Source organism: Zalophus californianus, chromosome 4 (genome assembly GCF_009762305.2).
Source record: "Zalophus californianus isolate mZalCal1 chromosome 4, mZalCal1.pri.v2, whole genome shotgun sequence".
In the NCBI taxonomy this organism is placed as follows: Eukaryota; Metazoa; Chordata; class Mammalia; order Carnivora; family Otariidae; genus Zalophus; species Zalophus californianus.
This window is the reverse complement of record NC_045598.1, coordinates 139,565,396-139,709,574: the sequence shown is the minus strand read 5'-3', so window position 1 is coordinate 139,709,574 and position 144,179 is coordinate 139,565,396. Positions and strand designations below refer to the sequence as shown.

At 35.1% G+C, this 144,179-nt stretch overlaps 2 long non-coding RNA genes, 1 other non-coding gene and 1 pseudogene across 3 annotated transcripts; 3 read left to right on the top strand and 1 right to left on the bottom strand.

The window, feature by feature from the left end:
- Positions 1-39,510: 39,510 nt before the first annotated feature.
- On the bottom strand, positions 39,511-84,688 carry LOC113937100. Its single transcript, XR_004820033.1, has 3 exons — positions 84,595-84,688; positions 81,567-81,615; positions 39,511-39,640 (listed from the first exon to the last, which is right to left on the bottom strand). It is a non-coding gene; the product is annotated as an uncharacterized LOC113937100 (long non-coding RNA).
- LOC113937090 lies at positions 50,115-50,538 on the top strand (annotated as a pseudogene).
- Positions 84,689-84,698: 10 nt separating the features above from the next.
- On the top strand, positions 84,699-115,935 carry LOC113937096. Its single transcript, XR_003524498.2, has 4 exons — positions 84,699-84,885; positions 92,140-92,234; positions 95,495-95,604; positions 115,481-115,935. It is a non-coding gene; the product is annotated as an uncharacterized LOC113937096 (long non-coding RNA).
- Positions 115,936-132,481: 16,546 nt separating this feature from the next.
- On the top strand, positions 132,482-132,636 carry LOC113917525. Its single transcript, XR_003518265.2, has one exon. It is a non-coding gene; the product is annotated as a small nucleolar RNA SNORA62/SNORA6 family (small nucleolar RNA).
- The last annotated feature ends 11,543 nt before the right edge of the window (positions 132,637-144,179 follow it).

Genomic DNA, 144,179 nt, shown 5'->3' with positions numbered 1-144,179 from the left:
ACATACAAGTCTTTTCATGATCAAGTTCCTGCTTATCTCTTTAGTGTTCCTTATTCCACTCCCCACCTTATACCTTACAATTCTATCATATAAAACTGATAACATTTCAAGATTATAACATCACAATCTTGTCAACTGCTCATTCCTCTCCATTCCTGAGTTTCTCTACAATCCCCTTCCTCATTTAGAGAAGTTTTATTGGTCTTCAAGAACCAGAATCATCTCTGCAAGAGAACTTTCCAGGAAGACATCCCTAACTTTTCTCACCAATCCTGGCACCACTAGTCACAGTGATAAATTATATTTGATTAACAATAATTCTAGCTCTAGGCTAAACATGTAACACATTAATTATGTAATCCAGACAACCACTGTATAAAGTAGTTAATATTATTATTCCTTTATGTGTAATGAAATAGAAACACAGAAAGGTTAATTAACTTGCCAAAGACCACACAGCTAGTCAGTTACAAAGCTGAGAATCCAAATTCAGTTAGTCTGGCTCCAGAGTCCATTAGCTTTAACATCTCTGCAAATATGATTTCTCATGTACAACATTCTACTGAAATGATCCCCTCAAATATTCATCTCCAACCAAGTTTTACCAGAGGGAAAAAAGATCTGGTCGTTCATATTTCTATCTATAGCACACTACATGTTACAGGGCTCAATATATGTTTGTTGAACATAACCATGCCCTATTTTTTTAAATTATGTCATTTTTTAACTATAGAGCTTTTCAAGGGGAAAATGTACGCTTATGGGAATAAAGAACATAATGTAAATTTTTCTTCTAAATGGACTTGAGATAAATCAGTAAAAGCCATATACATAACAAGGCTATTAAACTTGCACATAATAAAATAAAACACACAGTTTTCTCAAAATTTTTATAAATCCATGCAATAATATGATGAAAAATTTCATGAACACAGAGACTCTAATACACCTTCCCAGGGGAGGCTTGTATTTCCTTGGCTATTTAGAATCAACAGCACAGAATAAACAAATAGATCCCTAAGACTAATGATTAAACATTAAGTCTAACTCTGAACTTCCTAGCAACAAGCAAAACTATGAAATATATGTATCTATGTGTTTCCACTACAATTAGTCTTAATTAAAATCATAATTTTAATAGTAATTTAAATAGTAACCATAATCCCAACATTTTAATAGATATCTATATTTATTTTTAAATTATGTATTAATATATTTCCAACTTACTTGGAGACTCTGAGCAAAAAGAATTCAAATATGTCCTTCCTTCTTAAATACAACAGAAAAAGATGAAATATAATATTATATGTGTACACTTATTTATATAGGCAATGTCTAACTGTACAAATAGGTAGATCTATACATATATATATAAACACAGAATATACCTACTTGAGTATATAATAGATTACAGATTTCTATATTTGTTTGCTTTTGTTCACTTGAAGAAGACATATGTCCAGAGTTATTCCTAATATCCAGCTGTGAATACAAGGTAAACAAGCTCCTTGGATATTGTTCTTATGTTGACTATTTTTAACAATTCCCAATTATTTAGATAGCAAACATACTGTTGATATCTAACAAATAATATTCATATAAGTATTTTAAAATTCTACCATAAATAGTGTAGTTTTCTTCATTGTTAATACACTGTGTTACAGAATTATATTAAGATTTTTAAATTTTTGAGCACTCAGACAAGGCATGCTCATTTGCTACAACTCTGAATACCAGGAAAAAGTAAAACTCCCTTGAATATAATTCTTTCACTGGAATCAGACACTTACCTGTTCATCTATATAATGAGCCCGAGCAAAAGAAGAGTTTCCTCTGATATGCAAACAATTGTTACTACAAGAAAAATAAAAAATAAAAAAGCTAAAGAGAAAGAGTTCATTGTAGAGACCTGAGCAGTTTCTTTTATCTGACCAAGATGGCCTGAATATTCCTCTTAGCTGGACTAAACTTCAGACAAGTTTCCTCTGACTATAAGCCCCTGAACTCCCTTTCCTTATAATATTTATTTTAGCAAACTTAAAACTGTAAATTCTTTCTCAGCTCCTCTGAGATGTAAATATTCTTAGACTCTTGCCAGTTTTACAACCCAAGAATATCTTTCTTAAGGCCCTGAGAGCTGATCCCTAAAAATGTAAACCCCAAGAAAGATGAAGCCCCTTTCAACCAGTCTCTGGGAGGACAGGAGCCTAACTTCCATGAGCAACAAGGTGCTGCTCATGGAAGAAAGAATTATATTCAAGGGAGTTTTACTTTTTCCTGGTATTCATCACATTTTAGATGAAGAAAATTATTATGTTACAAGATAGAACCCCATAATATCAATTATCTTGGTAAAAGCCTTCACATTATACACACCAAAACAGATGAAATATTTAGTCAAGACGATATGGTATTTAAAAGAGAAAAGTCAAAATATGTAATTAATAAGACATGATATTAAGTCAATATAATTATAAACTCTTTTTGACAAAACAAGGTGTTGCTCACGGAAGTTAGGTGTAATCACACTGCCAACCTTCCCCCTAAAGCCCTCTAGTACTTTTCTAGTAGACCCAAGCATGCTTAAAAACTCTCCCACTTTTTCTTCAGTAGAATTCAGGTCAATCTCTCTCTCCTATTGCAAAACTCATGAATAAAGTCTTCTTTGCCTGTTTAAGTTGTCCAGTGCAATTATTTTTGGACATATCAAACACTGTACATACCAGTAAAGCACTTTAATTTTTCTCTCTTCATATCATGCCTTCTAGAGTTAGACACTGTATAGAGTACTTTTTTGAAAAAGTAACTTCTTTGAGCTCCATTACTTAACCAAATTAATTTATAGGAATTTTGGATATAGTACAATTTTGAATATTGTAGGGCAGTCATGTTTAATATGCCTAATACATTATACTCAACATAATCTTTTTGTTTCTTAAATACATATTTTATAAGACAAGCTGATTTCTGTTTCTCGGCCTCACATTCATTTTTTTCTAGCTTGATTCCTCTAAGTAATTTCCCTACTCTAATTTGTTTTGCTGATTTTGAGTAGACTTTTGTGTCAATTTACACAAGGTTTTCCTCCCATCTGCTCTCTCATTCTTAGTTGTTCTGATGTCATAAAATTGTTGCTATTTCTATCATTTTATTGGTGACAATATTAATATAAATTGGGTTGCAAGGTAACAAACTATTTAAACAATTCCCTTAATTGTTCCTTGCCTCCCAGAAAATTAAACCAGGAAAAGCAGTAAATAAAAATAAATACAACTAAGTAAAGTACACCCTATGTTAAGAAGGCTTTAAGTACCATGTAAAACAATAACAAAGTAAATCAGGGTAAGATATCTTGAGAGAGGGAGAGAGAGGTTGATTCACCCACATCAAGGACATTTTTGGCAATGGCGCAACTACTGACATATCCTTCTCCTCATGTGTTCAGTTGGAAGAATGCCGAGCAGTTCATCACATTTTAGATGAAGAAAATTATTATGTTACAAGATAGAACCCCATAATATCAATTATCTATTGGTAAAAGCCTTCACATTATACACACCAAAACAGATGAAATATTTAGTCAAGACGATATGGTATTTAAAAGAGAAAAGTCAAAATATGTAACTAATAAGACATGATATTAAGTCAATATAATTATAAACTCTTTTTGACAAAACAAAGATATCTTAGAAACAAATGAAATCAACATGCAAATAGCAGGGTCCTAAATCACTGAAGAACTGAGTTCTAGAAGAAAAATGTCAAATTAAGAACTGTTCTCTGTTCTTACTTTGATAAGAACTGAATGGTATTAATATTTTCAGGTTTTAAAACTTAACAATCTTTAATTTAAATGACAGAAATAACTTTAGGTTTGGGGTGAATTCTTTCTTTTTTTTCAAACGAACTAGAGATAATTCTCCTTTTGATTATTATTCCCAGGTCTTAGGTATAGTGGTAATTTTTTTCCTGAAATTTAATATATTCATTCATCTTTATGAACAGATGGAGCTAGTTAACATTTCTTTCATTTCTTATATTCTTCAAACCAATTTAATTTAAAAATATCCAAAGAATTCAAATTACATACAGTGAATAATTCTGAAAAGGAGAGTTCTGCTTTATCCTTTTAAAACAAAAAAGAAAGAAAGAAATATAAATTCATAGATATCACTGAAGGGAAAGTACAGAATAAGAGGTTAAGTTAAATAGGAGTCATTGCATATGTGCATGAGCATGTGTGAGAAAAACTGGGAGATTTTTGGAACATATTCACAGTGAAAGTGAACTAACTCAGTCAATGAGGAAAAGGATGCCCAAAAAGAAACCATGACTTTGTTGTTACCATAAAAGCAGGTCACTCAGGAATCATGAGACCCGTTAATAACTGAATTTCAGAGAAATAGTCAGTCACCAATGACCCAGAGACTTGGAGGGCAATTGAATCACCCACAAAGGCAAAAAGTCCTAATGCACAAAGATAGAGAAAAGGAAGGACTGGAAAAGATAGGAAGGCAGACCAAACAGTACCGAAACGACCATGGTAATGGTTGTCTATTGTGCCTCTCCCCTTGACCAACTGGACTCCCTACATCTACTTTACTTTGATAACCTCTCTGAATTTTGGCAATTGATCAAGAAAAAGAATTCTAAAGGCATGTGAATCAAAAATTTATCAAACAACATAGTTTATTGCAAAATTCACTAGGCCAATTAAGTGTCCTATAAGAATTATTCTTTATATATTCTTAAATTCCTCTGATATTCTAAGGTTATTAGTATTATGAAGCAACACTCCTTTTATCAGATTCCTTTAGTCATATGAACCAGATGAAATTTCCTGGAAATTCATATATAAATATCTCTGAGGACACAATAAGGACTAACAACCATGATGCTGCTATGTGCTGGAGAATAAAATTCATGCATTTAATCATATGACCCTTTAGGGAGAGGAAAAACTTGAAAATGTGTGAAAAGACATTTTCTGCTAGTTTTTGTATTTTGCCCACACAGACACTAGTTCAAACTTTTATCAAGAGGATCATAATCTTTTCTTTTGTCACAAAAGAAGCAATGAAAAGAGTAAGACTAAAGCAGTGTATTACCACTTCCCTGAGCTAGATAGGGTCACTCAGCGTCAAAAGTGACAAGAAAAGACACCAAGGCAATATAGCTTATCAGAGTTGATCTTTGGGGTTGATCTCTTTTCCCAAATGAGAAAATCTTGTGAGAGCAATAAAAGAGAAAGTGAGAGGTAGAGTGACACACAAAGTGGAGGAAATCACAGTATTGATTTGAATTTTTTAAAAGTAAATAATCGGTCTGTGATATGAGGTTTAGTAGAAACATAGGGCCAATGGTCTGAAGAGGAAATGCTGCTCAGTGCAAGCTGATCTCACTGTGTGTTTGAGGGAGTGGTTGAGGGAGAATAATGAGAAAAATTACTGAGTGTGAAGAGCCTAGGACCAATGGTATCATGGGACAGTATTCCAAATTATCAAAATGTTGACTTTGGAAAAATGAGGATATGGTAATAGAACTGTTGTAATTTCCAGTTTGAAACTCCATTTAACAAAGTTGTGATATTATATATTTCCAGAAAAATAGGTGAAGACATAGTATTTGTTTGCTACTTACCTATAGCTGTCAACAGAAGTATCACTTCCCCAGGGCAGTCTTTCTTGATAACCTCATCACCCTCCCGGTCTAGGTTAGGTTTTATTTATTTTTTTACTGTACTTTCAAAGAACCATGTTCTTTCCCTTTGTTGTAATTAAATGCTCATTTGTATATTTATTTGATAATAAGTCCTTTTCTAAAGGTTTTATCACCAGAATCTGTACAATGTAGGGACTGAATAAATGATGTTTAACTTTATGAACAATGAAAAATGATTATTGCTGAATTGAAAGAGGTTGCTTTCTTTTCTATCAGGACACATTTTTTTTCTTCAGAATTCTGGGCTGATGGTGGATGCATGAGTTTATTTTAAGACACATGTTACTACATATTTTCTTTCATATATATAGCATATATTATATTTTAGAAGGAAGTTTTCTATTCTCATTAATATGGCTGGCTAGGTATTGGAACTTACCTTCTGTTGTGAGACAATTCTGTTTTATCTGCATGTCTTCTGAACCGAGGGCACCGACAGGTTTTGTCAGTTGTGTTTGAAATGCAGACATCTTTGGAAGCAAGAGACATGTGTTTCTCTAGGTTAGAGGGAAGATTTTTTATTTTTCCCTGACCAGGAATATAAAGACAGTAATTCTCTATGGGCAAAACTGGACAGGTTTTAAAATCTTTAAAAGATTAAGAATTTCTTAATTTTAAGGTTCCTTAGTTATGACAAAGACTCTTATATATGTGACAAAGACTCTTACCTTGGCCTGCCTCTGCATTATCCCATGGAACTTGGGAGAGTAAGAGTAACCAATGTGGATGTGAGCTAATGTTGTTTGTTATGGCATAAATAATAAACTAAGCCCATTTGGACTTGTCTCCTTCCCAGGGTGTCTTGCAGAAGTAAATGCCAATGTTCTTTGGAAGAAGGTCCACTGATCCTAGACCTGAGAGAATTTCTACAAATAACTGGCTTAGGAAAAAGAATAGCTGACCATGAGTGAGAATCAAAAATAAAATAAAAACACTAGAAAGAGGAAATGATCTGCAAAAACTTCAGCTGTTGGAGCTGTCAGCATATATTATTGAATTATAATACTTAGTATGTTTGAAAGAAGACAAGCTTGAAAATTGAAAATATCTTCAGAGTACAGGAAGCTATAAAAAAGGACCAACAGATTTGAAAAATAACCAAAAAGAATATCTGAGAATAAAAGATAGAACAATTGAAAATAAAATTGAATGACTTAATGGATGCATTTAGCCATTAATTGGATGAGCATTAGGAAAATTAGTGGACTACAAGATTGACGAGAAGAAATTCTCTAGAATATACAACAGAGGTAATAAGAGAAGGAAACCATAAAAGAGAGAAAAGCCATGGAATATTAACATAAGAAAGTTCAACATATGTCTAATTGGAGTTCCAGAAAGAGAGGAAAGAGAAAAATGGAATGTAAACAATATTGGAATAAATAATGCTTGAGATATTTTTGGAAATAAAGACACCGATCTGCAGATTTTAGGAGTAACAATTAGAGTGACAACTTCTAAGTATTAACAGTAGAAATAGCAGAAGTCAAAGAACATATATGTTCAAGGTGCTAAAAGAAAATAAGGGCTAATCTAAAATTCTATACTAAGTGAAAGTAAATGTCTAGAATTAGTGTAAAAAAAAGACATCTTAAAGAGACAAAATCAGCAAAAATGTTCCCACCAGTAGATCTTCATTAAAGGACAATCTGAAAGATATATTTCAGGCAGAAGTGATAGCAAGGACATGGTGAGAAGGGATGAGTAATGAAAGAAGTGGTAAATATGTAGTAAATCTAAGTGAACTTTAATCTTTCAGAAGCAAATAATACTGTTTTGTGAGGTTTAAAGGCACAAAATAGAATTAAAACAAAAAAATGTATAAATGAGGAAGAATAGTAATTGACATTTTCATAGGATAAAAGAAAGAATAAATATACTGATTATTTTCAACATTAATCAATTATATATGTGTGTTGTAATTTCTAGACTAATCTTAAGGGAATAGAATAGGGAGTATACAGTCCAATGTAGTAAAGGAAAAAAACAATAGAATTTGAGAAAAGATACCTACTCAAATAAACAACAACCAAAGGCAATAATGGAGAGAAGGAAGAACATAGAAGAAATAAAATGGAAGTGAGAAGATGGTAGATACAGACCCAGATATATCTGTAATTACATTAAATGTGAATGGAATAAATGTTCCATGTGAAAGCTTAAAAAATCTGGCTTCATAAAAATATGAATTCTCATTAAATACTATTTAAAAGATCATATCTAAAATATCAGAAATGAGAAAATTAGGAGTAAAAAGGTGAGAAATAGGAGCACCTGGGTGGCTCAGTTGGTTAAGCATCTGCCTTTGGCCAGGGTCCTGGGATCTAGTCCCGCATGGGGCTCCCTGCTCAGCAGGGAGTCTGCTTCTCACTCTCCCTCCGCCCCTTCCCCCATGCTTGCTCTCTCTTGCTATCTCTTTCTCAAGTAAATAAATAAAATCTTTTAAAAAAGGTGAAAATAATACAGTGCTATCTGGTGTGACTATATTGATACGACCCAAAATAGATTTAAAGCAAAAACCATTACTAGACATAAAGAAGGTCATGTTATAAGGAGAAAAAAATAATTAGACATGTATAAAAATTTTTAATTTATCAATCTTTCAACAGCCTCAAAAGTTCTGATTGACAGAACCAATACTTTGTAAAATGTTTTGAATTGGAGTCATAGCATCTAAATTAAATTGCATTTTTTTCATTTATAGTAATTACACATTGAAACTTCCAGATATTTTCAGAAGTTTATGATAATACATCATTCATCTTACTGCTAGAAAATATGTTGAAAATGCCTATTTTTAAATGTCTGTTATTTATAGATGTCAAGCACAAAATTATCTGATAAAGTTTGATTAAAATTTTAACCAAATTTGTCACAGTTTTAGTTTGTATTTTTCCTTTGCTATCGCTGAAATGACTGATCCTGTCTTACTCTGCTACTCTTAGGCTGAACTAAGTCTTTTTATACTGTATTCCTTTTCAATTTGGCATGAATATTTGTTTTCCCTTATTCACTATGTGGTCAAATCTTAATTTTTGTGTTGCACAGAAAAGCATTTGTTTATCTAATAATTAGAGTCAGTGGATTAAGTATTGTGATAATAGATTGAAATTTAGATTTGGCTTTTTTAGAAAAAAGCACTTTAGTTTTGGCAGTCTTTGTGATTTGGAGTGAGACCTCCCAGGACTACGGCAACTGGATCTAGAAAATGAAGGGACTAGAAGAAAAGATTCATTAAGTCGAGTCCTTGTTAAATAACCATAGTAATGATGACGCTACTGCTAACAATAATCATTATAACTACTTCTACTCTTTTATGCCTGTTTCTTAATGCTATTGTATATTGTACTCATTCATGTTTTAAAGATTATTGGTTTGTAAACATTTTGAACATATTCTAGATACTATGTCCTTACTAGTTATATACATTGAAAATACCAGATTCCTTTGGATAGACTGTCTCTTGTGGGTCATTTGTTAAAAGAAACAATTTCAATATAATCAGTTTTATTATTTTCTTTTATTTATTTAATTTTTTTTAGATTTTCTTTTTATTATGTTATGTTAATCACCATACATTACATCATTAGTTTTTGATGTAGTGTTCCATGATTCATTATCTGCGTATAACACCCAGTGCTCCATTCAGTATGTGCCCTCCTTAATACCCATCACCAGGCTAACCCATCACCCTCCCCACCAGAACCCTCAGTTGGTTTCTCAGAGTCCATAGTCTCTCATGGTTCGTCTTTTTTTAAAGATTTATTTATTTTTTGGGGGGAGAGAGAGAGAGTGTGTGTGTGAGTGGGGAGAGGGGCAGAGAGAGAAAATATTCAAGCAGACTCCACACTGAGTGCAGACCCAAAGCAGGGCTCAGTCTCAGGACCCATGAGATCATGACCTTCACTGAAACCAAGAGTTGGCCACTTAACAACCAAGCCACCAGGCACCCCTATTATTTCTTTTAGAATTTGTGTTTTTGTGCCTTGTTAAAAGAAACTATGTGAGATTTCTGTACTTATTTTATGAAATTTCTATTCAATATATATGTTCTTTAATATAGTTTTACATTTTTCTATAAAATATACTAGATATATTCCAGAGTTCTTGTAATTTAAGCTTCTTAGTAAATGAATCTTTTAAATTATGTGTTCTTTACTTTTTTCCCCCCTCTAATTTATTGGAACTCCCATTGTTTTAGAATATTGATCTTGCTATCTGGCAATCTTGTTGAATTCTTATATTAATTCTAATTATTGTCTGTATATTACCTTATGTTTATTATATAGATGATAATATCATCTATACATAATAACATTCTTTACAGTTTTTTCAACTTTATACCTCTTACAGCTGTTTAAATTTTTTTTTTAATTTAATTAATTTATTTAATTGACAGAGAGAGACAACGAGAGAGGGAACACAAGCAGGGGGCAGTGGGAGAGGGAGAAGCAGGCTTCCCACTGAGCAGGGAGCCTGATGCGGGGCTCAATCCCAGGGCCCTGGAATCATGACCTGAGCAGAAGGCAGTCACTTAACCAACTGAGCCACCCAGGTGCCCTAAAATTTTTTTTTTTATTACTGCATTGGTTAAGATCTCATTGTAGTGTTAAAAAAATGGACCCAATCAACATCTGTGTCTTTTTTAATGGAAATGTTTCTAACAAATCACTGTGAAGTATGAGGCTTTCTGAGGGTTTTGGTAAGTCCTAAGACCTTTCTATTATACCATACTGCCTAGAAAGATTATATCTTTACATTTCTGAGAGAAAAGAGACTTAATCTTTGGGAGGGAAGTCAATGATGCCCTTTGGAAATATGAGGAAATATATGGATTTTCTCCACTGGAGTAAAATGGACTTTTGTACATCAACAGAAGTACTTTGTGTACAATTTTAGGGGCTCATGGGCCTGTTAAATACCCTCTATTGACTCAAAGTTAAGACCCTTTGATATAAAATAATTTTATTCATTAAAATATTCAAGAAATATTTATTGACTACCTTACCTGTATGGCAATGACTAAAATGGACTATGTTTGTACAAAAGTGCACATTGAAACCCATGAACTCCAAATGTTCATCGTATAGAACATAAACTAATGGAGATGTTAAAATACAGTAAATGAGACTTTTGAGAATATATAAATTCTTATCTCAGTGACATTTTTCTTTGAGTGTTTTAGTGAAAGTGCACAACCGAATTTCAAATACTATTTTGTTACAGTGTAGAAGTTCCTGATAGGAATAAACAGTAGGCTGGGCAAATGAGAATGAATTCATGTAATAATAAATGATTATATTCTGTTTAGCTTCTCTACCCCCATTAGTTTTTTCTTTCTAAAATTGCACTATATTTCATCATATTACACTGGTACATACCTAAGAGGCTTTATTTTGGTTCAGCCAACATATTGGCACTCAGCTTTTTTATTAGTAGTTTTGCAAAAATGTCTGCAGGTCATTTTTTTCAAAAGGAATAACAAATCCCTTCAGCTTTTTTGGAAGAAGCTTTGTCGGCCTTTGCCTTCTAAAATGTCGTTGACAACTTGAAAATAAATAAATGGATAAAATGCTTTGGTTGAACAGATTGTAGTGATGGACAAGGCTCCTTCTCGAGGGAAGGATGGCCGCAGGCCTGCCGCACTGAGGTTGGATTTAAAGTATGGAACTTTATCTTACCTGCAGTACTTGTTGCCTCTTGGCATGAAGAGCAGATGATTTTCACTGGACCTCTCAGCTGCTTCTCAGGCCTCCTGCACATTTCACCAGTTTATATAAACTCAGAGGAGGCATTCTGCCTGTAGCTGGATTAACCTCACTTTTTCCTGGATCTTTAAAAGGAAGATGTCAAATTGGTCAAAGATTCCTTGGGTGTATTTCTATTCCATCAATCTTTTGAAATGGAATTGCTTACACCTGTTTCTAGAGAGGTTTCAGGAGGGAGTTTTCATTTCAGATGATTAATACATGCAGTGTCTTTCTCACTAACTACTAATGCTAAAAATAATACATAGAAATATGCCTTTAAACTAAGTTTACAGCAAGTTTTGGGGTAAAGTATAGTAAGGTAATTTTCGTATGGATTTTTGACTATCAGCTCATACTTAATTTTTTATATGTGTAAGAAGCTAAAAGATTTGGGGAAAAAACAACTATTATATTTCTGTATTATACAACACAGTATAATAAAAACTACATCTATCACTACAGAAACTTAGGGCAGCTCATCAGTTGACGAACCCTCAATATATGATCTTGGATATAATTATGTTATATGTCAATCAGTTTACCTAGAATTTGTAAAATTAATTATCAGTTAATTAAATTAAAGTGAGATGCATTCCATGGTGTAGTTCTGAGTTACTCCTTTACTTAATGTTTAGTGTTCACATAAACTATTGGATCATTAGTTCATGCCGTCTTGAACTTGATCTAAGATAAAGTCTTGGTCTTTTGTTTCATGAATATTTAATTGACTGAACTCTTTTCCTCTTGCACCTCACTCCTTGTGAGTGAGAGTGAAACATTCTTTATTGCTAAAGTTATCTGTTGTCTTTTGTGTTTTAATTTACTTTCTTAAACTTTTTAACCAAGGACTATTTCACTTCCAATGAGCATACTTTATCACACTTTTTCAGATGATGACATTTTCTCTTTTCAGTTTTTTTTTAATTTTTATGAAACTTGTGAATATTTTCCATCTAGTTTTAGCTTACTAAACATGACATTGGGTCATACAGAAATCATTCTTCTCAAATCATAGTAGAATGATTTATCTGTGAATGTATCACACTTCTAAATATCAAGTAGGAATGATCCAACATGAGTCATCTTCATTTTTCTAATTGACCAGTGGTACATGTGACTTATTTAGAATTAAGCATATTAATATAAATTATTATATCTTGGAGAGATTTATTACAAATTACCTGTCATAACCACCCTTCTCTCCACCCCCACAAATGTTGTCTCTCTTCATTAAGTGGTGAGATGGATTAAGAAGCATCATGTTCGTCTCCCCCTCCGACTTAATAACCATTAGAGACGATGGACTCTAAAAAACAAACTGAGGGTTCTAGAGGGGAGGGGGGTGGGGGGATGGGTTAGCCTGGTGATGGGTATTAAAGAGGGCACATTCTGCGTGGAGCGCTGGGTGTTATGCACAAACAATGAATCATAGAACACTACATCAAAAACGATGTAATATCTGGTGATTAACATAACAATAAAAAATTATTTAAAAAAAGAGCAAGTTACAATCAAGTAAAAAAAAAAAGCCTTTTATCTTGGACAAGCATGTTCTCGATAAAGAAGAAAGAGCATACTAAAACAAAACAGGGTAAAAAAAACTAAACAATAAAAATGATCTGCTCCCTTAAAAAAAAAAGAAGCATCATGTTGAGCCTGCTGCTTATATAGGTGGGTAGGAAGAAACGAATTTTTGCTGTATACTTCTGTATATGCTATATTTACTATATGTAAATTGACCTGATTTATGCAATAGTATTAAAGTTATTGATTTCAAATTAACCGTTATTACTAATACAATTTAATTATGATGCTGTGAATTGTAAAAATATCTTATGACTTCTCAAGCATTTTCTTTTTCTCAAGATGAAAAAACACTTTTTCTGAAGCTCATCTGGCCATCTTTCAGTTACATTGTTGTTATATATATTTTAGTGTTTCACTGAAATTAAGTGAAATCATTACCTATATTTGGAGCTTCATTTGTTTAAATCAGATATTTCTGTACCATCTTTAACATAGACTTTATCCAAGTAGTACAGAGGTCCAAAATTCTGGTCAACAGCCTGGATCCAGCCTGGAGATGTCTTTCGTTTGTCTCATGTACTGTTTAATATTTAAAAAAAACAGGGAATTTGCATAAAAATCTGGATTCCCAGCTTCTCTTGAAAAGTGGGAATATTGGGTAACAAAGATTTTATGTCTCTTTGTGGAAATCATCAAATAGTGCTAAAGACTCGCTGCCTCCTTGATAGAAGATACTGTTTTTAGTAATTCAGTCCTTTGTGTCTTCCTGACACTGAGACAGTGTCAGCTGCAGAACTAAGAACAAAATATGATGACACTATGTTACCAGAATTCTTACATGAGGCTCTCTTTCCTCCTTTGTGTTATAAGCCTGACTACTATAGCCAGTTGATTTGTGACACCTGATTACATCACTTACTCCTACTTTTGGGTTGTTTATATTGAGTTCTTACTTAAACTTCTCATCATCTATACATCTCTTAAATGATAATGTTCCTATCTGGAAAACAGAGGATTGCCATATGAACGTCCTCTTCATCCTATAAAATATTTCTAGGAGGCTTTTAATCTCAACTTTCAGTGAAAAATCTTACATTTATATCTCTAGACCATTTTTCTCTTTATTTCTTTGGTGTTTAGGCTTCTGTATCTCACTTTCTGTTGCACATCTCCATTTGGGTATAGTGTAGATAGCTCTTATTAAACTGAATTTTTCATACAGTTACCCAGATATGATCTTCCCTCTATATTTCTGAATGCAGAGTATGGTAACATCATAATAGAATTACTAAAAAATAGAAACACTGAAGCTTTCTGTCTCTCTTTTTCTCAATTCCAAAGAGCTAAAAAGTAACCAGTGTATTTTCATTTGACATTTATCTCCTATGTATGTGGTGTTGGGTTCCCTTCTTAGTGGGGAATCTACTTCTCCCTCTGCCCCTCCTTCCCCCCTCGTGCTCTCTCTCACTCTCAAATAAATATATAAATAAATAAAATCTTTAAAACATAACACTTAAATACTAATAGGAAAGATCTCAAAAAGATTGTATACACTCCCATGGTTATTTTAGCATTTATTCAAGACAGCCAAAATATAGACATGCCATAAATGTTCATCAGTGGACATTAATGGATAAAGAACATGTGATGTATACATACAATGGAATGTTATTCAGCCATAAAAAAAGAAAAGGATTCTTCCATTTGCAGCAACATGGATAAACCTAGAGGACATTCTTATAAGTGAAATAAGCCGTTTCGGAAGGATAGATACTGCATGATACCATTTATAACGAGGCATCTAAAATAGTTGAACTCAGAACTAGAGAATAGAATGGTGGTTGTCAGGAGTTGGGGGATGAGGATACAGAGAGTTAACCAGAGTACTAAGTTTCAATTATATAAGACTTAGAAATCTAGTATACAGGATTGTATTTATTGAATTATTGAATGCTTAAACATTTGCTAAGGGGATAGATCTTATATTAAGTGTTCTTATCACAAAGAATAAGTACAGAGGGCAGCAGGAAACTTATGGAGGTGATGGGTATGTTTATGGCATAGATTGTGGTGATGGTTTCATGGGTGTATACTTACAACTGATCAAGTCATGTACATTAAATATGTACAGCTTTTTGTACATCAGTCATACTTCAATAAAGTGGTTGTAAAAAAGTCTTTTAACCTTATTACTAGGTAAGGGCACAGCTGTGTCAATAAGTGACCAAAGAGGGCTAAAGAAAATGAAATATTCAGATAATTGAGATTAACAGACTGACCCACCCAGGCATCCCAACATCCAAACTTAACATCTGATATTATGAACTATTCTGCAAGGCTGAATCTTGTTTTATTTATTCTAATTTGATAATTTCATAACAAAAAGAGTGCATTGTGCCGATTTAGTGAATAACTTATTTAGGGTTTAAAAAGCAAAGTGAACGGGCGCCTGGGTGGCTCAGTCGTTAAGCGTCTGCCTTCGGCTCAGGTCATGATTCCGGGGTCCTGAGATCGAGCCCCACATCGGGCTCCCTGCTCTGCGGGAAGCTTGCTTCTCCCTCTCCCACTCCCCCTGCTTGTGTTCCCTCTCTCGCTATGTCTCTCTCTGTCAAATAAATAAACAAAATCTTTTTAAAAAAATAAAAAAAAGCAAAGTGAAGTAAAAATCCAATACCAAAGATAAATGCCATGCAGTATCTAAAAGCAAAAATATAAATACCACAGAATTTGAATAATCTTTAGGCATGCCTTAAAAACAAATCTTGTGTGTGTGTGTTCCAAAACAAATAAATGTTCTTTAACAACTGTACTTTTTCTTTTGTTTGTTTCTTAAAAAAAAAAAAATCTACTTATCTAATTCAGGCAGGTTAGGTTAAGCCAAAGAATGACCTCAAAATCTTAAAATATATAGTCCAAATCACATAAAGATCTCTGTGCAGAGAAAAATGGAACATTTTAGAGTGTACCCAAAAATAATTCACATTTACAGAGATAATTAAAAACATTTACGTATTTTTTTATGTTTTAAATTTTTAATCATTGGCTGTTTTAACCTTTATGAGGTATATGTACCTGATACCTGCATGATTTGGAAATACTGACTTGGGGCCTCGGCATAGACAATTTGAGTCCAACAAAATAAGACAATCATTTGAATTGCTGTACAAGAGTGAAGGCTCTGTGCAAGATGTTTCCTCTTTTTCTACCCAATAAAAATCTGGGTGCATTATATAATTTTTAGTGTCTTAAGGGCCATGGTATGTCATGATTCAGTGGGGAGGCTTGACAGATTTTATGAATATTCTGCAACTGTTCTCCAGGCCATACTTTCTCCTTTATATTCCAAAGAGGAAAAGAGAACCAGGGAGCAGTTCTACACATTTGTTCTTGTTAACCTAATGCCAAAACAAGTAGGCAGTTAAATTAATAGCTATGCAGAGGAATGAAGTGTGTGTGGAAGAATCCATCTCTGTCTCATAATTTAATGTCATATAGAAAGGACATCCTGATGTTTGTCTCACTTTATTACACTTCAATCAGTTTATTTATATCCACATTTTACACTTTGCTATATAATCGTAAGTCTCAGAGTGGCTTTCAAAAATACAAGTAGCATACAATCCCCAAATGAATTTAAAATTTGAAAATGTGAGACAAAGAAAAATATGGTTGCACAAGTAGGATTGAAAAAAATATTTACTATGAGATTTCAAAGAAAAGACTCTATTATATACTAAACAATATCAACAGCTCAAAATAGGGATGCCTGGGTGGCTCAGTCATTAAGCGTCTGCCTTCGGCTCAGGTCATGATCCCAGAGTCCTGGGATCCAGCCCCGCATCGGGCTCCCTGCCCGATGGGAGGCCTGCTTCTCCCTCTCCCACTCCCCCTGTTTGTGTTCCCTCTCTTGCTGTGTCTCTCTCTGTCAAATGAATAAATAAAATCTTAAAAAAAAAACCTCAAAATAAGTACAATGACGTTCACAGAGAAGTTTCTTCTGATATCTCTTAGTATAAGATGATGACAACTCACCAAACAATTCAGTAACAAGGAGCTGAATAGGAAACCAAATGTGATCCACATGTACACAACTCTCTGAAGCACTTGACAGGTACTTAGAATGTCTAGAGAAATAGGTGAATCAGCTATGCTTAAGCAAATAAAGTTGTTTTCAATGTGATTTTTATGGCTATTGATCAGCTCTCAGGTCCATATTTTACTCTCTGCTAAGTATCTAAAATACAACTATATTTCTTATTATGTACACTGCTATGTGCATCAACAATCTGAGAAGACAGATATTTTCTTGGGTAAAATAAGAAGTTTAACAAGTGTAGTTTACTTCCAGAGTACCCTCAGGAAATGTTTTTCCTACTTTAACACTGACAAAAAACATCATCAATAATTTTAACTATTTGTAGAATGTACATTTTTGTTCTACTGTAGAGAATCCTAAAGCTCCATATAGCATTAAAGGGGCATACAGAACATACCCAAATTCTTTTCAGGAAGGTATACACCTAGAACTCTTCTATAAAGAGAGTGTTCAGAGTAGAGAAAGAATCAGATATTTGACTTCAGTATTCTATAAACTACATAATCTTGAACTTCATGCTTCTGTAAAAATAAGATATCCATATCTATAATATATATAGATAGATGCAATTAACAAATAAAGTAAGAATAGACTACTAAGATTAGTGTTTTCAGAATGGTCTAATGCTCGGATAAATTTCCAAATGCAGAAACTATAAATGGAGACACATAATGACTTAGGCTATATTTTATCATGAAACATGTATCAAGAATATCAATAAAGAATGAAATCTATAATGTACTAAATGAGGGAAACAGTCATTGTCCCAACACTTCTAGTTCTAAAAACATATCCCTCATATAGGCAAACATGTTGTAGTTACTACAACAAAATACTCTGTAACAAACCATTCTAAAATTCGATCACTTGAAACAAGAATAATTTACTCTCATCCATCTGTTAACTGGTCCAGACTGAGTTTATCTGAGCAGCTCTACTGATTAAGACTAGGCTTACTCAGGCATCTGAGGGTCTCTTTGATCTAGGCTAGATTTAGCTACAGAACTTTGGCTCTGCTGCACATGTCTTACCCTCTTTTCCTGAATCCAGAGTGCTAGTCTGGCCATATTCCTTCCAGGTTGATAACAGAAGCTCCAGGGAGCAAGCAAAAACATGCAGGGCTACTTAGGGCTTGGGCTGGGAATTAGCAAACATTTACTTCTGACCATTCTATTGACTAAAGCAAGTCATATGGCTGAACCCAAAATCAAAGAGGAGAAAATACGCTGAGCCCATGAAGATGAGAGGAAGAGAGTAAATATGTTTTAACAACTAACTGATCAAATATAGTTAAATATAAAACATATTGCAGCAGTTTCTGTTAACAAATACTTGAGATGTCTATAAAAGTTAAACATTCTATAAAATTGAGTGTTTTCATACAACAAGCAAACTATGTAACTATTTTAGAAAGTGTTATTTTGGGGCGCCTGGGTGGCTCAGTTGTTAAAGTGTCTGCCTTTGGCTCAGGTCATGATCCCCGTAGGAAGGAAGCCTGCCCCTCCTCCTCCGTCTGCCCTTGCTTGTGTTCCCTCTCTCATTGTGTCTCTCTGTCAAATAAATAAATAAAATCTTTAAAAAAAAAGTGTTATTTTTATAGGTTCTGATAACAAACACATAACAAACATATCTTAAATAGAATAAACGAAATGTGTGAACAGTGAAATAAGAATTACAAGCAACAGATCTTCAATCCATTATATCCTGTACCTGGGGAGGGATTTTGGTGGGGGACACTCCTAGAAAAGAAAGCAAGCATGTGTTCCTTCTCACAATCTCCCTATAAATATGCTAAATATATTTTTGCTGGCAGTAGATTCCTTTACTTCCTTTTATCAGAATATATTTGATTTTCAAAGACAGCTATGGTAAACAAACCTATATCCTATAAATTTATTAGCCATGGCTCCCTAGAAAGTGTCCCAAAAGCAGTATAACAATATGAGCATGTATTAGCCTTCTAGGACTGCTATAACAAACACTACAGACTGAGTTGCTTAAAACAACATTAATTTATTTTCTCACAGTTCTGGAGGCTAGAAGTCCATGATCATTGGTACCAGCAGATTCAGTCCCTGCTGAGAGATCTCTTCTTGACTTGTAGTTGGCTTCCCTCTTGCTGGATTCTCACATGATCTTTCCTCAGTGTGTGCATGCAGAGAGAGTTCTCCGGTGTCTCTTCTTATAAGGACACTAATCCAATTGAATCAGGACCCCACCACTTTGACCTCATTCAACCTTAATAACTTCCTTAGAGGCCCGATATCCAAATATAGCTATACTGAGGGCTAGCTTCAACATATGAATTTGGAAAGGTCATTCAGTCCATAACAGATCATAAAATTAAGATCTTCCCTGACTTAAAATGCTCTTCCTTTCTAAGTAAAATACCAATATACCTAATCTGTTAACCTGACTCAGAGTGCCTTCCAGTGAGAGAACAAAGGACTGGGGAATCATATTGGGGGATCTTAACATCTTCTTGCTTCATCTGTGCCCCTTGACCACTGAATAATTATTAATAAGGCATACCCTGAGTAAGAGCTTTGCTTCGGGTATATTTGACTTGACAACAGAATTCTTTGCATTCTCTCCAGTGTATATAGTGTTTCAAGAAATATGGAGGATTTTTAAACAAATCGAATGATGAGTAAGAATATAAATTACCTATCACATTTAGTCAGCTACTTAAAGATACTTGAATTTACTAATAAGTAAATTCTAACATCAAAATTCAACTTCGCACAGAATGCTTATGCATAAAGGGCCTAGAAGAATTAATTTTATTAATCTTAAATTAACAAAATTAAATTTATAATTTAAAAATGTAGTGTCTAGCACATAATAATTAAAAAGAAATAAAAATTAAAACAGACATAAGGGAAAAATAAAAATTAGACTGAGAAAGAAGGAATCATAATGGTAGTAATAATCTTCATTTTTAATTAGATTTTACAATGCATGGCATGATGTAAGTCCCTCCATTCACAAAATGACAGGGTTTGAATTGTGTTTGTTATATTTATTCTCACTTAATGTGATATTTTGGCAAGTACTAGTATCATAACCAAGTGTTAATTAATAAATCATAATTCTCACCGTAGGATGCATTTCTTAACACATATGCTAATTCCCAAGAAAAATATTAAAAATGTAAGATCTTTGCAAATCTGTAACCTGGAACTTCTAATTAAAAGTTCTACAATATGTTCCATAATGTGAAGGTCTCCAAAAATCTCTGTACATAGGTTAGAAGGATGCAAAGCTCTTGGTGAAAAATTCTGGTCTCTGCCACAGGAGGTATTTAAAAATATCAGCAAATCAAACTAAAAAAATAGAAGCTTGTCCTTTAAGCTACCAACATAGAATGACACCTTTCCTCTTATTTCTGATAATATAAGCATATGACCCTTGATCAGTACAACAATAAGGATTTTTTTTTTGCCCTACATTTTAAATATTCACTGGACAATTCAGTCCTGAGGTATTTGTAACCCAGCCCCTGAAAAGTCTTATTGGATCATATTAGCATGCATTGATTATTATTTAGTCATTTACACAAGTTTTTTATTAAATTTTTTTTCTTTAGCCCCCTTAGAGAATCTTTGTCTTTCTGAAATATTTTCTCAAAATATCATTCACCATAACTCAATGTACCAAATATAAAGCGCATTTTATGAATTGTTTAATTGAGAGTTCTCTTGACACATGCTTCTTCCCATCCATATGCTTTGTAAGAATATAGCTTTTCGAACCAATAGATAATCAAACTGTGTAACTACTTGCCTATATTCCCAAAACAAATAAATTGTGCAATTAGCGAACTCACTTTATAGACCTCTTAAGTGATCTAGAATCCGCTTTTATTAAATTGGATTGTATATGTGCTACTTGAGATACTTTTTTAAGTGTGAGCAAAACCAAAGTATAGACCCAATTTTGCTTTGTTTAACATTTGGGTACAAAATATAATTTGCTCTAATACACAAGGTGACCACCTAGCTTGAGGGATGTGACTCAGAAACCCAACTCAGCTCTATGATTATCAATAGTAACAAGACAGGTGGTTACTGGGGAAGGTTTTTAATCTATAACAAGTTTCTATTACTTTCTAACAATCCACAGTAAGCCTATGATTTATTTACCAAAATAAATGAATTTATATGCAAAAACACCTTCACATCACAAAAAAATAATTATTCAATCAAATTTAAAGAGTATTTTCTATTCCCAGCTAATTCCAAGAAGTAGTTCTAGTATGGGCCCTAAGCCCCTCATAGACATTTTGAAGATGCAACTGAAGAATAGCTCCACAAGTGCGTGGCTCTGTAACACTGATGACATAATGTAATCTCAACTCCTTTGCCTCTGAGAACAATAATACCCAGTTTTCTGGTATAGTTTTCCTTGAACCTCTGTGTCCTGAATCTAAAAATACCTAGTAGCATCTTCTCTGCCAATTAACTTCAATTTTAGAGGGCAACAAAGAGACTTTCTCTAAGTAAAAATTGTTGCTAAATCATTGTGATTATATTTAAAATTGGGTGATTATATGATATATTGTCAATGAAGAAATATCCTATATTTTGATGCCAGCCTGTGGAATCTGGGTACCATTGCCACTGAAGCACCTAAGATCAAATATTCTGACAGAGGGAAATTCCTGGAAGCAACACAATACAAAACATAGGGGAGAACTGTTATCACTTTTCATTGCTTTGTGGGTTTTTTGTAAGATTTATTTATTTATTTATTTGAGAGAGACAGATAGACAGAAAGCATGGGGGGAGGGGCAGAGGGGGGGGAGAGAGAGAGAGAATCTCAAGCAGACTCCCCGCTGAGCACGGAGCCCAATGTGGGGCTCGATCTCAGGACCCTGAGATCATGACCTGAGCCAAAAATCAAGAGTCTGACACTTAACTGACCGATCCACCCAGCAGCCCTGTTTTGCGGGTTTTTAAAAAGTATTTTTAGTATCTTTTTGATATTTCATGTGAAGATTATTAGTTGCAAATTCTCAGTGAAAGAAAATATTTGAATAAGGTGTTTGGGAATGTCATCCCCCTTGATTTTAATGCCCATTATGATCCATCTCAAAGAATTTTTTTAGCCACAGATGGAGTGGGGAATAAGAAGCAGCAGGAATCAGGAGGGATTAGAGCATTATAAAAATAAACAATGCTCTGAAGAAATGTTTTGGATTTGAAGAAGGGAAATATTAATTTATATAGTGGATTTCAATTCATTTCTCATATATACAAAGCATTTTTAAGAAGAGATACTATTTGGTTTAGTGATCCATCTAGCTTTACTTATTTTCCAAAATTCTAACGGAATATTAAAACATTTAAAATGAAAAAGCATCATGTGTCAGCATGACATGTGGACTTAATACCAATATTTATCCATATATTCCTAATTAGCAAAACTTGTGTTTAATGATATATGAGCATCAAGTTAAATATATTGAATATTTAAATAATTCTTACCTTTGAGATATAAATAACTACAGTAATATTAATCTAATATGTACCTCATCTTGATATATATTTGTATCTCAAAGGGGAAAACTGATAAAGGAGAATTAAGGAGTTATTACAAGTGAAGAAACATGAGGGGGGGGAAATCTTTAAAGGATCATTTATAGGATTAAAAATTTACCAAATCAAAAGCACCTACAACCCTGACAAAGCAAAATTCAAATTCCAGTTGAAATAAACCTAAAATCATAAAATGATTTTTACTACTCAAAGAAAAATGGAAAAATCCAGTAGAGTCATCAATTTTTTACATTTTTTTGCATGTAGCATTTGAGAAAACTTCATCAAAATCATTTTTCTGAGTTTATTATTTCAACAAGAAGGAATGCTTCCACAAGGTTTTTTTATTAAAGGATGTGCTTATAGTATGATAATTTATGTCTAGTTCATTAAGCAGGTGTTCTGGGCAAGATAATATAGGGGAAATGGCAAATATGACACACTGTTTTCCATTAACCCCTCTGGCACTGACAGTCTGAAGCTCCCCTTCTGAAGCCTAATCCATTTTGCTTAATGCTTAGCATTTTCAGATCCTAGCTCTGGGTGCCCAAAAGGTTTTATGTTTGAAGTACGAGAAAAGTATGTGGCAATTTTGAGTACCTAGTTAGTTAACCCTTATGAAAATCAATTGATAACAGCCAAAAGCATCAAGAGTAGAAAGGCTCTTTGTGCAATCAGTATACACCAACCCAGGATGCTTTATACTCTTGTCATTGGAGCAGATGCTATAAATTCCTTTTCATCAAATAGAAGGAAAGTTTTGTTTTGTTTTTTAATATGACTGCTACTGCCACACTTCAGAAGGCTCCCTAATGTCTCCCCGCCAATTACATTCATTTCAAAAACTGTCATTTAGGAAAAGTGGAATTAAAGAAAGATAATGAATAGGATTATTCACAATATCTAAACCAAGGGTCTCAGGATCACGAACTGCCTCCCCGCTGTGGCCAAGTTTAGCTCAGAATCTTGCTTTATCACTTCGGATTTAAATGGATTTGCACATTGTACATGAGTTCCAGTTTGCCACAATTTCCATCAATCCTGCTAGAATGATCCCTAATCTACTTTATTCATTTATTTGATCTGCTTAATTCTCACAGGCATTTAAATCCCATCTAAACATTTATCTTCCAAAGTTAGGGTCCACTTTCTCCTTTGGTTTTATTTTTTCTAGGATTCAATATTACAGAATTTAGTATTGTTCATGGTTAGGAGCACTCTGGTCTCAGATGACCTAGATTCAAATCTGAGTCATAACTTCTATTTGGCTAATTACTTAACCTCTCAAAACCTCACTTTTCTTTTTTTTTTTTAAAGATTTTACTTATTTGACAGAAAGAGACACAGGGAAGAGGGAACACAAGCAGGGGTAGTGGGAGAGGGAGAAGCAGGCCTCCCGCGGAACAGGGAGCCCAATGTGGGGCTCGATCCCAGGACCCTGGGACCATGACCTGAGCTGAACGCAGACGCTTAATGACTGAGCCACTCAGGCGCCCCAAAACCTCACTTTTCATCTGTGAAATGACAATCATATTATCTGCAGTAATACTGACCTCCTATATACCAGATCTAACCATCAGTGCCAGCTTCACAGTCATGCAACCTGTGCACAGGGGCCCCCACTCAGAAGGGCTAATGCTTGGGTAAGTGTTCTATTGTCTCTGGCTTTAAATTTCTAAACATTTTTGAACAAAGAGCCTAGCATTTTCACTTAGTAGGCCCTGCTAATTATATAGCCAGTTGTGCTAACCACAGAGACTAAACGCTTAACCACTTAGTTATAGAGCTTTCTCCATACTACATCTTAAAATAGATCAATGTGATATGAAAATAAACAGACCTACAATAATATGTAAAGATCCACATCCCATGACTCATTTTTTTCCTTTTATTGGTTCCATTTTCTCAGCTGTATTTTTTCTTATGTATATATTGACTCAAAATTAGAGACATTTGTATTCTATAACATTTGGAAAGATCTAATAAATTCCTCTGGGTTGCCAGATTTAACAAATAAAAATACAGGATACACAGTTATATTTGAATTTCAGATAAACAGTAAATAATTTTTTATAAATACATCCCATGTAATATTTGGGAAACACTTATGTGAGAAAACAATTTAACCTACATCAGAAGCAATTAAAAAAATGATATTGCATTATATTTAATCAACAATGTCAGAAAAATTCTGGAGTATTTCTCCGGATTTCTAAGGAAAGAAAACAGATGAAAATGAAGAACTGTGTGAATATATACAGAGAGATCTAAAAAAGGGGATAAAGTCATATTAATATGTTTCCTTGAAAATACAGACCTGTTCATTTTGCCCCATAAAATATTCAAATAAATTATAAAGTAATGTGCTTCTAAAAAATAGAGGGTATATTATTGTACTATTAGTCTCCAGGGTACACATCAGTGTCAGGCTACTATCTCCCCGTGTTTTAAGCACAAGAATTAAACATAAGCTCTTAGACTGTGCTGGGGACTGAAGGGTTTTCACTCCTACCATAGATGGAATCTCTCAGATACTCAGAACACCGTTCTGATTCTGTCTTCTAACCAGCTATCCTGTGTTTCTTCACGAGCAAGGTATATATTTACTGTTTATCTCAATTATTCCATTAAATAAGGAAAGTCATATGCTCTTATTTTTTTTTAAATCTAAAATATGGTAGCAAATCTCCAAGTTATAGAACACTGATGTATCAAGAAAGTAATGGGAATCAAGCCTCCAAATTTTGGCTTCACATGACTGTGGATGGCTCTGATTCCACAAAACCTCATGAAGACAGCCAGGATGAAATGACAGGTTTCCTATCTTTCAATCTAGATTTACAAAAGTAAAATGAAGCAGCTAATTGCTGAAATTATTCAAAGTATTTAGGAAAATATCCCAAAATAGTCTGAATTTATTAACAAAACTGTTTTCCTATACACACTGGTTAATAATCTTTCTAAAAATATTGTATTACCTTAATTTCTAGGTATGTTATGCAAGAAATTCAAACATGATACAGTCCCTCCCACTTACTCCCTGGAATTAAAAATAAATTATCTCAAGTTCATACTACAATTTGGTTAAGTAGACTGTTATCATATGAATAATCTAAACTGCCTAAAATGGAAAAAGTCAAATTTGGAAAATAATAGTAATTTCAAAGTACTCTTTTTTTCCCAAAACAAAAAAATATGATGTGAAGAATGTATGCTAGTGGAGGTTCAGATTTATCTATTATGAAAAATAACCATAAAAACTGACACAAGAAAAGAGCAGTAATATTAGCAGTCAATTTTAAGCAGGATTGGGTAGCTTAAGCAACAGAAATTTACGTTTTCACAGTTCTGAAAGCTGAGAAGTATTAAAATCAAGGTGCAGGTATCTGATGAGGGCTCTCTTCCTGGTCATTATAAATGACCACCTTCCCACTGATTCCTCACATGGTGAAAATAGAGAGAGTAAACTTTCTGGTATGTCTTCTTAAAAGAGCACTAATCCTATGATCTCAACTAAACCTAATCATCTCCCAAAGGCCCCACCTCCAAATACCATCACATTGCCCTGGGGTTAAGACTTCAACATGTAAGTTGTGAAGAAAGACAGTTCAGTCCACAGCACTGGACTTTACACTGTGAAACAGAAACTGCTTAAAAATGATAGGAAGATGCTTCGCACATTCTTCACCATACAGTTCCTAAGTCAAAGATGTATGTACATACAAGAAAACAAGGCAGCTCACCTTCTAGATCCCTGAAAAGCTGTTTGTGGTTATGACAGAATATTATTTCTCTGACCTTTATTCCACCAAGTCAACCTATCCTTCTGCTCTCACTAATAATTTTCACCATCTATATTTTCCATGTAAAATCATCAAATCTGCCCAGATCTTAGAAAAAAACTCTCAGTGGCCTAATACATACTGACAGGTACATTCTAAGAGGCAGACCTCACACTAATTAAAAGACTGCATTCCAGAATCAGCCTGCCTAGGTGCAGAGCCCAGCTCCACCACTTACGGCTGTGTGAAAAGTAATATCTCAGTTTGCCCTCATGTAAAACAGGAAGTAACTGTAGTAATAGCAGTAGTTGTAGGATTGTGAGAATTAAATGAATTAAAGTGTCTAAAGTGTGCAGGGCAATGCCCATACATGGTAAATAAATCTACACAGGTATCACCTGGAAAGGCTGTGAGTAATACTTATGTCCAGGTCCCATACAGAGATACTAAATTAAAAACACCTAGGTAGGGTCTAGGAATATACATTAGTAAAACCAATGTGCTGGTGGCTAGTCCTGTTGGGAACTGTCTGTATTCTCCAAACAAGAAGCTTATTCAGGTGCTTAGTGAAACAGATAACACTTGTAGCAGTGTTTGCTGTACTTCCAGATTTTTATTTACTACTTAAAATTGGATAGAAGAAGTATACAGACATTCAACTGTAGTAAAGTACACGTGAGAAGAGTATTTGACTACTGTATCACTGGACAGAAAGCAGAATCCATTACAAAAAATAAAATAAAATAAAATAAAAGTTCAAAATAAAAATAAATGTAGCTTGAGAAACAACATGGAAAACAAGAGGGGATAAAGAGCACTCAAAATACTAAAAGGAGAGGAAATTGTTGAAATGAGCAGAAATTCTCAAAAAAATACATGGAAATGGATAAAGTATTGTACAACTAAATAAAAAGATTCTATGTAATTGTCAAAATCAATACTACCTTAGTATATGTATTAAGGAACATATAAAATAAAATTGTACAAAGGAATCTTTTTTTCAGTGATTCAACAACTCTCTACATTATGCTCTGCTCACCAAAAGTATAGCTCCCGTCTGTCACCACACACGATTACAGTACCATTGACTGTATTCCCTAGGCCTGTGCCCTTCATCCCCATGACCTATTAATTCCATAAATGAAAGCCAGGATAAAGTAATGTGTTATATAAAGTTATAATACTTCATTTTCACACAAATAATAACTATTATGGGAAAACCAGAATATAAAAATAAATAAAAGTAAACAATCTCTTATTATAACACCACTCAGAGAGAAGAAATTGATACTGAAGTTAAGATCCTTCATGCTTGTATTTAGGTACATCTATGTATGTATTTATGTGTGTGTGTGTGCGCACACGTGTATGCACACTTAAAATATCTCCTGCACTAGGATCATGGCATCCTCATTTGATCTCTCTACTGTCACTCTTACAAACACATTTTCTCCACTCTATAACTAACATTATTAAAATATATGTCTGATTATATTAACCTGATATTTAAAATACTTCAGTATCTTCTCACATCTCTGAGGATCAGGTCTTACATCCTTATTATGTCTACAAAGACCATCTATGTTGAAGTTATATCTATTTTCCTACTTGCTCCTTCTCTAACTACTTTACCGCCATACTTACTCTATGCTTAACTCTCTCAGACATGGCATTATTTTTCTTCCCTTCAGGACTGGAGAATTATCCACCAAGACCTTACCCACCCCCTCCTTTCCTTTCCCTATATAACTTACTTATTCTTTAACTCTGTAATATTTTGAGCCAAATGGTTCAGATTAGACCACTGATAAAAATGGAAATAATGCTTCCAATATTTAAAAAGAGGCAGAGGAATTTCAATTGTTTTTTCTAGAAACCCAAAATAATAGGTTAGGTGTGGCACTTTGTGAGATTAATGATGAATAAAACATAATCCCAACCTCTAGGCAAGGAGGGAAAAGTAAGCAGACTAAACATTTACAGAACATACAATGTTTTTATATACTTTACAAAATCTCATGTAATTACCAAACAAAATATATGGTTACTCTATTTTACAAATGAAAAAACTGAAGATCAAAGAGATTACAAAACATTCCTAACATCAAAATGGATTTGAACCCAGCAATGTCTAAATCCAAGACAGGTACTTTTTCCATTATTCCCAGCACCACAGCTCAGCAGCTTACAGTCCACAAATAACTCTAACACAAAGCACAGTGTGATTGGCATGACAATAAAAGGTGCTGAGGCAGTACTTTGAAAGACATATCTTTCAGAGAACTTTAACTGGTTGTTAAAAAGCAATGTTAGAGAAGCACAGAAGAGGATTCAAGAAGCCTTCCCAAAGGAGGTGGTATTCGAGTCAGACCCCATATACCAAGATTTTGAAATGATTCAGAAAACACTTAGAGGGGCGCCTGGGTGGCTCAGTCATTAAGCGTCTGCCTTTGGCTCAGGTCATGATCCCAGGGTCCTGGGATTGAGCCCCGGCATCGGGCTCCCGGCTCCGCAGGGGGCCTGCTTCTCCCTCTCCTACTCCACCTGCTTGTGTTCCCCCTCTTGCTGTGTCTCTCTCTGTCAAATAAATAAATAAAATCTTAAAAAAAAAAAGAAAACACTTAGAAATGAATCATAAGTGGGGCGCCTGAGTGGCTCAGTCAGTTGGGCATCTGCCTTTGGCTCAAGTGGTCATGATCTCAGGGTCCTGGGATCCAGCCCCAAGATGGGCTCCCTGCTCAGCAAGGAGTCTTCTTCTCCCTCTCCCTCTGCCCCTCCCCCTGCTCATTCTCTCTCCCTCTCTCTAATAAATAAATAAATAAAATCTTAAAAAAAAAAAAAAGAAATGAATCATAAGTAGCAAAACCAGAAAGGATCATGTTAGAAACAAAAGGCCATAAAAGGTACCAATTTAATACTTTGATAGGTTTCATACATCCTGCCCAGTCCTCCCATACAACATTCCCAATCTTCACAGATGGCTTGGCAGAGAAGGTAACTCTGGTTACTTTTTAGGGAAAGCAGTTAATCAAATTCTTATAGCCTGAGATCTAACAATTCCCTGAGAAGTTCCCTTGGGGAGATGCAGTGTAGACTATCTGTATTTCATATCTACTGAGGACAAAAAGCTGAACTTAAATAAGATGGTTGCAGTGAATGATAATATTAAGGTATATGAAAACTAGGGACCCTTCCCTAATAGGACAGGTTGCCACATACTGAGGTAGATGGAAAAGAGAGGCTGAGGAATATCTTTGTTATTTTGAATTAAAATTTTACAAATTCTGATACTAAGAGTACATCTAAATGCACGTTTTTTGTAGACTTTTAAAAATGAGATCACCAATAAAAATTCTTATAAAAAGATTCTAAAGATACCAAACAACAAGTAAATTTAAGTAGATAATGAATATAATATAATTTTATGCTTCCAGAAATATTTTCTCAGGCATATTCTGGAATAAAACATACTTGCAAATTCTGCTACTTATGTGAATGACAAATGCAAGTTCTACCTGGGAATTTCTTAAAGAGAAATAACTATCCATAATTGTACCAGAAACTTATTTGACATAAACACACACATAGTTAATTCTAACAAATTATACCTTTCTCATATTCACAAGTAAAAGACAGCAAATATTTTAATTTCTTAATTACTTTATATCTTAATAACTATTATATTTTATTGAGTTGAAAAAAAGGGCTATGAATATACCTTGCAATTTAAATCCTCAAAGTTAGCAGAAAAAGAAGCAGGGAACATCCACATCCCCTAGACTCCACAGGAACAAAATGGCAATTAGTAAACTAGCCATGTGATAAAATCATATTCCTTGTTCTGTCAAACCTTTAATTAAATAAAAACTGAAGTCATTTCAAGTGACTGAAATTGACAAAGGTTTCTTTCTATGAAGGGATTAGCTAATTATCTGAGTAAGTTGATAATGCAGACTCCTCAGCTCCTCTCTGCCCAGGGCACCTGACCTGGCTGCTCCTTTTGAAGACAAGGTTCTTCTCCAAGGTGGCCACATAGCTGGCTCCTCTTTATCCATTATCTTTTGTTTTTTTTTTTTTTTGTTTTGTTTTTTTTTTTTTAAGATTTTATTTATTTATTTGACAGAGAGACATAGCGAGAACAGGAACAGGGCAGGGAGCCCGACGTGGGGCTCGATCCCAGGACCCCGGGATCATGACCCGAGCCGAAGGCAGACGCTTAACGACTGAGCCACCCAGGCGCCCCTATCCATTATCTTTTGGTTCAAAGTTTACTTCCTCAGAGAAGTACTACCCTATAAAGCATACTGTACCATCTCACACACACACACACACACACACACACACACACACACACACACACACATACCTATTATGCTCTACTATATTAGCATATTTTATTAAGTCATGGTTCTCAAAGTATAGTCCAAGGACTAATTGGGAACCACCAGACTTTTTCAAGGGGACTGAATATTCAGATCTATTTTCATAACAATATTAAGATATTATTTTGCCTTTTAAACTCTCATTCCCTCACGACTGGACAAAGTATGAAAGTTCACTGCTTTGGTTTCAGATTCCACATTGCAACTAACCTTTAATTTATAAGCTTCTTTTTATGTTAAAAGGCACACTTGTTTTATATATTCAAGGTATGCTAATCTACATGCTCTTAAAAACTAACTGCTATACATACACACATATATGTAATATATAATGTATATACCTTAAACGTTACATATATATGTAATTATATGTGCATGTGTGTATATACACACAAACATTTAAGGTTCCCTAGAGTATAGAGATAGCATTTTAAGAAGTTTGAATGAATTCAGATAATAGTAGGTTAAACCATATCAAGTTGCCAATACTGGACTATGTTTGACCTAAAAAAACTGCTATTTATTATGATTCGACAATAAGAAAAAAGCTTCTATGGGAAAGTTAATGGGAAAAGTTTACCTTGTCATATAAATGAGCATATCCATTATAATCAAACCTACTGTCCAGGTCTTTCTTTCCCGAAGAATTTAATCTTGGACAGGTAGTTCAATCAAACATCTGCCATAAGACCTTAAGACAAATGTTGATGGAAAATCAGCAGTCTTTTCAGCCAATGGGGACAGGTGTACCAAGAAGAGCAGGCTAGTTAGTTCCATCAGCTCAGAAAATGGATTGATCCCAAAGGCAATGAAAAGGAGACTTGACCATCTGCAGTTCCCAAGAAGATAAATAAATCAGATTCAGATGTCTGCTGCAACTCTGGATATGATCAGAATGTCCCCTAATTCTTCATAGCATGGAACAACGGCATATAAGATATTGTTGCCAACTGGAACAAACTGTTCTACTTGGCAGTCAGTCAAGGGAAAGAAGAGGTTTCCCCGCCCCCACGTCTTCAATCATGCTTTCATTTTAGAAAATAAAACAAAATAAAATAAATAAGGGAGGGTATTATCTGCATATTACAGAGCATGATATAAATATTGTTAGATAAAATAAGGAAGTGTTGCTTTTAAGATGGAATATCCTAATGGGGATCATTTCAGTATGCTTGGGGATGTGGGAAATGCCCTATTCTTAATATTTCTCTCCATGGGGAAGAACTTCACTAGCTCTAACAACCTTAACCTATCTCCACTCCCTCTCTCCTTTTTCACCTAATTATGACTTTGAAAGGAGAATTGCACATGAGAACAGAGCTTGCTTCTGGTCTTCTTCAAGGTGAGGTGCTTTTAGGAAACATCAATCTGCTCCTCTTATGCCACAAATTTTAGAGAAGACTCCTCCCAGACCAGCTGGAAAGACGCCTGCTCTGATCCAGCCCTGTTATTGCTAAGGCTGCTACTTCTTGGGTTCAGTATTGCCCATATATACATAACTTTCATAAAAATAAAGGTGAATATTCTGGCCTCCACACACTAACCTTTTCACCTTATTTCTCAAATTGGCTCAGGATCTCAGTCGAGAAGGAAAATATCATTAAGAACTTTAAAGTACATACCAACTTCACTGATAATAAACACACATTTTACAAGTCAATTTTTGAGCACTATTACCTCTCGAATCTCCACAGGCTTGGAATTAAAGAGGTTGCTGGCCATCACCTTGCACTGCAGCCCAGTGAGCCTGATAAAAAAGAAAATGAGGGAACCCCTGGCTTAGAGATGTTAGTGACTTGCTTCCTTTTCTCCTTTCTAATAGATGAACTGAGGACTTATCTTCTGACAAACAAGCAAACAAACAAGCTAAAACAAAAAATCCATAGAGCTATCCTGCCTTTTTAACACCAAGGGAATTCTAATGGATTAATACAAATGAAGGTTGGTAAAATCTGTCTACAATGGCTGGGACCACCAAACTACAGTGAGAAAACAGTGCCTTCAGGAAAATTGCAGCCAAGACTGTAGTTAAAAGAACACAAAACTTCCCTTTACTTCATTCTGCTATTGTGAGAAGACAGTTATGAAGAGTAACTTTGCTCAAATTAAATAGCACTCTATTTTTACATAAGATAGATGATCATAATAGTCGATGACACTTTTTAAGGGAAATGCTGCTGGAAAAATTACAAAGCGAAGCAGGCCTAAACAGCTGCATCTGTTGGACTGGGTTTTTGCAGCTGCACAGAACCCAGGATAAATGACAAGCAAATCTTCTCACTCATTCCTCTGTTACTTCTAAATCTTCAGGCTCATATTTCATACTTCAACATCATATTATTTTTCTTATTGAGCTGCCAGGGGGAAAAAAGATAATTTCACTAAAGATGATAAAATGAAGAGGACAGATTCTTTGTCATGCGTATGAATGAGAGAAAAAAGTCATCTGATTTTAAGCCCTGGTTAAAGAAGTATTTTCAAGTGTTTTACCTGGGTCAGCACGTGACCTCTGGAAGACAGAAAACAGACCTAGGGTTTCATAACCAAGAAATGAATTGAGAGGTCACATTAACACTGTCAAAGCAGGATTGTCATATTACAAAAATAGTAATGCTGTGTCCAGAGTTCCTGATTTCCTAAAATTAAGCAATAAAATGGACTATAGTCAAGTGAACCTGACTATAAATCAGGAGATAACCCTGCCACTACAATATAAACTCTTGGAACTCAAGTACTGTCATCTGTAAAATAAAGCTGTGAGAACTGCTGGGGCGCCTGGGTGGTTCAGTCATTAAGCGACTGCCTTCAGCTCGGGTCATGATCCCAGGGTCCTGGGATCAAGCCCCACATTGGGCTCCCTGCTCACTGGGAAGCCTGTTTCTCCCTCTCCCACTCCCCCTGCTTGTGTTCCCTCTCTTGCTGTGTCTCTCTCTGTCAAATAAATAAATAAAATCTTAAAAAAAAAAAAAACCTGTGAGAACTGCTGAAATTTAAGGTTTCTTTTAACTGCAAGATTTTCTTTGTCTATTATCTATGTTTATTTTAAGAGAAACAGATGGGTAACAGGCACTTCTGCTGAAGGAAATGTGAAAGAAAACAAAAAGTCAGTACTAATGATAGCTAACCATTATATGGAAGAAGGAAATCTAGTTATTCTGCTTTTGATTCTGTGCTATTTCTTTTAAGTAATTATACTATCAGTTCTTGATTCTAAAACACTCATTTTCATTGATCTTATCTAAATGTGCCAAATAAAAAGGATCCATTTTTTTCCTTATTAGAAAATTGCTAAATGTTCATTGTTTTAAATATAAAAATTCACAAAAGGAAAATAAAAATTATCTATAATCCTATCACCTTGACATAACCATAACTAACAGTTTCTATATAGGAATATGTATGTGAAGTAAGTTCCCAGATATTGTCTTACCAACTGGTACTGAGGAACTTTAAGAATGTCTTCCTGTTTAGAACTGTTCAACTACATATTCTCAGTGGTCAAATTGAAACTGGCAGCACAAGAATAATCACTTTCAAACAAGTAATTATTAAGGCCCAAGAATCCATACTGGGAAAACTGGTATAGTGAGGGAAGAAAAAAATAAACTCCTACCCTATAATTTGCTGAGCAGAATGGACCAAGAAATTGAGTGCCCCAATTAAAAGAGTTCCACTTATTCATTACCCTACTAAATGGCATGCCTGCTTAATTGGAATAATCAGCAAGACAGAGACTTAGTTCAGTGCATTTGAATGACTCCTGATAATAGTTAACTGGCATGCCCATCTCATTTAAGTGGAACACCTGGTGTTATCTCTCAGCCCTGCTCCCAGGAGCTGGCTCTATATAATATTTACTCACATAAATGTCTATGGGGCAAAGTTTTTATTGTTTCCTTACTGCTACACCTTAGGGATTGCTAACAAAGTTTTATCCATGTTTAGTTTCCTCATAGACCTTTATCAAATAATTGCATATTTGACACTGAAAATCCAGAGTGGTAGACTGAGGTTAATGACACATTTAGAGCTTTACTAAAAAGTATATTCTTAAAGAGAGTACCTTCAGTATTATGCAGTATTTATTCTGCAGTCTTACAATTATATATTTGATGTCACAGTCAGCTATTACAGTAAAATTTCACTGATAAGAATGACAAAGAAACATAAAATGTCAACCTCAAATGAGTTTAGTTCAAATTATCCAATTAAATTTTAACTGCTAGAAAACAGATTCTCTACTAAACCTGCTTCTTTAGACAAATAACCATTAAGGCTACTTTTATGGTGGGGATAAATAATGTAGAAATTTCATTCAATTCAAATCTTACAATCTAAAAAAAAATCTTTTTCAATTTATCTCAATACCATGATCTGAAAAGTCCTTAGTATTTTTATGATTTAAGTACAAAATATATGAAAGCCTACTGGTATCTTACAACCATTGAAATATATGCAGCACTTAAATGATTTTTTAATATTGCACAGTTTCTTGGCAAGATGGGAACTAATGCAGATTACCAGCTCTCTCCTAAACCCAATCCTAGTGAAGTGACAGAATCAACAAGGAAACTGTTGGATTTAAGAAACTAATAGCCAACTTTTATGAAATTTTTATTTATAAAAAAAGAGAAAGAAATTTTTATTTATGTCCCTTTGCTGGGAAATGGCAGCCCAGAGTGGAGAGAAAGACCAAAGGAAAATTTCTAATTATGTTATTTTCCTCCTCCACATTGTACTGTACTGCACATTGCTCATGTGAGCCATGAACAAATAAGTACAACAGGTAATGTCAGGGTAGCTGTCATAGGTGGGGTTTTTCTGAGGCAGATGTTAAGGTAGAGTTTGAGGTACAATGCATTTATTAAAGACCAATACTTATGAAAAGAGGGAGGATAAAGCAGGCTTGAACAGGAGAAATCAAAATATGATGCAGGCCCAGCACATTTCTGACCTAGCAAGCAGATAGTCTGGGAGCAAGTTTTATGTCCTGCATCAAGATGAAATGGCGAAATGGCCAGGTATTACCTACCTCTCACTCGCTCGTGACCAGTTGTGAATTTCTCTGGAAAAGGCATGAACTTGTTTAGGCAGCTCTGTGCTTCTGAGGAAGACCATGAAGGAGCTGACTACTGAAGGCTCACCATACTTCTAACAGATAGGCAGTAAATCCTTCCCTGAAGTGGGGTCTGGGTGGTACAGCTCATATCTACCACAGTGGTCTACTGGCTAGCAAGGATGTGAGTAAAGAACAGTATTTGCAGACAGACCTATAGTCCCTTAGCACTTCTAATTTGATCCTTATTCTTTCTACTCTCAGGATTAAATTATCATAGTTAAGAAAGATTTGGAAAAGGAAAGTACAGATCAATTTTACTGAAGAATATAAAAGCAACAATTATAAATAAAATATTATTGAATTAAATATACATGTCTAAATATATGTATTTTACTTCCGTAAATGAATCCATGTGTTAGAACCACTGGTACACAATAACCAAGTGACTTCTCCAGCATTGCCCGCTGTAGCTATCTAGGCTCCCCAGTGATACAAAATTCATGTGGCAGCAATATTTATTGTGGGGTGATTCCTCAAAGAATTAAGTTAAGAGCAAGGCCTAAAAACATAATAAACAGATAACTGCAGGAACCGCTTGGCAACAGTGGACTTACTGTTTGTAGTTTATAGTGGTTCTGAATGTCTAGGACATGTATTTACTTGCAGTTTTGCTGTGCATATGACTTGAAAAAATATGCATGGCAGACAGGCAAGTAAGATAAGCCAAAAACCACCACACGATGAGGTGGTAGTAGTAGTCAGAATATTTGGAATTGTATTTATTTATTCATATTGGAAATCCCTGCAAATCTAATTTGTTTACATAAAATGTAAAACGGTTTAGAAATAAAGCCCACTGTGAGAGTGGATATAGAAGGAAAATATTTGGGGCGGCTGGGTGGCTTGGTCGTTAAGCGTCTGCCTTCAGCTCAGGTCATGATCTCAGGGTCCTGGGATCCAGCCCCGCATCGGGCTCCTTGCTCGGCGGGAAGCCTGCTTCTCCCTCTCCCACTCCCCCTGCTTGTGTTCCCTCTTCGCTGTGTTTCTGTCAAATAAATAAATAAAATCTTAAAAAAAAAGAAGGAAAATATTTGATAAGGCCAAAGAGAGCAATGACTGTAAGCCATAAAAAAGTAGTTCCTGTGAACACGATGTCAGTGTTCACATGCTGGGGTTATTGAGGAGCCCTCAAGATATGTTTCTTTGTGTCAAAATCTATCTCATTATCGGTCTACTTGACAACGAAGGCCATAGATTTTGAGGCACAGGATTTGAGAACAGATTTCTTCAACCACACACCAGCTGTATGACCTTGTTCAAATTACTTAGCTTTCTTCAGTTTCAACTTCCTTATTTGTAAAACAGTTAAGTAGCATACATTTATAATTTTATGATTACTAAATTAAGTAACCAATAATGTTTCTCCACATATCCCCATCCACACTACTCCTTTTCCCCACCTGCAAAATTGTATTCTTTACTTGATCATACTACAATTATACTATTACTATTTATTTATTTATATGTATTATTTCATTGTTCCTAGATATAAATTAGCCAATTCTGGACAAACTTTTTCAAGTTCTCAGATTATTACCATTTAATGGAAAAAGAGGTATACAAAGATAAGAGTCTTAGCAAAAATCAGTAGTATATTATATAAGAAAAAATATCTAAAATCTGCATCTAAATCCAGTAGAGCTAAAATTATACTTCAAAAGTCTAAGAAATGAAAGCTTTTGGTGAAGTATTGTTGAGAAAATTAATATTTTTAGTAACTCCATTAGATTCATGAAATGTAGGAGGTTTGCATTCTGTTATAATTTTAGGAGAGTAGTGTGAAATAACTCATTGTAATAATTAAAAGTCACTTTCATATGTAAAACAGGCCCAAAGACAGAATACTAAATCCAGTTTTATTTACCTTAAAGGAGCAGGAAAATTTATCAGATATATGTAAGCTGAGGCACTGTTAAACTAGCATTGTCTGTAAAAGATAAAAAGCAATAAAATTTTCTTTTTTCATCAAAGATTAAGTTGTGTTGTTAATGACTACTCCTAAATATAAATTAAAATTGTCTTTGCACTTATATATCACTTACGTTTGAATAAGCTGTCACTTGGAGTTATTCCAAAATAATAGCAAATAGACCCCCAGCATTAAAATAATGAGATAGCAATCCAACCTTCTAGGCAAATATATAATATCATTTTCCAGTAACAGAAGAAGCCTAAAGAGCAATGGAAATAGATTTCCCTAGCAATTTATGTCACTCAAATCCATTATTAATTTTGTGCCTTACCCAGCACATAGGGGTGTAGTTAAGATTAGAGCTCATTGGATAATTTAAAATTCATAGTTTCCTGAGCTTCTCAGAGTAAGGTGCTATATAAATATTAAATAGCAATAATCATGATAATGATGAAATTATTATTCTAATCTTCATCTTGCACATGCTGTAAGTAATTCTCAGGCACTTTATCACTTGGCTATGTGCACATACACACAGCCAGGGAGGTTTTGGGGGTATGGAATTCCCTTTGAAATCAATGGGAGCTCTGCAATCAAGTCAACTCAGCAGAGGAGTGGGGAGGTGGGGAAGAAAGAAAAATTGTGGTGTGACACTGAATAGAATTAAAGCAAACAAAAAGAAAAAATACAGTTCAATGGTTTCAAAATTAAGAAAAAATGAGGCAAGGCTGCTATTTTTAATTAAAAGAAATAAAATTATAAATATGATTTTATAGAAAAAGTGTAAAAAATAAAAATTTAAAAAACAGCCATGCAATTTCTTGTATAAGAAATGAAAACTCTCCATTCTTTTAAATAAGACCCAAATATGTTCATGTTTCTTTTAAGTTCCTAAACCTTATTTTAGATTTGAAAATATCTCTTCTGTATCATATTTTAAAGTCCTCTTTGTGTCTGCTGAAATTGGTTGCTGTAATAGTCCTGAAAAGAAGGTGATAAATTATATTTAAAAAGACAGCCTTCTGCATTACTGAGAACTACATCAGCACCTGTGGCCAACAAAATCATAAAAATGGATGCCTTCAGAAAAGATGTGATAAAATGTATTTCCTTATAATTAGAATAGTAGAAACCACAAATATCATCATGTTTAATACTAAAAACATGGTAGACAATGCAGGGAAGTTATCTTTATGAACTGCTATTTATATAGTTTAAAAGCTGTCTCTTTCCTAATTTTATCCTCAGACCCATATTTAGCCCAGAGATGGAAACCATATTTATAGAAACAATCTTCTTCAGATTCTTTAAGATAAGAGGGCACAAACCAACACCTACAAATTTATAGTTTACTCAGCCAGCCTGTAACCATGGAAACAGATTGACCATTTACACTGAGCTAGCCCTGGCGAATTCAACCCTTCTTCCCTGTCTTGAAAACTGCTAACAATGTAATCTGATTACTTTGTCTAAGAACGTATCATCATTCAACCAACCAACCAATCAAGAATGTATATTAAAAAGTTCTTGCTACATTATTGTATAAAAAGGCTTAAAACATGTCTAACACATAAGTTTAACAAAATCCTTTCTACAGAATCTTTTATTGGAGAAAGAGATGCTGCATCAATAAGACTCTTGATTATGTGCCATCTGCCCATATTGTTCTCCACTTATTTTACCCCACACTTTATTGTTCTGGGCATCTTCAAACCTTGTGCAAACTCTGCCGTGCATATGTCCTTTATAATACTGACTTCACATCATCCTCAGCCTCCATGTAGATGTGTGAAGAATGACTACTGCCAATCCTTGGAGAGAGGAGACACATCATGAGTCTTGGCTCTTAAACAGTGACAATTACCTATTTTTATTTGATATCATTATTATAAATAACCATAGTATTACATCTGCTACTTTGGTATATCTTATAGCACAAAATGAAATCTCACATACATTATTAATATTCAATCTCCTAACAGCCCTAACAGAAAAATGTCATTGCTGACTGAACAGAGAGAGTTCAAGAGAGTTCCAAGAGAATTGAAATATCTTATCCAAGGTAAAAGTATATAAATAAAAAAATATAAAGTTAGTTTATGTCTGCACCAGGATTCACTTTGATCTTTTGATCTGTCCTTCACTCTGTACCTACAATTATTTAATTCCCAGGTAATATCCTAAGACAAACTAAACTTTTCTAATTAACCATATTTACTGAAAAATCAAAGTTTCTCTGTACATCTAACTTTCATCATATGTCACTTTTTCTTCTTATATGACCTGTAGAGATCATAAAATTTTTTATTATGGCATAAGCTATGTAATCAAATATCAAAGGTTAAAAGATCACACTAACAAATATCGAACAGCTCTCCTTTTGTTAAAAATCTCCTATTGAGATAAAATATATATATTAAAAATCTTTGAAACTTTCTGGCTCATGATAATAAGGGTATAATTGACATATTGGAAAAATTAATTCCTTAGTATTTTTTTATTTATTTTTTTTTAAGATTTATTTATTTATTTGAGAGAGAGAGAGAATGAGAGAGATAGAGAGCACGAGAGGGAAGAGGGTCAGAGGGAGAAGCAGACTCCCTGCCGAGCAGGGAGCCCGATGCGGGACTCGATCCTGGGACTCCAGGATCATGACCTGAGCCGAAGGCAGTCGCTTAACCAACTGAGCCACCCAGGCGCCCCTCTTTAGTATTTTTTTAAAGATTTTATTTATTTGAGAGCGTGAGAGAAAGAGAGAGAGCACAAGCAGTGGGGAGGGGTAGAGGGAGAAGCAGACTCTCTGCTGAGCAGAGACTCGATGGGACTCGATCCCAGGACCCTGGGATCATGACCTGAACCAAAGGCAGATGGTTAATGACTGAGCCACCCAGGCGCCCCTCCCTTATAATTTTCTTAATAACATTTTATTTTCTCTAGCTCACTTCATTGTAAGAATACAGTATATAATACATATAGCATGTTTATGTTATCAATAAGGCTTCCAGGCAACAGTAGGCTATTAGTAGTTAAGTTTAGGGAGAGTCAAAAGTTATACACAGATTTTGAATACGTGGAGCATCAGTGCCCCTAGCCCCCATGTTGTTCAAGGATCAAGTGTACTCTGAAATCTACAATAGATTATATGCACATATATATGATGTACATATAATAAATGCACATATATGTTTAACATGAGGAAAAGACATCTCCCTTGATATCATTTAAGTAAATAAATTTTATTGGCATAGAACTTTCAGACTTTTTAAAATAAAGTTGAAATTTGAAAAGTGTAAAGAATTTCAGAACTCTTTAGGTATAACACTGCAAGTTATTTATAACTCTGATTTATTTTAAGCCAGTGGTAAACTGATCCCACATGTAAAATGAGTCAAACTCTTTCAAAACATTAAAAGTGCATTAAAGGAGAAGAAACTGTACTAAATAGTTCCTGCTGCTCTACAAGATTTAATTTTTCACAGTACGAAAAATTTATTTCCTCCAAGAGAGTGACTTACTTGTCAAGGCTCACTATATTATTAGATATATTTGTATTGGACCTAAGCCTAGAAATATGGTTTAAGAACTTAAATTTATAGAAACTGCCTCATATGTCTCCTTGTATATCCAAGGCCCTTTACAGAGGCTCTTTTAAAAAAAAGTACTTTTACGGGCACCTGGGTGGCTCAGTTGTTAAGCATCTGCCTTCAGCTCAGGTCATGATTCCAGGGTCCTGGGACCAAGCCCCACGTCGAGCTCCCTACTCAGAGAAGAGCCTGCTTCTCCCTCTCCCACTCCCCCTGCTTGTGTTCCCTCTCATGCTCTGTCTCTGTCAAATAAATAAAATCTTTAAAAAAAAAAAAAAGTACTTTTACTGCCTATGAGGTAAAACCAAAATAGATATTTAAAAAGATATTTAAATCATTTATAGAGCATTTTCATTAGTTAAAAAGAAAACAGTATTTTTAGGATTTTTAATGTTTTAATATCATATTAGTTTTCTATTGTTGCATAACAAATTACCACAAACATAGCACTTTAAAAACCATTTATTATTTCACTGTTGTAAAGGTCAGAAATTTGATCTTAGGGTATGAGAAGCCAAAATCAAAGTGTCAGCCATCTGACTCTTATCTAGAAACTCTGGGGAAAATCCACTTCCAGGCTCATTCAGATTGTTGGCCGAATCTTGTTACATGTGGTTGTAGGACTGGAGTACCTGTTTCCTTGGGTGATTGTCAACTAGGAGTGGCTCTCAGCTTTTAGAGAGTGCATTTCCGTTTTGCCATATAATATGGTAACATAATAATGGAAGTAACACCAAAGGGTGGAAGTCATGGGAGCCATTTTAAAATTCTGATGACCATAAACATGTTATTAAAATCTTAGTAGTTAAAAGAGCACATGATTAATAGAACACTATATTAATGTTAGTTTTAAAGAATAACAAGTTTAGCTTAAAAATAAAACCCAAATGAAGGCAAAAAGCTATTAATAGTAATTTTAATTATGTGTAAAATTTCAACATAATGATATACATACAACATATAAATGGTAATAGCTTTATACAAAATGTATCAAAGACATTAATCTACATGCAAATCATCTAAATAAACCATCTAAATTTTAATCTGTAAGACAAATATTGTAGATAAAAACAGAAAAGTAAAAATGGCTTCACCACATTAATTTTTTAAATTATTTGAAAGTGTCAGTTATATTTAAAAGCAACCATGCTAAGATAAATTAGTGCTGAGGTAAAATTTATATGTAAGAAAATCTAAAAAGATTATATTTTGACTTTCTATAAAAGCTGTCAAAATCTTTTTCACCCTGCAATGACATGGATGGAGTTAGAGAGTATAATGCTAAGTGAAATAAATCAGCCAGAGAAAGACAAATATCATATGATTTCACTCATATGTGGAATTTAAGAAAAAAAAAGAAAAAGAAAAAAAGAGAGAGAGAAACCAAGAAACAGACTCTTAACCTGTAGAGAACAAACTGATGGTTCCCAGAGGGGAAGACAGTTGGGGGGATGGACAAAATAGGTGATGGAGATTAAGGAGGGCACTTGTTGTAATGAGCACTGGGTGATGTATGGAAGTGTTGAATCACCATATCGTATATCTGAAACTAATATAACATTGTATGTTAACTATACTGGAATGTTTTTAAAAATTATAATGAAGGAGAAGTCAAAAATTTAAAAAAAACCTTTTTCACCCATTTCCTTCTTAGCATCCTCAAAAAAAATCAATAAAATTAAAAAATAAATTTAGTAAACTTTACCTTTAATTCGATTATGAAACAGACACTATCTACAATTAAAATAGTATGATTATCTACAAATGGAATGGAATGAAATCAAGAAAAATACCAATTACCATATACACCAGCCAAAAGGTCTGAAAAGATACATTATTCTTAAGTATTATGAGCTAAAAATAATTTACATAACCCTCAAAAACTCCAACGATACCCCCTTTCTTGAAGCCATGTGCAAACATCATTGACAGGTCAATGGCAAAATCAGGGAAAATTTCCTCCTACTGGTCCTTAGGGAAAGTGGAGATAAAACTCAAACATGCTGTCCTTTTCAATTTTCTGTAACTCTCCCTGCAACCAAGGGAAGTAGCAAGAACTTGAAGAGTGAAAGAGAAGCCATCATCACCATACAGCTATTAACTAAAGTCAGTTCAGCAGAAATAAGCATAAAATCAATAGTTCAAAATACTGGTGGCTATCCCATAAAGTCAAGAGAAATGTCTGCTTGAGATGCTCTTCCTCTAAATTATATCAATTTTTTTAAAAGATTTTATTTATTTATTCATGAGAGACACAGAGAGAGGCAGAGGCAGAGGGAGAAGCAGGCTCCCCAAGGAGCAGGGAGCCTGATGTGGGGCTCGATCCCAGGACCCCGGGATCATGACCTGAGCCACAGGCAGATGCCTAACCATCTGAGCCACCCAGGTGCCCTAAATTATATTGATTTTTTTTCAGTATTCATGTCATTCAAATCTCTGCTCATACATAACCTGCCGATGGCTACCTTCCCTGACCAACTTATCAAAAACAATACCCCTCAAAAAACATATACACACATCTCATCACCTTTTATTCCCTTAATTGCTTTAATTCATATACCATTAATTATTCCTAAAATCATGTTTACCACCTTTCTTACTAGAATATAAGCTCTAACAGCGGAAGAAGGAATTTCTCCTGTATTTTTTACTGTTTTTTCCTAGCAATTACAATAATGCCTGGTGTATGTTGGGCATTCAATATATAATGAATGGGTGACAAATATTAAAATATTCTTAAATGTGTACTTGAAAAAAACATCAAATTCGTAACAGCAGTTCTATAGAAAGATCAAAGAGATAGGTACATAAGTAGACAGATAATTATGGGAGGGAAGAGAGAGACAGAGACAGAGAAGGGAGGGAAAGACATGGAGACAGAAAGAGTGAGACGGAAAGACAGAGAAAGCAAACATGTCCCACAGGCTATGGTTTGCCTCTTTATTTTCTTATGGGAAAGATCCAAAGAGGACTATAACCTTGGGACAAATCTGTATTTCTTTTATCAAAAATTTGAGGCTAAAAAATGACAAAATATTAACAAATGTTTATTCTGAATGGTAGTTACACAAGTATTTGTAATATACTCTATATTGTTTGACAGTTATAAAAAATTCACACTTTAAATATTTCAAACTTTTAAATATGCACAGCAAAGCAAACCATCAACAAAACAAAAAGGCAGCCTAATGAATGGGAGAAGACATTTGTAAATGATATATTCATTAAGTGTATACTAAGTACATAATATCCAAAATATAAAGAACTTATACAACTCAACACCAAACAATCCAATTTAAAAATGGGCAGGGGGGGCACCTGGGTGGCTCAGTCGGTTAAGTGTCTGCCTTTGGCTCAGGTCATGATCCTGGGGTCTTGGGACAGAGCCCCACATCCAGCTCCCTGCTCAGCAAAGAGACTGCTTCTCCCTCTCCATCTGCCGGCCACTCTGCCTACTTATGCTCGCTCTCTTTCTCTGTGTCAAATAAAAAAATCTTAAAAAAAAAAAACAAAAACGGGCAGGGGACCTGAATAGACATTTTTCCAAAGACATTCAGATGGCCAACAGACACATAAAAAATATGCTTAACATCACTCATCATTGGGGGAATGCAAATCTAAACAACGATATAGCACCTCACACCAGTCAGAATGGCTGGTATCGAAAAGACAAGAAATAATGAGTATTGGCAAGAACGTGGAGAAAAAGGAATGCTCATTCACTGCTTATGGGAATGTAAATCAGTGCAGTCACTACAGAAAACAGTATGGAGGTTCCTCAAACAATTAAAAATAGAAATCCCACAAGATCAAGTAATTCCACCACTGGTTATTTACCCAAAGAAAATGAAAACACTAACTCAAAAAGATATCTGCACCCCAAGTTTAACTCAGCCTTATTTACAATAGCCAAGATATGGAAGCAAACTTAAGTGTCCACTGATAGATAAATGGGTAAGGAATATATGGTATGTGTATACAATAAAATATTAGCCATAAAAAAGAATGAAATCTTGCTATTTGCAACAACACGGATGGACCTAGAGGGTATCATACTAAGTGAAATATGTCAGACAGAGAAAGACAAATACCATAGGATTTCACTTATATGAGGAATCTAAAACAAAACAAATGAACAAACAAAAAGACTCCTAAATACACAGAACAAACTGGTGGTTGCCAGAGGAAAGGTGGGTGGAGGGATGGGCGAAATAAATAAAGAAATGACGTATAAACTTCCAGTTATAAAATAAGTAATTCACAAAGATGAAAAGTATAGCCTAGGGAATATAGTGAATAGGATTGTAATAAGATTGTATGTTGACAGACGGCAACTACGCTTATTGTGGAGAATACTGAGCTATGTATATAATTTTCCAATCAGTGTGTTGTACACCTGAAACTTAACACTGTATGTTACTTATACTTCAATTTAAAAAATATTTCAAGCATACGAATTTAACTCAAAAAACAAAAAAAAATTTTACTGATTAAAGATTAATGAAAGAAAATACATCTATATACATAACAGCAATAACAACAGTAAATAGATGATATAGGAGAAAGTAAAAGGATCCTTAAAATGAAAATACAAACAAAATAAGTGATGGTAATAAGAATATGTATTATAGAATGTGTAATACATTATAGTATGTAGGACTCATAACTCCCAATTTCAAAGCTTACTACAAAGCTCCAGTAATCGAGACGGTGTGGTATAGTCATAAGGCTGGACATTTAGATCACTGAAATAGACATAAAAGTCCAGAAATAAATTCATACACTGATGTCCAACAGTAATGCCACGACAATTCATTGGGAAAGAGTCACTTATTCAATGAAAACCTCAGTTATAGCTATACAGTTATAAATATATATAGTTATATATGTGTGTGTGTGTGTATATATATATATATAGCCTAAAATATAGACATAAATGTAAAAACTAAAATTAGAATATTCTTAGAAGAAAACATAAGCTTAAATTTGTGATCTTGGATTAGGCAAAGCATTCTTTTTTTTTTTTTAAAGATTTTATTTATTTATCTGCCAGAGAGAGAGTGAGAGAGAGAGAGAAAGCACCAGCAGGGGGATCAGCAGGCAGGTGGAGAAGCAGAAGACTCTCTGCTGAGCAGGTAGCCTGATGCAGGACTCAATCCCAAGATCCTGGGATCATGACCCGAGCCGAAGGCAGACACTTAACCGACTGAGCCACGCAGGTATATGTAGGCAAAGAATTCTTACAGATGACACTAAAAGCCTAGATTACAAGAGAAAAAAATGGGTAAACTAGACCTCATCAAAATAAAAACTTCTGTGCTTTAAAAACACTAAGAACATGAAAAGACAATCCACAGAATGAGATAAAATATGTACAAATCATATATGTGATAAGGAACCTGTATCCAGAATATATAAAGAACTCTTACAACTCAATAATTAAAAAAATCCAATTTAAAAACGGGACAGAGGACCTGAATAAACAATTTCTCCAAAGAAGAGACACATAACCACGTGAAAAGATATTTAACATGATTAATCACCTAGAAAATGCAAATCAAACACAAATGAAATACTTCTTCACAGTCACTTATTGCCTATAAATAAAAAGGCAGGCAACAAATATTAACAAAAATGTAGAGAAACAGGAATTCTGATATGTTGCTGGTGGGAATATAAACTGGTGCAGCTGCTTTGTAAAACAGTTTGGAAGTTCCTCAAAATGTTGAGTATTGTATGTTTAACAAAATGTTACCATATGACCCAGTAATTCCACTCCTGGGTATACAACCAAAAGAAATAAAAACATACAACCTACAAAAACTTGTACATGAACATTCTATTCAGCCTTCAAAATAACAACAAAAACAAGTGAAAACAATAGAAATGCCTATCGACTTATAAATGAATAACAAAACGTGTTTATTGAATGGAATACTATCTGGCAATGAAAGGGAATGAAGTGATGATATATATACACTAGATGAACCTCAAAAACATTACGATAAGTGAAAGAACCCAGACAGAAAAGACCAGATATTTTAAGATTCCATTTATATGAAATTCCCAGAATCGACAATTCTTAACAAGACAGAAATTAGAGCAATGTTTACCTAGAGTGAGCGTACTGGTGGGAAAAATGAAAACTGTAAACGGGTATAGAGTTTCTTTTTTGGAGGGCAAAAATATTATAATGTTAGGTTGATTGTTTGGTGATGGCTGGAAAGACAGTGAATGAATACTAAAAAACACCGAATTGTATACTTTAAATGAGTGACTTTAAATTGGTGAATTGTATGGTAAATAAATTGTATCTCAATGAAGCTGTTGGAAAATATAAGTAAGATTAACCCATCTATTTATTGGAAGGAAAAGGGATGTCAGACTGAAACAATATTCATTTTTTATGCAGTATTTTTAAAACTGCATCTAAAAGAAAATGGTTCAGGGGAGCCTGGGTAGTTCAGTTGGTTAAGCGACTGCCTTCGGCTCAGGTCATGATCCTGGAATCCTGGGATTGAGTCCCACATTGGGCTCTATGCTCAGCAGGGAGTCTGCTTCTCCCTCTGACCTTCCCCCCCTCTCATGAGCTCTCTCTCTCTCTCTCAAATAAAATCTTTTAAAAATAAATAAAATAAAAAAGAAAATGGTTCAGAAATGTCACAAGGAATAGATTATGCAAATATACATCAGAAAGGAACAAAAAGAGTTCTTTATATCAATACCATCTAATGTAGGGGCACCTGGGTGGCTCAGTGATTAAGCATCTGCCTTTGGCTCAGGTCATGATCCCAGGGTCCTGGGATGGAGCCCCACATCGGGCTCCCTGCTCCGCGGGTAGCCTGCTTCTCCCTCTCCTGTTCCCCCTGCTTGTGTTCCCTCTCTCACTGTGTCTCTCTCTGTCAAAGAAACAAATAAAATCTTAAAAAAAAAAAAAATACCATCTAAGGTTGAACTCAAGGCAGAAAGCGTTAAGAACAAGAAGCTCTTTCTTATATGTGAAACAATCACGTAGTATAATATGAAGAGCAGCTTTGTGCCCTTTGCCCAACTTTTGCAAATTTAACTGTATGTTGTATTTGCTTCAGATTATTTTTGTCTATTGTTCTGTATAAAACTCCATGTGTCCTCCCCTCATACTATTTCTCTGCCTCCCTCCTTTACATTTCCACATACCCTGTCTCTAGAGTAAACCGGATGCAATGTACTATCACAACAGTACTTATGGCCACACTGTTCATAAAAGGAAGAAAAAATTGTAAACTATATAAATTTATATCAATGTGTATGCTGAAGAATATCCTTGCAACTCAGTATATTATGAAAATTAAAAATGGATGAACTAAGACTACATCTACCATCTTAAAAAATACAAACATATTACTAAATGAAAAGAAAAACCAAGTTAGGGTGTTATTTATGAAATGTTCAAAATTCTGCAAAATACTATATAACATTTGAAAAATCTCTAAATACATAATAAAGTATTAAAAACAAGTTGAGAAATAATAAAAAATGAAGTCATGTATTTTTTGCTGTGCAGACTTAAATTTTAATGAAGTCAATGCATCAATTGGTTCCTTTATGGATTAAGCTTTTTTCTCCTCAAAATTATCCTTTTCAACCACTAGATGATAAATATGATAACCAATATTTTCTTTTAAAATTTTTTAAAGGTTTGCTTTTTTGCATTAAGGTTTGTTTTTGTTTGTTTGTTTTTTTAACCTAGCTAGAATTGATCTTATGCACTGTGTAATTAGAATCTAAATTTAGGGGCACCTGGGTGACTTCAGTTCGTTAAGCCTCTGCCTTTGGGCTAGGATCAAGGCCCAGGTCCTTGGGCTCCCTGCTCAGTGGGGAGCCTGCTTCTTCCTTTCCATTGCCTGCTGCTCTTCTTCTTGTGAGCGCTCACTCTCTGTCAAATAAATAAATAAAATCTTAAAAAAAAATCTATTTTTTTCTATAAAGTTGGTCTCTGTCCCAGAACTATTTACCATATTCTTTCTCTACTGTTGTGGAATGCCGTATTTGTCATATATCAGGGGTCCATATATTAACAGTTTGGGAGCTCTCTATTTTGTTACACCTATCTGTTTTTATTTATCTCCCTCCTAATACTACTCTGTCTTTATTATCATAGATTTATTGTGAGCTTACATACGATAAGGAAATTTTCTCCAACAACATGAATAACGTTTTGGCTCTTCTTGGCCCTTAGGTTTTATATATAGATATTAAGATTAGCTTGTTAAAGTTTCATTAATCTTATAATCCCTAAATTTTTTCAGAATTTTTCTACCCGTAAATACTGTTCTATAATTTTCTCCATATACACATTGCCATCTTTTATTAAGATTATCTCTAGATACTTATTCATATCTTACTTGGGAATATGTAAAGCCTTAATCAAAATACAAGGCAAACAAGTGAAATAAGACTGAGAAAGACAAATACCATATAATTTCACTCATAAAAGGAAGCTAAAAAAAAAAAAACAAGAAAGGAGGAAAGAAAAGAATAAACAAAAAGCAGAGTCAGGCCTGTAAATACAGAGAAAAAACCAAGGTTGCCAGAGGGGAGGGAAGTAGGGCCTAAAGCAAAAGTAGGGGCTTGGGCAAGAGTTAAAGATACAGGCTTCCAGTTATAAAATGAGTAAGTCATAAAAATAAAAAGCACAGGCCTCTGTCCCTTTCTGGTGTTCAAGATGTCAAAGCAAGGATGTGGTGGGTCCTCTGGTGTGAAATTCTGGTTTTCCCTGGGTCTTCCAGTAGGAGCTGTGATCAACGGTGCTGACAACACAGGAACTAAAAACCTGTATATCATATCTGTGAAGGGGATCAAGGGACAACTGAACAGACTTTCTGCTTGGGGTGTGGGTGACATAGCGATGGCCACAGTGAAGAAAGGCCACCCAGAGCTCAGAAAGAAGGTACATCCAGCACTGGTAATTCGACAACAAAAGTCATATCGGGAGAAAAGATGGTGTGTTTCTCAATTTTGAAGATAATGTGGGGGTCAGAGTAAACAATACAGGTGAAATGAAAGGTTCTGTTATCAGACCAGTTGCAAAGGAGTGTGCAGACTTGTGACCCAGGATTGCATCTAATGCTGGCAGCAATGCATGATTCTTTAGTGTATTTGTTTAAAAAGAATTTTTTTTAATTATTTGCTCCCCCCCCCCAAAAAAAATAAAAGGTACAGCATAAGGAATACAGCCAATGATGTAGCAGCGGTGTATGGGGACAGATGATAGCTACACTGTGGTGAACACAGCATAATGTATAGAGCTGTTGCACCATTATGTTGTACATCTGAAACTAACATAATATCGTGTGTCCACTACACTCAACTTTTTAAAAAGTATGATATAGTTTTTACTAATAAAAAAGTACTGGGCAACAATATAAACTATTAAATGCCATTATTAATGTACATTTTAGTATATTTTCTATTAGGTTTTTTTTTTAAAGCATTCTGTGCCTTATTTTTCTTTTTTTTTTTTAGATTTGATTTTATTTATTTGAGAGAGAGAGCACAAGCAGGGGGAGCGGCAGACAGAGGGAGAAGCAGGCTCCCTCCCCACTGAGCAAGGAGCCCAATGTGGGACTGGATCCCAGGACCCTGGGATCATGACCTGAGTCGAAGGCAGACGCTTAACCAACTGAGCCACCCAGGCATCCCTTTTTTCTATTAGTTTTTAATGCTGTGTAGGAATGCTTTTGAGCCTTTGCATGTTGATTTTGTCTGTAAGAAAACTTGCTTCACTTTCCCTTTTTTAAAAGATTATTTATTTTTTTTACTTATTTTAGAGAAAGCACAAGCGTAGGAGGGGAGGGCAGAGGGAGAAGGAGGGAGAGTCCCAAACAGACTCCAAGCTGAGCATGGAGCCCAGCAGGGAGACCATGACCTTGAGATCACAACCTGAAGTGCAACCAAGAGTCAAACGCCCAACTGACTGTGCCATCCAGGCATCCCAAAATTTGCTTCACTTTCTTATGCATTCCAATGCTCTGTGGATTTTCTTAGATTTGCTTCTAGTTTCAACATATTTTATTACTTTATGAATATACTCCTCAAATGCTAGTTTCCTAAGAGATATATGTTTTATAAGTGTTTAAATTGTTCAAATGTTTTCCCTGTATATTTTTCTTTAATACATTAATATTATTCCATCACTAGCCAGGTTTCCCAGGATGCGGAATATGAGGTAGAAAGTTGATAGAGAATCAAGTCTTGCAAACACCATCTATGGAAGAGAAGGGAAAGAAACAGGACTGGACAAAGGGAAAAGTTAAGCTGTAATGAAATCTCAGGGGAAACACCAGCCAACACCATAGGAAACTCCAAAGCTAAGACTGGATGGTATACCAGACTTTTCTCAAATTGGCAGGAGGGGGTCATGTCCTTAAACTTCCTGATGGACTAGTCATTTGATCCAAGTTGTCCAGGAAAGGGGGCTTGAAGTTGGACAAGGTGACTCTCTTCATCTAGTCATTTCCTGAAAATGACCAGTAGTTGAGGGTTATCTGCTAGCAGCATTCCCAGGCACTAGGACCATACTCCTTAAGCCCAGAAGAAATATCTAGTGATACGTCACAGTGTCAACTAAATATACACTGCAATAATAGATTTTATGGTGTTCAACTTAACTATCGAGATAAATGATATTTTATAAGATGTGATATTTATATATATGTACACACTGATAAATTCAGTTTGCTAATACTTTATACTACTTTATAAACACTGCTGTTTTACTTGCTAATATTTCCTTTCCCCTCTTTAAACTTATATTCATAAGTGACAATGTTCTATACTTTTTATTCATTTACTCATGGAATATTTATTGATTGCTTTCTATGTAGCATATACTGTTGGAGGTGTTTAGGATATACTTTTCAAGAATGTAATTCTATATTTTGTTTCCACAGAAGCTAAGTATTAATTTAACTTGTTGAACATCTACAACATACTTACTTCAAAATATTTATCAGATTATTGTAGAAAATTGTTTTCATCCAGGATAAATTCTTTTGTCTTCTTTAGCAGGGTATGAAATGTGCGATAAAATTTTATTCTAGGCTCACATTGGATGGAAGATTTATTACCATTAATATGCATATGTTGTTATTAATACTGAATATGCCTTTCCTCTCTCTTCCCCACTCTTTCTCTCTGTGTGTGACCTTCCTTTGTCTAGCTCTTTTTTTTTTAAGATTTCATTTTTTTATTATGTTATGTTAATCACCATACATCATTAGTTTTTGATATAGTGTTCCATAATTCATTGTTTACATATAACACCCAGGGCTCCATGCAGAACGTGCCCTCTTTAATACCCATCACCAGGCTAACCCATCTTTCCACCCTCCTCCCCTCTAGAACCCTCAGTTTGTTTTTCAGAGTCCGTAGTCTCCCATGGTACGTCTCCGCCTCCGATTTCCCCCCCTTCATTCTTCCCCTCCGGCTACCTTCTTTTTTTTTTTAACATATAATGTATTATTTGCTTTAGAGGTACAGATCTGTGATTCAGCAGTCTTACACACATCACAGCGTTCACCATAGCACATACACTCCCCAGTGTCTATCACCCAGCCACCCCATCCCCCCCAACCCCCACCACTCCAGCAACCCTCAGTTTGTTCTGAAATTAAGAATTCCTCATATCAGTGAGGTCATATGATACAAGTCTTTCTCTGATTGACTTATTTCGCTCAGCATAATACCCTCCAATTCCATCCACATCGTTGCAAATGGCAAGATCTCATTCGTTTTGATGGCTGCATAATATTCCATTGTGTGTGTATGTGTGTGTGTGTGTGTGTGTGTGTGTGTGTGTGTGTGTGTGTGTGTGTGTGTGTGTGTATACACCACCTCTTCTTTATCCATTCATCTGTTGATGGACATCTTGGCTCTTTCCACAGTTTGGCTATTGTGGACATTGCTGCTATAAACACTGGGGTGCACGTACACCTTCGGATCCCTACATTTGTATCTTTGGGGTAAATGCCCAGTAGTACAACTGCTGGATCATATGGTAGCTCTATTTTCAACTTTTTGAGGAACCTCCATACTGTTTTCCAGAGTGGCTACACCAGCTTGCATTCCCACCAACAGTGTAGGAGGGTTCCCCTTTCTCCACATCCCCGCCAACATCTGTCGTTTCCTGACTTGTTCATTTTAGCCATTCTGACTGGTGTGAGGTGGTATCTCATTGAGGTTTTGATTTGGATTTCCCTGATGCCTAGCGATGTTGAGCACATTTTCATGTGTCTGTTGCCATTTGGATGTCTTCTTTGGAAAAACGTCTGTTCATGTCTGCTGCCCATTTCTTCACTGGATCATTTGTTCTGTGGGTGTTGAGTTTAAGAAGTTCTTTATAGATTTTGGATACCAGCCCTTTATCTGATATGTCATTTGCAAATGTCTTCCCCCATTCTGTCAGTTGTCTTTTGGTTTTATTGACTGTCTCTTTTGCTCTGCAAAAGCTTTTTATCTTGATGAGGTCCCAATCGTTCATTTTTACCCTTGCTTCCCTTGCCTTTGGTGATGTTTCTAGGAAGAAGTTGCTGCGGCTGAGGTCGAAGAGGTTGCTGCCTATGTTCTCCTTTAGGACGTTGATGGACTCCTGTCTCATGTTTAGGTCTTTCACCCATTTGGAGTCTATTTTTGTGTGTGGTGTAAGGAAATGGTCCAGTGTCATTCTTCTGCATGTGGCTGTCCAATTTTCCCAACACCATTTGTTGAAGAGACTGTCTTTTTTCCATTGGACATTCGTTTCTGCTTTGTCAAAGATTAGTTGACCATAAAGTTGAGGGTCCATTTCCTGGCTCTCTATTCTGTTTCATTCATCGATGTGTCTGCTTTTGTGCCAGTACCATACTGTCTTGATGATGACAGCTTTGTAATAGAGCTTGAAGTCCTGAATTGTGATGCCACAGCTTTGCTTTTCTTTTTCAACATTCTTCTGGCTATTTGGGGTCTTTTCTGGTTCCATACAAATTTTAGGATTATTTGTTCCATTTCTTTGAAAAAAGTGGATGGTATTTTGATGGGGATTGCATTGAATACGTAGATTGCTCTAGGTAGCATTGACATCTTCATAATATTTGTTCTTCCAATCCATGAGCATGGAACATTTTTCCATTTGTGTCTTCCTCAGTTTCTTTCAAGAGTATTTTATAGTTTTCAGAGTATAGATTGTTTGCCTCTTTGGTTAGATTTATTCCTAGGTATCTTATGGTTTTGGGTGCAATTGTAAAAGGGATCAACTCCTTAATTTCTCTTTCTTCTGTCTTGTTGTTGGTGTATAGGAATGCCACTGATTTCTGTGCATTGATTTTATATCCTGCTACTTGACTGAATTCCTGTATGAGTTCTAGCAGTTTTGGGGTGGAGTCTTTTGGGTTTTCCACATAAAGTATCATATCATCTGCAAAGTGTGAGAGTTTGACTTCTTTGCCGACTCGGATACTTTTGATTTCTTTTTGTTGTCTGATTGCTGTGGCTAGGACTTCTAATACTATGTTGAATAGCAGTGGTGATAGTGGACATCCCTGCCGTGTTCCTGACCTTAGGGAGAAAGCTCTCAGTCTTTACCCATTGAGAATGATATTTGCTGTGGGTTTTTCATAGATGGCTTTTATGATATTGAGGTATGTACCCTCTCTCACTATACTCTGAAGAGTTTTGATCAAGAAAGGGTGCTGTACTTTGTCAAATGCTTTTTCTGCATCTACTGAGAGGATCGTATGTTTCTTGTTCTTTCTTTTATTAATGTATTGTATCACATTGATTGATTTGTGGATGTTGAACCAACCTTGCAGCCCAGGGATAAATTCCACTTGGTAGTGGTGAATAATCCTTTTAATGTACTGTTGGATCCTATTGGCTAGTATTTTGGTGAGAATTTTTGCATCCGTGTTCATCAAGGATATTAGTCTGTAATTCTCCTTTTTGATAGGGTCTTTGGTTTGGGGATCAAGGTAATGGTGGCCTTATAAAACGAGTTTGGAAGTTTTTCTTCCATTTCTTTTTTTTGGAACAGTTTCAGAAGAATAGCTATTAATTCTTCTTTAAATTTTTGGTAGAATAACACCCAGTGCAAAAAAAAAAAAAAAAAAAAAGAAAAAAAAAAAAAATAAATTTTTGGTAGAATTCCCCTGGGAAGCCAGCTGGCGCTGGGCTCTTGCTTTTTGGGAGGTTTTTGCTGACTACTTCAATTTCCTTAGTGGTTATAGGTCTTTTCAGGTTTTCTGTTTCTTCCTGGTTCAGTTTTGGTAGTTGATACATCTCTAGGAATGCATCCATTTCTTCCAGATTATCTAATTTTCTGGCATATAGTTGCTCATAATATGTTCTTATAATTGTTTGTATTTCTTTGGTGTTGGTTGTGATCTCTCCTCTTTCATTCACGATTTTGTTGATTTGGGTCATTTCTCTTTTCTTTTTGATAAGTCTGGCCAGGGGTTTATCAATCTTGTTAATTCTTTCAAAGAACCAGCTCCTAGTTTCGTTGATCTGTTCTGCCATTCTTTTGGTTTCTATTTCATTGATTTCTGCTCTGATCTTTATTATTTCTCTTCCCCTGTTGGGTTTAGGCTTTATTTGCTGTTCTCTCTCCAGCTCCTTTAGCTATAGGGTTAAGTTGTGTATTTGAGACCTTTCTTGTTTCTTGAGAAAGTCTTGTATTGCTATATACTTTCCTCTCAGGACTGCCTTTGCTGTATCCCAAAGATTTTGAACAGTTGTGTTTTCATTTTCATTGGTTTCCATGAATTTTTTTTAATTCTTCTTTAATTTCCTGGTCGACCCATTCATTCTTTAGTAGGATGCTCTTTAGCCTCCATGTATTTGAGTTCTTTCCGACTTTCCTCTTGTGATTGAGTTCTAGGTTCAAAGCATTGTGGTCTGAAAATACGTAGGGAATGATCCCCATCTTTTGGTACCAGTTGAGACCTGATTTGTGACCTAGAATATGATCTATTCTGGAGAATGTTCCATGGGCACTAGAGAAGAATGTGTATTCCGTTGCTTTGGAATGGAATGTTCTGAATATGTCTGTGAAGTCCATTTGGTTCAGTGTGTCATTTAAAGTCTTTATTTCCTTGCTGATCTTTTGCTTAATGATCTGTCCATTTCAGTCAGGGGGGTGTTAAAGTCCCCCACTATTATTTTATTGTTGTTGATGTGTTTCTCCACTTTTGTTATTAATTGCCTTATATAATTGGCTGCTCCCATGTTAGGGGCATAGATATTTACAACTGTTAGATCTTCTTGTTGGATAGACCCTTTAAGTAGGATATAGTGTCCTTCCTCATCTCTTATTACAGTCTTTGTTTTAAAATCTAATTTGTCTGATACAAGATTGCCACCCCAGCTTTCTTTTGGTGTCCATTAGCATGGTAAATGGTTTTCCACCCCTTCACTTTCAATCTGGGGGTGTCTTTGGGTCTAAAATGAGTCTCTTGCAGACAGCATATCGATGGGTCTTATTTTTTAATCTAATCTGATAGCCTGTGTCTTTTGATTGGGGCATTTAGCCCATTTACATTCAGGGTAACTATTGAAAGATATGAATTTAGTGCCATTGTATTGCCTGTAAGGTGACTGTTACTGTATATTATCTCTGTTCCTTTCTGGTCTATGTTGCTTTTAGGCTCTCTCTTTGCTTAGAGGATGCCTTTCAATATTTCTTGTAGGGCTGGTTTTGTGTTTGCAAATTCCTTTAGTTTTTGTTTGTCCTGGAAGCTTTTTATCTCTCCTTCTATTTTCAATGACAGCCTATTCTTGGCTGCATATTTTTCTCATTTAGTGCTCTGAATATATCATGCCAGTCCTTTCTAGCCTGCCAGGTCTCTGTGGATAGGTCTGCTGCTAATCTAATATTTCTACCATTGTAGGTTACATATCTCTTCTCCCGAGCTGCTTTCAGGATTTTCTCTTTGTCTCTGAGACTCATAAGTTTTACTACTAGATGTTGGGGTGTTCACCTATTTTTATTGATTTTGAGAGGGGTTCTCTGTGCCTCCTGGATTTTGATGCCTGTTTCCTTCCCCATATTAGGGAAGTTCTCTGCTATAATTTGCTCCAATATACACCTTCTGCCCCTCTCTCTCTTTCTTCTTCTTCTGGGATCCCCAATTATTCTAATGTTGTTTCGTCTCATCGTATCACTTATCTCTCGAATTCTGCCCTCGTGATCCTGTAGTTGTTTATCTCTCTTATTCTCAGCTTCTTTATTTTCCATCATTTGGTCTTCTATATCTCTGATTCTCTCTTCTGCCTCATTTATCCTAGCAGTTAGAGCCCCCATTTTTGATTGCACCTCATTAATAGCCTTTTTGATTTCAACTTGGTTAGATTTTAGTTCTTTTATTTCTCCAGAAAGGGTTTCTATAATAATGTCCATGCTTTTTTCAAGCCCAGCTAGTATCTTTAAAATCATCATTCTGAACTCTAGGTCCGACATTGTACTAATGTCTGTATTGAGTAGGTCCCTGGCAGTCGGTACTGCCTCTTGTTCTTTTTGTTGAGGTGATTTTTTCGTCTTGTCATTTTGTCCAGAGGAGAATAGATGAATGAGAGAACAAAATGCTAACAGGGTAACAACATCCCCAGAAAATATACTCTAAACAAATCAGAAAAGACCTGAAACCGGCGGAATGTCTAGCTCTTTTAACAATGCCTGTAGCTGACCCTTTCAGATGGTGACTACACTTACCATGGTGAGCACTATGTATACAATTGTTACATCGGTGTGTTGTGCACCTGAAAATAATATAACATTGTATGTTAATTATACTTCAATAAAAAAAAAGAATATGGGTTACTCCCAGTGTGTAAGATACTTTGGGTTCTTAGAAATCAGCATAACCCCAAGATGAACTTAGAGACAGTTTTTTTCAGCCATATCTTATGAATAGGGTGCCAGACCTTAATCTCTGTTTTCAAACACTTAAATACATATTTGAAAACCACTTCTAATGCTCTTTTACTGATAGGAGCTAAATTTCTGGCTTCCACCTCTCATTTATTAACCCAGAGGCCAGGAGGCCCACAAAATCAGCTCTGCTCACAACTATTCACATGCTGCTCTGTGGAGATCTGCCTCATATTTGAGGCTAGCTAGATCTCTATTTTTTTAGCTATCTATATTTAGCATTTAGATTTAAATTTAAGTACTAAATTTACCACCTTGTCTTAAAATATCTGAGAAGCACATTAAATGATAAATGATGTAGTACTGCCTTGACCTTCAGTGGAACAATTAATAGCATCCATAACCAGATATAAAGTTATTTACAGAGAGAAAGGAAGAATATGTAGGAATCTAATAAATCAAATAAAAAGTTGATGTAATAATTAATTCACCATCTCTGCAGTTTGGAAATGCAACTCCTTTCATAAACACATAGAACATTTACAATAGTGTCTCAGGCACTTTTTTTTTGGTACAAGGTGCATTTTTTTTACATTTTAATTCCAGGGCAATTAATATACAGTGTTATATTGGTTTAAGGTATATAATATAGTGATTCAACAATTCCATACATCACCCAGTGCTCATAATGACAACTACACTTCTTAATAACCATCGCCTATTTCACCCATCCCCCCCACCCCTGCTTCCCCTCTGGTAACCATCAGTTTGTTCTCTATAGTTAGAGTCTGTTTCTTGGTTTGCCTCCCTCTCCCCCCCTCCCTTCTTCATTCGTTTTGTTTCTTAAATTCCACATGAGTGAAATCATATGGTATTTGTCTTTCTCTGACTTATATCACTTAGCATAATACTCTCTAGCTCCATCAATGTAATTGCAAATGGCAAGATTTCATTCTTTTTATGGCTGAATAATATTTCATTCTACATATATACTACATCTTTTTTATCCATTCATCTATTGATAGACACTTGGGCTGCTACCATAATTTGATTACTGTAAAGAATGCTGAAATAAACAAATGGGTGCATGTATCCCTTTGAAATAGTGGTTTTGTATTTTGGGGATAAATACCCAGTAGTGGGATTACTGAATCATAAGGTAGTTCTATTTTCAACGTTTTGAGGAACTTCCAAATGTCTTCCACAGTGGCTGCATTCCTACCAACAGTGCAAGAGGGTTCCTTTCTCTCCACATCCCTGCCAACACTTGTTTCTTTTGTTTTTTAATTATTCTGACAGGTAGGAGATGATATCTCATTGTAGTTTTGATTTGCATTTCCCTGATAATGAGTGACGTTGCACATCTTTTCAAATGTCTGTTGGCCATCTTTATGTTTTCTTTGGAGAACCCTCTGTTCATTTCTTCTCAGGCACCTTTATATAGTACCTTATTTAAGCCTCAAAACAAACCTTATGATGCATATTTCATTATTCTACCATTTTAGAGATAAGGAAACCAAAATAGAAGTTAATTTTAAGTAACATCTTCAAATGATACACAATTGGTAAGTTGTGAAAAAAGGGTTCAAACGTAATTATCTAACGTCAGAACCAAATTCTTCATCATGAGATGTCTGGGGGGAAATCAGCTAGAGATGTCTAATCACCTAATCACTATGTTCTGAAGATGAGGTCACTGAGTTGTATTACTGATGATAATTACCCTGCAGGAATGAATGAGGTTACACAAGAAGGCATTTGCATGAGGAGGAGCTGAGATCAAGCCTTGGAAAACAGATTTAGGTAGCGGTTAGAGAAAAAGAAGCCAGCAAAGGAGATCAATCAACCCAAATATAAGAGGAGACCAAGAGATGCATATTCCAAGGATCCACGTATCTTGCATACAATACAAAATATTTTGCTTCAGGGTTAAGAGAAATTATGTTGTTGTTGTTGTTTTTTTGAATTCCCTGTTAGAGGGGCTCCTGGGAGGCTCAGTCATTAAGCGTTTGCCTTCAGCTCAGGTCATGATCCCAGGATCCTGGGATCGAGTTCTGCATCAGGCTCCCTGCTCCGCAGGAAGCCTGCTTCTCCCTCTCACTCCCCCTGCTTGTGTTCCCTCTCTCACTGTGTCTCCCTCTGTCAAATAAATAAATAAAATCTTATAAATAAATAAATAAATAAATAAGTAAATTCCCTGTTAGACTAAGAATAATTTCTATGATAATAAAATTCTAGGGGCTCCTGGGTGGCTCAGGCATTAAGCGTCTGCCTTCGGCTCAGGTCACGGTCCTAGGGTCCTGGGATCTAGCCCCGCATCAGGCTCCCTGCTCCGCGGGAGGCCTGCTTCTCCCTCTCCCACTTCCCTTGCTTGTGTTCTCTCTCTCGCTGTGTCTCGCTCTGTCAAATAAATAAATAAAATCTTTAAAAAAAAATAAAAATAAATAAAAAATAAAATTCTACAAAAATAAGGTAGCAATTACATAGACCAGATGACTCTAGTAAAGTTTAGAAAGTAGTATTTTTCAAATATCATTTAGAATTAAATTGGTTAAGATTTTCACTTCACATAAAAATTCAAATGAATAAATGTAAATCCAAATGAATTAAAGACCAGGAAAATTATGACCCTTATATTCAGATTTCAGTAAATTATATTAGAACAAGATTTAATCACAAACTTCACTGATCTGGATCAGTATTTAGTTTAAATTCTTAGTGTGATACTGCTTATATTATTTCAAAAAACATTGAAATTAGATTCTCAAACACTATACATGTTAATTTTTATACACTAATTATAAAGATGAATACCTTTCTCCACTTCATACTCACCTAGTACAATGAGAGTTTCCTTCACATTACTTATCAATATTTATGATTAAAAAATTACATTTTGTGAACTGATTGATAATTGGCTTCCACACTAAGGCACCTGGATGGCTCAGATGGTTAAGTATCGGCCTTCAGCTCAGGTCATGATCCCAGGGTCCTAGGATTGAGCCCCACGTCTGGCTCCTGACTCAGCAGGGAGTCTGCTTCTCCCTCTCCCTCTGCTCTCTCCCCCAACTCATGCTCTGTCTCTCTCTCTCAAATGAATAAATAAAATCTTTTAAAAAAATTGGCTTCCCCACTAATCAACCAGTTCCACAAATGTGAGGTCTGCATTCTTTTTTTTAATCACCTTTGTATCTCTAGGTACAGTATAGAGCCTCATCACAGGAAGAACTCAATCACTATTTTTGAATAAATGAACATCACAGATAGGGAATTCTTGATAGTGTATTTCAAAGCTGCTTTCAGGGCAAAATTTGCTGCTGCTGCTGAACAATGAATCTTGTCTCCCTCCTGCCACAGTTTACTTAGATGAAGCGTAAAATAAAGTTCAAAGAAACAAAGATCAGATATAATTTTATGAGGGATAATTCCTGATATGTCCTGATAGGATGGGTAAGTAATTACTTACCCTGTCATGTGTCAGTTTATTCTTATAAATAAACTACCCCAGTTCATGCTATCATCTCTTCCCACTTAGACTATTCAATAGCTTGCTACGGTTTCTTAATTCTAGATTTAGAGAAAAGGTTCCTCGGGTTAAAAATTCAGAGACCTGGATTCTGTAATTTCTTGTGCTATCAACTGATATGAGCCTCTTTTATCATGTATTAAATAAGGGGACTGGGTACTCTCAAAATTCCCCTTAAGTCATATTATTTTCCCCAGTTAAATCCTCCCTTCAGGTTTCCTCCAATTACATTCTCAAAACAGATCAAATGTCAACTTCCCACCAAAATCCTTCCACAGGAACTCAGTGGTGCCAGAAAAAGGTCCAAATTACTTAAAATAGAATTCAACACTATCCAGCATCTGAACCCAACCTACCTTTCCATCATTTTCTACCACATATTTTCCTTCTAAGCACATGCAATCAAGAAATCCTGATCTGCTGGTCTCTGAAATTTGCCCTACACTTTCCTCCTTCCATACATTAACCCCTCTGAGGGACCCTTCCATATAATACTATATGTCAGTATCTTATCTATCCTTCAAGATCTATGCCAAATGCCATTTCCTCTAGGATTCCTGATTCTTGGCTACGCTTAGATTCTTCCTCCCCTTTGTATCCTTCAAGATTTGTTTAAACTTTACTTTTATTTACATTATGTTTAGTATCATCAACTAAGTTTTTATCTTAGTAGGAACAAAATCTAATTTACTTTGTTTCTCACAGCACTTACTGCTTTGCAATGAAAATAATAACCAGTTGAAAAATACCTATAGAAATAAATATTGCAACTCTTAATTTATTACCCTCCTCCTTTTTCTTTTCATCATTTCTTATTACCTCTAATTTTAAATTAAAAACTATTTTTTTCTTTTTAAAATTGAAGTTATTTGTGTAGTACTTCAATATATCATTTCCTCAGGATACTATGCATGCAAAAAAAAAAGGGCTAAAATCACATATGCTAAGATCATTGATGAATTTCAATGAATTAATGGGATTCCTTCATGTTATTGGGAATAGCTGAACAGTTTTCACAGATACATATTTGCCAAATCTACTCTTGATAAATACTTGGATAGTTTCTAGTTCAGAGACATTATGAACAACACTGCAGTGTACATTCTTGTATATATACTTTGGTACATTCATTTCTCTTTGGAAAATACCTAGGATAGATACAAATAACAGAACTGCTAGATGATAGGGCAAGTTGATATTCAACTTTAGTTAATACTATCAGACAGTTTTCCAGAGGGGTTATACCAATTTACTGTTCCTGCCAGTAGTAAAGCAGACTTCCACTTGCTTTACATTCTTGCCAAAGCTGTGTGGCATACGAGATTTTAGCCATTGAAATGGCAGTTTTTGCATCTGCCACCCAAGGGATGGTTCTGGGATCACCTGCTCTGAAAACCAAGAGGACTTGCATTCCTGAATCATAAAAGAATGTAACAAACAAAAAAGAAATTCTTACAGGTTGCTTGTAAGCATTCAGTTAAACTATCCCCACCCTCCAGAGCTCACTGCAGAGAGAGTATGCAAAAACACCCATCTCTCAGTCTTTCCCCAAAAGGGACTTGACTGTATATACTAACTGTCGCCTGAGGATCCAGCTTCTAATTAGCCAGTGAGGACTTCCACTGACTTCTCCCTCCAGCTCACTGCAACTCTAAAACCAGGTCAACAGGTCTCTGGAAGGAACCTGTACAAACACCTGGAGCTCTAGCTTTTGTGGTTGCTTTTTTCCCTTGATGTTCTGCACTATTACCTTTGTCAATCTGCTTCTCGATTCCAAACTGTGTTCCATTAGTCTATATCTGGACCAACCCCATACTGTCCTCATTAATATACCTTTACTAAATGTTTGGATATCTTGCTGTTGTTCTTCAAAATTTTCTTGGTTATAGCTGATACAAAAATTCTTAGTTCATATAAAATTAAAAATCAGCTAGGAATTTTCACACTCAAAAAAGCATGATGGGGCGCCTGGGTGGCTCAGTCGTTAAGCGTCTGCCTTCGGCTCAGGTCGTGATCCCAGGGTCCTGGGATTGAGCCCCGCGTCGGGCTCCCTGCTCCGCGGGAAGCCTGCTTCTCCCTCTCCCACTCCCCCTGCTTGCGTTCCCTCTCTCGCTGTCTCTCTCTCTGTCAAATAAATAAATACCATTTAAAACAAACAAACAAACAAAAAAACAAAAAAGCATGATGAGTATTAATTGAGATCACACTGAATTTATAGATCTACCAGGGAATAATGGATATCTTTACAATATTAAGTCTTTATAAAACTAAGTACAATTTTTAAATCTCTGGATCAAAGGAAATGAAATAAATTAGCAGACCAGAAAGGAACAACAAGGATGAAACTGAGACAGGAAGAAAAGAGAAGTAAACAGTGTTGAATATATCAAGATGAAAAAGTTATTATCAAAAGGACAGGAAGTTGCATCCTCTGTATCTCTTGTATCAACTGATAATCTCTGGTTAGATGATTTAGCTAATTCAGCTATCAGTCCTTCATTATCACAAAATGAATGAATTACCTAGAAGAAATCTGGAGATGAAAAATTGGTAAAAGTCAACAAAATCACTCATAAAATAAAGGAAGTACATTAAAAGTATACCAATTAATTTAAAATGGTATCAATTTGAAGGACAAAGCACCTGAAATGCTTATATATTGAAATGTGTTCAGGTTTAAGAAAAAGAGGGTTTGTTTCAAGATAGTTGACTGACTGATTTAAGAAGATCACTTGAAATTGAATAAATATATGGTCAATATTTTTAAAATTTGCTGGTAGTATAATCATTTTGATTTCAATGATCTCAAGCAAAATGACAGAAGTCCAATACCTAAATCAGTTAAAATTATAAAGGTTTAATGCAACAAGAATTTTATGGGTGTAATCTTAATCTCAGTATCTATATTTTCTCTGCATCCTTTTCTCACGTAAAGCCTTCCAACTAGAACAATTGCGATAAAAGTTTGAATTTAATGATATCTATAATAGCTCCATTCATAGTGAAGCATACACTAAATAATTAAAACACATCTAAACAAGCATAATTAAAATACATCTAAACTCAAAGCTCTAAGAAGTGAATTGTCTCATTAATGAATGCCTAAGTAGTCCAAGAAGAGAAAACATTCCATCAGAGCATGAGTAAGTATAAAATAAATGTTACTGAAGATACACTTCCTCCTAATGAAATAACTTTTCAGTATCTTCAATGTGTCAGTGGAAGATGACTTTCTGGTTTCAACAGAAAATCAGTCATAATATTTTCCAGACACCTTTATGTTAGAGAGAATAATGTTTATAAAAATTATAAAGCCAAAAATGTACACAAAATGAAAAGAAAGTTATATTTCCACTTACACATATATGTTCTTTAAGAATATTTCTAGAAAGAACAAATAAAAACAAATATGGGATTTTCATTAGTCTTTCTAGAAGAGTACTTTAAAAACTCCATTATAGGGACACCTAGGTAGTGCAGTCAGTTAAGCGTCTGACTCAGGTTTTGGCTTGGGTGGTGCTCTCAGGGTTGTGATCTCAGGGTCATGAGACTGAGCTCCACTTTGGGCTCTGCTCAACGCAGAGTGTGCTTAAGACCCTCTCTCTTCCCCTCTGCCCCTTCCCCTCGCCTCTCTCTCTAAAATAAATAAATATTTTTTAAAAATCTATTATGAAACATAAAAATTATGATAAAAATTGTCATGTAGGAAACTGGGGAGTTCAATCTTGAATGTTCACTCAAAATAAAAACTTAAATACAACTTTTATAACATTGACTTTCAAAGACTCAAAGGTCCAATCTTTGTTACAGCCTCCAGTAACTACTGTTCTAATACCATCTCATTTCCCTTTCACACATTTCTCACTACATTCTGAAAATTCTGGCACCCTTTCAATATCTTAACTCGGCAAGTATAATCTGACCTCAGAGTTTTTTGCACATGCTTTTCCTCTACCTAGAAGATAATTCCTCAACACTCACAATCTAGCTAAATACTACCTATTTTCCTGGTCTCAGAAAATACCTCTTAAATATCAGTTGCTCAAGGGTATTCCCTTATCTATATTAGATCCCCCAAATGGTCCCTTTTAAAATTCTCTTTTTTTATCTTAACAAATACTACAATATATAATGATGTATTTATTTTTGTTTATTACTTTTCCTAGTAGTCAAGCAAAAGAATATTTTTTAACAAAAAACAACTAGAATTACCAAGAGACAGAGAAAATAGGAAAAAAAAAAAGGATTTCCACCTAGAATGATAACCACTGAGAGGTTACAGGAGTTTATAAATTGAGATTGATAGGAAAAGATGAAGACATATCCAACCAAAGTTTATCTATTCCTATACCACCATAAGACCACATACTTCACTTGTGGAATCAAAACTACTCCAAAATATGGATAACTAGAAAATGCTTAAAAAGTAACTTTGCAGGTAATTTCAGATATATTCTAACTTTAACATTAGTATCAAAATGGCCTGTCCTTTTCACAAGGTTCCAAGTATCTCCTTTTGAGACAAGGCATGGCATGAATGATTCATTAAGCACATACAATGTAGAAATATTAGTGTTCTTGATCCCTTTTTTAGAGTAATGAAATTCTAGCAGAGATTTGCTTCTCTTTGCTTTCATATATTTACTATATATTGTAATCACCAGAAACTTACAGCATATAATGATAAAGAACAAAATGTTCATGGTATGGAAAACACAAAAGATTACACCAAAACATAAAAATCTAAAAAAAATCTACTTGTTTGTTAAGATTATTGTTTCCTTGAAGTACAAAGAAATAAAAGAGAAAAAACACAAACATTCTACTGAAACACAAGTAACATGCATTTTAAATATGAAAGACATGAGAGAGAATAACCATAAAACATTTAGAATAATGAGTCAAGATGTTTTAATATGCATAAATGTTAAGGAAAAAATACCCAGTGTCTTCAAAATTACTGGATGCTAAACAATTGTATTGTCTTTTAAGTAGCTAAGAAATTGTGCTAAGAAAGATATGTTTTGGAGAAATCTGTTCTATTCCCCTAAGGTGTACATATGGAATTTCCTATGTATATGAATTTTCTTGGACCAATTTTAATAGCTTCAGTAAATTTAGTATTCTGATTTTCAGAAACACAATAAAATTAGGATAAGAGGTAGAAAACTAAAATAGAAATGCTCAAGCATGAAAAAAAGTGCCCACTTGCTGTCTAAGGTCAATGGATTCTTAATGTATGTACAAAAGTAATTTCTGAGATCATAACAAAATATTGTTAGGGAATGCAGTATTGTATAATTTCCTAAGAATTCTATACAGGATAGATATAGAAGAGAGAAATATACTGATATGCAAATGCTAAGTACCAATTGAGGACATTTGTGGGCTAGGTGGCAGTTCTTACAGTGCAAATGATTTAATTTTGCCTAAATAAAATTTCAGAGATTTAAAAACAACGGTAAAAATTACCAATTAGTGCAAGAAGGTAATACAACTGATCTGCATGCATACTGAAAATCCTTAAAATTTTTTGGTTCTCACTGTGTTTCCCACAGTTACCCATAATCGCAATGACACTGCATATTAAGGACTCCAAATTTCTTTTTCCTGCATTAACAGAAACAACCTCCATCCTCTGATTATTAGTCAGGTGCTCACAAAGTCATCATCAATCAAGTCATACAAGCGTATGAATTCTTTCAGGACACTGCCTTGGCTGACAGTCTTTTACTAAACTATTTGAAAAGAAATGGGTATGATTTAAGAACCACAGAGACGGTCTTGTATATCCCAAATTAATTTTTTTTAAGATTTTTATTTATTTATTTGAGAGAGAGAGAGTGAGCAAGCATGAGCGGGTGGGGGAGAGGGAGAGGGAGAAGCAGGCTCCCTGCTGAGTAGGGCGCCCAATGCAGGGCTCTATCGAGGACCCTGAGATCATGACCTGAGCCAAAGGTTTAACCGACTGAGCCACCCAGGCACCCCCCAAATTAATTCTTAAGTGTTCCTGATTTTGTTTGAAATTTACCAGTTAAAACTTAGTTTATATTAACTACTGTATAAATTCTTCAAGAGACAAGTAATATTCCAACTGCTAATCATGTATACTTCATGTGAACAGAAGATCAAATAAATGTCTTGCTAAAAAGTAGAGGAAAAAAATTAAAATATGGATTCCTAGGAATGGATAAAGAAGGGGTTTTTGAAGGCTGGAATGTTAGAGAAGTTAATCTTCAGCTACTTCACAAATCTGTGACTGAACCCATTAACAAATATTCAGCAAAGAAAACCAGAAGGAAAAAAAAAATGATTCTACATCTGAGGTTTATTTTTTGTTTTTATTTGCAGTGGGGGTGGTTGAGAGATATTTTCCTGATAGGCTAGAAAGTATGCCCATTCTCTTCAGGTAGCTGAGAGATCAAAGAAACGTCAAAGCAAAAAAGGAAAAAAAATGAAGGGGCTGTTGAAAAATCTCACAGCAACATTAGAACCTGAGGTACTTCTTGCTTCCAGGGATGTGTGGCACCTAAGGCCATCCTGTGCTGAGCCAAGATTAAGAATTCGTCACAACTCAAGATTCAATTTTCAGGTAACTGAGACTGAAAAAGACCTGTGACTTCACATTTTGCAACATGATCAGCCATTTCCAGCAACATGGCCAGTGTTCAGAATCTGAATCAAATCAAACTAGGTATGAAAACTGTCCAATAATTTAATACAAAAAGCCCCACAAGCTTTTTTCCCTATGGATTGCTAAAACATTCATTGGGAAATTTTAAATCACCAAATTCATCTCCTCTCTTCCAAAGTTCACATTGTAAAACTAGAGCCTTGCTAACTCATCGTGTTCCATAGAGTAATGATTTCATTATCACCTGGAACTTGCTAGAAATACAGAATATTGAGTCCCAGTCCACACTTACTATATCAGAATGTACATTTTAAGACTAAAGTGCATTAGATTTGCATGAATTAAAATTTGAAACACATTAATTTAAAATCTTCTTTGAGAGGTTAACTAAGTCTTTGGGTACTTCCCTTGGAGAACACAGACACTGATTATTTATGCACAGTACACTGGCATAACTAACATGATCTCACTGACATGTTTAGTGAGCCCTCAAAATGTGTCTTTCTATTGACTGTGAATTTGAGTGAAAGGAGCAAAAGTAATCCAACATTCGCTTTGGTATTGAATGTTAATTATCCTTCCCCTTCTTTTCTTTTTTGAACTATCTTCTTTTTTTTTAAGATTTTATTTATTTCAGAGAGAGAGAGAGGAGGGAAAAAGAGAGACATACAAGCATGAGCAGGGAGAGGAGTAGAGGGTCTCCACTAAGCAGGGAGCCCGATGGGTGGATCAATGTGGTGCTCTATCCCAGGACCCTGGGATCATAACCTGAGCCCAAGGCAGATGCTTAACTGACTGAGACACCCAGGCGTCCCCCCTTGAACTACCTTCTAATGATTACCAAAGTTTTAACATTCAAACACAATCCAGCCAATGATAAGGGAATTATATATTAAATTCCTTACCAATATATGAAATATTTTATAATTTTAATTATCATTCTAAAAGGCATAGCTAGTATCATTGATACTCAAAATACTGAGGTGTGAATAAGGTAGAATTTTGGATATGAAATTTATCTTAAGTAGAATACATTGTTGCCAGCTTGCATTTCCACATTAAACTCGTCCCACAGCACATATCAAACATAACCAAAGCTAAAAGCAAAAAGTTTTTACACCAAAAATTCCTTTTAATTATGTTCACTTTTTTTGATTAATGGCATTACCACCCTTACCAGTCATTCTGAATAGTAAAGTCACATCTAGTTCTTTCTATCATTTATATCTAATCTGTAAGTTCTACTTCCTTTCCATTCCTTCTTCCAATACCCTAGTTCAGATCCGTATCACATATCAAATGTACTATGGTAATAGCTTGTAACTGGAGATTTAGATCTTTAATCTCCACGTTTTTCCAAGTTACTCCACAATATCAATCCCCATTATTAAAATAAAGCACAAGTTATTTCTTGGGCCTCAAAAAAATTTTATCATATTCTACTATTTATATGGTAAAGTTTAAACTCCTTATCTTAGTGTTTAAGGCTCTTTACAATTATACATGTCCAGACTCATCTCTTGCCACTGTTTCCACGTATCCTACTGTCCAGCCACTTTGAACTTCTCAACATCTTTCAAAGCTCAAATATATTTTTATTCTTTTATCCGTAAGACTTTATCCTGTTCTTTCACCCTGGACTTTCCTTTCTTTCTTCAATCTATATGCCTATTAACATTTTCCCATTTTTTTCAAGACTGAGTTAAATATTGATGCCCTTATTTGTTTTTTGTTTTATTCCCTCATTTATGTTAAATTTTGTCATTTTTGTACAATCTCACCCAATCAACTGTAAGGTCCTTGAGAAAAGTGTTACTAAGTAAATCTCTCCACTAAATAAGATATAACACAATCATACCCATTCAAAATATTTGTTAAATTGAACTGAATATTCAATTTGTTATACAGAGAGAAAATTTACAGCTTGTCAAAAGACAAAGGATACTCTAAAAAAGAATGTAGAGATCCTATAATTAGTATAAGAAAAAATGATCTTGGAGATACAGATTTATGGCTGAATTTGCTAAGGTGAATCTGACACAGGTCATACATTGTTTTTAAATTATTTTCTGTTGCACAGAAATAGTTCTATGTGATAAAACATATGGGGAAGACATTTAAAATAAACAGGAATACTACTGGAAAAGTAATACTGATATTTTTTGATGAGAGATTTCCAGATACACCATACTTTATTTTTCTAATCCACATAATTCCCAGGAATCATACACCTATAATATAAGGAAATTACCATTAGAATATAGACCACGGAAAGTCAGTTTTGTTCACTAATGTATTCGATCCATCTAGTACAGTACCTGACACAGAATAGGTACTCAGTAAATATTTGTTATGTGACTGTACAAGTGAATGGATGAATGAATTAAAGATCATTTTTGTTCATTTCAGACTACTGAATCAGGAAGAACAAAATCAATTTTAAATACTAACAACATAGGGGCGTCTGGGTGGCTCAGTCTTAAGCGTCTGTCTTCGGCTCAGGTCATGGTCCCGGGGTCCTGGGTTCGAGCCCCGCATCGGGCTCCCTGCTCTGAGGGGAGCCTGCTTCTCCCTCTCCCACTCCCCCTGCTTGTGTTCCCTCTCTCGCTGTGTCTCTCTCTGTCAAAAAAATAAATAAAATCTTTAAAAAAAATACTAACAACATATATATATGAAGTAACATATATAAAATTAAAGGAAAATGACGGAGTAAATGGTAGGAAGATTTGTATTGGACTTCTTTCTGATATGCTTATCCATTATTTATTTGAATCATAACAGGAAACTAATTTGTACTTGAGGAGGTGTTCACATTCTCCTAGCCTTAGAGGATCAATGGAATGAACTAGGAGGTCCTAGAGTTGTGTTTCTTAATTTTTCAACAATTGTTAGTGATGATGCCAGTACAAATATATTTAGCACCAACCAGCCGAAGTCAATTAGTCACCCCAATTCTCCACAAATTGGTAGACACTAATTAAAGTTTGCAGGCAAAAAAAATAAGTCATCATTTTAGTCAATTAAATCTTTCAAGTCAATCAAGGTGTCTTTTTGTTATTATTCTCTGTTCTTTCAGTTTGTTTTCCTATGTGTGTTAGTACAGAATTTGTGGGATTACTTTTCTGATGATATGATAACTGTATTTTTATGTTTTCATAAATAAAACAAAGGAAATTGATTTTTTTTAATTCAGACTGGATATTACTAGCATACACGGAATCTACTGATTCTTTTATATCAACTTTATATTTGTTATTTCTATGTATCCTAACAACAACAATAACAATGAACAGCACCCACATTCACACTGCGCCAACCTCATGTGTAGTGTTTGAGGTGTGTAACCTCATTCAACCCTTTCAAAATAAAGAATCAGCACAAATGGCATGTCCATTTTAACCTACACAAAATTAGATTTAGTGAAGTTGATCTATTATACAATGTTAAATAACTGTCCAAGATGGCAAATAGCTGAGCTGAATATCAGACCTCAAAGACACAATCATCACTGTATATACTACATGTCTTCTTTCACTTTTCCAGATTCTATTGCCCAAAGGATACACAGATAATTTTCCTGTAAGTAATGAAAAGATTGCTTCTGTTCTAAAACATTTATACCTTTTAATTTGTGATAAATGAACTAGCCATTTAAACAGATTAACATTATACATGAAGTATGATGCAGGTTTTAAGTCCAAAATATATATTGTATACAGTTTTCTTGGGTCAAGGAGAAATTCTAGTATTTTACTTTGAGCCAGAAATGATAATTATATTCAATCAAATTTTGCATGGGGATAGTTAAATATATTTCCATTTAGATCTGTTAATATGAAGAATCTGATCAATAGATTTCCTAGTATTGATCCATTCTTGCATTCATAATATGAACCCCACAGTCATGCTGGATTAAATACAGCTGGAAGTCATTTGCTGATAATTTACTTGCTATTTTTGCATCTATATTCATAATTGAGATCGATATTTTCTTTCTATATTCCCTTTGTTAGGTTCTATTACCAGCATTACAGGGTAGCTTTTCTTCTTTCTCTATGTCTCAGAAACACTTAAATAGGCTGAAAATTAACTGTTCCTTGAGGATTTGGAAAAAGTAACTCATAAAATAATCCGAATCCACTCTTTAGGTGATAAAGCAACATTCTCATCTACTTCAGCTTTCTCAAGTTTCCACATCGACTTTGTCAACTTCATTAATTTCCTGATGATTCATTTATTTCACAAAAAGAACCCTGAAATTAATAAGATTTTTACAGAATACGTTTATTTTCATAGTTCTTCTGTACTTACTTCTAAGGACTGTCTTCTGTGACTACCTGAAATAGTTTAAATATCTTTCCCACAGTTGATAGTCCCCCACAAATGAATCACACCTTTCAAAAAGCAAAATAAGCAGAACCTCTACATTTCTTCGCATCTCTGTCACTATGGTGTTGACACTAGATTTCATCTCTGCCACTGAATGTTCCCATAGGATTCTTGTGTTTAGAACTTAGTTGCATGATAATCCAGGTTAGAAATGGAAATTCCATTTTACTAGATGTTATGGACTGAATGTTTCTATCCCCTTCCCCAAAATTCATATGTTGAAGCCATGACCCCCCCCAATATGATTGTATTTAGAGATGGGGCCCCTAATAAAAATAATTAAGGTTGAACGAGGTCATAATTCTAAGACCCTAATCTAACAGGATTAATATTTTTATAAGAATTTTTATCAGAAAATTTGCTAATGCACACCCCAGCACAAAGAAGAGGAGGTCATTTGAGCACCCTGAACACACAGGGAGGTTTCTATCAGCAAGCAAGGAAGAGATCCTCACCAAAACTCAACCATGATGACACCAGAACATGACCATACTGACACACTGATCTTAGAATTCCCCAACCTCCAAAACTGTGAGAAATCAATTTCTGTTATTTAATCTACCCAATCAGTGGTATTATATATTAGAAGCCCAAGCAGACTAATATACTAGAGTAAAAAGCAGAGTAGCCAACAGTAGCTTCAGGAAGCTTCTACACCAAAGAGATAAAGCAATTCCTTTGGTCCCATTCTGTGTTTGGTTGTATTGCTGTGAGCAAGATATATCTCCTACTAAATTCTTCTCTACTTAAACAAGCTAGAGTGCCTTCTGCTGAGCAACTTACCTATATAACACAAACTCATTTTTATGTATTAAGATATTATCATTCCCAATTTCTACGTTCTTCTCATCAGAACTGCATATTTGATTTTCAAAGAGGCAGTATAGTTGGCTCTTGAACAACATTAGGGTTAGGGACACCAATCTCCCTGTGCAGTTAGAAATACACATATAAATTTTGATTACCCCAAAACAACTGCTAATAGTCTATTGTTGACCAGAAGCCCTACCAGTAGCATACAGTGGAGTAACACGTATTTTGTATGTTCTATGTATCATATACTATATACTCACAATAAAGATACAGAAAAAAAATTAAGAAAATCCTAAGAAAGAGAAAATACATTTACAATATTGTACTATAAAAAATCAACATGTAGGGGGGCGCCTGGGTGGCTCAGTCAGTTAAGCGTCTGCCTTCAGCTCAGGTCATGATCCCTGGGTCCTGGAATCAAGCCCCGCATCGGGCTCCCTGCTCAGCAGGGAGCTTGCTTCTCCCTCACCCTCTCCCTCTGTCGCTCCCCCTGCTGTGCTCTCTCGCTCTCTGTCAGATAAACAAAATCTTAAAAAAAAAAAAATCAACATGTAAATGGACCCATGCAATTCAAACCCATATTGTTGAAGAGTCAAGTGTACTTGGAAGAGCAACACTTTAAGTATACTTATTGTGGTATATCTCTCAAAGATGTCCACACACTAATCTCCAGAACCTGTGAATACATTATGCAATATGACAAAGAGGAAATTAAGGTTGCAAATAAAATTCATTGCCTTTAAAATAAGAATATCATACTAGATTATTTGGGTGGGCCAAATCTAATCAGGAGGGCCATTATAAGTGAAAGAGGCAGAACAGTATCAGAATAATGCTGTTTGAGACTCAGCCAGCCACTGCTGGCTCTGGAGATGGAAGGGGGCCAAGTACCAAGGTAGGCAGCAGCCTCTAGAAGCTGGAAAGACAAGAAAATGAATTGTCCCTGAAATCCTCCAGAAGAAACACAGCTCTACTGACACCTTGATGCTAGCCCAATGGGACCCATTTTAGATTTCTGACCTCCTGAACAAGAAGATCGTAAATTCGTATTGTTGATAATGCCAAGTTTGTGGAATTAGAGATAAAAGTGATCAAACTATAACCTCACCACTTGTAAACTATGTACTCTTACACCACAAGAAACTTAATTTTTCTTAAGGCTTTGGTTTCTCATCTATATATGATATAATAATGTCATAATAATCTATAAAATTGTGTAATAACTGCCCCATAGGGCAGTTGTGAGGATTAATTTACATGAGCCATGATATGTACTTGGCAAATAGTTAACATATAATGCCCCTTGAAAAAAAATTTACAAGAATTAACTTTCTATTCATCCATTTTATTTTCATAATTTCCTTTTGTATCATTCTCTAGCTTTCCCTAGTTTTATTTTTTATATACTGTCGGCTAATTCCTTGGACTATTGATTAGGTACTTTACCTTCTTTCTTATTTACTAATGAAAGCTTTTAAAGTTATTGCCTTTCTTCTAAGTATAGCCTTGGCTGTATCATGTAAGTTTTGGAAAATAGTGTTCTCATTGTATTTAATTGTTTTGAAGTTGTTTTAATTTCTACTTCTACTCCAAAATTGTTTAGAATAGTTTTGTATTGTTTTTAACTTAAGAATGGTTGTAATTTGTTGCTATTATTAATGCTTAAACCTTCAACAATAATTACCATCTGTATGGCACACAAATCAGATAATGTGTCCTGTATAATTTGACTTTTTGTATTTATAGGATTTGCTTGAGATCTTGTTAAATGGATACTCAACCTTCTTTGTTTCCACAATAATTACACTTTTTAGTAGATAATTCATAATTCTGCAAACCTACTTATAAATTTATATTTGCTTTTTCTGATAAAGGCTCAAATTTTTAATATATTAAAATTGTCTCCTTGATTATTTTTCTTTAGATTCCTAGAAGTTATTTCTCTATATATTGTTTTTCTCTGCTATTTACTATTAAAGCATGTCATCTCATCATTAAGGTCTATATTTTTTTTCTATTTAAAATTTATTTCTTTTCCCTTCCAGGACTTTAAATGTGAAGACAATTTTGCCTTAAATGAACGCTGATTTTTTTTTATTTGAACTTGCCATTTCAACATTTGCCCATTCTTTATTTTTATTTTTTGCTTATTTTGTCTTATGTATATTTATTATAAACAGCATATACTGGAATTTTATTACCTTTACTAAAGCTGAGAGTCTTGTCAACATAATAGTTTAAGCATTTAAATGTTTAAGAGAATTTTAATACTTTAACATTTTTGTTTTGATATACACACATATTATTCTGCTTTAATTATATATTCCACATCACAGTGGTGTTAATTTTATGGCTGGTTACTTTTTTAAAAGTTGTTAAAACATCACTGAGGCTATGTATATCAATGTGACTTAGATAAGCCTGAAGGCCAACTATGTCAACATGATTTAGTGATTTGTTCTAAAAAAATCTGGTCCATGAAAGATAAAGCTATAACCCACTATATAACTTTACTATTTCATTCAGGAAATGCCCCTGATCAATTTATCAGAGACATAATCTGGTCATCTGGACAAACATTTTGTTTATCTGTCAAGACTCAGTTCAAGACCCCTGCTTTGTTGTGTCCACTCCTAAACTATGATATCATGAATTTAGCTCTATCTCCATCAGATTCCCACTGTGACAGATCTGCCTTAAGTCATTTGATCCTACATTCAAAGTCTATAAATCTCCCACCTTAGATTCCCACTTTTGAAATAGTAGTAAGACTTCGCAGTATTATCCCTTATTGTAGAAAATTCTAATAAATTTAACTTTATTAACAAACCTAGAGATAGTCTGAAACATTAAATAGTACTGGAATCTAAATAAAGTGCCAACTCTTTTTTAGGATAAGGAATTTAACACTCTAATTTTCCCCTGCTCATGCCTTCATTACTACACTTTCTAATGTAATATGATTTACACCAAGGTCATTGCAATTAATTTTACATTTCATATATTCTCTTGAACAATGATACAGATTTAATTTCTAACAGTTGTTACATCTCTATACCTGAATTTTCTAATTATGGAAGTTTGATTTGGAATTCTTTCATAATTAGTTGGAATATTACTGAATTGCGTACCAAAAACTTTTAAAAACTTTTCAAAGTAACCTGTAAGTGAATCTCTTATATATTTGAATACTTGTTCTATTTCTAAGGAAATTTATCTGGATAAAAATTATCTCAAATTTCCATAAACATTCTCCTTTGACTTCTGGTATTTAGTGTTAGAATTTGGGGACTAGACTACATCTACAGATAGTCTGTTTCTTTTTCTTTTTGTATGTGTTCTTATAGATTTTTCCCCATGTGCATAGTTGCCTTTTTTTCTGAAATATTGTTTGTTTTTTTTTTTTTTAAGAGAGCAGCTGAAGCATTTTTTTTAAGATTTTATTTATTTGACGCGGGGGGGGGGGGGGAAAGCCCACAAACAGAGGGAGCGGCCGGGAGAGGGAGAAGCAGACTCCCCACAGAGCAAGGAGCCTGACGTGGAGCTTAATCCCAGGACCCTGGGATCATGACCTGAGCTGAAGGCAGACACTTAACTGACTGAGTCACCCAGGTGCCCCGAGGTTACTTTTTTTAAAAAGTTTTACCTGAAGTGGGTGGTAAAGTTTTTCCGGAAGGCTACTTCATTCTGTGTATATTTGTAGTTTTTTTTCCTGAAGAAATACAAAAATTCTCCAACAATAATTTAATCTAGTTATTATTGTTTTCCTCTCCTGCTGAAATAACTGTAATTCTATTCTCTGTCATTCCTTTTTAGTTTCCTTACCCCCTGCTATGTAGGAAAGTATCTACAGTCTACCTTCTAGATCATTAAATTGATCTCTTCTTTGGGAATCCTGTTCTTTAATTTTTCGAACAAAATGTTAATTCAGACATTGGGTATTTTGTTTCTTTGGTTACTTCTTTATCTTCTCCCTTTTTTACCTTACCCTGTTCAATCCTGATGGTTTTCCATATCACGGATGTCACAGAGCTTTCAGAAGTAATTTTTATGGTTTCTATAAGAGCAACTCATTTGCAGGGGTATTGTCTTTTTCTGAATCTTCATTTTGATATTTTCCTTCCTTTGTTCTACATTATCTTCTCATTATTAAGCTTGGTAGGATTTACCTAGAGTTAGTGTTTACCAAGAGATCTGCTGTTGTTTTGCTTTGACAATGCTTAAGGCTTGTGTGCTGGCTAAATCCTCATTTTGGACTGACGGTTAAAGAGCAGGTTTACATACAGAAGTCTTAGTCTATTACCAATTTTCAACAAATATTCAGCATTGAGCACATCTTCTTTACTTTTTGTGCTATATAAAAATTTGGCAATATAGGAACACCTGGATGGCTCAGTTGGTTAAGGCCTGCCTTCAGCTCAGGTCATGATCCTAGGATCCTGGGATCAAGTCCCACATTGGGCTCCTTGCTCAGCAGGGAGACTGCTTCTCCCTCTGCCTGCCTCTCTTCCTGCTTGTGCTCTCCCCCTCTGTGACAAATAAATAAAATCCTTAAAAAAAATTTAGCAATATAGTAAACCACGAGGAAATCTTTAAAAAGCAAACAGGCTCCCAAGGAAACAAATTCTATTGAAATACAGAGAGCAGTCTACTTTAAAAAAATATATATACATTATATTCCAGTATATGTGCTTCATTAGTCATTAATGCCAGATCTATCGGAAGGTTTCATAATGACCATAAATCTAAAGTATTAATAAGAATAAAATATATTTTAAGATACCTGAAGCCACTGAAACATGATATCAAGACATTAATAACCTCTACTGGGGAGAAAGTCACAAGTCCTGCTAATATAACTGTGGTTTATGCCTACAGCCAAACTTAAAAAGAATGCTGTATTTCTGTGATAGATTAACGAAAATAAAGATTTACTTTTTCCTATCCAATTTTATAGATCTCCTGAATTTGGAGCTCATGGTAGGGCACCTGCTCTAGGGCTCCAGTTTTGCTCTTACCCATCATAGCTTACTTATGGGGATTTGGATCCCTAGAAGTTGTGAGAGGGAAAAAGACTGCACTCTGCCCTTTTCCAAAAGCCATTTTTTTGAAGCAGAGAGACAGTACTCAGGTTTTTTTGCTTGGCACAGATCCTGTCTCCAAAGACAATTAGAAGACAATTAGAAGATAAACAGAACATATTTCTACTCTCCATCAAGTGATAAGGGCTGCTGCTGGATTTCTTGAAGTATAACATACATAGGTTACCTACCAATGGTTCATTATCAAAGATTTCCACCATCAGTTCCCTCAGCTCTTTTTCTGTAGAACAATTTTGACATTTTTGTAGGTAATTTGAAGGTGATTACTACATCATGGTTACTATCGAGATCCCAAATTCAACTAAAGATATATCAAAATATTTTAATTTTACACACAAAGCATGTACCCAACTAAAACATAACTTTCAAAGGATTGCTTGGTTTTTTGGAACACCATTCCCAATCTGTATTATATTACTGCTTCATAAGAAAAATTAAATAATTTCCATGAATAAAATGGATCAAAGCTATTCTTGAGTATGAAATCCTGAGAATAGCTTTTTTTCCAAAGAGGTTCAATTTTTTTTATTTGTTGGAAATACGTTAGGTCAAAATACACATTTGTAAACCTGAATTATCTTTTAATACATATGCACATGCATGCACAAACTGACATAAGCTCTAATATTGTAAACTATTCCATGCTTTTTGGAAACCTCAACTTTATGAATGAGTACATTTTTTTAGTCACACATCCTGGATGAACAGATAGACAATCGATATAGTTATGTTTTTCAGTCTTTCTTCTCATTCTTGTTCCTATGACATTACCAAATAACGAGTTAGTGTTAAGGAGGAAAAAGCCCCTCTGGGATTTTTTTTTATAATTGTTACCTTAAAATAATGTGTCATCTAAACTGCTGCATGGCCATCAACTAAAGAAACTATCTCAGTTTCTGCCTCATTATAATGACAATCTAGGCTTGTTGATCTCTTGTCCAGCTCTGCACAGAACCAAAGAGCACAGGACTAACAACAAGTAACCATAGAAACCAAACTCCATGTGTTTGCACAGAATGGAAGAGGTTACATTGCTGTAGAATTTCATTTAAATGAAATTTTCTGATTGTTTTATGAGTTTAGATTCTCTGGAAAAACAAAATGTTTCTCAAGTCAATAGTTTATCTGTCAAGTGCAGGAACTGTGCTATCAGGGAAAATGATGGAATTCCATTAAAACAAATATTTTCAAGATTTTACAAAAAAGAAATAGGGCAAGCTATCCCAGTTGAAAATACTTGGTAAGGAGTAAAGAAAAGGCTCTCTACTTGCTATAGAGCTGGAGATGATAATCCTAAGAAAAGGACAGCTATTCTAAGATGAAGGAAATTTTAAACTCCATTATCAGATTGCCTCATGAATGACTTTGCCGCTACTTTTCAAAAGGAACTAGTGACTAAAAACCCACAGAAGGAATTTTTGGGTATGAAATTTAGAAATAAAACATTGCCTTGTTCTTTGTATATAAATGTATCAAAATGGTATCTGCAAAATTAAAACAAATAAGTTCAGCTGAATATAACAGAAAATATTTTGTGAAGCAAAAATATTTCTCCAAATGATTTTTTAATAGAGTTTTAACAGTTAAAGCTAAGAAGGGTAGTTATTAAGGAATATTATTGGTAATTTGTAGATTCCCACATATTTCTATATCTAGATCTTCTTTTTAATTTATTTTTTAAAAATATCTAATGAAGAAGTTGCTAAATATCTCTTTCCCCTCAAATTTTTTGCTCTAAATTTCCATTTTCTTTTGATTCTTTTGGGCACATTTGGCCTATACATAAATATTTCCCCATTGACATTTTTTGGTTGTTATAATCATCTTTGACAAAGAAGATACTATACTAAAATTACCTCTCATTTCCCACACTGAGAAATATCTCAGATTAAAAGTTTGAGATACGTATTTGACAACTGTGCAACAGCTAAGAATAGAAATAAAGAGATCCATGAGGGCCTTCCGACTACCACAATGCCTCAGTTATGATAACAACCAGGCACTACCTACCCCAGGGCTTACCAAGTTATGACTTTCCCAAATAAATACTCTTAGAAAAATTGTTCGTATAGGTTTGGCTGTGAGATACAGCTAAGTGGCTCTGATTACTGCATTTGACTTCCTGATATGTACTTTGAAGATCACATAGTTCTTACCAATCACTCAGGTTCCAAGAGATAGTTTCATTACTCAAAGCCAACTGAGATAATCAAATATCTTTGGAAAACTTGCTCTATTTCTGACACTGTTGAAGAGATGTAGAAGATTAAAGTTCTCATCCCCAAGGATCTTAAAGTGTAGCTGGCTTACTGCCATGCAAAAGTGAAGAGTACGACCATGCAAGTAGGACAGAGGAAGCATGAGATGGGAATTCAGAACAGGAAATATCAGTGTAGGATAGAAAAAACCACAACACTTGAAGAAAGTGGGCCTTGAAATGTGTTTTGTTTTGTTTTGTTTTTTAGAGAGGAGGTGGGGAGAGAGAGAGGAGGGGTAAGGAGGGGCAGCTAGAGAGAGAGAATCTTAAGCAGGCTCCATGCGTGGTGCAAGCTGGACGCAGGGCTCCATCTCACAAGCCTGAGAACATGACCTGAGCCGAAATCAAGAGTCAGACACTTAACTGACTGAGCCACCCAGGCGCCCCTTGGGAAATATGTTTTAATGGATAGGAAAGATTTCAAGAGGAAAAGTATGTATCATTTCCTAATATTCAAATTAAGATGTGATTTTAAAAGTATGGCTATTAAAGAGTAGGGTATGTAAAAGAGCACATAAATTCAAAGTGAGCAGTAGTGAATTTGAATTACCTCCATGCCTGTGATATTTTACAGATGATCTAGGAAACTTGGGATTTCACTGAAAAAGAAACAGATGTTAAAACAATTATTTTTGTTATGTTGGATGTTTTAAAAATGCTAGCATAACAGTTGAATACTTTAATATTTAGTGCCCAGATTTGTTTTCAAAAGCAAGACAATGAGAAAAAGAAGTAAACATGTTGGGAAAAGTATAATTATACACTGCGCTTTTTTGCTGATGCTATTTTTATAAATCTTAAATTAGAAGGCCAGTTAAGTTTTTAATGCATCTTTTAGTTTTAACCACCAAAAGTACAAAGCTGTTAATTTAAGCATCTTTGTTACCTTACAACTCGTGCAATAAATCAAAGAGACCTAAATTAGACGCTATTGTATTTGTAAAATAACATGGTAGCAGATTTTGCAACAATTTTCATGGAATTCTTATTAAAACTCAGAATATTTTAACTCATTTAACTCTTAAGAAGACTTTAAGAAATAAATCACCCCCTTTAATATACATAATGCTTTCTGAAATATGCTTTATTGGAAAGTAGATTAAAAATTCATAATTAATAAGTCATAATTATCCCTTAAATTTAGTCATCATTTTTCTTCATTCTTACAAAGTTGCAACCTCCATTTGACTGAATTGACAGTTCCCATCACCAAAATTATCAGCTCCAGGAATTAACAGAATATTGGCACTGGGGATGAAGAATTGGTGTAATTGTTGAGGTAACCCACCATTTACATTCTAAATATAGATGAAAACATAGTTTTGGATTTGGATATGAATAGGGGCATTTATTGAAGCCTGTGTCATTTTCAGATGTATTTTTTAGTTCAGTTGCAGAACAATATAATTGACATAACTTGGGATAATCCCTAGTGTCTTTCTGGAGCCTTTTATTCATCAGCAACATGTGTTCTTCTAAGAACTGGTGTGGAGCAAACAAGATAACAAATGTATGGAAGAGCTCTGAGATAGGACCTTTGTTGTAGAAACAATGTATCTGCCACTTCTTGTTTCCCCCATTTCCATTATACTCTCCTACACTTGGCAAATTCCTCCACTTTTATTTAAAAGGATGAAAAACTTTAAATTTACAGTTTCAGTAATTCTAAATCTGGATTCCCATCCCTGACACACATTATTCCTGTTCTTTAGGTACCTTTTTGCTAAGTGTTAAACTAGTGGTACAGGGACGCCTGGGTGGCTCAGTCGGTTAAGAGTCTGCCTTCAGCTCAGGTCATGATCCCAGGGTCCTGGGATCAAGCTCCCTGCTCAGCAGGAAGCCTGCTTCTCCCTCTCCCACTCCCCCTGCTTGTGTTCTCTCTCTTGCTGTCTCTCTCTCTGTGTCAAATAAATAAATAAAATCTTAAAAAAAAAAATAGAATAAAATAGTGGTACAAACACCACATAGTAATCCATGTGCTTTGTGTTTTGAGTTAAGCACATATAAAAATGTGTATGTACATGCTTATATTAAAATATAGCAATAAAGTAAATCACTAAATAATAAATACTTAAATTAAAATATGGCATAAAAAGGGGACAACTGATCCAAATGCTAGAAAAAAAGATTTTTTTAAATGTTTCTTTCACAACATTGGTTTATATTCATTGATAAGCTGCCTTTGATGCTTAATCTGAATTCATATAACCATATTATGTTGATTTACAAATCACCTCAGTTTGGGAACTCAAATTTCAAAAACTATACGTAATCCAAATTATGATAATTTCTGAACAAATTTCAAAAGCTATATGTAATCCAAATTTTATGATAATTCTAAATAAAATAATCTAAAGAAATCATGAAAATCATGTTATAGATGCTCTATTACTAGCATGCAAGGGGAAACTTTTTAAATATGAAAACTTAAAAAAAATTTCTACTTCCAACCATGATAGAACTTGCCTTGCTACTGGACTTGCCTTCTAAAAGCACTGGAAAAGCACAGAACAACTCTTTTCAAATGTTGGGAAAACACACAATGCATGGCTGTGATCCTTAAGAAAAAAAGGAAGAAAACACTAAAATCTCCCATTTTTCATAGGCGGACATTTACCAAACTCAGAGCAGAGAGAATGACCTAAGCAAGTATAGCAATCTTATTAGAGTAGGGAGACGGGAGTCTCCATTTTAGCCACCTGTACTGAGCAGCTTAGAAACAGCTAACATCCCGACGGAAAAACTGGAATATTTGATTCATTTCTCTGTGCCACCCTTCTGTCTGGGATCTTCATGTTCCTCAAATCCAGGTGCTCTAGCAGAACCAAACTTTAATTTTTGTCTCTTTCAGATCTGAGAAGTTATTTAAAGTTCTGCTAACTTCTATACCTTTTAGGAACTTCTGTGCCAACTTTGTCTCTCTCCTCTCTCACCAAGAATAAGCAACTGTCCCCTAGTACATACCAGGTAAAAGAGAAAGCAACCTGCAGAATGTTGAGGCCCAACTCAATTGGTTTCCCCACTCTTTGGAAACTTGGCCTCCCGTTATGCCTTAATTCTCATTTTCCTAGTAATAGATAATAATTTTATACAATTAAGACTGTCTCCTAAATACATTAGTAACATGTGACAAGAAAAATCCTCGGGGTGGCCAATTATTCTCAAATTTTAAAAATTTGAGGGGCTGGACCAAAAGAAGAGGAATATCAAGTTGGGGTCGAGATAACACATACGGTGAGAGTAATGACTTCGTCCTAAGTCTCTTCACTGAAGAGAAAACATTTTAAGATTAAAGAAAAATCCTGTCCGGAAGACCCAGAGAAGTCTTAATTTTCATTAGCGATTCATAAAGTTATTCACGCAGAAGTGTACACAACAGAGTACCGCGCTCGTTTATTTTATTTTCGCTTTTTGGTGTAGGATATCAGTTTTAAACGGGCACCTTCTGTACCAGCTTCATTAAACAAAATATGTTTTTAAAAAAAGTCTGCACCTTTCCTCTGCTGGAGGAGGATGACGCGGGAGTGGGAGGCCAGATGCGGCTTGCTTCAGGAATTTGAAGGTGATGGAGAACTCACCCAGGAGGCGGCCGAACATCTCAGACTTGATTTCCTCCCGGCTGAAGGTCGGCTATAGACGCCCACCACGCTATCCACCAACTCGAGCGGAAAGATCACGTCCCTCAGCCGCCTCTTCACCACGTGGCGCATCTCCCTAGGTTGCGCCGCCTTCTTGGCTTTGCGCAGGCGCTCTCGTGGGGAGCGCGTCCGCCGCCTGGCGTGGTTCAGTCGCCGCCGCCTGGGGGCGGTACAGATGCAACCGCTGCTCTTGGGCCGGTCCAGCAACCCACGGAGGTCGGCCCGCGTTAGGTGAGCTTGCAGCCGGTTCACATCTTCGGCTTTGCTTCTGCCGTCTTGTCGGGTTTGTGTTTTAAAAATGTTAGTTTTCCTATACATAAAGGAGGAACGTATATGAACGTATTCTCTCTATATATACTTTTAATCTTAACCAAGAATTTTTATATTCCAAAAGTCAGCTATGATGAATGCCACTCAAAAATAGTATAGCTCTATCCAATAGAAATATCACACAAGACACATTAATTTTCGAGTCCTTAGTAGCCATATTTTAAAGAGTAGAAAAGAAACAAGTGAATTTGTTGTAATAATATATTTTTATTTAGGGGCACCTGGGTGGCTCAGTCGATTAAGCGTCTGTTTTCTGCTCAGGGTCATGATCCCAGGGTCGGAGGATCCAACCACACATCCGGCTCCCTGGTCAGCCAGGAGTCCGCTTCTCCCTCTACCTATGCCCCTCTCATGTTCGCTCTCTCTCAAAATAAATAAAATCTTTAAAAAATAATGATAATATATCTTATTTAACCCAATATATGCAAAATAGTATCACTTACACAATATAAAATTATTGAGATATTATTAATGATGTATCTGTCGTGTTCTCCACAAAATAATGTCGATGCAATGAAAGTGAAATGTAGTCCCATTAAAGCAAAGAAGATTTTTTTAATTTTATTTTATTGTTGTTAGTCACCATTCATTACATCATTAGTTTTTGATGTAGTGTTCCATGATTCACTGTTTGCCTATAACACCCAGTGCTCCATGCAGTACGTGCCCTCTTTAATACCCATCACCGGGCTAACCCATCCCCCACCCTCTCCCCTCTAGAACCCTGTTTGTTTCTCAGAGTCCATAGTCTCTCATGGTTCATCTCCCCCTCTGATTTCCCCCCCTTAATTTTTCCCTTCCTACTATCTTTTTTTTTAACATAAAATGTGTAAAACTGATAAATCACACACCTGTACCTCTGAAACAAAGCAAAGAAGTATTAAAGGAAGAATGTTTTAGTGTGCTTCAGTTTTTCAATTGAAGTCAGAATTAAATAAAATTTAAAGTTCAGTTCCTCCAGTGCAGTACCCACATTTTTTAAAAAGATTTTATTTATTTATTTGACAGAGAGAGGGCGCGCACAAGCAGGGGGAGCAGCAGAGGGAGAGGGAGAAGCAGGCTTCCCACTGAGCAGGGAGCCCAATGAGGGGGCTCAATCCCAGGACCCTGGGATCATGACCTGAGCTGACGGCAGACGTTCAACGGACTGAGTCACCCAGGAGCCCCATTACTCACATTTTAAATGCTGAACAGCTTCACGTGGTTAGGAGCTACCGTCCTGGATAGCACAGTTCTAAAACTCCCTTGATGATGGAAATTAGTGATTTTCAATTAATTCATCATGCCATTACTGGAGATGTGTCAGTCAAAGAAATGTCTCCCTCAACAGAGAGACACTGTTGAGAACCACTAGTCAAAATGAATTAATCAGTTATATCTCAGAAATTTTTTGTTAATTTTCAGAATAAAATAATTATAATGCTGCTGATCTTAAAATCAATTCTCTTGTTATTCTTCCAAATAACTGTACTTTCTTTTCTTTTTAAAGCTTTTATTTATTTATTTGACAGAGAGAGAGAGAGAGCGAGAGAGGGAACACAAGCAGGGGGAGTGGGAGAGGGAGAAGCAGGCTTCCCGCTGAGCAAGGAGCCCGATGTGGGGCTCCATCCCAGAACCCTGGGATCATGGCCTGAGCCGAAGGCAGATGCTTAATGACTGAGCCACCCAGGTGCCCCAAATATTATTTTATTTATTTATTTATTTATTTATTTATTTATTTATTTATTTGAGAGAGAGAGAGCATGAGAGGGGGGAGGGTCAGAGGGAGAAGCAGACTCCCTGCCAAGCAGGGAGCCCGATGTGGGACTCGATCCTGGGACTCCAGGATCCTGACCTTAGCTGAAGGCAGTCGCTTAACCAACTGAGCCACCCACGCGCCCTCCAAATAACAGTACTTTCAAAACCTTTGAGTATAAAATCCTGTTTTATTTAAAAACATTTATCCTTTATGCACTTTTACTTTCATATTCTCACTATACCAATTATTAAATTTCATCAAGACCCCAGAACATTGGCCATTTCATCTATTCTGGGTCATCAGCCTCCTAGTGACTGTATTTTTATCCCAGTCTGAACCAGACTCTGTGGTCCATCACTTTCAAGTACTCTCTACCCACAACCTACAACCGCTTTGTTATCTTGTCCTTCTGTTACACTGGATCTGTGTATCACCATGGGAAAATCACTCCATGCATTTGCTTTCTTGCTTTTATATGCATGCCATTAAGCACTGCTGGGAAGAATCATATCTCTGTGCCAAGACAAGTCTCCTCTGTTCATGTTCAGTCAACAATCCCTCTATTTGTTCTCATTTGTAAATTCTATCAGCCCTTCTACATAGCATGGTCTCCAACTCTTTAACATTTTCTTCTCTTTCTCCATTCCATCCCCATGCTCATGCACACCTCCATATCCTTCCTTAGTAGAGAAAAGATATCTTCTTAAATTACAGCAAATACAGAATCCAAGTGGCAGAGAAATTCCAATGTCCTACCATTACCCAGAAATGAATTTATCTTCATATATCTCCCTACCTCATTCTTTTGGCTCTCACTGAAAGAAGTGCCAAGTTATATGTTCAAAGTTTACCTTGAATTATAATAAAACTCTGAGCCCCTTCAGAGACCTTTTCTTCAGTACCTTACCTCTTTCTTTTCTTTTTTTACCTTCAAATTCTCTCTGCTGTGTTAAAACAAACAAATCCCAAATTTTTTGTATGTCTATTATCCTATCTTTCTCCTTCCCTTCACAATTGCTCCCCCCCTAAATATTCTCCTTATATTGTATGACTTTATCTCCTCTTGATTCCTAGTTACCTTTCCACCTGGCTTATATCTCCACAACTCCACTGAATCTGCTTTCAGTGAGGTCCAGATTATTGTCCCTTGTGCCAGATGCAGCAGACACTTCTAAGTACTTAATTCTTTTGGCCTTCCTATACTGCTCTTTGCTAGATTTTCCTAAACATTCTGGCCACTTCTTTTCAGTCTTTGTTATTAGATCTTTTTCTGATTTCTGGGTGATGCAGTTGGTTAAGCGTCTGATTCTTGGTTTTGGCTCAGGTCGTGATCTCAGGGTTCTTAGATTGAGCCCCTCATCAGGCTCCGTGCTCAGCACCAAGTATGTTTGAGATCCTCTCTTCCTCTCCCTCTACACCTCCTGCTTAGGCTCATCTCTCTCTCTCTCTCTCTCTTTCTCTCTCTCTCAAATAAATAAATCTTTTCTAAAAAAGAATTTAGGGGCCCTGGGTGGCTTGGTTGGTTAAGCGTCTGACTTCGGCTCAGGTCATGATCCCAGGATCCTGGGATTGTGTCCCATGTCATGCTCCCTGCTCAGCAGGGAGCCTGCTTCTCCCTCTCCTCTGCTACTCCCCCTGCCCGTGCTTGCTCATTCTCTCTCTGTCAGATAAATAAATAAAATCCTAAAAAAGAAAAAGAAAAATTTTAGTAATATAAATTTTTAAATTAAGGAGGGCACATGATGTGATGAACACCGGGTGTTATCCAAAACAGATAAATTATTGAACACTACCTCTGAAACTAATGATGTACTTTAAGTTGGTTAATTGAATTTAAATTTAAAAAAAGAAGATGTTAGGGCCGCCTGGGTGACTCAGTTGGTTAAGCGACTGCCTTTTGCTCAGGTCATGATCCTGGAGTCCCTGGATCGAGTCCCACATCGGGCTCCCTGCTCGGCAGGGAGTCTGCTTCTCCCTCTGACCCTCCCCCCTCTCATGTGCTCTCTCTCTCTCTCTCTCTCTCTCTCATTCTCTCTGTCTCAAATTAAAAAAAAAAAAGATGTTAGTTAAAAAAAATTCTCAGTAGTATAATATAAAAAGAGAACATGACGGTTTTCTTTTGAATATCATTCAGCCTGTTGACTCAATGAAAATTCACCAAGCCAAATGAAGTGATTTGTTTTACCAAGAGCTTATACTCTTGGAAATAAAAACTCTATTCTTCAAATGTGTCCTGAGAGAAAGTTATGTAAAAATCTTAACAGCAACATAATCAGACTATTACTACACAATTGTACCATAAAGAATACCAGTCATGGATATAATAAATGAAAATTGCCAGACAATTGCAACATTAAAATGCATCAATCATAGATACAATCACACAAATGACTACAATCAGTAGTAAAACTTAAAGCAATTACAACTTTTTAAGGAATTATTATGTGGGAAAATTATTTAAATAGCAATACCATGTTTCTAACTTTTAAATAAATGCAAAAGAAAGTCTCTGATACATGAATTCATCACCAACAGAAGGGCACTTCTGTGATAACCTCCAATTTCTTTCAAATGTCCTGGCCACTTAAATATCAATGTATCTGAATGTCAAATCTCAATTTCAAAGAAGAAACGGCTACTAAGATGTAAGAAATAATGTACACTGGTATTAGAAAATTGTAATAGTGTCCTATACAAAAAAGATGTATAAATTCTAGAAGGAGATGGCATCAAAATTTTAAGTCATTTAAATTAGTTTTCTAAAAGTGGACTTTCTAACTGTTGCAAATAGCTATGAGAAATTAATAACACTCTATGAAAAGTAAAAATGTAACTTAAGAAAAAATTAAATGACCAGAAGCTTATAAAGGAAAAAAGCATGCAAATCACCCTATGTGAGTGCATTTTAGAAGTCTTAAATATTTTTCTTCTTAATTTATTTGTTTTTTGTATTTTTTTCTTCATTCCTTTTGACTGAGATCAAACTTAAATATGTTGAATTTGAGCCTCCTTACTTAAAAAAAAATAAAAATTCTGTTCTTTTGAAATTGCCCAGGGCAAAGTTGCACGGGCATATTCTAGCCTGATATATCCCAGTGTGAGAGCCATATGCCTGTCTAAAACTCCCAGAAAGCTCTCCAATACTTTCAGCAGGCAGGCAGCCCATCCTGTGATGAGTTGATTCATGCCTCTGGCCTAGACAGGAGTGCTGTGGCTAAATACATTAATAATGCTTAGATCTTCAAAACTAGAGGAAGTTAAGATATCAAGAGCAGTATCAGATTAGACTATAGACTCCACAGAACATGACTTCAGGATACAAGTTGGCCCCAACTTGTCAAAAACTATCTATTAAACACAAAGCCTGGAAAATAGCCAATTAGGAATTTATTTTAATTATCACATATATTATCTTTAAATATAAATATGAAAAATTTAAATAAATATAAAGAATCCCAAATTCCTTACTGATGGAGTAATTTTCTGAAAAATACCTGAGTTCTTTACCCAAGAGGAAAGGAGAGTTGTATATGAACAGGCAGGGCAGAAAAGGCTGTAACAAATTTGTCATATGTTACAAGCTTAACCCACTGGGACAGAGGATCACCAGGAAGTAGAATTTATGGCCAGAAGGGCTCATGGAAGCTTGCCAAATACAGACACAGCTTAGGTCAAGATAATTCATGACATCAATCCTGCATCAAGCAATAAGCTAAAAATGTGTATTTTCTTCTCTTTCTCCTGTCTCCTGCTTTGAAAAAACCCCTATTCCCACAGCCCAAATCAAAGCTGTTACTCTTATTGGCTATTCAGCTACCTTAATGGCTAAATGGGCTTTCTTGATCTACCTTGAGAAAATACTATTATATAAGTAAATAAGCATATAAGTAATATATAGCATATAAGCAAATATACAATTAGTTTCAAATAAATAAAATAAAACAGGAAATACTTGTTTTAAATTCTACACTATCAGAAAGAAATTCCCTTAGCTATGATTTTTACTTCAAAAGGAAATTATTAAAACATAAACTGAGATATTTTGCTTTTGGAAAATTAAATATAAAGTCCTATACACTGAAAAATGAGACATTAAAAAAGACCTAACACTGGAACTTGAAAACGTAAATGCTTCAAAGGCCTTCAGATGAAAAACGTAATTTCACTCACTTTCCTCCTCTCCAAAATATCAATGCTATCATTTATTTAATGCCACTAAACTAGCTTGTCAGTTTTTTCATGTTACTTTCCATTGGCAAACATAATAATGTGCCCAATCCTTTATGGAGCTTTGTTTACATGCCAGGCATTTTACCAAATGCTTTGCATATGTTATCTCATTTAATCCTTCCAGCAACCCCTTTGAGAATTCATCATTTTCCCTATTTTACAGATTAGGAAATTGAAGCTTGGAGAAGATGAGTAAAACTAATTGTCAGAAAAGGTAGAAAGTAAATCTAAATCTGTCTGACTCCAAAGCCTGAATATCTTAACCTGTACAGTAAATGTCCTTCATGAATGACTAAGCTAGATCAGCTTAGCTCTCAAGAAAAAATAATTCAACTTTCGAAAGTACATTGCAATATAATTAAACACAGGAATTTCTAATAATCTGAAAGCTTTAGTAAACCCAAACTGGCAACATTTTACAAAATAATTAGCCAATTCTCTCCAAAAATGTCAAGGTTATAAAGCACAAAGATATTCTGAGGAAGAACTCCACATTAAATAAAACTAAGAAATATGACAATTAAATATAAGGAGTTATCCTGGAGTGGATTCTTGATGGAGGGGGAAAAAATAGCTATTAAGAACATTGTTAGGACAATGGAAGAAATTTAAATATGGACTGTGGATTAGATAGTGGTATTGTGTCAATGTTAAGATTTGTGCTTTTTATAATTATACTGTAATGTATAGGAGTTTTTGTGCTACTGTTGCAACTCTATGTTTGAAATTATTCCCAATTATATCAAAATTAAAAGTGGCTAATAAATAAAAGCAAACAAATAAAATAAGGCAAATAGGAAGAAAACAATCAAATGGTAGATAAAAGTTTATAATTTTTATATTCTGACAAATATATACACTAGGGTGAATAAGGAAGAAAATTAGAAAATATTTTAACTACTTTATTATTTGAGGAAAGAATAGTATGGATTCCCTGTAGCATATCTCTAGGGGCATCATATTTGATTACTACTATTTTTTTTTTAAATTGGAAAGAATGTCTTAGAGTTTTACGTAAGAAGATTTGGCTAATACTTTAAGAGTTTATTAACTTATGCTCAACTAATCTTCAATTACAATGTAAATCCCTTGAAAGAATATTGATAGTCACATAAATACTATATAAATTCATTGCCACTGTATTTTAAGTGTTCTCCCTTGATATTCTTAATCCCCATGTATTACAGATCAATGCTATGTTTTAACAAGAATGAAAAGAATACTGATTGCTACTGGTTTTGAATGATACCTAGCTTCAAGCAAAGGCTAAAGATGAGAAAAGGTGAGGAAGCTAAAACTAAAGACTATTTTCCAAAACTATAAAAAATATACAAATATAAATATGTAAAGATATACCTCAATCTGTTGCTAGTAAAGTACATCTAAGTGCATTCAGTAGCATAATTTTTTTTTTTAATTTTGGGATGAATATGAAATTATTTTCAATTAAAAGAAAGTAAAATGAATCCCATGTTGGTAATGTACTTTAAACATTTCTATTTAGGAAACTCAGAAAACAATTAGACTATATAATTATATCTGAGTTAGTAGAGGGTCTGAGTTTATAAAAGTATACATACTAGACTACTTGCTCTAAAATTATCTTTTAAAACTGTTTTGACTAGATTTTGACTATCTTGTCTTTAAAAAAGATACATGAAGTAAATATGTCAAAATGTCTGGTATATCTGGGTGCAGGGAATGGAATCTCTATTTTCATTAGGTTGGGTTTCTTTCAAAATTAATTTTTTTTTTTAATTTGAAGTAATAGTTTGTTAGAAGAGTATCACTGGAAAATGAGCTGGTACTAGAAGAAAAGCAAAAAGTGGTTTGTTTATTCCCAAATCTTTGTTTTAATTTTCTATAAATGCTGGTATTTGTAAAATCAGGAGTCTGAGGCTGTCAGGATCCTCAACCATCTATGTAATATTTTAACCTCTCTAGGGTTCTAAATCTATGAAATTATGATATCTTAGGATCATTTTAACTCTAAAATTGATTCTCACACATACCATAGAAACATTAGCACGAGAATATTGTTCTCATAGAACAATAGATTGAATAAGTCAGGATTATTGGGTTGCTATTAGCAGAAATCTGCCAAAACTAAGTTAAGTCAAAATAAAATTGAGAGGGGCACCTGGGTGGCTCAGTCAATTAAGCATCAGCCTCTTGATTTAGGCTCAGGTCGTGAGCTCAGGGTCTTGAGATGGAGCCCTGCAACTGGCTCTATGCTGAGCGTGGAGCATGCTTGGGATTCTCTCTCTACCTCTTCCTCTCGCCCACCCCCTTCTCTTTCTCTCTCTCTTTCTCTCTCTCTCTTCATTGTCCTCTCTCTCTCTCATAAGAGAGAAAAATCATTAAGAACTCTACTGAATGTTCTAGGAATATTATCATTCAGTGGCACCTGGGTGGCTCACTGCCTTAGGCTCAAGTCATGATCCCAGCGTCCTAGAATTAAGCCCCTAGTCAGGCTCCCTGCTCAGTCATGAGTGTGCTTCTCCCTCTCTCTCTGACTCTCTCCCCCACTCGTGTTCTCTTGCACACACACTCTCTCTTTCTTTCAAAAAATAAGTAAAATCTTTTTTAAAAAAACAACACTATCTTTCAGATACTTACCGAAGATTGTTCTATTATTCTATAATTCTTATATTATTCTAAGATTTTTCAAGGTTATTATCCTTCAGATTCTTAGATTGTTCTATTTATTATTTTATCTGCAATTAAATGCACTTAAGTTTTAGTTTTAGTTTTAGAATTTATTGTGCTTATTAACCATGTCAGAAACAGTTGGTGAGTTAGTCAGCAATCATCTCATACCCTTTCTTCCTTTCAAAAGAACACAGAGTTTAAATACCTGATGCTTCAGGACAAGAAAATATTGATTTATCTAAAAATGAACATTGGTAAAATTACATATGATTTTATGAAATCTGGACAAAGACATGAAGGAAAAACAGTAGGTTTGAGGCAGGGAGGGAAAAGTAAAAGTTCTGGGAAAGTTTGCCTCACTCTTAAAAGGGAACCCAAGAAAAGGACATTCTTCGGCCTTGAGCATTTCTTACATAGAAACACTTTTCTCCAAGTGTGTTTAAGACTATAAAGGGCCAAAGCTGAAAACAAAATTCAATGTGAGAATGTGAAGTTTAAAATAACCTTTGCCTTTGAGGGGCGCCTGGGTGGTTCAGTCGGTTAAGCCTCTGCCTTTGGCTCAGGTCATAATCCCAGGATCCTAGAATGGAGCCCCGCATTGGGCTCCCTGCTCAGCGGGAGTCGGCTTCTCCCTCTGCCTCTGCCCCTCCCCCTGCTCATGCTCGCTCTGTCTCTCTCTCTCTCTCAAATAAATAAAAAATTTTAAAATAACCTATGCCTTTGAGAACAATAAGTCATGGGAGTAACCCAGCTTGGCCTTTTGTAATGAGAGACAGTAAATCCAACTATATTTAAGCCAGTGTAAGTTGTGTCATCTGTTATTTGAGCCTCATCATTCTGTCAATTTTACCCAAGTAGTATTTTTAGTAGTGTTCACTTGTTTCTTTTCTTCTACAATATTTTGTTTCATTAATTTTATGTCACCACTTCTAGGAGAGTAAAGTGAATAGGGAAAGGGGAGGCACATACTGGAGACTTCATCATGAAGGGCAAGAATGTATAAGAAAAAGAAAATTTGTTTTTCTAAAGAAAGAAAAAAAAAGCTTGATAGAATCAAAGACAAATTGAAACCTCTTTCCTTGAAATTAGCACTATCTGTTAAAACTGTGCTTCAGTATATTAATAGAAAAGGGAATAGTTGAATTGAGTAATCTAATTAGTTATCTGAAAGTCTCATTGCCAATCCAGAGTAATTTTTTTAAAACATTGAATCATCAGAAAATTGTAGATTTACTTCCATACAGAACTAATAAAAAAGAAAACAAACAAGGAGAATCAAAACATCTCAAGTGATAAAAATTCTAAAAAAGACTCATAAGCAACTTAATTAATTGACTAATTAATTGAAGTAAAACTTCAACACAACACTCCAAAGTGAATTAAACAAACTTAAATAAACACTTGTATAAAAAAAAACCCTTGAATTATAAATTCCAAAATTCAGAAGAGAAATGGATGTTTAGGTTAAGTCACTATGAAAATATTTTTTTCATATTAAGATAAATATTAACATGTCAGCATGTGAAATGAGAGTTGATCAAGCTCAGGCAGTAAATTAAAGAAAAAGACAAAATCATCTTGAAAAAATAAACTAAATGACATAGCCTCCAAAAGAGGAAACCTTAAACTTCGAAGTTAATAAGGAACATTCAGGAAAGGTGTGATAATAACTAAAAAAAGGATCAAAATAATGAAAGAAACGTGTTCAGAGAGAAATTGATCAAATAGAAAGAGATGCAAAAAAGATAAAAGATATACATAACTGGAGATGTAAAGAATAAAATGAAGTAATTTGAAAATGTTTTAAGCCATAATTCAAAAATTGAATTCATTACCATATACCTAAAAAAATCTGCCCTTTAATATTTAATTCCAATTCTTTCTTTAAAGATAAAGAAAATTATCCTCAGAAAATTGAGGCAAAAAGAGTGTCTGGTATCAGTGAAAGAAAATCTGATGGCATGAACATCTTAGACGAGGACATCTAAACCAAGACAAAGGTAGGATGGTTTAGGTTTCATAACTGAAGGAAAAAAAAGTGTGCACTAAGGACTTTAAATCCAGCAGAAGAGTTTTTCAAGTGTCAAGTCTATAGAAAACTGTATAATCATGTAAGAACTCCAGGAATATTCTATGAGCATTCTTACACATTCCTTTACCAGTTCAGTCCAGTCAAGAGATAATTGGAGCAAAATAAGTCAGTCAGAGGAAAATAAATACATATGATTTCACTCTTTGGGGAATTTAAGAAACAAAACAAATCAGCAAAGGGGAAAAAGAAAAAGAGAGAGGGAGGCAAACCAAGAAATAGACTCTTAGTTATAGAGAACAAACTGATATGTTACCAGAGGGGAGGGTGTTTGGTCGGGGATGGGTGAAATAGGTGATGGGGATTAAGGAGAGCACTTGTTGTGATGAGCACTGGGGGATGTGTGGAAGTGTTGAATCACCATATTGTACACCTGAAACTAATATTACACTGTGTTAACAAACTGGAATTTAAATAAAAACTTTAAAAAATAAAATTAGAGATTAAAAAAAGGACTGAATTAAAACACCATGTAAAAATGTAAATTGTTTTCTTTTAAGAAATCATTGCATAGGGAAAAATAAAAATGTAAGATCTTTGAAATAATGTATAAGATACTGTTAGGGATATTTATTTTTGATTATAATTATCATTCTCTGAATTTTTTTATTCTCATTCATTGTTTTGGGAAGAGACTGTGATGAGAAAAGATTGTAACAGGACCTACTTAAAAGGTAATGGAAAAAAATCCCCTATTATTATAAAGCAGTTTTATTCCTTGAAACATGTAACCCCCATTATACTATTGGAATAATAACATAATGAAAAACACAATGAAATAGTAGGCTCTTTTGCTGCAAAAAAAAAAGAGAGAGAGGAAGAGAGAGATAATTGGAGAAACTTTAGCAAAAGGGCTGATTTTAAGCACTAAATATATTTAATTGTGTCTCTAATTTAATCTCTAAGATTAAAACAAATCAGAACAATAAAGAACAAAGGCTAAGAACAAAGATAAAATAGCCATTGAAACAGAAGGATTTAATAATGTTATGAGAATACTTTGCACAACCCTATGCAAATAAATGCCAAAACTTTGAAGAAATAGATAACATCTCAGCAAAATATAATTTATCACACTTGATATAAATTATAAATTTCTATTATTATCAATTTGATAATAATAGAAAGTTTAAACAGATAATTTCCATAAAATCAGGCTGGGAGAAAAAAAGAGAGACAGAGAGAGAGGGAGACAGAGGAGAAAGAGAGGCAGAGACACAGAAAAATTGAGAGAGTTATTAAAGTACTGCTCTCAGAGAAAGGTACCAGGTCCAAATGATTCCACAGGAAATTCTATCAACACTTAAGTAACTAGATAATTCTAATGCTGCACAAATTATTACAGAGCATAGAAAATTAAGAAACATTTAAAAATATTTTCAGGAAGCAAAAATAACATTGATTCCTAAACTGAAAACATTAGCACAGACCAATTTTACTTACTAATATCAATCCAAAAAATTCTAAATGAATATTAGCAAATAAAATCTAATACTACATTAAGAAAATAATATATCATGACTAATTAAAGTTTAATAAATGCAAAGATTGAAAGTAATTTGATACTATATCGATAGCTATGAAAAGAAAAATTATATAACTATCTCCATAGAGAAAAGCCTGTGATAAAATCCAACACCCATTCCTGATTAAAATTTACTCAATAATATAGAAATATACACAGATACATATACTATATATTCAGCCCTAAAGCCAGCATCTTTTTTTTTTAAGATTTTATTTATTTATTTGAGAGAGAGAGAGAATGAGAGATAGAGAGCACAAGAGGGAAGAGGGTCAGAGGGAGAAGCAGATTCCATGCTGAGCAGGGAGCCCGATGCGGGACTAGATCCTGGGACTCCAGGATCATGACCTGAGCCGAAGGCAGTCGCTTAACCAACTGAGCCACCCAGGCGCCCTAAAGCCAGCATCTTAATGTGGAAGAAATAGAAGCATGCCCATCAAATTCAGGAACAAGACAAGAATAGTTTCTATCTCCACTCTTACTTCAGAAAATATTGTAAGTATTGCCCATGAAATTAGTTTAGAAGAAAAAATTAAGACCCATAAGAATCAGAAAAGAAAAAGAGTAAAAAATAAACTCCAAATGGATCAGTGATCTAAATATAGAAGATAAATCCATACAATTACTAGAGAAAAAAAACACAAGTGTATTCCTTCTAAGCTAGGTTAAAAAAAAAAAGTCTAACTATAACTCAAAATTCCAATACAAGAAAAGGAAATATTGAAAAAAATTCTGCATGCTTGCTCCTCCACCCTCCCCCCAAAAAACATTGAAACCTATCAGAGAAGGGAAAATATTTGCCATATATATCACAGCTAAAAGGTGATCACTCCAAATATTTAAAGAACATTTTAAATTACAGGGGAAAATAATAAAAATAAGAGCAAAAAATATAAATAGCTTACAAAAGGAGACACAAGAGACATACAAGTGACCTTTAAACATACAAAAATATTGAATCTTTCATGATTTTTTTAAAAATGCATGTTAATCTCATCTATACTAAGAGTCCGTATATTATTTAACAGATAGACAAAAACACAAAAGTTTGAAAACACTGTTTGAAGGTCGTGGGAGACAAGTACTTTCATGTATTGCTGGTATGAATACAAAATAGATACAGCTCTGTGGGAAAACTTTGGCAGTATCCAACAAAACTTCCTAGTGTTTACCCTTTTTTGTAAAGATCCCACTTTAGGAATTTACCCTTAAAAAACATTTACAAAAATACAATTTAAAAATATAACTGACAAATAGAGGATTGACTCTATAAATGACTGTTCACCACAAAATAAAGTATTATGCAACTTTAAACAAAAATATAAAGGAAGTTTCTATGAACTCATATGTAGTAATTTCCAGGATAGACTCTTTTCATGAAAAAAAAAATTAAGTTCAACAAAGTATCCGTAATGTACTGCTTTTTTGGATAAGAAAGAAGAGTAGAAATATTTAATAAGTAATTCCTTAATTTTGAAAAATACAGGAAATGAAAAACTTAAAGCCAGTGAAATTGACTACCCATAAGGCTGGGTGACAACGGCATGGAAATGGATAGGAGTAAAATCTCTGGTTGCTTGGAGAAATGCTGATTCCAGGGCTAAGGCAGGGAAATTATAAGGTAAGGCTAGAAGGTCTCCTTGTTACAGAAAGTAAGGAATTCCTTTAAAAAATGATGGGAACATGTAAAAAAGATCCTGAAGCCAGCCTGAATGGACTCCCACTAGCCAAATGTAGGACTGTTTGGGTATAAATATAAATAAGAATATAATTCATTGAAATAAGAAAGAAGGGGCACCTGGGTGGCTCAGTCAGTTAAGTGTCTGCATTAGGCTCAGGTCATGATCCTGGGGTCCTGGGATCGAGCCCCCCATTGGGCTCCCTGCCCTTGGGGAGCCTGTTTTCTCCCTATCCTCCCTGCTCTTGCTCTCTCTCACTAGCTCTCTCTATCTCTCAAATAAATAAATAAGATCTTTAAAAAAAAAAAAGGAGTAAGAAAGGAAATGAAAGTCTATATTGTTGTTAAATAATGATAATTACAAAGTAAGGAAAAGGAAAAACTCTTCCTTATGGACAAATCAATTAACAAATGTTAAAAAAATTACAGAATTTAAAATGTATTATTTTTCACCTATCAAAATAATAAAGAAATAATGGGTGCTGATAATACTGGTGAATATATGCAGGTCATGATGGTCATATCCACATAAAGTTTCTCCCTACAGATTACTTATTAAAAAGAACTTGTGCAATGAATAAAACTGAGAAATAACACCTTATTCAAATGATCAAGCCACATGTCACCAATAATGGAACAAATAACATCATATTCTGTACAGAGGACAAAAAAATCACCTTTGTGGTATGCCTGGAAAAAATGTTTAGCTTCAATCAAATCATGAGAAAAAAATTACATTAATCCATATTGAAGTGCATTCTTCCAATTTAGAACCATTTGAGCTTCACTCTGTTTTGAGATTTGGCTAAGATGCTGTCAAGATGGTGTCTCTCCTACTTCAATTAGGTGTGATAAATTTAGCTTACATATAAATGAATAGTCAACAAAGCTTTACTTTATTAATAGACTAAAATAAATACAATGTGTTATTCTTAATGTACTCTGGATCAAAAAACCTATGAAGGATTTTATTCAGATAATTGGAGGAATTTGAATATGGACTATATATTAAATAATTGTATTTTTCAATGTTACATTTCCTGGTTGTGATAATTTTATTGTAGTAAAGTAGGAAGAGTATCCTTGTTTTTTGAAGTCACATGCTGAAATATTTGAGGAAGACAAAGCAAATGTGATTAAATGTTACCCTTTGGTGAATGTGCTATTCTTACAACTCTTTTTTTTTTAAAAAAGGTCATATGTTGACATGACTATTGTTTATTTATTTTTTTTGCTTTAAGCAAAAAGGATTTATTTTTTTAATTTATTTATTTTGATTAACATATAATGTATTATTTGTTTCAGGGGTACAGGTCTGTGATTCATCAGTCTGACACAATTCACAGTGCTCACCATAGAACCTTCCCTCCCCAGTATTTGAATTTTTCAAAATAAAAAATTGCGAAAGTAATGCAGAAAACTAGGTAGTGTTATAAATATAATTGTTCTTCAAAATTTTGGTTTTAAAATTCCTTAATTAGAAGATTTCTAACATTTGAGTTCTTTCATTTTTGTTCTTTGGTTTTTAAGCTTTATTTCTAGATTAATTGGTAAACTTAAATGATTTTTCTTATTTTTCAAAAGTTATTTTAAAACCCTCGCATCTCAACTCAAAAGTGATTCTTTAGTAGTCCTGAGGAAAATACCCATAGCTCTTTTTGAGTTGTTTTAAAAAATTCACATTAAAAATACTGAGATTTTGTTACCTCACTAACAATTGAACCAAAACACTTCCAGCTTTGCGTATGTTAAAACATTTATGAGAAATAATCTTTGACCGAAGTGTAAAAATATCACTTTTAAGCATCAACAAATCTCTCTTTTCCGCTTGCCTTATGTGACTCACTTAATGGATAAATTACTCATGCCCTGTGTTTCCTGCTGATTAGAAGTTGCTACTAGCACAATGCACATGAGAAAAATTGCAAATGTTTCTCAGAAACCCACAGAGCAATGTTTTTCCAATTTTGCAGAACATTGCCAAAAATATCTACCTGAATCACGGGCACCTGGAATGGATATCAGAGCACCTCACAAAATTTTAACATCATTTCATATTTCATTTCATTATAGAAACTGCCCACTTAAGAGGTGGTCAGCTAAGGAACATAACTACCAAGACCATCTAAACAAACAATATCTAGTTAGATTTGTAAATTTTTAAGCTAAGGAAGTTTATATAAAAATAAAGAAATTGGTTTTTGTTATGCACCGGCAATGATTGAGGTGCTGTGAGGACAAAAAAGTTTTGGAGCTTTCTTTATGATCCAAAAAAAAAAAGATTCACAGTAATTGCTTAGCATACACAAACCTTGACCTAAGATACTATAAAATGCCAGCTGAAAAGAGAAGCAACTAATAGAAATACCAGAGTCAATATTAAAAAGTGGAGTAGTAAGAGACATAAGAAGCACAAAGGAGTTAAGAAACCAAATTGAAGAAATGTACCTATTTCTTCTGGGTATTTTAGAATTCATACTTTATGAATCTCATGACTTATTTAAATAAACCCAAAGAAGGATTCAGGAGATAATGGCATGCAGTTTTCCAAATTATTCTGCAACTTAATTTTGTCTCACATCTGTGAGCTTCACAATCACTATTCCTTCCGCCATGAAAACATACTTCTAACATCTACTCCTTTACCACTCAGGTTTTGGCCCAGGTCTGAGAAATCTCTGACTAGTCTTGACTGCCCATCCAAATATTCTTATATTACACAGTCCATTCCTCTTGCATAATGCCCTGGAAGTACTGATCTGCTTGTCCATTTGGTCCAACGCTTTCTTGAATAAAGGGATTTGTGTTACTCAGTTAAATTCTTAGTACATTGTCTGCAGCCCCATTAAATCTTTGTTGAATGGGTACATGGATGAATGGGTAGACAGATGACTCTTTGTTTTTATTCCACTATAATTAACATACAGTGTTATATTAGTTTCAGGTGTACAATATAGTGATTCAACAATTCTATACATTATTCAGTGCTCATCATGATAACTGTACTCTTAATCCCCTTCACCTGCTTCAACCATCTTCCCACCCACCTCCCCTCTAGTAAGCATCAGTTTGTTCTCTATAGTTGAGTCTGTCTGTTTTTTTCCTTTGTTCATTTGTTTTGTTTCTTAAATTCCACGTATGAGTGAAAACATATGGTATTTGTGTTTCTCTGATGGATTTATTTCACTTAGCATAATACCCTTGAGATCCATCCATGTTGGTATAAATGGCAAGATATTTCATTCTTTTTTATGGCTGAGTAACATTCCATTGTGTATATATACCACATCTTCTTCATCCATTCATGTATATATGGACACTTGCTTCCATAATTTGGCTATTGTAAACAATGCTGCAATAAACATAGGGGTGAATATACCTTTTCAAATTAGTGTTTTCGTATTCTATGGGTAAATACCCAGTAGTGGAATTACTGCATCATAAGGCCATTCCATTTTTAATTTTTTGAGGAAACTCCATACCATCTTCCTGCACCGGTCTGCATTCTTAGCAGTGCTCGCAGGTTCCTTTTTCTCCACATCCTCACCAATATTTGTTGTTTCTTGTGTTTTTGACTTTAGCTATTCTGACAGGTGTGAGGTGATATCCCATTGTGGTTTTGATTTGCATTTGCCTGATGATGAGAAATGTTGAGTATCTTTTCATGTGTCTGTTAGCCATCTGTATATCTCTTAGGAAAAATGTCTGTTCATTTTTTAATTGGAGTATTGGGGTTTTTTGGCATTGACTTGTATAAGTTCTTTATATATTTTGGATACTAACCCTTTATTGGATATATCATCTGCAATTATCTTCTCCCATTCAGTAGGTTTTCTTTTGCTGTGCAAAAGCTTTCTATTTTGATGTAGTTCTCGTAGTTCATTTTTGCTTTTGTTTCCCTTACCTAGATAGACATATCTAGAAAAATGTTCCTATGGCTGACATCAGAGAAATTACTGCCTATGCTCTCTTCTAGGATTTTTATGGTTTCAGGGCTCACATTTAGGTCATTAATCCATTTTGAGTTTATTTTTGTGTATGATGTAGGAGAGTGGTCCAGTTTCATTCTTTTACATGTTGCTGTCCAGTTTTCCCAACACCATTTATTGAAGAAACTGTCTTTTCCCCATTGCATATTTTGTCTCCTCTGTCATAGATTAATTGACCAATTCTGGGCTCTCTATTCTGTTCTGTTGATCTCTGTGTCTATTTTTGTGCCAGTACCATACTGTTTTGATTGCTACAGCTTTGTTGTGTATCTTGAAATCTGGAATTGTGATACCTCCTGTTTTGTTCTTCTTTCTCAAGATTCCTTTAGCCATTCGGAGTCTTTTATGGTTCCATACAAATTTTAGGGTTATATGTTCTAGTTCTGTGAAAAATGCAGTTGGTATTTTGATAGGGATTGCATTAAATCTGTAGATTGCTTTGGGTAGTCTGAACATTTTAACAAAGACAAATGCCTGTCTTTGATTGCCATACTCCTGTACCAAAAGGGCCTCTACCACTGATGCCACCAGTCAACGGTCTAGGGTCTAAGATGTCTAAAAGGTGGCTTCATTGTGGTTAGGGTTCTCTGCACAAATAAGGAACATCACTCTCCCTTTATTCACATTTTTCCTACATGGATCCCAGAATATTGCTGACTTATGGTACCAATGCCATTTTAATGAAGTCACTATTTCAAATATTTTTATTTTAATTTCCACTCTTCTGTACTCTTGCAAAAAAGCGGAGGGGAGGGAGGGAAAAGAGGAAAAAGAAACCATTCAGACTAAAGGTAAATATAATCAACATAGGCCCAAAATTGCCCATCTTCTTTAATCTCAGCCTATCCTCAGATTTATTTTCCTCACTCTCTCTTTCTTAGAATGAGCTTAGAAGTTTCCTGTATCTTATACAAATAAGACTCCCCAGGTTCTCCAATCACGACCATGCATAAGTGTGTGTCACACACCTTGTGTGACTATTATTTAAGTTCACGTCCAAATTCTACTACCAGAGGTGATGTTATTAAATACTGTTGTTGCCTTTATAGTTAGCAAAATACTATAAGATTTACATTTATAGTTCTCCCTTCATGATAAAAAAAATCCCTGAAAAATAGCTTAGGAAGATTTTAGCAATAAAGAACATATGTTCTTTATTCATCCAAATGAATGGATGCATGAACAAATGACATGCATCCATTCATTTGTTCATTCAACTATTCACTCAGCAAATGGCCATCAAGTTTTTACTAGGTATCATGTTAGAAGTGGTTTAGAATAGAGGAATCATGTGTTGACTAGCAAACAGTGTACCTAGGGAAAGTCACATTATATAGCAGAAGCTTGAAGTGTGAAGTAGCTAAAGTTCCCATGCCAAGGGCCCTTCTTGATCCCACTTAGTTCTTGATATCAACAATTATTTTATGACTATGATATCCACTCCATTAGTATGGAGGTTGCCTCTAATACAGCCAGGAAGGGGTTAGGCTAAACCAATTTTTTGTCTTGTAGTAGAGTCAATGGCAGTAAAAAATTTTTATGGTATATGGAAAGTGGCATGTCTCCTGTGTTCAAAACAGCATGCAATTCTAAGAATTATTTACCTACAGGAATAGTTTTCAAACTAAGCACAAAATCCTTTCTCCAAATGAAATATTGCCCATGTATCCCAGATTTCAGTTGGGCACTCTAAAACTGTTGGTTCAACACTTCCAACTTCTTAAAACTCTATGCCCGATGGAAGTCAGACTCTCCTCTTATATTTATACAAATTTTGGTGGTAGCATTTTTATGGATTCCTCTACCTCTTTGCCCCTTTTCTAAGAGAACTTCTAAGAACGTTGTCAAACATCTTCTAAGCTCTCTGAGCCATGTAAGTTGTAAGGAGCATTCATAATTCAATAAGCTACAGTCACAGCTCCCAAAACCCTTCACATTTCTGAAGTATTGAGAGACAAAGGTATTTCTTGTTATGTTAATGAGGTGACTTTTGGACACCACCTAAGGAAGTAAACTGGTTGCCAGGAGAACCAAGCAAGGATTAAAGGGTTGGAACTTTCAGTCTCAAGCAACCTTTACCTCCACGGGAAGGGAGAGGGCCTTGACATTAAATCAATCACCACTGGCTAATGATTTAATAAATCATGACTTTGTAATGAAGCCTCCATGGAGGACAGGGTTCAAATATCTTCTGGGTTGGTGAGTGCATGGAAATTTGGGGAGAATGGAGCACTTGGAGAGGACATGGAAGCTCCTCTTCCCTTCCCCCATACCTTGCCCAATTAATCTCTTTCATTTGGCTGTTCCTGAATTGTATCTTTTTATAATAAACCTGTGATCTAGTAAGTAAAATGTTTCTCTAAGTTCTGTGAGCTGCTCTAGCAAATTAATTGAACCCAAGGAAGTCACTGGAACCTTTGATTTCTAGCCAGTTGGTAACAACCTGGACTTCGGACTGGCTGCTGAAGTCCAAGGAGGAGATCATGGGAACCTCCAATCTGTAGCTTGTCAGTCAGAAGCAGAGGTAACTAGACTTGCAACTGAAATCTGAAATGGGAACCAGGAGGAGGGGCAGTCTTGTAGATTGAACCCTTAACCTCTGGGTAGGTAGGGTCAGAATTGATTTGAATTATAGGACACCCAGCTGGTGTTCCAAGAATTATTTGTTGGTGTGTTGGGAACCCCCAGCCCAAAGTGGGAATTGGTCCAGGAATGCAATAGACTTCCTCCTTCCTTTCTTCTCACCATTCTTAGCAGAGTGCTCTACAGCACAAAAGTATGTTGTTCTTTATTATACAGAACAATTAAGCATACCCCTTCTCTTACTGCTGAATGTGGCCTACACAAATAATTAAAATGTTCCTACAATTACTAATTGCATTATTAAAAGTAGCTGTGGTTAAGAATAGCAGTATCCAGCCCCCCCAATTCCTATTATGTAAAGAAGTTTAATGTATAAACAGTTAAATAAAGGAATCATTGTAGTTGAACTGGGAATACCCTGAGAACTCTGCCCTCTCATCTCAAACTCTTCCCCACCCAGTGTTAAATTTCACAGGACTTCTGAGAGCACTGTTTGAAAATAGCTTTCCAAGAGGCTCTTCCACCAGGACATTATATTTATAAATCTGAAAGCTGCCATTACATGACAGTGATGCCATCTGGGGTAAAGAATTTATCCAGTAACAGTGGATAAAAATTGGTTAAAGCTCAAGATCTATTGATCAATCACACCAACATAGCCAAAAACAACACAACAAACAACCTGTAACTGAAGTTACTGAAGTTACTGAAGTTACTGAATTTCTTTCTTTCTCTTTCTCTTTCTCTCTCTCTCAACTTACCTTGCCTCCAATGTTTCCTAAATAAGAGGATTTCTGTCATTCATCAATACTAAAATTATCAGATGTTATCTTTTGAACAGGCAGTTTTATTTTCTGTTTTCAGCTAAGGAATGTCTACAAATTGTTGAATTTCTCAGTCAGTCTGATAGATGTCTCAGGTTTTCAATATCCTTATCTCTATATTTCTCTTTCTGAGTAATATATTTGTATATATATAGTATCTTAAATAACCATCTTATCAGTACATACAATTTTAAAGAAAATATCTTTTCTCAAAATCTATTTGATTTTTTTTTCAAAACTATAAGTCTTTTGGTCATGATATCTTGCTCAATTCCTATTTTTATAAATATTTACTCATGATTTTTGACATTTAAAAAATATTTAATAGTTTCTTTTCACTATTTCTGTTATGTAACAGGATCAGGAGACAGTGCTACTCTGAACCTACTGACTCTTGTTCATATTGCACTGTTTGTGTTTTTTCTTATAATTTTGGACTCAACTAATCTTCACTGGGGCTTGACTCTTCAATAACTTGGGTTAAAACAGATCTTCAGTATGGTTTTTGTTTGTTTGTTTGTTTGATTTCAAAGTCTTTTCAGGGGTATTATGGGCTCTTGAACACTTTTATGTTAATTCCTTACCGAATGTTACCAGATCATGTAGGTAGGGTAAATTCAAATCCCAAACCTGTATTTATGAATTATCACAGGAAAACAATTCAACCTACAGAACAGTCCAAAAAAGTCAGTCTTTCAAGTCATTTTTTTTCCCCAGAGGGTGGATTTTTTCTAGTCCACCACTTTCCTACAGGTAGCTAGTTGAGAGTTCTGGCATTATTAGGTAAACTAAACTGGGTCTCAGTTAACTGTCTTTTCTGCTCCTTGGGTGTTAAAACTCAATCTCCTAGTTACCCAGACTGGCTAGTTCTCTCAGGATAGCAAGCACTGGTGAGGCTCAGCATCAGCTCACATCTTTTCTTCTCAAGGTATTTTATTTTTCTTTTTGATCCGCAGTGCTATCCTTTTTTCCTAGTAAAGTCAGCCATGAGTTTCATTTAAATGTTTGTGTATTGCACTTTATTTTATTTTGTATTACGTATTATGTTTTTATCTATCATTCTTTCTTCCAGTTAAGGTTTTTCAGGTAGTCTAGTTTGCCATATTGCTAGAAGTGGAAATCTCTTCTACATTCAAGCTTTATATATTATCAGTATTACTTTATATTTACTTTTTATTAAAAAATTCTTTGTCATTTTAAACAAAGCCAAGATATTGTAGCTAACATTCATAGCTTATCCTTTGTTATAAGCATTAAGAAATAAGTCTCCTACTAAAGTTCAGGAAAAAAATGTTGAACCTCTGTTTTTACATTATACTTAAAATTTGATCTGTATCTTTCCAGGGGTTCCAAAGTGAACAGGTATGTTCTATCCAGAGAGAACCGCCTAGTTCATGTAACTTTCTCACCAAGAAAATACAAACCAAAAGAAGGTAGTCTAGTTGTGAGCACAGTTTTATCCACTATCAAGGTACTCCATTATGCTTCCAAAGAGATTTATATAGCCAACCACAAAGCATGTGTGAAATAACAAATGCAGTGAAATATGTATAAATGTGAGTAAGTGAAGGAAACAAGCTGTACACATGAGGAAACAAAATCTCCAGTGATTTTCATTCCAAGGATTTCCTTTGACTACTTTCTATAACCAAATGCCACTTTGTCAAAATAGCTTCATATGAGTCCCATTGATTTATTCAGTATTTACTGAATATGTACTCTTTTCTGGTCACAGGTGATATAAAGATGAATAACACCGGTGATAGACATTGGGGAGGGTATGTGCTATGATGAGCGCTGTGAACTGTGTAAGACTGTTGAATCACAGACCTGTACCTCTGAAACAAATAATACATTATATGTTAAAAAAAAAAAAGAAGAAGCAGCAGCAGAAGAAGAAGAAGAAGAAGATAGCAGGAGGGGAAGAATGAAGGGGGGGGAATCGGAGGGGGAGATGAACCATGAGAGACTATGGACTCAGAAACAAACTGAGGGTTCTAGAGGGGAGGGGGTGGGGGAATGGGTAGCCTGGTGTTGGGTATTAAAGATGGCACGTTCTGCATGGAGCACTGGGTGTTATATACAAACAATGAATCATGGAACACTACATCAAAAACTAATGATGTAATGTATGGTAATTAACATAACATTAAAAAAAGAAAGAAAAAGAAAGAGATAAATTGGACTTCGTCAAAATAAAAAAAAAAGATGAATAACACCACAGTGCTTAAGCTTAATGTTCATAGTCTCAGAAGAAGAGCAGATGTGTAGCCAGAAAAATACATTACATTGTAAAACATATAGTATTAGGGGACAAGCTTTGATGAGCATTGTGCTTTAATCAAAAGTGGTATATTAAAGATAGGTTGGTTGTTAGGATGGAAGTGGACAAGAGGTTTTACAAAGGAAATGACACTATGCTGAGTCTTCAAGGACAATCATACATTTGTATGACTGGGAAGGCCACTTCAGAGAGAAGCAACAGCATATGAAGAGCTCTTTTAAACTAGAAAATATGAATCTGGAATGCTGTTTACTTTGTTCTTGATAATAGTGATGAATTTTAATTTCCCAGAATGCCTACTCTGTTGACAGTAATAAATGTTCCTGGGCATGGTGGAAAGAGATTAGAGAATTTCTGTTAATGTTTATGAATGTATAAAATAAATAAGTGATATCCATACTTTCACAAAATTTTTATTCAAATCAGACATAAAAACATAACTGAAGAATACAAATTATATTTCAACAACTTCAATGTCAGATAGAATCCCATCATGCTAAAGTATAGAGGTATTAGAGATACATTTGGGTAATACATAATTGACTAAATAATAAAGTATAAAAATCTTAGGAAGGTTTATGAACAAGAGATGAATAGGGACCAAATAACTGAAAAAGAGAAGAAAGGGAGAAACTGTATAATGGGAGTTGAGACAAGGGATACAAAAGAATCAGAATCACATAAGAGATATTAAAATAGGAAACATGTTTTTTTCTAGTCCACCACTTCCTTGTATTATAAAGTATTGTTACTATTACAAAAAAAATTTCCTGAAGTTGTTGAGAACAAATGGGTTGGAATGAAGAATGATGAGTATAGAATAAAGGCAAAGGAAATTATATAAGGTCAAACCAGAACAAGCCACAGGCTGGACTTTTTTAATAGGGATACACCAATATGAAAATCATATCTCTTTTTGTAAACTGTGGAAATAGATTTTAATTTGACTAATTAAAAAATGTTTCATCAAAATTATAAAAATTGAATCTTCCATAATAAATAATGAATCAAATAGGTACTATAGATCAATAGAGTAAAAGTAAGATCATAACAGACTAGTATTAACCAGTGGATTCTTCCTGTAGAAAATGAGATTAGAAGTAGATTTGGTGTAATGAGCCAAGCTGAGATCCATCAAGGCAGTCGTGTTCTCTCTGCGGTGAGCTTTCTCGCTAGGTGAATTCAACTGGGTGAACTATGAGTGGCCGAGTGAGATCCAGATCCAAACAAAGAAAAGATGATCCAGGGTCTAACCAGCACGTGGGTGCGCGGCAACCCAGTGATGAGCAACTGAAACAAAAGGAGGCACCACCTGAGAGTCAGGATATTCTACCTAATCAAGGGAAGGAAGTTGAAGGAGGACATGTGGCTCAAGGATGAGACCTGGAAACTGATCTCCAGGAGCTGCCTCAGGCAAAGGCTGGGGGTATAACTGAAGATGACCCTGATGTCAAGGGGCCAAGTCTACCCTTTTTAGAGCCCATTAAAATGCCAGAAGTGGTGAAGGACTACCCCAGATTTAAACAAGGACAAGCTGAAACATGCAAACTACTTTTATGTGGGGTACTTCACTGTTGAAATTCTCTCAATAAAGTTTTACAGACTTTCTCCAAAAAAAAAAAAAAAAGGAAGAAGAAGAAGTAGATTGGTATAGTTACATTACATGGATGATGGATAGAAGTAGGGAGAAGGGGGCTCCTGGGTGGCTCAGTAGGTTAAGCGTCTGCCTTCGTCTGCCTTCGGCTCAGGTCATGATCCTAGAGTCCTAGGAGGGAGCCCCACATCAGGCTCCCTGCTCAGAGGGTAGTCTGCTTCTCCCTCTGCTCCTCCTCGTACTCTTGCGCAAGCCCACCTGCTTTCTCTCTCACAAAAATAAAATCTTAAAAAAAAAAAAGTAGGGAAAGTATGCAAGTATGTGAGAAACAAAATCCCAAACTAGAACATTATGTAGACAACAGGACCCTGTCAGTAATAAATGTCAGTACATTCACTTGACTCAATTAAAATTGGAATGTTAGAAAGGAGTCTAAGTAGAGGGGGAGAAAATTTCACTGGGTTCTTTAATACTAACCTAAGTGAGAAACAGTATGAAAAACAGAGACTAATGTAGACTTTAAAACTTCAAGCAAAAGGGTAAAACTAAAAGGGGAGAAATAGGAGAGGAAGAAGAATGTACCCCAAAAGAATATATGACAACTAATTTGAATTCCACAATAAAGAATATGGTTTTCAGAGACGTGAGTTGCACAAAGAAATGAGTCCATACATACTATTTAAATGTTTACCATTATAGCTTGAATCAAATATGCATTTCATGACATTTTCAAATTAGAATACCTCATAACTAAACCAAGTTTTAAAAACTCAAAGATTGTGTGATATTAAATTTAATTAGAAAAGCATTAATATGCTTTCTCTTTTACATTTCTATGTATTTGACTTTCACTGTGTTGGCCTAAGGCATCCTCTATAGGAAGAACACAATTTCTTACAGGAGAGATGAAAAGAGAAAGAAAATATTAATACCTAATTTCTGGGAAGCAGATAGTTACTCAGTGAAAATATAATAATCTTGCACATTAACCTATTGTATTAATATTGCCTTAATATCCCAAAATATCCTGGTAGCCATTTTGCCTTCTTCACATATGAACACCCAAGACTGGCTAGTGTTAGTAGATCTCCTTTAGAAGAGTTGTTACCTCTTCCACCTGGAACCTGGAAGGCAGAAGCCTTGCAGCTAGATAGTTGAAGGAAGACAATATAAAGTAAGTGAAAGAAGAGACTGCTTTTTCTAGCCAGAGTGTTGGTACAAAGAATAGGGGAGAGGAGAACAAGAGAGTGATATGAGTGTGTCCCTAATTTCCTCTCCCCTGACTTTGGCTCCAAGAGGTCCCTGGCAACCAGTAGACCAGGAAGATGACCACTTACCAAAGGATGCCACGTGGGTCCAGGATTGGTAGTTCCCTCTGATGTCAAAGCCATTTAAGCTACTTCCATAGGTTTATGTACCTATGTGTTATCATAAGAGGGGAGGAGAAGGCAAATAGACTGCTTGATCACTACATGAAGGGGCTGATTATAATATTGCACTGGAAAAGTTAAAGTAGATTGGGCATTTACTTATATTTCTTCCCATGAAGAAATCCAAATTAGCTTAAATACAAAATAAATAAATTTTTCTCTGCACATCTGAGTATAGTGTAAGCTAAATTTTATGACCCAGCTTTCATTGTAATAAGAACTATAAGAGAAGATCACTATGTCCAAGATGTTTGATTTTAAAAAATCATCTGAGAGTATCATTTGTTAAATCAATAACTAAGGATCAGCTTACAGCAAGACACTTTATGATATTAAAATATTAATGACTATTCTTATCATGATTATATTTACATTGCTCTTTTCTTCTGAGAACTCTAAGATATTCACATGCTTTAACTCATTATTGCCTTCATATTAAATAGAAAAAAACTCGAAACCCATTTAATCAGAAAAATAGTTTAGCTGTACTGCCAGTTAGTAGTTTAATAATACGAAAACAACAGTTTTTCTGATGTGCTACCAGTGTTTGATACTTTTATCAGTTCATGTTTTTCTTTATATTCTCAAACATAACTTCCTGTAAATAATTTGCAAATGGGAGGGTTCAGTGAAATAGATTATAAAATACTTGGTTTGAACAGTATTTCCACCACTACACATTAAAAGAAACTACTGTTTTTTTTAAATGTTCATGTTGTTGGGATTTATGTCTAAGTCTTATAGGAATGTCAGATTGAATGAAAGTAGCAGCTAAGTTCATTTATACACCTAAATGTATATAAGAATGTCGAAGTGTGGTCCAGAGCTTATTTCACCTGCAAGGTCCTCCTGGCCATTCTAAAATTGATACTTTATTACAGATACTATTTATATAAATGGTAATTACTATTCCAGTTTAACCCTAATTTACTTTTAATAGGAAAAAATAAACATCATCTATTCAGTTTCTCAGCTAGATTGGGATGACTTTTTCCACTCATTTCTTTGAAAGGTCTCTGTGTTCACACAGTGTAATTAATGGGGGCATGAGTGGGAGAGTGTTCAATAGCAAGCCTTTTGTCCCCCTGATGTGGCTTATGGATTGGAATAATGAAGGACAGCTATCCAGGCCAATTCTTAATTTCCTTGTTATTTCAACATTTTATTTGAATGGTGGTCGGAGCTATTGCTATAATTTACTAAGTCTTTTCTTTCATATAGTTATTTTGAGGGTAATTATTAGAAGAGCTAATATATACATCTGTACAGAGAAATTTTCTAATTGCATACATCAGCTTCTTTAGACTGTTTTGTACATAAATTTGAACTTTTATGACCAGTAAACGCACCAATTTAAAAAGTATGCACACAAAAAATCAGTCCTAGTCCTAGCCCAATCATTCTGCTGGACACCTGCAGGGAGGAAAAGTCCAGTTAGTGCTAACTTAGGCATGGGGCCCATTGTGAGCCTTGCCGAACTTGTCCTGTTGACCCATGCTGTAAGGTGCATGCAAGTCTCATAGCAGCCTTTCAGTCCATCACATTCAGTGTTTAAATAACTAAAACCTTATTTTACTTTTGTTCTGAGTTCTTAGCTACCTAGCATCAGCAGGGCTATTAATCCTTTCATAGGGATGAAAGATAATTTAGGAGCAAGAGATGTCCTCCTAAAACAATTTACGTGAAGAGTGAAATGAAGTTGGGTGCATGAATCCAGAATTGCTTCAACCTTCAGAAAGAGCAGAAGGGTTAACCAATTTATGTGCTAAGAGAAGAGAAACTTTATACACAAAGCTGCGCCACACGGTGTACAATCTCAGAAACAGGGCAAGATTTCTGGTCTGTGGTTTTCCTTTCATTCACTTGTGACCTCCCACTTTGAGTCTTAAATCTGTTAGACTGTAAGCTATGCAAGGGCAAAGACTTTCTTATTCATCTTTTAATCCTCAACCCCAAGCTTAATGCTGGCACCTGTCATTGAACGAATATTTTATGAATTAATAATTGCGTGTTTTGAGCCCGTAGCGAAGCAAAGAACTGTCTCCCCAGGGAGCATTCCTAACCACTTCTGGTTTGGCACTGCCCAGTTTGAATCTATCATTGCTCAAATGAGCTCTTAAAAATTTTAATATGCCTCAGTTTATCTTTTAACAGTTCAGGTGTCAGAAGAGGGATCTGAAGGAGACACCCCAGTGGCCCCCAAGAGCAATGAGCAACCATGTGTAGATACCTCTTGAGTCTCTTGAGCTTGCTGCTTCCTTGCTCTCTCTGGAGGTCATGGGTAAGTCCCTCTCAGATCCTGAATCCTACCTCTGTGGCTTTTGCATTATGAGCTTTCAGACTTTACTTGGGCATTTCTTTTTCTGGATGCAGTCGAACTGAATCCACGTTGGACTGGTTCCAACTTAGGAACCAGACTGCATCCAGTGTGAGGCCTCAGGTTAATAAAATTTTGAGGCTGAACAAGTAGATTAACCTTACCAAAGATAATCCTGAATAACAGTGGCCATAGTACAGAACTGTTAACCATCTTAGATAAGCTTATCCATTTACGTGGTGCCCTAGAGAAAAAGGGGTTTCAGTCAAGCACTCACTATAAAAAGTAAAGGGAAACTTATTTTTCCTCCCCTACAATTTCTGGTGACCAGTATGAGACCTGATGGGACACCCAACTGGCTCCTGAGCCTGCAGATGGCATCTTGGGGAAATTGGCAGAAGCCGGCAAAGGCTAAGAATTCTTGCCAAAGTCAGTTCTCCCAGATCTCTATCTTTGGTGCCAGGATGAGAAAGGAAGGTAAATTTCACATTGTCCTTTCTTTTTCAAATTCAGATTGGCAGGAAAGAACACCGGTTATGGATCCTTTCTCTTCCAGGGGCATCTATTGCCTTCTTGTTTGTCATACTTTGTGTCCTGATAATTTGGCTTGGCAACCATCAGTTTGGGGGCCCCAATATATGGCTAGACAGACATGTGGGCAGCACCCCATTTGTGGCTAGACATGGCTGGACAGAAATATTGGTTGCCCTTCAAATCCCCTCATAAATGTTTTTACAATATTTTATATCCTTTGGGCATGAGTTACCATGAATTCTTCAACATTCTATAGACCATTATAAAGAGTAATTAGCCTGAAATTCAAGAAAATTTTGACATAAAGATGTACAAAATCAGATATGTAATCAACTGCTTTTTTTAATCACTTCCAAAATTGCATCCTCGATAGATATTTTTACATATTCAGCTGCACATATACATGTATTCTTTTTGAATGATCATATATGTCAGCCTATAAAGCTCTCAAATGGATTTTTTTCTCTTTTATCAGTGTATAGCAAATATTATTGTAAAACTAAATGTCTGAAGTAAAGCTAAAGCTACATATCTGAAAAGAGTAACTTCCAAAGTTCGAAACAGAAGATGCTAGAATGTGACCTTTTTATTGCAATCTTCCATCTCTTGTCAGAACTCAGACGTGGCAAGTTTTCCACCCCACACACAAACATGTCACTTTACCACATGATGTTCAGAGCATAATAGTGATAAAGAGGCAAGACAGACTTATGTCAAAATAATTATTAAAGAATATACATGTAGCCTACGTACCTAGGACAAGATATTCACGTGTCTCTTTGTCTAATTCAGTTTTACATGCTAACTACTCTTTTCAGGAATATATGCCAGCCGCCTTTGCTGTGCACAGTCTTATAACAAGCAGGGCTATTATTGATATCTCCCTGTCAAATTCACCATCTACAGATTATATCTAAATCCCACCAAAAACAGTAATATCTATACTTTAATAAGAGTTTATTTAGATTCATAAGAAAAAGTTGAAGCCCTCAATTTTATACTAAGTTTATTAACTTTCTTTCTATGCAGAAATACTGTGTGCTCCCTGAGGGAGAGACTGTTTCTAACTCATCACGGATCTCCAGGGTTTGGCACAGAGGAAGAACTCAATACATGTTTGTTGAATAAATGCATTTTTTTTTAAATAGAAGGATTTCTTACTTGTCTGAAAAGATTGGAATTATGTATTAACCATGCTTGCCTTTTGGAGACAAATATTTAAGCCAATGTTCATTTGATTCGGTCATTGTACAAGGCCAGCCTATCCAACAGAGACAGAGCTTTCAATCTGACATAGTTGAGTTGTATGTTCTTATCATTTTAAAGGGAATTAAATGTCAGTTATGTCTAAACTATCTGGATGTGTTGATTGGACATGGAAAACTTTTACAAAGATCAGATATTCACACATATCCTTATGTTACTTTGCCAATATAGAATCAAATATCTGTTGCAATGTTTTTTTATTTATATCTACTGTCCATTCTTACCTATCAAATAAAAAATGGATTATTTTTTGTGTGTGGTTTTCAATGACACTTAACAAATTTTCAAATGTATAAGCTATTTTATTTCCTCTTCATGTATAATTGTTATTTATATTTTTCCTAGAAGTTGCTTAGTAATTATGGGGGTTATTCAATGTATTCCTTTATATTTTCTATTCTTTAGTCTCACACCTGCAATTAAAGCAAATTTTATTTCCTTTTATACAATAACTAGGTCTTCTCTTTCTAGTTTATGTCTTATTTTACTTAAAGGATTTCATAAAAAATTAGTAAAGATTAACATTAGCTTGTTTTTGGACTCTAAAACAATTGATTCTAGTGAGTCACTATTAGGTATAATATAGATTTTTGGTTAAAGATAAGCATTATGTATTAGTTCAATATCTTATTCCTGGCTCTCTAACAGTTTTTAATTTTCAAACCATCAGGAATGAATATTAAATTGGGGGTACCTTCTTAAATGATGATATGAAATGCATTTTTTAAATCTTTTAACGTGATACATATATATGTGTGAGTACACACACACACACACATACACACACAGTCATTATATTTTAGACAAAGAACTATATTTGAATTTTCCTGGGGTAAACTTTGCTTGGTCGAGATGGCTGGTTACTTTTAGGAATTTTTTACTTTACTTTGCTGATATATCATTAGGATTTTCTCATTTATATTCAATATAAAAGAAGACACATAATATGTGTGTGTTTGCCAGACTTAAGTATTGGAAATATGTTCCTTTTTAAAATTTTTATAATAATGAAGACATATTCTAATGTTTGCCAGTTGGAAAGGTATTCTCACAAATTCCCCCATATCATAGTTTTCCCATGCTCTTCAAGTCATCTTTCAAATATTAAACAAAAAGGTAAGTTGATGGTTACAGCTCAAAGTCACAATGTCTAGTAAGCATTTACTTAGTTTTGTCTTCAGGATTTAGTCTTGCCCCCTTTCTTTAGTTCCCTGATCATGGGGCATCAGGTATTTTCCTGAAAAAAATGGTTGATCTTTTTGTGAAGGGGGTGGCTAAAGTCATGAAACTCAGCAATTCCCAGAGGGCTAAGCTCTGATATCATAGTTCAAGACAGAGGGCTGTAGTGCTCTGGCCTTTTAACTACTGAGCTGTTTCTTTACTGAGAATGGTAACAGCACAGTGGAAGCAGAAAGAGGCAATAGTAGGCACCAGGGGAGGTGGAACCATGTGGAGCTTCACATGTACATCTGAGAGTGAGAATGTCCATGTAAACTTATTCAAACTATGCAATTACATAAGTGACAGAGAATGTTGAAAATAATTAAAAGTATATAATTTCAAAATATTATTTATTTAAATATCCTATAAAGTAGTCCTGAATCAAAAACTATTTTCTTTTTTTAAAGATTTTATTTATTTATTTATTTATTTATTTATTTATTTGAGAGGGAGAGAAAGCACAAGCAGGGGGAGCAGCAGGCAGTGGGAGAGGGAGAAGCAAACTCCCCAATGAGCAGGGATCCTAAGGTGGGCTTGATCCCAGGACCCTGGGATCATGACCTGAGCTGAAAGGAGATGCTTAACTGACTGAGCCACCCAGGTGCCCCCAAAAACTATTTTCAAAACTCAAATTCTTTCTAAAATATATATCCATGTATAATAAGGTAATTTTTAAAAAGTATGTTGACTATCTGAATATAACAATTAAAATAAGCAAAATAATTTTAGTAAATTTGCCACATACTCTAACCAGTTTTCTTAACCATATCTACCTCTCATAGCATGACACTGATATATTTCAGGAGGAAAAAAAGCATTTTCTATATAAAATCTTTAGTCTTTTTCACAGTTGCCTTTTATTGATAATTTAAAGTTCTTAACACATCCAATTGACTTCTATGATTTATAATCTTTTTATTTTATTTTTAATCAAGATAATTGACATATAACATTACATTAGTTTCAGGTATACAACATAATCATTCAATATTTGTATAAATTGCAAAATGATCACCATAATAAGTATAGTTAAAATCCATTACCATACACAGTGCAAATTTTTTTTCTTGAGAGGAAAACTACTCTCTTAGCAATTTTCAAATATGCAATACAGTACTATTAACTAGAGTCACCATGTTGTACATTACATCCCCATGACTTATTTCATAACTGAAGTTTGTACCTTTTGACCTTCTTTACCCATTTCACCCAGTCCTCAATGACAAAAGTCCAGACATGAATTTATCTTTCCTCTTTCCAGTATAAGAAATTATTGTGATTCACTCATTATATTTGTTCATAATCATATTCATGTCAGAATCATTATGAAAATATTTACATTATGAGAATTTACTGATATGTTATTAATAGTGAATAAACCATCTAAAGCTAGAAAGAAAAATACAAGTATCAAAAGTCAGTACAAGCCATGTGAAGAAGAGGAAGAGAGACCGCCAGACCAGCCAAAGCCTGCCCACCGTCTCATTCCTGCATCGCGCGCCTACCACCCGTGGCTGTCACCGCAATGTGCAAGGAAAGACTGAAGGGTGCGCTAAAGGAGATAAAGCCAAGGTGAAGGATGAGGCAGAGAGAAGATCTGCAAGGTTATCTGCTAAACCTGCCCCTTCGAAGCCAGAGCCCAGGCCCCCCAAAAAGGGAGAGAAGGTACCCAAAGAGAAAAAGGGGAAATCTGATGCTGGGAAGGATGACGATAACCCTGCAAAAAAATGAGAGGCCAAAACAGACCAGGCACAGAAAGCTAAATGGGCTGAAGATGCCAAGTGAAGTGTGTGCATTTTTGATAACTGTGTACTTCTGGTGACTGTACGGTTTGAAACACTATTTTTTATCAAGTTTTATAAAAATGTAGGATTTTGTTTTACTTCTTTTTTAAGACATGTTGTTAACACACAGAAGACTTCATTGTTGTTTTGGGGGGAAGGGCATATGTCACTAGAAGAATATCTCTGAAGCTAGATTGATACAGGAGGAAACACCCTTCCCTTCTAGTTTTGAGAAACTTCCTCTTGGTTCCCAAGAAGAGGGATTCCTTCATGTTGACTCACATTAACCACCTTGGCACAAACACCTTGTAGTGTGGAAAAACTAAAATTCATTTTTATGTCCTCTTCTCCCTCTCTACCTTCAACATAGACTTGACTCCCTTAAACGAGAGGCCTATTAGAACCGGACTCCCAAAAATGGTTTCCAGCATGTTAGACAATCTGGACTTTCCAGTGTCACCACAGAGATGGCATTCCCTCAAAAGAGTTCCGTTTTTAGCTTGTGAATCTTCAGATTGATAGTTCTGCCATTTTCATTTCATTTCCTGAAAGTCAGGGTCAGCTTATGGGAAAAGTTGTTAAGCAACATGCTAAATGTGAAATGTCAACCCTCACTCTAAATTTTCCCTGTTCAGAGCATCACTTGAAGACTTCATTGGGTTTTGTAGTAGCTTTCTGATTTTGGTAGTTCACTGAAGAAGGGGGTTGGAAAGTTGTTGTATACTGTTAATGATTGCCCATGTCCTGCCTGAAATACCATGACTGTTTTTGAAAAGTATCTTTAATGAAGCTGGATACAGTTAGGGTTGGGAAAAATAAAAGTCAATATACAAAACAGAAAAAGATTTGTAACAGTGCATGCAAATTTTCTTTTCATTTCTTTTTTTCTGAGAAACGTCATGCTAATAAATTATTATTTAGCTAAGTGTTCTCCCTGCACTAGAAATGTGCATTTACAGAGAGAGGAACATAGAAGAAATTTCTCTTCTCATTTGCCATTGTCTCCTTCTGTGTCACTCCCCAGATTCTCTCCTATAAAGAATTCATTCTATAACTCTAGTCTTTGCAATTCATTGCTTTGAAAGTTAAATAATGTACAGAGGGACTCTACATTTTCAGAAAATACAGGTCCTACACATTCAGCAAAACTGCATAACATTTTGCACAACCTGTATCTTTAGTATTTTTTGTGATTACATTTTCTGATATATTCATTGAATATTCTTGTTATACATAGGTTTTCTATTTTATCCTGAACCCTATATACATGAATAGATTTATGGCATTTAAAGTAGAAACTAGAAATTGAGCCCTACATATTTTATCACATTGTTATTTAACTGATACATTGGGTCATATTATGTATATCAGAATAAATATCTCAAGATAGATTCTGTTTAAGAAACCTCTTTTAATTATTGGTATACACACACAGACACACACACACACACTCAAACACAGAGATTTTGTATGCTATATTTTATTTTAAGCATTTACATGAATAGTTAAAACTGTACCCTTCTATTACTACTTGAATATGTGCTTATATTTAGCCAATTTTTATTTTATTTTATTTATTTATTTGACAGAGAGAGACACAGCGAGAGAGGGATCACGAGCAGGGGGAGTGGGAGAGGAAGAAGCAGGCTTCCCGCAGAGCAGGGAGCCCGAGGCGGGGGCGGGGCTCGATCCCGGGACGCTGGGATCGTGACCTGAGCTGAAGGCAGACGCTTAACGACTGAGCCACCCAGGTGCCCCAATTTAGCCAAATTTTAAAGTACACTCGGGATCACTTGAAAGCATTATCTCTGACCAAAACTAAGCGGAATAAGCAAAACTTAGGCAAAATTAAAACACATTTGCTGACTTTTCTCTATATTTTAAAGTCACCAAAGTAAACTTCTCCAAGCTTGAACACTTTATCCTTATTTTTTAATACTTTTGTGACTGTGCTTATTCTTCTAAACTCAAGACTATAATAACTTTACATTCTTTTCTCTCTCATATCCAGGTTATTTGGGGATGAATTGTGAAAAGGGTAAAGAAAATTTCCTTTTCTTGAAGAACTGCATTGGACACTCTATATATAATGTCTCATTTCACCATTATAAAGTCTGTTGACTCTGAAATTATTTTTTAAAAAATGCAATTAATGTTGCATTTGGACTAAGTGATATATTGGGGAAGGAAATAAGATTACAAAGGAGACAAAGGAGCATGCTGTCAAGACCTTGAAAGAACCTCAAACCTTTTCTGATATAATGTAGTACTTACTCCCTTTGCCAATTTATTTTATACTCTAATGAAATTACTCTCTGCTTTGAATATTTCTTCTTCCTTTCCAACTTCCATGCACATAATAAAAACCTCTTTCAGGTCTCTAGATCTATGTCATTGCTTTCTTTTTTTAAAAAAAAATTTTTTTATTTATTTGAGAGAGAGAGAGCATGAGCGGCGGTGGGGGGGGGGGTGGTGAGGGGCAGAGAGAGGCAGAGGGAAAGGGCAAAAGAGAAACTCAAGCACACTCGCGGCTGAGTGCGGAGCCCAACATGGAGCTTGAGACACTGAGATCATGACCTGAGCTGAAATCATGTGTCGGATGCTCAACCGACTGAGCCATTCAGGTGCGCCTATCATTGCTTTCTTAAAATCTTTTAATGGTTCTTTTCCAACATATGGACTAAATAAAATGTGTCAACATGACTATTATATGTGGCACTTGCCAGTATGCCACTTTTTCTTCATTATATTCATTCATTAAATAAATAAGTGGTTTAAATATCTACACTGAAAGAAAATGTAGCATAGTGATTTAGAACACAGGCTCAGGAAGCAGGCTGCCTAGATTTTTAGAAGTTACCCTGCCTGATAGTTGTGTGAGATTGAGCAAGCTACCAAAACCTTCTAAGTCTTGGTTTCTTTATTTATAAAATGAAATGGGAATAGGCCTTGCAATATAGGGCTATATGGAAACTAAATTAGACAATCAGTGCAATGTATGTAGAATAATGCCTAGGACTTTGTGAGCACCCAATAAGTGCAGACTAGGATGGTGGTAATGGGCCTGGTCTCTAATGGATAACTGTATATAACAGACTGAAGAGAAGCAAATATTGATGACAAAAGGAGAGATGAGTTAGGTGCCTATTGTGATAGATCTGATAATAGATGATGTTAGTCTGGAGTAGAGTGGTAGAGTTGAAATGGAACAAAATTAACATATTCAAGAAAAATCTGATTTTAGCATATATAAAATTTAGTAATATATTAGTTTTGTGGAATTAGAGGAAATGTCATGGATCATTTCCATTTTTTTATTTGCATGATAGGATAAGGAGGACTATGTTTGAAGGGAGGCAAGGGCCAGGAAGCAGGACAGAAGATCCTGGAGTTAGTTTTGTACAGGTTGAATTTGGTATGTCTTTGAATGAGCAGAGGATAAATGTCAAGTAGGCAACTGGGTATACTGGAAAGTGTAACTGAGGAAAAAACATCAGCAGTGGAATTCCATCTCTTATTAATCATCACCTGAAATGTACACTCCAACAACATTGACCTTTATAATGTCCCATAAGGTTTTTACATCTATGTCTTTTATCATGATATTCCTTCTTTCTGGAATGATCCTTGCCCAATCTTCATCTGGATACTAGGTTCACTTTAAGGCCCAGCTAGATGAAATCTCCAAAAGCTGTATCATAAGCAGCCTAGTCAGTCAATAAACTTATTTCCACTCCTCCTAGTTCACAGCTTCCACTGAGGTTAAATGTAGCCATATAACTAAGTTGTGGTCAATAGACTATGCCTGCTTCCTGGCCTAGCCCATAAAGAATATACCTCATCTTCCTTGTCCCTCACTGCCTGCCTGATGCACAGGATCCAATAGGACTCAGCCCCTAGGAGATGCCAGAACCATAGGATGGAAGCCTTTGAGACACCAAGTGAAAGGGGCCCCACCAAGTATACCAAATATATAGCAATGAATGAGCAAGAAAAAGTCCTACTCTATTAAACCACTGATATTTTGGAACTGTTCAGTAATAAACCTAACCTGAAATCTTCCTAATTTTCCATGATAATATTAAATGTCCCTCTATGTTCACAAAGCCTCATGACATATTTTTATCATTATACTTTCCATATGGGTTTCCATATTGGCTTATATGCCTATGTCTTAAAAAACTATAAGTTCTATGACAGCCAAGTCCATGTCTTTCTCTTCTTTTTATCCCTAGATCCTAACATGGTTCCTGAAACAATTGGTTCTTGGTGAACATTTTAAGAATGAGAAAATGAATGAATTATTACATTCATTTACCCAGATTTTCATGACATTTTCCCCAGACCGAGTTCAAAACACAAATTAACACCTATGCATTACTAGAGCTTCAATTTCTTAATCATTTATATAATTTATTTGTATTTGTCTTCCTTGACTCTGTTCCCTAATATCTACAATCTTCTGAGTTGTTGAAAAAAACAAACTGAATTATCTTCCATTATACAGTTATTAAATAGACTTTGATATGTTAAAGTTTACTTTTAGGACCAAAACTCTTCCTTATGAAATATCTTCATTTCATTGCTGCCTTTTTTCTTTCTACATTAAGAAACATTCTTTCTTTCTATTTCAGCCAAAGTAATGAGCCTTTAATTTTATCCTTTAGTTAAAACTAAACTTCTGCTCTAATACTTCCAGAACTATTCCAATTAATTTAAAAAAAAGAACAACAAAAAATTTGGTCATAAATATTGAATACAAAAAAGTACATTCTGTTTTTTCTTAGCCCTGATGCCTTGCTGTTTTCTCAATTCAGCTTGGCATCTTAAAGTGCCATGAAATAATTAGAGAGATCACAGAAGGCTACCCCTATCCTTGGCTAGGGAACAAAACATGTCAGATCACCATATGCTACCCCTACACTTCAACACAACCTTCTGAAAACTCATAAATTTCCAACTTCAGCGTTTCTAAGCAACCACTTTAATATTTCCAACCACAAATTAGACGAAGGCCCCAGTGAAAGCAAAGGAAAGCACAAAGAAAATTCATGGAAATAACCCTAGGAAATGCCATGTGCACTCAGACACAAAAGAAGGGAAAGTGTGCTTCCTTAAAGCATGTCTGGTGTTCACAGTTAGTGATTGTTGTCCGGCAATAGCAAATGCTTTAAATATCAACAATTTAAAAATGAAGCTTAATGATAAGATTTCCTCATACCCTGTTGGTGTATTTATTGTTTTAGTACATTTAAGAGTACAAGTGACTTAAACATTTGGGTATAAAAGAATAATTTGACCCTTAGATCTGACTAATATTTTTCAGAGATGCAATTTTATATTTAAGCACTTAATATTGTTATTCATTTACTCACATGGTCAGTATGATGTAAAGATGTCTGAATTTCACGAATAGGAAATTTACTATATAATAACACAGAATATTCAACTTTTTTAAATTTTGTCCAAGATTTATTAAACATACAGTCATGATTTCCTCCGAAAGATATTCAGTAAACCAGTGAAAATTTTGACCTGAAGAAACACCAGTTTAATGACTGGTGTTGGGAATGAAGCATGGAGGCAAAGAACATGACATCTAGATTTAGAATCATCTAGGTCTGAATTCTGATCCACCACCTATTAGCTGTGTGACACTAGTCTAGGCATGTAAACCCCACTCAGCTCTAAAATGGAGATTCTAATACCTATCTGGATTACTGTAATGATTAAATGAAAATATACATGAATTCTAAGCTAATATTAGTTAAGAGCTATCATTATTATTTATTTATTATTGACTTGTATCACCCTTCCCAATTAACTGTTCTTTAGGGAAAATAGTGTGAAAATATTTTATTCCTCCAAGAAATTAACTCTGTCTTTGTGAAATGCCAGTGTGAAATTCTTCAAGCAGCGGAAGAACTTGTCAGGGCATGTGCTAACCATTTATTCTTCCACACCCCTCAGACAATGGTTTATTTCCTGCTGTCATTTATTGTACTCTAATATATCAAAGGTCTTTGGCTCATCTGTTTTCTTTTTTTTTTTTTTTGTCAGAGACTGTCTGGCCACAGCAGTAATCAAATTTACCAAGTGGGCTAGTAATGAACAGAAATGTCACATATCCAGCAGGAATGTACACACAAATTAATCTCATCCTCTGCCAAAATCTTATTCCACTATGGACTGCGTGCATTCCAGAGTAACACAGCAATGCCTCTGGCCCTAAGTGCTTTGCCCCGGGCCCCTCTCTTCATGCCTACAGTTGTTTTATTAGAGGTGTCCTCTCAGACATGCTGGCTTTACTCTCTCTTTATTATCACCCGGAAGCTAAGAGTTTATCCATTCAGGAACAAGGGAATACTTCTCTGGGCTTCTAATACGGTTTCTATTTAGTTTGCAGCTTTGCTCTGAAAACTGTATAACTCCACTGAATATATTGTTAGTGACTAACCTATGGCTTGTATAATACTTTTGACTTTTCAATATCTTTTCACACAAATTTCATTTGATTCTCAGAACCATCCTGCAAATTAGACTAGACAAGTACTATAACACCTCAAGAGAATGTGATTGAAACTTGAATAACTTACCTAAGGCTACAAAGTGTATTGATGTCTGACTCAGGTCTCCTCTGACGGTGTCTTTTCTTACATATTACTTTATATTTTCATAATACAATAGCAAGTGATCAATGGGCAGAGATATTTCATAACATGGCTGGAACATTTGGTATATTGTGAGTTTTGTTTTATACATAGTTTTTAATAATCTGGCTTTCTTTATAATCTCAAATTGTGTGTAAAGATAGTAAACAATTAGATTGCAGCCAGCAAATACTAATTTTGATTGCTGTCGTGAGTACTATATATCATTGAAAACAATTGTGATGAATGAGATAACCTTACATTTTGTGATATGTGATGTATAATAAGAAATATATAGTTGATCTTTTTCCCTATTCCTGGCACAGTTCCTAAAACTCTTGGAATTTCCTAAGTGTAAGAACAATAAAAGTGTCTTGATATTCACAACAAGCTCCTTTCCACTACAACTGAGTTTATGTTAATGAAGTGACTTTTGGAAAGCACCTAAGAATGGGGGCTCATTGTCATGTCAGACCACCCCCAGACCTCCAGGGAGGGGAGAGGCACTGGAGATTGGGTTCAACCACGAATGGCCAGTGATTTAATCAATCCAGCCTCCTTAAAAATCCAGAAGGAGGGGTTTTCAAGTGCTTCCTGGTTGTGAACACATGGTAATTTGGAGAGAGTGGCGCACTCAGAGAACAAGGAAACTCGGTATCCTTTCCCCACACCTTGCCTTATTCATCTCTTCCATCTGGCTTATAAACCAGTAATCTAGTAAGTAAAATGTGTCTCTTGAGTTCTGTGAGCACTCTAACAAATTAATTGAACCCAAGAAGCCAGTTGTTGTTCAAACCTCTGGTCTATAGAAGCAAAGGTGACAACCTAAGCTTGCAACTGGCATCTGAAAAGAGGGAGCAGTCTTGTAGAACTGAGCCCTTAACCTGTGAGATCTCCAAGTAGATGTGTCAGAACTGAGTTGAACTGTAGGACACACAGCTGATGTCAGAAAATTGCTTGGTAGTGTAAAAACCACCCCTCCATACACATTGTAATTGGAGTCAAAATTTTACATCTATACATTTTAATAGTTGTAAAAAAGAAAACCTTTCATAATCATTATTTCATTTGGAAAATCACCATAATATTGTGAGAAAGGTAGAGCAATTATTATTCCTATGATAAATGTTCAGGAAATCTGTATTAAATGAATGGTGAATGAGTCCATTTTTGATGAGGAAGCTGACTGTTATGCTCTGAACCTATTTCTTCTTGAGGCCAGATCTTCTGACTTGGTGTGAAAGATTCTTTCCATTACCTTCATGCTCCATGTTAGTTTGAACATAATCATAATTTAATTTAGGCATTTAACACTGAGTTTATTTTATGACACTGTGGGAGCCATTGCACCAAGAAAACGAGGTAGATCTGGTTTCTGTAATCTAGAAATTTACATTCTAACCAGAATACATGGAGGCAAGCATATGAGTGCAAAAAAACAGAGAGGCATAAAGGATATTTACAACAATGAATTATTGAGACATATGGATGCCCAGTGGTTCTGTTTATGGCTAGAAATAAATATTTTCGTGTAGAATTCTGAAAAGTTAAAAGACCCATTACCTATGAATGTCCATCAATAGTCAACACAAAAAAGAAGTCATGGGAAAGCTATGTTCTGACCTGGAATAGGGAAGCTGGCAGATCTCTATGTAATTTGGGAAGAGTTTGAAAGAGGTAAAAACTTGAGGACGCCTAAATAAAAGTAGAGAGGCTAGAGAGTGGAAAAAAAAAAAGAGAAGAAACCAGAGTAAAAGTAAACTACACCTAAAAGAATGGAGCAAAGAACTTGGTGGATCTTCCCCCCAGAAAAAAGCTAAAAAACAAAGTGGAGAAAATTAAAAAAAAAAAAACAATCATTTAAAGTCTCTGAAAATTGTCATAAGGATACACAGAAAATGCATACAAATTCATGCAAAAAATTACTAAATATTGGTAAGAACAAGGAGAGTCTGTACAATTTGGTTTCATTTCATCATTTCATTATCCACCTTTACTCCCCAGTTCCACATTATAAAAGCTCTACCCTAGGCACTTGTAGCCAAGAAGACAGGGTTCCCTCTTTCCCAGAATATATATCATCCCAGGAGGGGCAAGTGCTGGCATTTCTCATCCCTTACCACTGTCGCCCTCCCCTGGCCCCTGTAGAAGCTCTGTTCCAGGCAGGTGTTGCAAAGATGATCCTGGTCTCTCTTTTCCCATCTCACCCCAATTCTGTCCCAGGTGGAGGGGGTGGTGGATACTGGGGTCGATCACTTCTGCCCCAGCACACTGGTAGGGTGAAGATTCTAAGCCCAGAGGGGCAAGCCAAGAAGACCAGGGCGTGCCATGCACACACTCCTGTGCCGACTAGTCAATTACAGATGTCACTTGGGAATAACAAATTTCTACTCCAAGCTCCAGTACAGTAGCACAGTAGTTCTGCCCAGGTGGAAAGGTAGGCCATAAGGATGAAGAGCTCCTCAGCTCTGCCTATGGAGACTGACTTTATTTGTAACAGGAAATCGAGAACTCCATGCCTAAGAGTGCTGTCAAAAACAATGGATATCTTTATGGAGAGCAATTATAAGGAGGCTGGTAAGTCTAATACAAACAAAATTACAGAGAGGCCAGATGTTTAAAAGAAAGAACCAAGGAAAGAAAGAGCCCAGAATAGTCTTTCTGTAATCACAGTCAACTCTAGGGAACAGGAAGGCTTTGCACATGCACTAAGCTACACCTATGCAGAATAAGCAGAGCAGAAAGGGGGGGTGGGGTGCAGCTTGAAAGCATTCCCAAATGACACACAGTCCCATCGACACAGGGCAAAACTCGGAATGGCAACAGGGGCTGACAAGTTTGAGTTTTACTGAGGTCCTCTGAGTCATGGTTAAAGAAATTCTCCACACTTTGTGTTCTGGAAATGGCTTACTACAAAGAAATACACTTTCCCATAAGACACAGTTGTTTACTTATGACAAGACCAGACAAAGACAGTCTAAATTTCCATTCTGTGCCTCATAAATATTTGCCAAACTATTTGTCCTCACTGATTAATCCAGAACAAAATACTTGTTAACCAACTTTGGTTAAATTTCTCTCCTTACCACTTACTCCTGAACTTCGGCCTACCCTTGGGCTGAGCCAGCATACAAGGTCTCCTAAACATGCTGAATATAGGCTGACATCGGGAAAATTCTCTGATCTGCCCTCTCATTGTTCTACCCTTTCATCCCACCTATCCACATTCACTTATTTCTAGCCTTGTTTCCTCCTCCCTATAAAAGAAAAATTATTTTTGTTCAGCCCTGGTTGCTATAGTTGTTGCATTCTCCCTATTGCAACAGTCCCTTTCCTCCCCTTTGCAATAATCCCATCAAAAAAGTCTCTCCTGGGGTGCCTGGGTGGCTCAGTTGGTTAAGCGACTGCCTTCGGCTCAGGTCATGATCCTGGAGTCCCGGGATCGAGTCCCGCATCGGGCTCCCTGCTCAGCGGGGAGTCTGCTTCTCCCTCTGACCCTCTTCCCTCTCGTGCTCTCTATCTCTCATTCTCTCTCTCTCAAATAAATAAAATCTTAAAAAAAAAAGTTTCTCCTTACCTATGTCTGATTTTTTATTTTTTTGGCAGTGCTTAAATACAATTTCTCACCAAATACTGAGTGAACAATAATCTTCTGACTCAGCCAAAATTTAAAATAATAACACAGTCATGCTGGAAGCATGGGGAAGATTATGTGCATGCCCTAGTCCCAGACTAACAAGGGGACGAAGAGCATAAAAAGTCCCTGAACTGATATAGGAGCCTTTAAGCACACATGCATACCAACAGTAAAGAATAAAAATATAACTGACCAAGGGGGCTTAAGAATAACTTTAACCAATAAAATGTTATGCCAATCCAGAAGCTTCTCCTAAGTAGCTCAGATAAAAGATAAATAAAGAGCAATCATCATCAACATCATCATCATTATCTTAGCAGGGACGTCAGAGGCTGCACATGGCAGGGGGAAAGGACTTTACAGAATTTGTTAAGTCAAGTCACTAAGTAAATAAACAAATGACCAACACCAAACAATAACACTTCTAGGGGATCAGTTGCTACAATATATTATCTAAAATGTCTAGCTTTCAACAAAATGTTAGGAGATATGCAAGGAACCAGGAAAATGTGAACCATACTCAGGGGTGAAAAGCAGAAAACAGAAATCGCCTTTGAAAAAGTCCAGATGGTGAACTGAGCAGATGAGGATTTCAAACATTGATTATAAATATGTTCAGAGAACTAAAGGAAACCATGCATAAAGAATCAAAAACATGTATAATAACAATTTACTATCAAACAGAGAATATCAATGAAGAGATAGAAATTATTTAAAAAACAAAAGGCAATTCTAGACTTGAAAAGTACAATGACCGAAATTAACACTTTACTAGAGAGGCTCAAAAGCAGATTGGAACTGGCAGAAGAAAGAATCAACAAATATTAAGAGAGATCAAAGGACATCATGCAATATGAAGAACAGAAAGCAGAAACAATGAAGAAAATTGAACAGAACCTGAAAGAAATGTGCGATACCATTACACATATCAACATACATGTAATGAGAATACCAAAACAATTTTTAAAAGGAGGAAAGAGAAAAAAATATTTGAAGAAATAATGTCTGAAAATTTCCTTAATTTGTTGGAGAATGTTACTTAACAAACGTTAAGTATAATAAATTCATAGAGATCCACAGTTGAAGTGTTAAAAGACAAAGAGAATATCTTGGAAGCAACAAGAGAAAAACAACATATCATGTACAAAGCATTGCAATAAGATTTATATCTGACTTCTCATTAGAAACAATGGAGAACAGAGAGCAGTGGGATCACATTTTCAAAATGCAAAAAGTCAACCAAGTGTCTTACAGCTAATAAAATTATCATTCAAAAAAGAAGGTGAAATAAAGATATTCTCAGATAATATCTGATTATAAGGTTCCTAAGAGATCTTCCTTACAAGAACTACCAAAAGAAGTTCTTCATGCTGGAAGCAGTTAGCATCAGCCAGTAATTGAAATAGACACACATTAAAAAAAATAAAAAAGAGTGTTCATAAAGATGATTATGTAGGTAATCACAAAAGACAGTATAATTGCATATTTCTTCAACTAAAGAGTCCTTTGGACTAATTTAAGAAGCTGCATAAATTAATGTGTGTAAAATTGAATAGACTTTTGAAAGTGTGGTTGGCAAAATAATGTCCTCGCCCCCAAGATGTCCATATCATGATCCCATGATCCCTGGAAACTGTAAATAGTTACCTTACATGAAAAAGGGGATTTTGCAAATGTGATTAAGATGAAGGATTTTGAGACAGGAAGACTATCTGGATTTAATCAAATGGGCCCAACCTAATTACATGAGTCTTCAAAAATAGAGACCCTCTCCCAGTTGAGGTTGATTAGAGGGAATGTGATTATGGAAGGAAGATCAAAGGGTTGCAGTGCAAAAAGAACTTGATATGTCAAGGCTGGTTTCAAAGGTGAAAGAAGAGAACCATGAGGAAATGTGGACATTCTGTAGAGTATGGAAAAGGCAAGGAAACTTATTCTCACCCAGAGCCTACAGAAAGGAACACAGCCCTGCCTGTGCCTTGATTTTAGCTCAGTGAGATCTGTCTCAAACTTCTTATCTATAGAGCCATTTAAGATATAAATTTGTTTTGTTTTAAGCCACAATCTTTGTGGTAATAAGTTATGGCAGCACTAGATAACTATTACAAATGGTAAAATCTAGTGAGTAATTTTAAAGTACCACCAAGAGTCAAATAGAACTCAGATAGATTCAGATTGCTTCACTGGTGAATTCCATCAGACATCCAAAGAGAATTCATATCAAGCCTTCTCAAATTCTTCCAAAAAATTGGGTAAAGGGAACACTTTTCAATTCATTCCATAAAGCTAGTATTACCTTAATACCAAAATCAGACAAAAATATCACAAGAACTCTAAGTATAGACCAATATCTCTTATGAATACAGATTGAAAAGTCCTCAACAAAATATGAGCAAATTAAATTCAGCAACATATAAGAATTATAAGACCAAGTGGGACTTGTCAGGAATACAAGGGTGGTTCAATACAAAATCATTCATATTAAAAGGAAAAAGGAAGGGGTGCCTGGGTGGCTCAGTTGGTTGAGTGTCTGACTCTTAATTTCATCTCAGGTCATGATCTCGGGGTCAGGAGATTGAGCCCCATGTTGGGCTCTATGCTCAGTGCAGAGTCTCTTCTCTTTCTTTCTCCCTCTGCCCCTGCCCCACACTTGTGCTCTCTCTCTCTCTCTAAAATAAATCTTTTTTAAAAAATAAGGGTGCCTAGATGGCTCAGTCGGTTAAGCATCTGTCTGCCTTCGGCTCAGGTCATGATCCCAGGGTACTGGGATAGAGTCCCTCATGGGGCTGCCTGCTCAGCAGGAAGTCTGCTTCTCCCCCTCCCTCTGCCCCTCTCCCCTGCTTGTGCTCTCTCTCTCTCATGCTCTCTCTCCTAAAAGAAGAAAAAAAAATTTTTAATAAAAATAGAATAAAAGGAAAAAGGAGAAAAACAAATATGATTATCTCAATGGAGGCAGAAGAAGCATTTGACAAAATTCAACTCCCTTTCATGATAAAAACACTCGACAAACTTAGAAGAGAACTTCTTCAACCTGATAAAGGGCATCTATGTGAAACACACAGCTAACATCATTTTTGGTGGTGAAAGACTAAATACTTTTCCCCTAAGACCAGGAACAGAACAAAGATGTCTGTTCTTGTCATTCTGATTTAACACTGTAGTGTAGATTCTAACAAGAGAGATTAAGCAGGAAAAATAATAATACACTGCGTCCATATTGCACTGGAAGAATTAAAGATAATTTTCTATTATTTTTTCTATTATTTTTCTATTGTTTTTTCTTTTTTCAAATTTCACACACACAGTAAGTCCATTAAAAAACTATTAGAGCTAACAAACAAATTCCTCAAGATTCAGGATACAAAGTCAATATACAAAATTTAATTGTATTTCTCTATACTAGCAAAGAACATCCTTAAAATGAAAGTAAATAAGCAATTAATTTAAAATAGAATCAAAAAGAATAAAATACTCTGCACATTGTTAGAGCTTGGAGTTGAGGCCGCTGGCTGGCCGATGAACTCACAAGTGTAGGTAGTGTGCTACACGAGGGGCAAGTCTTTTCACTAACACCACAGGGGTCTCTGGCCCAATGAGTGGAGTTTGATAGTAATTCTTGCTACAAATAAAATTCAGATGTGTCATCTTTAAGGAGAAATCATTTTTTAAATCGTCTGTGTTTTCTTTTCTCCGTATTTCTTAACTGCTTGGGCCTCAAACGTTACTGGGCCTTTTCGATTTTCAGAGCAACTTGATGAATTCTGCTATAAGGTCCTAAAAAGGGAGCTCACTCAGTGGGTCTGTTGTGGTGGATGCTGGCCAGGGAAGTTCTGCGCATGCGTGGCACCATTTCCCGAGAACACCCATGGGAGGTCATGCCTGATCCCTACTTCTACAGAGATCCTGAAGAGATTGAAAAGGAAGAGCAGGCCGCTGCTGAAAAGGCTGTGTACCAAGGAGGAATTTCAGGGTGAATGGACAGCTCCAGCTCCTGAGTTGACTGCTACTCAGCCTGAAGTCGCAGACTGGTCTGAAGGCATGCAGGTGCCCTCGGTGCCTATTCAGCAGTTCCCTACTGAAGACTGGAGCACCCAGCCGGCCAGTGAAGACTGGTCTGCAGCTCCCACTGCTCAGGCCACTGAATGGGTAGGAACAACCACTGAGTGGTCTTAAGCTGGTCTTCCACAAAAGCAAACAAAATGGAAATAGAAATGGAAAAGGTTGACGGAAAATAAACAGTTTGTAAAAAAAAAAAAGAATAAAATACTTAGGTATAAATTTAACAAAACAGATATAAAACTTATATAAAGAAAACTATAAAACACTGCTGAAAAAAAGAGAATACCTAAATAAATAGAAATACATTCCACGCTTATAGATCAGAAAACTTGTTATTGTTAAGATGGCAATACTCCCCCAATTAATCTACAGATTCAAAGCCATCCTTATTAAAATCCCAGCTGGTATTTTTGCAAATTTATAAGGGACCCTGTGCAGACAAAACAATACAGAAAAATAAGAATAAAGTAGGACTTAGACTTTCCATTTTCAGAACTTGCTGCAAATCTACATTAATCAATACAGCGTGGTATGGGCATAAAGATAGATGTATAGATCAATGGAATAGAAGGGAGCCCAGAAATAAACTCTTGACGTTATCATCAATTTTTGAAAAGTGTACCAAGACAATTCAATGGTGAAAGAACAGTCTTTCAACACATGGTACTGGAACAACATGATCATGGACCTAAATGAAAAAAGAAAGCAAATATCTAAAAACTCTTAGAAAAAAACAATAGAGTAAATCTTTATGATCTTGGGTTAGACAAGATTTCTTAGCTATAACACCTAAAGCACAAGTGACAAAAGAAAAAATAGATAAATAGAACTACATCAAAATTAAAATCCAAACTTTTGTGCTGCAAATGACACCATCAAGAAATAAAAAGACAATCCACAAAATGGGAGAAAATATTTGCATATCACATATTTGATAAGAGATTTACATACAGAATATATAGTTTATACAAGTTAATAATAAAAAGACATTATTTGTCTTTTTATTTGTCTAATTAAAAATGGGTGAAGGATTTCAATAGACATTTGTCCAAAGAAGGCATACAAATGGCCAATCCAGGTATGAAAAGATGTTAAATGTCATTAATCACCATAGAAATGCAAATCAAAACCACAATGAGATATTACTTCACATTCAATATTATGGCTATAATAAAGACAGACAATAACAAGCATTGATAAAGAACAGGAGAAATTGGAGCCTTTATCCATTGCTGGATGGGAATGCAAAATGGTGCAGCCACTGTGGGAAACAGTTTAGTGGTTCCTTAAAAAGTTAAGCAGAGTTACCATATGACCCAGTTATTCCACTCCTAGGTATACACCCAAGAGAAATGAAAACCTGTACATGAATGTTCACAATAACATTATTTATAATAGCCAAAGTTTAAAAACAGCCCAAACATCTACCACCTGATGAATGGATAAATAAAAGGTAAGTTATGACCATGTAATGGAATATTATTCAACAATGAAAAGGAATAGAAGACTGAAACATGCTACAACATGGATGAACCTTGAAAATATTAGGATAAGTGAAAGAAGTCGATCACAAAAGACCAAAAAGTATAAATTCCATTTATATCAAATGTCCAGAATATGCAAATCCATATGGACAAAAGATTGGTAGTTACTTAGGGCTCGAGGTAGGGGCAGCATAACAAATTAACTGCTAATGGAGTTACTTTGGGGGAGACGAAATCTTTTAAGATTATATTGTGGTGATGGTTACACAACCCTGACTAAAAAGCATTAAAGTGTACACTTTAAATGGATGAATTGGGGGCACCTGGGTGGCTCAGTTGATTAAGCATCTGACTCTTGATTTCAATCCATGTCATGATCTCAGGGTCATGAGATCGAGCCCTGGGTCAGACTCCACACTGAGTGTGGAGTCTGCTTAAGATTCTCTCTCTCCCTCTCCCTCTGCCCTCCCCTTTACCTCTCTCTCTAATCATAAATTAATATAAAATAAAAATTAAAAATAAATAAATGGGTGAATTGAATAGCATATGCATTATATCTCAATAAAGGTATCTTTAAAAAGAATAAGCTGCTGCTCTGAGAAATGGTTAAGGGTCCTTCAACTAAAAAAAACAAAGAGATCAACTCTGACTAAATGAAGCAAAAAAAAAAAAAAAAAACCCTATTGACTGAAAAAAAAATGGGGGCATTTCAGTGATATGAATGGGGCATATAACCAAGGCTTAGGAAGGGAAGGGACAATCTCTCTGGGCTTTGGATGGACAAGATTATAGACATTCTCCAGGTGCTACCATTGTGTGCTTCAGATCTTAGCCAGACTGTGCCCCTTTGTTTACTGTGAGATGGGCCAGCTTTGATCGCGTGATCAAGGAGATGTTCCCCTGGGAGTGGAATTATTTGTCTTTAATTTCCAGAAAACATTTCACAAAAAACACAGTTATTCTTAGGCTAAATTCTTCTAATAATTTACCAACATTTATCTGGAAAACAGTTCCAACTGGGTCACCAATAATCATTTTATCAATTATTTCCCTTGACTAGCCAAATTCATTCCATAGCAATTTTTCTTTGCTTTCCAGCAATGACTTTTGGGGAATAAAATCTTCCTCTGCATTTGAAAGTTCAGGTATTCCACTTCTTTCAATTGTAAGAGATTTTTATTAACAAGAGGACAGGTTTCTCTCTTTCAGCACCAGAGACTCTTATTTATTTTCTATTAAGAGAAATATCTGCAAAAAGTAATAAACTAAAACAAACAAACAAAACCCAAAGGATATAAAATGTAAAGTTAAGTCTTTTTATTCAATCCAGTTGAACTACCCAGAGGAAACTATTTTTTAATAACAATTTTGGGAGAATTTTAAAAATGCAGCTTTAGCTAAAGACACTATAAAATGGCTCATAATTTCAACACCCAGGTAACAACATTGTTATTTTAAATGAATACATAGGTAATGTATGCACTTGACCATAAAATGATACAAAAAAGACAAAAATTCTATTTCTTGATTTTCCCTCCAGACAAGATTTTCATTTCTATTCCCCAATAGTTATCTGTCCCAATGTTTACTTGCTTTTGAAATGGAAAACTTATATCAGTATTTGTAGATTTAGTGCATTCACTTTTCTTTCTCTGGTTATTAAATATTTTATTCATATTAGAGAATAATAATAAAGTAATATATATGTACTCCCCTCTTAGCTTTAAAAGATTTACAAATATCTCTAGCCACATTAGGGATAGTTTACATTTAGATCTATTTAAGTGAAAATATTTTTTCCCCTCCACCTACAACCAAAGGCCATAAACAGCATATTTCATTGACAGGGTGGAATTATTTTATGTATTTTTATATATATATATGTTTGTTTTGTTTATCTATTTCACTAAGTTGAGTTCCTGCAGATGTCTCCATTTTAATGGCTTACTGTTGTGCCTGAATCTTAGATTATGTATTCCATTTCTTACAGAGTAAAGACTCCTTTGGAATGAAGCTCTGAGCCAACAGGTCGCTATGTTCTGTTCTCTTTTTCGTCTTACAGAATTTTCCATACGTTTTTGCCCTCTCCCCCAGTATGTTTGTAAAACATGATTTTAATGCTTAATCTCTTAGGAGATTTGTTCTTGCCCACTATATGTTCATTCTCTAAACAATAAAAAATATTTTTCACTTGGTTTTGAACTTGATATAAATGGAATCACGTAATTTGAGTTCTTTTGTATAAAGCTTCTTTTGCTCAACATTGTGATTTATAGGAATTTTGTTGCTGTATAAAGTATAGTTCATCCAGTTTCATTACTGTATAATAGTCAATTGTACAATTATACAAATGCATTTATCTTTTATACTGCAGATGAATATTTTCTATGTGGAGAGTTATTTTTAAAAAGTGTTGCTATGAAAAATTTTACACATGTATCCTCCAACATACGTGTACGCATTTCCTTAGAGGATATTCACTGGAGTTGAATTATTGGTTTTAGAGTATGTATGTACATATTCTGTGTTGGCAAATTGCTTACCAAAATGGATTTACCAGTTTCTATTCCCACCAGCAGTGTACAAGAGTTTCTATTGCTCCGTATTTTCACCAGGATTCGATTGTGCCATACTTTTTTTTTTAATTTAAATTCAATTATGTGCTATGGTGAGTGCTGTGAATTGTGTAAGACTGATGAATCACAGACCTGTACCTCTGAAACAAATAATATATAATGTGTTTTAAAAAAAAAGATAGTAGGAAGGGAAAAATGAAGGGGAGGTGGAAATCGGAGGGGAGACAAACCATGAGAGACTATGGACTCTGAGAAAGAAACTGAGGGTTTTAGAGGGGATGGGTTAGCCCGGTGATGGGTATGAAGGAGGGCATGTATTGAATGGAGCACTGGGTATTATACGCAAACAATGAATCATGGAACACTACATCAAAAACTAATAATGTAATGTATGGTGACTAACAACATAATAAAATAAATTTTTTAAAATTTCAATTAATTAACATAGAGTGTATTATTAGTTTCAGAGGTAGAGTTCAGTGATTGTCATACGTTTTTTAATGTTGCTAATTTGGTGAGTATGTAGTAATATTGCACTGTGGGTTTAAATGGCATTCCCTGATTGGCAATGTGGTTGAACATCTTTTCTTTCATTGTCTCCTCTGCTTCTTTTCTTCTATTAATTGAATGTTTTCGTATCTTGCCTATTTTTCTATTAGATTGTCTGAGGGTTTTTTTTTTTTCCTTTTTGAATATAGATTTTCATTATCTCTTAAAATTCACTAGGAAGGACACAAATGAGGCTAGGCTGGAAATTTTTCTTTCCCTTCTAGATATATATTATGTTGACACTTATAGGAAATATGCACATAGGGGAAAATAAGGCAATATCTGAGGAGCACCAGCAGGAAAATTCTCAAGGAAAAGGAAAATATTAAAGTTAAGATATAAAGAAGACAGATGTAGAAGTTATCACATATCTCGAAGCTCATATGAAAAGAAAAAAATAAAAGGGGATGAAATCACAATTAAGACCACCCTAGAATTAAAAAGAGAAAAAAAAATGATGTTAGCCTACAGAATGAAAGTTTTCCTCACAAAACAAATAGGATAGAAAAGAAAAACAACAGGGTTTTTTTTTTTTTTGAGATCAGAAACAAAGAGACAGCAAAAGAAATCAAAGAATTAAATTTATCTATAAATGAACATAAATTGAATCTGGATACACAATCACAATGGGGCAATATTCTCAAAGTGATGAAGGAAGAATATTTAAACCTAAAATGTTAATGTCCAGCTAAACTTTATTTAAATGCAAAAACAAGATAAAGTGGGTCTCAGACACATTAGACACAGTTTAAAAATGGTTTTTGAGAAAAAATTCAAAAGAATCCAAAAATAAATAGTATGTAATCTGTACCATAGCAACATAATTATTCATTTAAATTAAGAAACATATCAATAAACAAAACAAAAATATAGATTTTTAAAGCATATATGCATATCCATGACCACATATTTAATAGACCAGAATGGCTATCCATGGTGGAGGTAGGGGTGAGTATAGGAGTGGAAATGGAGAATGAAAAGGAAGAAATACATAAAAAGAAAAAAAAAGAATTGAGTTGCATAAACTATCGATGCTGTGTGTTTGGTGTATCTGAAGTCCTCCCTGGACCACTGCCAAGAAAAAAAAAAAGAAGAAAAATGTTGCAATAGAGCCATAAAAACAAGCAAAGTAGGAGACTTTGAATTATATAATTATAATTACAGAATTGATCACATCACTTTCAGAAAGAGAAAAGCTGGGGTGCCTGGGTGGTTCAGTCGTTAAGCCTCTGCCTTTGGCTCAGGTCATGATCCCAGAGTCCTGGGATCGAGCCCCGCATCAGGCTCCCTGCTCGGCGGACAGCCTGCTTCTCCCTCTCCCACTTCTCCTGCTTTTGTTCCTACTCTCGCTATCTCTCTCTCCCTGTCAAATAAATAAAATCTAAAAAAAAAAAAGAAAGAAACAGAAAAGCTGGACGCTAAATAGGCAAAGACAGAAAATATATAAATAACCATGAGTTAATAATAGATATATACAAGCTACATGTAAACAACATATCCTTTTCAAGCACTCAAAACAATAAACAGAAATTTGGACTACATCGAAGTTAACATTTCAGTTCAATAACGAGCACCATATACAAAATTAAAAGACATTGCTAGATGGGAAATGGCATTTTGAATGTCTCAGCCCATCAAGCAATTAATGTCAGGAAGAAAAAAGATATTGTTGATAACAGGCAACAAACAAAATGAAATAGAAAAGTGATCAAAGGCTGTAAATAGCTAACATACAAAACAAGAAAATCCAAATGCCTTAAAAATACATAAAGATATACTCAGCCTGAACAGATAATCAGAGAATAATTGAAACAATGAGACATTACTGGTCATCCTTAAGTTTGGCAAAATATTATATTTAGGTAAATCCAAGGATTATCAAACATGTGAGAAAGCAGGATCCTTCATTTTCTGAGAGGAGGCCAAACTGGAGAGGCATTTTGAAGAGCATTATGCAGTATTTAGGAGAGACTATGGAGGCATGTACACAATGACTGAATAATATATGAGTCAGAGAAACTATAAACAGATCCAATAGGGTACAGATATGAGGCTGTTCATCTCTCCACTGTTTGATGTAAATAGGAACTTAAACAACTAAGGTGAACATCACTTGGGAAGTGGAAAAGTCAAAGATGGTAGATACATAAAATAGAAAATTATACAGGAGTCAAAAGCAATGTAATATACCACACACACACACACACACATACACACACACACACACACACACCATTAGGGATGGAATTGAAAATGCAGTGCCTTAGCTTGCTTTCACCCGCTATGGCCTTTCTCAATCCCCTCCTCACAACACCACTAGATTGGTTGGTCTAGAATTTTAGTTCTTGATTGACATGGGTGTTTTCCTTTAAAAAAAAAGGTGGGGTTAATTATAAAAAAATTCAGCGTTATCAAAGACAGAACTCTTAAATAATAGGGATAAAATGAGGAACACTCTCGAAGTACAGAGATGCTTCTGGTTTAACCACATAGTCTGTAAAAGAGCTCAACCTGCAAAACTGTTCACCTACCATTGTCATCTAGCGTGTTGATGTAGAGTACCAATTTATTTTTAAAGCATGGACTCTAATAATATCATATTTCCTGATCACTTTAAAGTAATACTTATTTACCTCTTCCATTTCTACCTCCTGCATTTGATGACTAGTTGATGGGATTAATAATTTATACTAGAATGAAGAGATAAATGTAGATAAATCCAGTGAATGAGGTGAAAATATCCAATTCCAACATGAAGACTGTACAGACTGAACAAGTAACCAAATAACTAATTTTGAAAACAGAAACAACTGAATAGTTAATATTTTGGATTTAGTTGGAGCTGCACTACTGACTTCTGTGCTAGATTCGCCACAGCAAAACAAACACAGGTAGGGATACTCTCGCATTCGTTGACAACCTTCATCCACCACTCTGAAAGGACTGCTGTTATATAACCACACACATGAAAAAGTTCTAGGCTAAGAAGCATTGGTTGTAGGAAATAGTTTTTCTTATTTTACAGCAATACTGGGACAAGATTAGTTTCCCACTAAGAATAGGGGTGGTGATGAGAAGGACTCTGTTCATTTTGAGTAGAGTAGCAATCTGGGCTGCTTCTCACGATGTACAAGTTTGGGCAGAACATGTGTCAAATAATGCTGAACTGATCATCCTTTAAAAGGTTCAATCTCAGATATTCCAGTAAACCTGAATCTCTTTGACCAGCCAGAGAAGGGTTTTAGTACTTACTCTATCACTTTCCTAGTCCAAACTTTCATCATGATCAAGTAACCTTCATCTAGTCAACCTCTTTTTGCCAGAAGATCCAAAGGAAATATGGAAAATAAAGGTGAGCAAGAAAGGTAGACAATTTTTTTTCATAATTAACCCCATTCCTTTTTGAAAAGAAAATCCATATATTCTGAAGTTGAAATACCTCCCAGCTTTTGACCCACAGCCACGCAGAGGCAATACTCTCAAAAACACCAAAACTTCTATTCTTTTGTGGAGCAAGTGGGACTATATCACTGGTCCAGTATCACATTTCTCTTGTAAGAGATTTCAAGTATAAACCCAGCTCATTCCACACATCTTCCAGTATTATCACAAGGCAAGCACATGAGATTTGAGTCTGCTCTCCCAGTTTCCTAAGGACAGTACTAACTTCCACTCTTTCCCAAAACTATGCTGGAAAAAACTTCTCTAAGTTAAACAAATGATCTTCTTCCCAAACTAAACCTCACACTTATCAAGAAAATGTCACTTGAGGGGTACCTGGGTAGCTCAGTCGTTAAGCGGCTGCCTTCGGCTCAGGTCATGGTCCCAGGATCCTGGGATCAAGCCCCGCATCAGGCTCCCTGCTTTGGGGGAAGCCTGCTTCTCCCTCTCCCACTCCCCCTGCTTGTGTTCCCTCTCTCTCTGTGTCTCTCTCTGTCAAATAAATAAATAAAATCTTTAAAAAAAAAAAGAAAATGTCACTTGATTTGTCCCAGTTGAAAGCAACCATATTTTCTGTCATTGCCCTCTCAGTATTTAGGTTGTCATATCATTACTTCCCACATTCTAGGATTCCATATATCACAATGAATCTGTTGCCTGTCTGACTTACTCTTTACCAGCATGCAAGTCTCCAATTTGGTCTCAGCAAAGGTAACCATGTGTCACGGTGGTATGGTGACCAGTTTCCATCTATATCTATAGATTTGACAATCTCTCAAACATTGGGACTCCTTTTGAAAATTAGAATGCCATAATTTCTCTCTTTACTCAAAATTTTATGTTCAACCCTTTCTTTTAATTTTTTAAGGGCCTGATGCTGGGCTTGAACTCAACTGTGAGATCGAGACCTAAGCTGAGATCAAGAGTCGAATGCCCAACAAACTGAGCCACGCAGGCACCCCTATGTTCAACCCTTTCTATTAAACACACACACACACACACACACACACACACACACATACACACAATTTAGAGAAATATGTGTATGCATACAAATAGGTACATAACTATGTGTGTATTTACATGTCTACAGCCAGAAAAACAATCTACTCACTTCATTCAATTCTGCTTATATTATATGTATATAACTTCTTCTATCACATCTCAGGCAAGAGCTCATTAAATCTCTTCTTAAATATCCCTAAAAATGTACAGTTGATTAACATTTAAAATTCTGACAGCTGTAATAATATAGTGTTCATTCCCATAATAAATTTAACTCTTTCTGTATGTAATATTTACCCACTGCTTCTAGTTTTCCTCTTCAGAACCATTATGAACTACATGCAGTTTTTCATGGTAACTTTATTATGTGCATTTTGTTTCCAAGACAAACCAAGAACAAAGACAAAATACTTGAACAAAAACTGACCAGCCCCCAATCATAGGTTTCCTGCTTTATAATTATTTGAGCAACGGGAATAAATTTTTGGAAAACTTACGATAGTACCAATGGAACTATTTCTAGTACCAAAACAGACAGCAGGAAGCCCTTTAGTAAAAGGATAAACATTCAGGCAGCTTCCTGAAAAATGCATGAAAAAAATAAAATCTTTTTAGGATAACTTTTTAAAAATCTTTTTAATAATAGGGCAAATACTTAAAAAGAAAAACTGGAAAATAAAAGTCACTAACAGTAGGAAGCAACATGTAAAGACAGATGTCACTTTTCAGTTTTGCTTCAAAGTAGTATTTAAGAGTTACATAACTCCTTGGATAAAAGAATTCTAAGAAAAAGCTGGATTGAAAGCTGTGACAGAAGTTATCACAAAATAAATACCTAAATTATTCTTTTCCCCAAGAGAATGAGTAGTAGGAAGAAGAGGAATCATGTTTCTTTATATTACCTGGGGATACATATCTTAGTGACATTTTTAAAAACAGGTTTAAGTATAACATTTAAAAGAGGAATGCTGGATCAATGGTAGCAGCAGGGATTAGGGAGGTAAATTATAACTGAGAGTCTATGACTTTTTCCCCTGGGATTTTTTTTTTTTTAGCTCAACTCTTGGTTATTCAAATAGATCCTAATTATGCTCTCAACTTTGAATTTCAATATACTAAAAAAAATAAAAGATGATTGGTGATGTTTTTTGAAAAGAACAAAACTTAAAACCTCAGAATGAAAATAAATTTGGTCTGGTAACACATAGTTGATAGCAAAAGTCCACAGTATTATATAAATAATCTTCTAATATCTCAGTGTTTTATTCTGTGGTCAGAATGTTATATTTTTTTCTTTCTTTCAATTCTGATCTGTCCCCTCTACCATCATCCTGAGCCAGGGAAGCTGGTTTTGTTCCATATACTAACCTAATCTACTCTATCAAGAGTCCCAGACACATGTCCAACAATTCCAAGAACAATTCTGTTTATTAGTATTCAGATCATTTAAATCACTTCAAATAATATTATTTGAGCATCCATAAGCCAGGTAATTCAATTGTTGCTCAAGATATAAAAATCAATAAATATGACCACTCCCAATAGGCAAATATTTATTCACATAATTATCAAGACAACTAAAATCCATCAAGCAATTTTGCAATATTCTGCTTCATTTTAGTTCTGCAAAACTATCCAGGGTGTGTGTGTGTGTGTGTGTGTGTGTGTGTGTGTGTGCAGGCATCTGATCCCCAGACATATGATCCCCATCACCACCTAGGGTGGTGACTTGGGACATGTTGCTATGTCTCCCTGAAACTCATTTCCGTCTCTCTAAAACAGGGTACTCATGATCCCTCATGAATTGTTGAGGGAGCACGTGAGAAAATGTACATTCCCATGCCTAGTCTATAAGAAACATTCAATAAATATCTGTTATTATATCTTAACTATTATTAGTTATTTGAATGAATAAAATTTTCTGGAATCATATAATTTTAGAGTTCATGTAATCGACAGTTTCTTCACAGTGTTCAGGTAAAATAGGTACCCTAGACAATGAATTATTGACAATACCAAAAATATAACCCAGGAGTCTTCAACCCAAGATAATTTA